This window comes from Daldinia childiae (genome assembly GCF_008694065.1).
Source record: "Daldinia childiae strain JS-1345 chromosome Unknown Scaffold6, whole genome shotgun sequence".
NCBI lineage: Eukaryota > Fungi > Ascomycota > Sordariomycetes > Xylariales > Hypoxylaceae > Daldinia > Daldinia childiae.
Genome location: NW_022984647.1, coordinates 920,844 through 1,027,351, shown reverse-complemented (window position 1 = coordinate 1,027,351; position 106,508 = coordinate 920,844). Strand labels below are relative to the sequence as shown.

The window sequence follows — 106,508 nt, the reverse complement described above, 5'->3', positions numbered from 1 at the left end:
CTTTTTCAGGGATATAATGGAGATATTTAGACCATAAGATACAGAATTATTTGCATTTACGCATTATACAACTCTATACACCAGATAGTCCTTTACAGGACAATTAAGATGAACCGAGTTTAGCCGAATTATAGTTAATTTGCATATGTTTTTTTAGGTACTATGAAATTATAACTGAATATAATAGCATTTGTTGAACGATCTAATGATAACTAGATAGTAACCTAGCTACTAGCTGACAAATTAATAGAAGTCTTATCAACTCCCTTCTTTAAAAAGAAGGACGACGTCCCCGGGGTCGGGGGGTTGTAGAATTCAAGCGGAATTATCTCTTGGTGGAAGCCATTCTTCTCGTCAAAATCGTATGCTCCAGGAAGAGGTTGTCTCAAAGCTTCGGTCTTTCTTCTAAGGTGCTGGGGAATTTTTTATTTTATCATCGTACTAGGCTTAATGTGCTTAAAGCTATTGTCACTCCATTTGAAAATCTACCGAACTCGGGTGTTTCGCAATTCCTTTGCAAATCTTCGCTAGTCTCTCCTTCGAGGGCTGCAGCCGTCTGTGCGAAAGATGCATTCTCCTAGATAGTTCCCAATTGCCAATCATCGTGGTAATCTTTCAGTGCAAGCCAGCATAAACTATTCAGTTCCAAGATGTATTCGATTTCTCTTGGGGGTGTTCCGTAGTCCTGTTTGCGGCTATCCCCGTATATTCGTAGGGCTTCCAGTTCGGTTTCCGTGGAGGAGGGGGTTTAAACCCGATAACGGACCGAATTGAAAATCATTCCGTTGTCGATATTCGCATATCTTAAGTATTTTATAGTGACTTGCTTAATCTTAAGTTATTCAATGGGAAGGTTATGTAGAGAGTCCTGTATTGTGTGATGTGTCTTTTCAGGTGTGTTTGGTCTGGTTGATGCATTCTGTTCGGGCTCAAAGGTTGAGATGTGAAACAGATATTTTCCGGAATTTTATTGTTACTTTCTTTTATCACTATCCGATGATTCCCACCGCCGTAATACGCTGCCATGTTGTAGTTTAGAACCCCGTGCCTGCCGAGGTACGACAGGAACGCGGCTTGGGAACCATAGATTCGGTAGAGAGACATCTATGGGAAACTGTATCAGGGACTTCAGGTTAAGATCTTTGGTGTATGGGGCGTGTAATAGTCCGGTATTGACCTTCTTTAAGATAAGTGCTTGCTTATTTGGAAAAGGTATTATTCCCTTGTAAATAAGTCAGTAAACATAGGTACCTGCCAAATCGCGTTGTCTCGCCGAACTTGTTGTCACCGAATCCTGTTGTCTCGCCGAATTTTGGGACAGGCTTAATTCCCTCGCCGAATCTCGAGGTTGGCGTTTTGGTTTTCTGTGCGATTTCCTCATTCTTCTCCACAAGTTCGTCTTGTTCGGAATCGTCGATCTGGATAGGTTGGTCTCGGGCTGAATCTTTGGGTTTCTTCCCGGTCTTCCCGGGTTTCCTGGCGGCTCTCGCTTCTCTGGCCTTTTTGGCGTTGGTCTGCCTAACTTTCTTCAGCGCATCCTGTGCGCTGGCGAGAGCCTCGTAATACTTCAGCCAGAACTCAGGGATGTTTCTAGGCTCTGTCAGACCGAGCCACACAAGGCCGGTCTCTGTCAGAAGGTTCTCTATCTGGTTAGGTACCTATGCAAAGCGTTCGAGAAAAAATAAAGCTGTTCAGTCATATCATGCGACATTATTTTCTCTCCCTTACGGAGTGCAAAGGATAACATATTGGCTTTAAGTAGTTAAAATTCATGCAGATAAAAAAGATTGTACATACCTTTGACTTTACTACTAATGCGCCTTTGCCACTACTCTCTGTAGCCAACCCTAGGTGTAGATACCTTCTCCCAGAGAATAGTCGAAAATGTCATTTGTAGTACTAAATGATTATTTAAACAGGGCGTCTTTTCCTTTATTTGTGAATGAAGGTAGTTAATAATCTAATGGAGCATTAGTTAATTGTCCAACACAGCACGACAATTCCTAGAAATACAGCCTTACCAGTATACATACCTTTATTAGTTGCTTTACTGTTATGAAAATAGCATCATAAATAACGATTTCTTGTTGTTATTATTGTTGTTAGGGTTGTCATTGCGGTTTTTGTTATTGCAACTGCTGTTGTTGAAAAGATAGGAGTAATGTGTAAGAAAAGGGGATAATTAAAGTACGTAGGTACCTGTTAACATAACATTGTCCTTAGAAGTACCATTATAATTTATGCTGAAATGAGGAAAGTAGGGTTGTTTTAGTGTAGTATTTTATTTATTTGCTTTGTAGAAAGATGGGAAGAAAGAAAGAAAGAAGAAAAAAGCAGAACTGGCCACAACTATTTTCTGTGCGCGAGTGCCTAGTCTGCCGATTCGTTATTCAACTTTTACGGCAGGTGCTAGCGCGTGCTCCGTAGTTGCCTTGGGGAGATAAAGATAATGTGATCTTGTGTTTGGGTGCCTGAGGGTTTAAGTCGCGAGCCTTAGGTACCTGATCTATTATAACGCGTGGCGTGGCGCAGCATCACGTTACGTTTAAAGAAATGTGAATGGACCTAATAGAAGGAAGCTACAACGAACTTCTGTCTTCTAGCGAACATGAATTATTCCTGCAAGTTACCAACTTACATATTATCTCGATAGTGACACTGGTAATATAATTAATTAGTTGCAGAAAACCAACTGTCATAAAACAGCATTTAGTAACTCAAGTTATTATACACAACTACTGTATATAAGCTGTTGAAATTTTTATTTTCTCTAATAGATATTTACAGTGCTACCTATGTGTATGACAATAAGACTATGTTACGCCTCGGCTGCCTCATCAATCTTGTAAAATGACTGTTTCAAACTCTCTCTAGCAGCTTGAACTGCCTTGGCATTCTGAGGTAACTCTTCTAGGGTTTTGGATAATATCGTCGAAAGATGGGAATAGTTTTCATGTTTAATCTTGCCTCGTAGGTACTCATCGCTGATGACTTTGCTCATCAGCAGCACAGAGTCAACAACGCGAGTAGGGTGCGGATCAAGAGCTATAAGTGATACTACCATTTGATCTTCGGGGGAATTATTCCTACTATGGCTCGTCATGCGCGCTTCATGGCTATGTCGGGATATAGTGTAGGCGTTCTCTAAGCCAAACTTGAGATTATTGAAGGATTCTTGTTCGGCATCGCGTCTCAGTTGAGTTATTTGTGATAAGAGATCTGATCGATCTGCCAATACGAGTGAATTGCAGAGTATCAATATACCCAAATTATACTGCAGATTGGCCTCATACCAGGTAAGTCGGCTCAATTGGCTTAGGAAGTGAAGCCGCCTCTCAAGGCTATTGAGTAAGGGACGAATTGAAGTTTTGAAAATGTTAGCAGAATCTTTAAATGCATTCCATACAAATGAAACTCTTTCTTCTTCTACTCCTTCTCTTAATGCTTCCTTTAATGATGTGATATTCTTCCAGATATATAGCATACTGATAACCGCTGCAGCAATAATCTGAGAAGCTATGTCGTCGGATATGTCAAAGCCACTGCTACGCCAGTGATCCGTTCCGGTATGGAAAGACCCTAGGAACGTCCTAACTAGGCGCCACGCAGGCTCCGAACATCCTCCATTTAGTCCGGATGTCAACGATGTTCTAATATTCAAGGTCAAGGAGTTTGATGTATCCCAAACCACCGCCGCCCAATAAACTCGGCTCTCAAAGTCTAAGTATGCTTCTGTATAAATGAGATTAGATGAGCTAGCTGACACCTCTGACCCGTGGAATTGATGGCTTCGTTGTCGCTCCCTGAGCCTCTGTATCTGTAGTAGAGCGGTTTGGATACATACTGATCCGCTGATACCGTCTAGCTCTTCATCCTCGGAGATTCCTACAGGTATGGGGGTCTGGGCAAAAAGATACAACGTGAGGGCAGACCGATAAGATATGCGGTTGACAACTTTCAGCATATCTTTTCTTGCTATGCGCCAACTTTCCCTTGTGAACTCTTCAATTTGGCTCGTAGCAAAGTGATTTTTACTCGATACCAGCGGGAGCCAATGTGCTGTAAAAGATCGGATTGTCTGTTTCAGGGACTGGTCGATCTGAAAGTCCTTTTCCTGCTGTTGTCCGTGTGCCTCAAGCCCAGAATTAGAACCTTGGCGATCAAGCGCGTCATCCATGTCAGCGTCGAGCGTCCTGAAAAGCTTCGTCGAAGGAATGTAAACTTCACTCGTCGGATTATTCCTATCATTGTCAGGGGATTGTTGACTTCTTCTAAGCGACTATCCATTAGACGTACACGAATGGACAACCATTTCTACCAGCTATGAGACCGAAAAATGTTTCGAACCCATTGAGAAAGATTTGGTCACACCAAGATGTGAGCAAGGTGTCTACCGACTCTGCTTGTGATTCAATTAAGTGTGCGTTTAACTCGTCCAGTGGCGTAATGTGGTCCGTGTCGTATTGGTCATAATGATTCGCATTAGTACCACCCTGAGAAATTTGGGTTATGGCTTGATCGAGACTCTGTTCGTCTGTAGAGATGAAGACTGCTTGACTATGTGATTCAGAGGAAATGGGAGGATCCGTTTCAGTTGAAGAGGAGTGAGATAGTGCTTCTCTGTATGAGTTTAAAGGTTTCCTCTTCGCAGCATTAATCCACTGAATATAATTAGCCACGCACTCTTATATATGAAAAGCACTATACCTAGTTCATTTACCTCAAATGTACATGGTCGTCCTCTAAGACCGCACCTCGAACATGAACCCGCCCAATTCGCTTTACCGAGTTGATAACCCCGTTTTGAGGCGTCGCAAGCAACTCGTGAGCGACGGCAAGCATCGCAACTAGAAAACTGAGTTCTTTTTTGAGAACTGGTACTTGGCATTTTCTTTACTATATGTACCTAAGTTTACCTAGGTATGCTAGTTGTCTTGAGAAGGCGTCTGAATTAAAGACTAAAAGGTGTAAAAAGGAAATTATTGGTATTTCTAATCTTAGCGCTATGAGGGCCTGAGTTGTTAGTAAGCAAGCTTGGCGTGGAATTAGGGGTCCGCCTATCGAGCTGCAACCCCTGAGCCGATCTAGACGCAGTAGACATAACATCATTTGGCGGACCAAGGAGAGGTAAAGAACCATTCTCATCCCGCACGTTACTAATTTTTTTTCTAAATATGCCTTTAATACCTAGATAGATATCTACACTTCACCAAAAAATGAACACTTTCTAAGAAACTACTCCGTTTTAATTTCGTTTGCCTAATACTCATCATCCCCTCTAAATTACTACATATATCACAAGAAACTTTCCACCAGCTTCCTCAGCTCGTCTTCATTCAATTCCTTTATGCCTAACAATTCATTGTCCAAGTGACTGGAGAAATCACAGCCGTAGTCAGAATTAAACATGCCACACAGGGAAAACCCGAGTGTTGCAGCTTCTATGCCTCCCTTGGAACCTTCGGCTTGTGCCGCTAAGCTTTCTTGTTTAAGCTCCTCTGTATCTTTAACAATCGTGTTCCATTTTTTCCCATCCTTCTCCTTTACGTACTGGATTAGCTGGTTTTGAGTAACGAGCGCCGAATGGATATAGACCACGCGGTTTACCGTCTCGTCCTGATGTGCAATGACGCCCAAAACAGCTTTGGCAATGTCGGATAGAAGCGAGGCGCTGAATTTTACATCGCCGCCGTTGTATAGAGTTGCAGTATGTTGAGGTATGTTCAGGATAATGTTCTCCTCAAGACACCAATCTAGGAATAGACCATTGGCGATTGCGGTGTAGGTAAACCCGGGATTGGATCTAGATTTCTCCTGGAGACGCTGCTGTGTTTTTACCTTAGACACGCCTACGATGGGGAGCTGCCTGCATAGAGGATTCATAGAATCTATGCCGAACTCCGCTGGAATGAATCGCTTCACACCTGCCGCAACTGCGGCGTCGATCAGGGGATTTTGATCTCCCATCGCCAATGTCGCCACACAAGAGATGACAACTTGAACCCCTACCAGCGCGGCGGCTAGGGACTCAACGGAGTTGAAGTCGACCTCTTTGATGGTAAGGTTAGGGTGAGGCTTCAGTTTGGATGAATTCCCACCTATACGTGAGAGAGCCGTTACATTGAAGTCCGAGCCGAGGAGGGCTTCGAGAACGGGAGTTCCAATGTTTCCAGTGGCACCGGCGAGCGCAACCCGAACTGAAGGCATTTTCTTAGCTTGTTGGACACACCCGGATCTTTGTTCGGGGGCTGAAAAGGAGAGAGGATTAATTTGAAAGGGAAAGATGTCTTGTATTTTGAAAATACCCTGCTAAGTAAAGTTGATGGTTTCGAATCATCGACAAGAAGGCTTTTATTGGGTGTTGATGGCAAAATAATTCAGAAACTTTCAGGTATTTCATTCGCATATTTATAGATTTTTGGGTTAGTAGTACTGGTATCATCAGAGAGGGGGGAGTATCGGTTCCGATATACAGGGTCTGTGGTATCGGATCCGATCTAGAAGCGTTAAGTGCTCTTACGACGTCATGAAATATCATCAAATAAGGTAACTCACTCCCTAGAATAATTGTTCCGTACCTTACCATCCTATACTACCATGTGACACCGAGTATCGCAGGACAAAAAGGCAATCTCTCTTGATCTGACCTGGATGCAAACTATTGGCATCATTGCTGAAAAATCAAAGTATAAACAGAGTCGGAATGTAGTGGAGGATATAGAACTAATAGAGAAAGAGGAATGAATGGCACTGTTAGACATCTATTGCGATCATTTCTATTCAAGTCGCTCTATAGAAAACTCCCAAGTTCTAATAGGTATCCCTACACCAGAAAATCTCGCTGCTCGCGGCCTAGCCTTTCCAATAATCCTCCAAAGACCACTATTTTCGGGCTTTTCCCAACTACCAGATGAGATGAAAGAAGTTCTTGGAAATGATGAGAGCTCGAGTCTAAAAGTATTATTCAAAGAGGCCAAGAGCACCAACGAGTGTTCCGACGTAGTTACTAAGGCGCTCTAGGTATTTTGGTGGAGAACGTGGAACCATCGAGTCCGTTCTCAGACTACGGCGTAGACTCTCTAACGATAATTAAGTATCACACTCGCTTAGGAGGTATCTATGTACTAGGATAAAACTCGAAAATTTGGTTTCCTTCCAATAGATAGATTAATCATTACCTCAGTGGCTACTAAGAGTCCTTGGATTTTATATCAAACTAGTTGGATAGGTAGGTTTGATACATAAGTCTCTATATGTACTCCGGTGGATACTGGCGACGTTTCCGAGATTCGGTTCCTTCCCAATGGTTCCGACGCTCGGATCCGAAACCCACATTTCGATCGGACTTGTAATTTAGACCCGACAGTACCGGATCCGTATGGAGTAGGTACCTACCTATCTTTCTAGAACTTCTTCCTGCTTCTCCGCTGCTTTAGAAAAATAATTGAAGCAACGATTCTTCCAGTTTTCATCCCACGCCCACCTTCGAAGGAGTTTAAATTCCTGGGTAATAGTCATTAAAATTAGCATTTATCAGGCACCTGGAGATATGAGATTTATTAGTGTAGGGAGCAGCTATGCTGTTACTACCCCGCCTTTTATATTGCACAACGGGTGCACGCATAATAGAGGTCATCACTACGCAGATGGATATTAGGGAAAACAAGATCCGTGAAACCAAAATGCCTTAAAGGTGTTGATCTGGGAACCTAAGAACACTCCATTAACCTTGATACAATCCTCTACGTTTGAAGCCTGCTATTTTCCAAGTTTCCTTGTCTTTTTCAGCCAATCTAATAGGTACCTAATCGGTGATACTATACATTCTAGAGCTAGTTAAAGGGGTTAATATGTCGTCTCTAAAGACTTTCACCCTCTTCCCACGTTTGCCGCCCGAGATACGTTTGGCGATTTGGTGAGTCATCCTCTTTTTCGCCTGGAGCAATATTATGCTATATCTTCTCAACCCGATATTTAATCAACTGAAAACCAAAAATACCCCATCATAAAAAGGAGTAATTTTCGTGTGTTAACACACAAATGTAGGAACTTTTCCATCATTGCGTATCTCTCCGACCCAGCTCTATGCGTGTATAGACCCGAGTTATTACTACGGTCTTTTCCGAGAGATTGGTTTCCCACTAGCCGAGAGATTTCGTTACCGATACCGGTAATTATGCAAATTTGTCAAGAGTCTCGGTCCGTTATGCAAAAATCAACCATTGCCATGTTTGATATCGATGAAGATGGGGCTTGGCTTAATCCTCGTCGCAGATTCTGCCCCGATGTTGATATTCTCTGCGTTGGATTCTTTGATCTTTTTTGCGTAACCGGACACAATGCAATACGATTCATCGGGTCAAACGTTCACCCTTCGGTACAGGCGGAAGAGCTCTTTACAGACCGCAAACAAGGGCCATTACGTTGTGACACTTGCGACGATAGTTGCAATGAATTCAAATCAAGACTGTTTGCCAAAATTTGGAGTTTAAATGAAACCATACCGATAAGACACAGAGAGACTCCAGAGATTTTATTCCTTTTTTGCCCAGTCGCCGAAGAACATGGCTCCGCTAGACAGACTGCTATATTGTCAGTGACAGCGTTGCCAAGAACTTGCTTGTTCAAGGAGATGTCCAAAGATCCGGTGTTGATTATTGGCGGGGATAACTCAGAGTGGAAGTTTGCTGTCCCTGATTTTGAATTCTTTGTTCTTCCACGAGGACGTTGGCCTGCCTGATTGTACTGCTGTTCCTTTCGGTATTCTCAATTTACAAATTTAGGGGTTCTAAAGCATATCAAAGTTATCATAATTGGCACTAAAGACAAAAGATCTGGTGCTGATGGCCAACCTGTGTTATTACGTGTTATCTAGACTTGTCGTATTATATCCATGTATCGGATGCATCTCTATGGAGAGAATGAAGAGGGGTTTCCTAATAGACAACCATTTATAACTCCTGCGTAGCTCAATAACACATGAAGTAAAACGAAGGGGATAATGTCTAAGAAGGGGGTTAGAGAGACACAAACAGGGGTAAGTCGGTTATCTTATCATAACGTTAAGGGGTTATAATGTCAAAGGATCGATCGAACTCCCTTCATTCTATCAAAATCGATAGTAATTGAGATGATTAACAACATTCCATACATATATATTCTTGTTAGACTTCGCAGACACTTTAAGAAATAACTTTGAAAAAGTATTAACTTATTTGCCTGTGGAATATGTACTGTAGGTAAAAGAAGCGGCATAAGATCAGATGCGCGAATGAGTCTCAGCGCGAATTAATCACCTCAACTAGGTAAGTCGAATACGAAGTAACAAAGTATATGAATAGCGTAACAGTGGATCGCGTTCCTGCATGACGAACATCCATTTTAATCTTCGCGGTCTCCGGTATGTGTTTACCATAAGCTAGTGGTATGTAGGTACATGCATATACCTAGCACGGTACACTAAGAAGCAGGTACCATACGCCACAAGCCTCATTTTGTAGTACTTTGCGGGGATTTCTTCAGAACTTTCAGGGGGTATACGGTGGACCATTATTACAACTGTGCCAAAATCGAGAAAATAGGTGGCACTATGTCTAATAAGGTAATAATAAGGCAAAAATACAGTGTAAGCTCAATTAATATGCGCTATATATACAATTAACACCTTATACCACAATAACTTTACGAATATATATTTAAATATTTTTTAAATACACTAATATTTCGATTTAAAAATGATAAAAATTATTATTTAAACCGCATGTAATTTAACTTAAAATTCGTAAAAATATTAAAATAATTATATAATTAATTTTTTTTATTTTAAAAGTTTAAAAAATTAATTAACTAATTAAATATTACCTTTACTTTAGTTTTAACTTTATATATATAAAATACATAAGTAAATTTAATAATAACATTTATTTATACGTATATATATATTTAAATAATTTTATTAATATATTATTTTAAATATTATAATTAATATAATATTATAGTTTTATTTAATGTAAAAATAACAATATAAATTACATTTATATATAATTTTTAATTAACATGTTATGTTAATATTAAATAAATTTTATACAAAAAAGCTAATACGTGATACCTTTTATAACCACTTTAATATTTTATATATACATTATATATATATAACATATTATTTTTACAAAATAAATTTAAACAATTATATAATTAATTTAATAAATTTTTTTATACTTTAATTAAAATAATAATATTTTTTTTAAATTTCTAAAAAAGATATTTAAAAAACTATTAATAATATAAATAAATAATAAAAAAACTTATATATACCCCGTATAGTATATTGTGCACCTTTCATACTAGCCTTTTTTGGACAGATCTGACCTATTTTCTCGATTTTGGCACAGTTGTAATAATGGTCCACCGTAGGGTAGCAACAATTAGTGGATTTGCATATTCCAGGATTAGCTGGATCGGTGGACGCGATGGACCTATGGCGTGCCATATCTTCCCTAGCTTATCTGCTTACATGTACCTAATATACCCATTTTATTGTACCCATCTCCTTTAAGAAAGTTTCCATGTATTTCATGGATCGGCCGGAATTCCTCTTCTAAGTTGTTGACATTTACCTTTAATATCTTGAAATCTTGTCTTCAATTTTCGATAGGAGGGACTACAGCTTCAGTTGCTCAGTTGTACTCGATTGAACTGTTTCGCCTTTTCTAGGATCCTATATAGTGAGTAATTGAATACCTTATACATCATTTACTTTGCTAATCCAGCTTTTTACCTGCTTTAGGTAGCTAGGTGTTGATACGCGACCTCGAGGCTTTTTCTTCAACTCGTTCCGAGTCTTCCGTATCCCCCTTTCTACTTTCCAATTCGAGATTCAGCTACAGAAGACGTGGCAATGTACGCGTCCAAGTCAGCCGTCGGTTCAGCATTGCTGTTCTCTTTGGCTTCTGCCATGCCAAATCTTCGTCCTAGACAGACAGATTCTGCCCTCGAGCCTTGGGTGACCGTTAACGAAGACGGCAAGCCAAGTACTGTTACGCCCGTTCTTAGCACCATCAGCGGAACTCCTACCGTTATATCGGGCGCTCCTCATGATTTGACCGCAACTGTCTTTACCGAGACCAACTACGGGAAGGTTTCAACGAGCACCGGGACCGCTCCGATTCCTACTGCAACCGGTGGTTCAGCTGGAGCTGGCTCGTTCCCCGTTTGCCACAATAAGGATGGTGACCATGCTCCGTGGTGTCAACCGACCCAGGAGACACCATTATATGTTGGTACAACATACTACTGTACGCTACACTACTCTAATACGAGGAGACATACAACTGACTGATTTATCCAATAGTTACATGGGACACATCGTACTTCTCCGTTCCAAACACGACAATTTTAGTCCAGGGTAATTATCTCAACGAGACAACAGGTGAAATCACCGACCAAGCTTTCGAGTCGCCTAAGTGGTCCGCATCTTGGGGTTTCTGGAGCTACAAGATTGAAAGCAGTCTATTGAAACACCAGTCCGGCAAGAATATCACGCTGCAGCTTGCCACTTTAACCGCGCAAGGCAATTCCAGTGATATTATCCCGGGTCCTACTATCCTAGTTACGGACCACCCTGGACCTCAGCCGGAAACCGGCAAGACGCCCGATATGCGCGCATTAGTAATTGCCCTACCAACTGTGCTCGGTTTCGTTGCTCTGTGTCTTGTCGGAACTTGTCTATGGCACAGAAGGGATCGCCAGATTGGCCTTGGAAACATCATGTCTCGCAGCAGAAATGGATATGGTGTTGGCAAGAGCTCGCGATCCCGGATGGGCCTCGGCAAGAAGAATAAGGCCAACGAGCGTATTCAATTGATGCAGCGGGAGGTCGAGGCCGATGGTGGCGAGGTCTACCATGACGAGCCTGACCGCCCGCGACGGGATTCGGATGCCCTAGGTAGCCTAGCCGGGACACCAACTGAAGAACGGCGTATGGATTTCCGGGAGCAGCAAGACCGAAACATGTTCCGAGAGGAATTAAGAAGACAGAATGAGAGACCGTAGAGTGGACTCTTGAATCTTTTGTTTGGAAAATTGCACTACAAGAAAATCAATGGTGGATAGTAATGATACGGGAAACCTCACGGGAAACCTCACCGTCACCATTAAATGAAGAGGCTTATATGTATATGATGATGAGTCTATTGCTGTACATATATACCGAACTTGCTCCGGCTACGACATGATTATTTCAGAGGAGCTAGGGCTCACAATGATTGGCTTATAGATCACGTTTAGTAATGAATCAAAATGAAATCAAGACATTATTAATACCTATAATGTCAAGGCGATGTTTACTAAAGACCAATAGAGGGATAAGCGTTTAACGCCAACTGCCCTCCGAGATGTGCATATAACACGTTACTCCCTTCTCCTATTTCTCCCTTCCGAATTAAATCCATCATGCCTGCCAGACTTTTCCCTTCATATACGGGATCCGTAATGAAAGCCTCGGTCTTGGCACCAAACCGGATCGCATCCAACGTCTGCTCGTCCGCGATTCCGTACACGCCAGCATGATACCTATCATCCAATTCAATATCTTCTTCCGTAATATCGCTCTCCTCTAATCCGATCTTCACAGCTGTCGCTTTAGCTATCCGCAATACTTGGTCGAAAGTCTGCTTCACCTTGGCAGACGCATCAATTCCAATTACACGCCGTTTCTTGGAACCGAGTTTCTTCTGCGCAAGTTTGAACCCAGCTACTATACCTGCGAACGTAGAGCCTGTAACCGCACACACGATTACCGTGTCGAAAAATACGCCCGTCGCGCGTTCCTGCGCCTCGACTTCAAAGGCCCAGCGCGCGAAACCAAGGCCACCTAACGGGTGGTCTGACGCTCCTGCCGGAATATAATAGGGCTTGCGACCAGCGGACGTAAGTTCAGCCTGCAGCTGTGCGAGCGTGGGCTTATGCTCGATGCCGAAAGTGGTTGCGGGCTCGAGACGCGCATCTGCTCCCATGAGCCGCGAGAGTTGGATGTTGCCGACGGAGCTGTAGAGGATTTCATCTGGGGATCCAGGAGGAAGATCTACCCAGTGCTCTTGCACCAGAGCACATTGGAGACCTAGTGCAGTGGCTACGGCGGCGACTTGTCGGGTATGGTTCGACTGAACGCCACCGATAGAGACGAGAGTGTCGGCACCTTGGGCTAGGGCCTCTGCGGCGAGATACCTGCACGATTCATCAGTCTATGATCCTATTTCTCCAAGTGTATCCATGGTGTATATGATATGCATCTACACGCATGGCGTATGTGGCATGTGTAGTGGTTGATTCATCAATGAGCCATGAATACTCACTCAAGCTTCCGTGTCTTATTCCCGCCGTATGCAAGTCCAGAATTACAGTCATCGCGCTTGGCATAAACGTTCACTTTACCACCCAGCGCGGCGGATATCCGCGGCAGATGCTGGATAGGTGAGGGTCCAAATAGGAAGGATTCCCTCGGGATACTAGCGAAGGGTTCGGGCAAGCGGAGGTCGAGGCTAGCCATTTTAGAGACTAACAGATAGATAATGAAGTTGTTGAAGACTAAATGATATCACGGATGTCAGGTAAATTTAATACTTCAAAAACACAGTAGCTTCTTGAATTCCCATTATTGTCATCCCATGTTCATGTCCTACCCACACTTAATATATAAGGAGATATCTCGGTAGAGCTCATGACCGAAGTCGGATACTAGTAGTGGGCATAAGACGGAGCGGAGAGATGCCAATACTCTCCACTCCTGATCGACTCTGGGCATCCACCAACCAACCAACCAATGTCGAGCAGTCAACCGATTTTAGTAATGCTACATATAGATCCTTTTAGGTAATCATTTACCCTGTATCTATCTTGCGTGATTACATTATCTAGATACGATCTAAGGAGATCGTCAATACTTCTTATCAAAGCGTAAAGGGGTTTATTTAGCACTGATAAACAAATATTTAAGATATCTACATCTAAAATATGTATCCAGAGGGATAGTGCGATGAGGGAGAAGAGTCTGAAAATGGATAGATACTGCCCCCCCTAGTTTGCTGTTAGTCATTAAGCCATTGATCCTATGATTGATCGTGTTATACATACATTGTCTAGAGGTATCACTTGCTGTACAAACAAATGTGCTAACTCTGATTGTTGATGTTAGTCGTATAAGCATTCCATCATATGCCACAGTGAATATATGTGAGAGGTACAAACCACAAGGGTGTTCAGCGTTTCTTGCTCACCAGACCAGTCATAGCAAAGCTTTGAAACCCATTTGACTGGATATTTAGGTAGGCACCAGTTAATTGGCTCAATATATTGATATAATGGCAGCGTTGTCTAGCCGTTGTTAAGTACTTAAAGTGACTTGCCCCCCTTAAATTCACATGTGGGCCATGGGGGGGGTGACCTACTTCCATATATAGCCAACTTGCAAGAAAACATCCTTAAGAGCCACTCAGAATCGACGTATATAATGTAGCTACCTAATGCAGTAGTCGTATTAGCAGCTGCCGCTGTTGCTTGCATACGACTAGCGCCTAAATTCCAATGACAACGTCCCAAGATACCATTACAACCAAATCACTGTGTAGTTCAAGGAGGTTTTCGTCCCATCCCAATTCACCCATACATATCATTAGCCAGTCATTCGTACTTTCCCTGCCCTTGTTCAGTATTCATATGATGAAAGCTTAATCACAAATAACGAAGCGATTCTGAATGTGAATTCTATCCAGTTAAATCCCAGTACTATCTATAAATATCGCCTTTCAAGTTACCAAGAATCTTGTTAATCTTTTCTCCTACAGCCATCACCAGTCCATGAATTCTTAGCCAGCATCTTCATATCAAGCATCTGCTATCAGGCATCATGAATTCAAATGTACGTGAATAAGCTGAGGGTTTCTATTCTTGCCTTCCCGTCGCTAACCTCTGCTGACTTACGATATAGAAGATAACAGCATTAGATATCCTAGTCCCCTCTACTCCAGGGAAACTGGTCACCCACGAGTAAGTTTCTTGTTCAAATACTCCCCTTTTCTTCTCTTACCTACAATCATAATATGTAATCCTGTCTAACCCAGAAATGCAGAATCATCATTGTACATGGTTTCAAAACCCGTTCGGACGACCAGAAACGCCTAGCAAAGTTCAAAGATGTGCTCGAGAACTGGGTCACGGTCGCTACTAATCCCATTCGCAACCACGTGAACGTTCGTACCTTCGCCTTTGATGGCGCCCACGTCCTACACAATGGACGACATGGTCTATCTGAGGCCACTATCGAGCTTTCACAGAAGTTCGCAGTGACAAGCGAAGACTCCTCTTCGCCGTTATTCTGCCCGAGATCAAAGGAGGGTAATCGCGACCGCGTGCCCCGAGCCGTCGTATTTGTCGCTCATGGACTAGGCACCTGGGTCGTGAAAGATTTCTTGGTTCTATTCAGCGAAGCATCTAACCGTATTGATCCTACAGGGTTGATATTCCTCGACGCGCCTGAGATGTCTTCTAGCATGACCCCTGTCGATGTACGATCCGAGTCTATCGTGTCTCAGCATCTCTACGAGCTTACAGAGATCTACAAGCTCCAGGCGCTACCATTAAAGATCCACGAACTCCAAGAAAAACTGCGGATCATCGACATGAACTTTAGATTGCTAACGAACTCCCGCTATGGGATTTGTGAAGAGATCAAAGACGCCTCAGGAGATCGCGACATGTACACTATGAAAATGTGGTATGATAGTGTTTGGATGTGCTCCAATCCTCCTCTTACGATTGATTCTGTGAGTCTACTAACTCTCTTTATAACTCCCTACTTTCTCTCGTTGACCTTCCACCCAAATATCATACTAATAATATTCCAGTCGGTTATCAAGACGTTCTTTCGAGGAGCCCACAACATGATACGCATCAAGAAAGTGACGAAGATGGAGGAACAGCTGAAGAAGCTCGAGCGACTCAAACTAGCCCAAACACTTGAAGAGGTAACGGCCTGCCAGGGACTCTACGATGTCGGATCTGATGATACCAAACGCTCTGCCACAACTCACTTTTCTCCTGACAATGAGAAAGGTAAACGTAAGTCCAAGAGTTCCGTTAAACTACCGTAGTAGTACCCAATTTCCTAATAATAACAGAGAAAGCAGCTTCTACTTCCGAATCTTCCGGAAGATGTGGTATCCTCAAACACTCGAATTCCATGAAGCCTCTTCCTAAAATCCCTGAGGAGGCGGAAGCTGAGCACCGCTCAGAGCACGCTTTTGGTTTCCGTCTAGAAACTAAGTCCGATGAAGCCGCCTGTGACGACAAATTCTACAACTTCGACGATGCTATTCGCCAGCGAGACGAGGCAATAGAAGCAGAAGACCCAGAGGCGCTATCGGCCGCGCAGTCCAGACTGCAGCTTGTCAAGTGGCACCAGGAGCAGAATCTCGGCAAGAACCATCCCAACGTCCTCATCACGCAGCGTGAGATAATTACCACAAGCCTCGCGTCCGGAATGTGGAACGGAAAGCCTATCGAACTTTGGACGAAGGAGGATTTCTGTGAGATAGAAGACGAAATGCGTCGCGCCTTCGAAGCCTTGGAAGAATCCCTCGGTCCTCTCCACCGCGAAGTCCTCGAAGCGCTTTCCGTGTTCCTCAGCGTGCGGGTCTCGCTATTGAAGAGCGATATGGTCTCCTGGGAAGCTGTTTACGCAGTGATTGAGATGATGAAGGGGCGGTTGGAGAACCGGGTATCGCTGACACCAGAGACAACGCTCGACACCTTTCGCATCAGATACAAGGTTGCGTTGACCCTGGCCCAGATCTCAGATTGCGGAGACGCGATGCTGAGCAGTCTGCTGAAGGCTACTGAAGGCCTTCTAGTCACTATTGGTAGGGAGTACGTTGCAGACTTGTCAGCGCTACGTCTCAATATCCTGGCGAGAATCGCCGAGTTGAAGGATATGAGAAACGAGGAGACGGCGGTAGGAAAGGCGGAGGGATCGAAGTAGATATGGATGCGGGTTGTTTTCTTTCAAAGCTTCAAAAGGATGAAATTCATTGATACCCCCAGGGACGAGGTTCACAGCTAGGTTGAACCCATATTTCCAGTTCAACTCGAATTTGATTTTACTGATTTTACTTCATTGTCATGTATTTGCTCTTGGTGAACTAATGTGCTCGTCACTCAATATTGTGACGGAAGATGGGCCTGATGTCCCCAAATCCATTAATGTATTAGATATCACAGCTGTCTTCCAAGACATGCCGAGCCACGATTTGGTTCTTATCCATCATAGCACAATGCTCTTAGCTTTATCGATGCGCATCTCTAAGCTTTGATCAAAGGAGTGAAGCACTTCAGGTTTGCCTTTTTCACATGTTGCACAGCTAGATAGGTAGTAATAGGGAGAAAAGTGGCGGCTAGGTACGATTTTAATTAGGGACCACTGGCACACACACAGGTAGCTCCTTTTAATAATTTCAATACTCATAGGACTGTTTTAATAGTAACGACAAGCATCATTAGTCGTGCGAACTGGCGGGAACTCAGGGCTATTTGAACCTTTACGTGCCTAACAATCATCTTGCAGTCTGACTACCATGCTGGACTTCTCCTATTTCCTTGTCGTATAAAGACCAACTTGATCAATTATTGATAATCCATCGAGTCCTTTTATATCTTCGTAAATGCATATATCGAAGGTTATGGGTGCAGAGCTAGACTTCTGTGTTTTTATATGCTGATTTCTACATAGAAGAACAGTAACGTCAATGGTTACATCGATAGGAAGCGCAACAGCCAAGTAATTAAAATACTCCTATAATTTAGGAATCGGGTGTAGGATATAGATAAAAGAAGGTGCAATAGATGAGCAAATATTATCCTAATATCCATTTTATGCTTAACCCCTATTATGTACGAGGCCATAATTAGGTACGTATATGGTATGGATATGAGTTTGGTTTTTGGTATGCCCATGAAACGACTACCTGCATTGTTCAAACATGCTACACGTACGCTGAAGAACAAGGAATCTGATCACTGGCTCACTTTGGAATTGCGAAAGGACTAGAGCTTAAGAATCTCAACGATGTATCTCATATGATTAAGACTACCTATCTACTAGCTGTGACTAAATAGATGAATAAAGTAGTCTCAACTAGGGCCTTTTGATAGCTTCTTTGGTGTTTAAAAGACCAGTTCATTTAGCCTACCAAAGCAAATCCATATCATTCATCAAGGAAACGTAAATCACTCATAAAGCCTAGGCTACTCAAGCTGCCGCGACGAAGGGACATGAGTTCCTCCCGGGTGCCAGATAAGACTCCTACTTCTTATCACCACTGCTGCTGTTACTACCTCCATTTCCTGATGCGGATGTCGAGCCTGACGCAGGCGTGTAGGTTGAGTTACCCTGACCGTCGTTGTAGTAGGATGAGCCGTCGGGGTTGGAGTAATAGTACGAGCCATCCCTACGTTCGTACAAGGCTTAGATTAGTATTGAAAATCACGCGAGGTTTACTCTTACTACACTGGAATAAGAGTGGCCATGTGGTAGATATAAAACGGTAGGAATATAAATGTGACCTACTGATTGGAATAATGGTACGAGTTCGAATCCGAAGCGCTGCTGCCGTAGTCACGGGAGCAGTAATGGTTACCCTAGGTAGAGTTAGCTTGGACTAAAATTACCCAAGATCCGAGAAATGAAGGTGGATGAAGAAGCCAAGATGTTAGAATGCTTACCTGGCTGTTATGGCCGGAGCTCTTGTACGAGTAATCTCTGTCGCTCATGGTGACAATGAATGATAGTGAGTAGTAGTGTGAATAGGTTTTGATGAAACTTATGGAGAGACTTCGGAATGGTAGAGTAGATGACGCCCAAGAGGGTTCAAGCTGTTGGCAACTTCGGAAATGGAAAAAGAGGAGGGGGGAGAGGGCTGTATTAATAGCCAGATAACGATCCGTTGAAGCGGGGAGGCTATTGCGACTGAGACACGGACGATCTGGGGTCTTAGCGGGGGATTCCTTGATTGAGGCTAGGGACAGAGCGGTGTGTGTATTTGTCGGTGTGTTTCTAGTGATTTGCCCTTACGAACAAAGAATATAGGAGGTATAACTAGCGGGAAAAGACCAATGAGCAATACCTTTAGTATTTGGACGAAATATGAAAACGGCATGTCACACTGGGAAGACGCCACTCTGTTCTTATCCGTTCAATCAGGGAAGCTTTAAAGAGGAGAGATACCATCGCGATTAAGATGCAGCTACCCAGTAGGAGTAAAACATTCAATCACAAACTACTAGCCAGTCATAAGGGTTTAGTCACATGGAGGTTTGCTCATTGGGTTCAGCTAAAATAGCAAGAGGGGAGAAAGAGGGTAGCAAGAGTACCAAACAAGAGCAAGCGGCCACACCAAAGTTGGGCTATTCTCAATTCTGTCTATCTGGTATCTGTCTAATGTATCGAGACTGTCAACGCATACGCTAATATAGAACTCTATGCGGTGGTATCAATTACATCTTCGCGGGTATTAGCTACTCAGCTTTGCCCTGAGCAGCCCCCTCTCGATCGTCTACTTCGTGCTCCGCAAGGTACTTCTCCGCATCCATGGCAGCCATGCATCCGGAACCTGTCGATCATCGATGTTAGCATGAAATCCACACTGTATTAGATATGGGGGGGTAAATGGAAACGTACCTGCGCTAGTGATAGCTTGTCTATATCTCTTGTCTTGTACATCGCCAGCAGCGAAAACACCCTCAATGCTTGTTGCCGGTGTTCCATTCTTGGTGATAATGTAGCCGTCCTCATCGATATCCAGTTGTCCCTTGACCAAGCTTGTGGCCGGGTCGTGGCCAACGGCATAGAATAGACCATTGGCCTCTATTAGCTGTCGTTTCCCGGTAGCTGTATTTTCGATAACCATATGGGTCATCACCTTGTCGTCTCCTCTAACTTCCACGCCCCTGGTGTTAAATTGAACAGTGACCTTGGGGTGTTTCAATAACCGCTGTGCCATGATACTGCTGGCACGTAGCTGATCTTTCCGTACCAACACCGTTACGTGGCTCCCGTACTTTGTAAGGAAAGTTGCTTCCTCGGCAGCGCTGTCTCCACCACCAATAACAACCAGGGGTTTATTTCTGAATATAGGGACAGCACCATCGCAAACGGCACAAGCGCTAATGCCGCTTTGCCAGTATTTCTCCTCTCCCGGGAGACCTAACCTCCTCGCTGAAGCACCCGTGGCAATGATGACGGAATCTGCGGTGTGCACCTCACCAGGTGACCACTCTGTCTCGTACTTGAACGGCCTCGAAGAAAGGTCGAGCTTGGCTACTGTTTCGGTAATAATCTTGGTACCAAATCGTTCCGATTGTTGTCTCATAGCATCCTATAATAAAAGGACTTTTGTTAGTATATCTATCCAACGCATAAAATATTCGTGTGGTAACGTGAAAATACTTACCATTAACTCGCCACCCATAATACCCTTGGGGAATCCGGGAAAGTTCTCAATATCGGTAGTAGTTGTTAACTGACCGCCAGCAGCAACACCGTTCGCCATAAAACCCTCATAGAGAACTGGGTTTAATTCGGCACGAGCGAGATAAATGGCAGCCGTATGGGCAGCAGGCCCAGAGCCGATAATAACAACCTTGCTATGCATCTTCCTGACTGCTGTTTGCGTTGCGAATTTGGTGGTCTGTCCTGTATATTTCTGTAACCCCGAGGAAGCAAATGCTGCAACTGATATTCCGGATGCGCCTGCGCAAAGAGTTCTTTTAATAGTCTGAGAAAACACTTTGGCGGTTTTATGTCGAATAACTGGGTTTGTATGTGGTATATAGTAGGTTATAGGTAAGGGAAGACGACCAGATTATTCAAATATCGGTAGGCTCGGAGGACGTTCGGAAGAGATAGGGATAGGGCTAAGATTGTTGTTAAGATTGTTGAGGCTGGGGCTGTCGTTACGCTGTACTGCACAATGACATGGACCGAGTCACAAGTACTAGGCTGTAGTAAGACAGGCTGAAAATTTGCAATTATTTCAAATGCGGCTCTATATGTAGTTCCGAAAATAGTTCAAATTTGGAATTAAGTCTTTAGTACCTTATTTATTGTACGACAGAGTCAATACATATTCTTTTTTTTTTTAGCTTGTCAGCTTTCACGCGGTCGATTCGAGAAGGCGAGAAAATAAAATAAAAATCCCCCGCATTATTCAGCAACAGACCCTTAGATAAAAATCACATGCATTGGACTTACAGCATGGGCAGTATCGATCCGGACCGGAGCTGACTCGAGTTGCCCCACCATGGACCGATCTAAAAAAAAATCATGCAATTGGCGGGTCAAGTTCAGGTACACTATCCTATATTTGCATAAATCCTTAAGAAAGAAATCGGTAAGTGATTGCGTAGTATATTGATAAAATAAACTTTACGTACTATGTATAACCAGATACATAATCCCCGGTCGGTGTTTGCAACGGTCAGTTCATTCGCCTCGGCATTCCGGTCTCTAGTGTAACAAAGCCCCTCCTCCGTCACCGGATGCGACCCAACGTGCCGATAGATATGATATTTATTTTTAGCTATAACATCATCCTTGGTCTCATATGTATGGATGGGTTAATTTACCTACTTATGATTGATACACACTAATCGTCTCTTCTGCATGAACTATGGCACCGCAACAGGATATCCCGGTTGCCGCTAATGTCCTCGGCGTACGTTATTTTCATATGTGCAACTATTCGGAATTTAATAGCTAAATATATCATCTACGTAGACTATCGGTACGATCTTGTGGTGCGTGCAAACAATACCTCAGATAGTACGTATATTATATAGCGATTAATCAGGTATGTGTAATTGATTTGACATTTCAGTGGACGAATTGGCGAACGAAAAAGACCGATGGCCTCCCCGGCTCCATGATGTATCTATGGGCTTTATGTAAGACGTTCCCTATCCACTAACGTAGGTAATGTCTCAAATATTGACCATGCTCTTAATTAGGTGGTGTACCCTTCGGGGCTTATAATATCGTACAGAGGTTTAACTACCCCTTGCAGGTACAGCCTCAAGCCTTTATGGCACTTTGTCTTGTGAACTGGTGTCAGATACTGCTATATAATAGTAAATGGTCTATGTGGAAGGTGGTTCTTATAGGTCTAGCTAATGCTGCAGCTTTTGCTGGTGTGCAAGCGGCCTTAATTATCACACTACGAGTATGTGAAATGAGTCGTCGATTTAAACACCGTACGAAATAAACTAAACCGATATAGCCATTGTACGATGCCGGTAGTAGCACCGGGGTCTTGGTAGTTGGTATAATTGCGAATATTCTCTTAGCAGTTGGTTTATTGCCGCCATATGGCGAACTATGGAAGCGGAGAGGAAGAGTGATTGGGATCAACTTCGTCTTTCTGTCCAGTATGTATAATTGAAAATTCGCGATTATCTTCTTACCCCTATCCAGGTTCCCCAGACTCTACTAAAGGAGGCGGTCACTAATCTTCATCGGCAGTGGACTGGCTAGGCGCATTTTTCTCTCTTATGTCACTTGGTAAAGTCCCTTGATATCCTTAGATACCCGTGTATTACTTACCTTAGCTTAGCCGTCCAGAATAGTTTCGATATCTTGGGTGGTGTGTTGTATATCGTATGGTAAGTGGTACCTGAGCTCTATTCATCAAAATTGATACCAAATCCTAGAGATATTAGGCTGACCTGTATAATAGCATCCTTCTTGAATCCGGTATATTCCTTTCTCATTTGATTTGGCTCTTCCGCACTAGGAAGTTGAGAAAGGACGCGGCATCAAGAGGGAAGACCTTCGACGATATTGCGGCAGAGCACGAACAGGAAGGCATATCATTCAAATTCGCCGAGCGAAAGATCTTCAAGAAACATGATGTAGAAACGGGCAATACTGGGAATAGTGAAGATCTTAGCGATCAGACGCAGCAACATCCAATCACGGCAACTATGCAGGATGGCAGATCAGGAGATGCTCAGCAAAATTCAAATTCGGGGTTAGAAAGAGAGACGAGCGAAAAAAGTGATATAATCCGTATTCATAGTTGATTGAAACTAAAGCAGAACCATATGTAGTGGTGTGATATCTTAGTCTAAAGTCAACGCAAAAGTCGTGCCTCATTATTATCATCCCCCAGTATTATTAATTAGCCACGTCACTTAACCACCTCGATGCATACCGACGATCAAAACCCGTGATAATGATCTAACTCAGTGTCATCAGGTGATGAGAGTTTACTCGACAGAAGGCCCCTTTCCCTGAGCGTTCAGATCTCCACCCTTACCACCGTACTCGGCGGGCAACTTTTCGCCAAGCGCGGGAACCTTGCTGCCAGCGAATTCCTGGGCTAAGTTTCCGCCGTTCGACATTGGATGGAACTTCTTGATCGTCTTGGGGGCGACGAAGAGCTTCATAACACCGTACATGAAACCCATAATCGCAGGCACATTGACAAAGAATTTCTCCTTGAGAAGCTCGGGATAGGCCAGGGCGAACACGCGGATAGTCTCGGTGCTGGCGGCTTTGACCTGAGGCGATTGGCGCAGGAAGCTGATGGACTTGTAGTCGTGAACCTGGAAGATCTTGTACGGATCCCAGTCGGCTGTGATGGGCTTCGTGGCCGTGGAGAGAGATAGCTCATGTATGGCGAGCTCCATGAGGGCGACGCGCCAGCTGATGAACCTAATATGCAGGTTAGAGAATTATTCCGCTCGTTCCGCAGTATGATAGTAGATCGGATCTGCAATAAATGGTACATAACTTACTCATCTAAAACGCCAAAGGTCTCATTGATCGACTTAACACCACCGTAGATGTTCCAGGTGAAGACCTCTTTGGACTCGGGGTCGTCATCAGTGGCCTTCTCCTCGCCGGCGACATACTTGGTAACATATCCAAGACCCTCAAACTTGGCCTTTGAGAATGTCTTCTCAAGGAGCTCTAAAGGCTTCGTCTTAGCGCGCCACGCCAGAGTCTTTTCTAGCTGATCTCGGGCCTTGACGATGTCGCCGTCATTGGCATTTAGGTACTTCTGCAACACGATCTGACTGGGGATGTGAGTATCCGGATCTGCTAGGGTGACGCCCCAGACTTCAGGATAAGACTGGGCTTGAACGGCTTTCCATAGCTCCTGAATTGGCGTGGTGGGCTCGTCGGGTTTAGGAGCCTCGGTCTTCGGAGCTTCGGCCATGATTACAATATCGAGAGTGCAGATTGAATACTGCAATAAATAAAACCCTGCCTTTGTACGATTCGGATTTTGGATTTCAGGATATTAAGAATATAGAATGTAGTTGTAAAATGTAAAGGCTTGCGCGGAAGTTCGTAACTCGGCGATCCGATGAAGGTAGGCGGAATGTGGGTCCGTGCTTGTTCGAAGCTTCCCCAGTTGGGGCATAGTAGAATCAGATAATGCAGGCAGCTGCAGCTTAGGCTTGGCACTGTTGGGGAAATTACTACCCGGTCTTTAGCCGATCTTACCTTTACGGAACATTCCGTCCGTCCATTGGAATCACAACGTTGAACACCGCCAACCATATTCTTAGGTTAAGGAAATTGCGAACAACAAAGTATTTATTCCGTAATTAAGATACAAGAAAAACAATGAGTTAAACCCGAATTGGCACATAATACCTACTTTGAAATGTGGCTATTATCAAATGTGTGGCAGTTTGTGTACGGCCGAACATTCAGATGATTCAAGGAATCTTTTACGCAAGGTTCCTTCCTCAAGAAGGTATGTGGATATCTTTAATTATCTATTTCATTCAATCATTTATATATGCATCTTAACCCATCTTATAATGAAAGATATAAATGAAAGATATATAAAACTAAAAGTTATCTAAATAACCTACATCTCATCTTATCTCATCTTAATTCAACAAATCTGACTTCCATTCCATTCCAACTCTTATACTTAACTCACTTGATATTCAGGAACCAAGATCGTAGCTCAATCCCCACCAGGATGTATCGTTGCAACAACATATACGCCGCATCTCAAGCCGCCCCTGGTTGACTTCGATATAATACAGGAGTACATCATCCCACGGAAAGCTTTCTTCAACCGGTTTATGACAGTAAACTCGCCAGATAATAAGTACAGCATTCTGCTATTTCCAGTCTCCATTCCCAATGAGAGATACCACCGTAACGAATTCATATTCAACTTCGGGCTAGTCATAGAATCAGATGTAGACCATATCCCATACGAAAAGCTAGTGAGGCGTCTAGCAGTAACCTTTGCTGAGATGGAGCGCCAACACGGGTATCTAAGCTCGGAGGGGCGGGTAGACGATGGCAGACGCCCTATCGAGAGCTTATTAGAGATCGTAAAGGAAGACCTCAACAACTACGGCGAGTGTATGATCCCCGTCGACGACGCTAATACCCTCAATATGAAGCTTTTCCCTTACCACCCACCTCCGCCACCTGTCCGCGGCTGGCATGTGCCCGTACCCAAGATGAAACTAGCCGACATCGTCGACCCTACTTGGGACTTAACCCTACAGAAGATCATCCCTCACGTCGACGGTGTCAACGACGTACGCCGCATTGCGTGGCTAGCCGACGTATCATTACCGCTCACCCAGATCGCGCTACAGCACCTTCTATACTATGACACCATTCTCCTCCTAGACATGTTCTTCTTCGGCAGCTGCTATGCGCCGAGGCCCGGCGTGCACGATTTCATCGTCAACAGGGACGGTATCGTCGATGAGTGCGCCGGGTATGTATGCGTTAGCAATCCCCTTACCGGTAGCAGCAGCACTGCCAATGCGTCTTCTACTACCGTTACGACTGAGGACGGACGTGATACCTCAACGGATGCCGATGCAGGACGGCAACAGCAGCAACAACAACAACCGGTATCCCACTACCAGCTAGTGAAGCTGATGACCACGTTTTGCGCAGGGCGCAGCGTCATGGAGTGGATCAAGCTGCACCAGGACGCGGGATTCGACGTTCTTCGACACGTAGACGTGCGACGGCTAGTTCAGTTCGGGGTGATCAAGGGGCTATTGTACCGGGTGCACAAGTATGTCGTGTCAAAGCAGTGTCTTGAAGCTCTAGCGACAGGGAGGCGCGTATTGTTGTCAAGAAGCGACGATGGTGAAGAGGACACGTTGCTGCGGTACGCTGATGGCTGCCACTCCTTCGACCAGATCATCACCGAGCAGAACATGACGGATGGCGAGATCATGAGGAAGCTGAGAAGTCTTGAGCCGGGAGATCGCACCGTGTTCTACCGGTAGTGGATTTACGAAAGCAGAAGTGATTATGAAGGAATAGCCAAACGAATAATTTACGATAGCCGTAAATATGTTATTCGACAGATCGCAGCACTAAGACCACCTGTTATAGACTCCTCTCTACTGGGCATATGGCTGCTCGCTCACAAGAGCAACTAAGAAGCGCATTAAATAGACATGTTTTGCTAGACAGTCAGCATGATGGGCAACTATATTAGGATCGTATACTGGGAATGCAGCTTACGTACAAAGTGCTAAAAAAGCCACCATAATAGAATGAGCGACGAGGTTTGATACGGGTATAAGCTACTCACTTTACGAAAGGTGAAAGACTAGAACGACTCTAGGTTGTAGGTATATAGACTCGTTCCCAGTTAACGCCGTTGAGCTTTAGAATATTATCTATTCAGTCCCTATGTTCGAATTTTCTATTATACATTATAACCTCGCCTATAGCATCATAAGCCCTGGATACAGGCTATAGCATGCCTCTCCGCGTCAAGGCACCCGCTCTAGCAATGAATACGGAAGACCATGGTAATTTGAGATGAATTCATTTGATTTTACAGTCAAATTAGAATTATTCTACAAAGTGGCGCGTTACTAAACCCTCTTGCTTAGGAGGTGCACTACTCGGTGCTTTCTTGGGCTGTTTTTGCTTCTGGGACTTCCTAGCCTCCTCGTTGCGGTGTCCTATCTCCTGACGGGCCCTCTCTAGCACCTCGTCGATCGCCGCCGTCTTTACCTTCGTGGACGTCGCCCCCCCACTAGTGGGGATATACATGAGCGACTCTCGGAGGATCTGCCTCGCGCGGTTGCTATCGACCTGGAGCGACTCGGGTAGAAAATCCTCTAGTAGGCCTGCTCTGTCCTGGTACAGGTTTGTCGCTCCGTCTAGAAGCTTCTCCCTTGTATCAGGGTCATTTACACTGAGGTCCTTATCTTCAGCAGCCTTCCTCAGCGTGTCTCTCAGTAATCGCACCCGGCCCGTACCCGGTTCGCCCGGGTACATCGCGCCGCTCTCTTCCCATTCTTTATTGCTAACCATCTTGACTACTCGGACAAAGTGTTTTCCTCGCCGCAATATTAGGAGTTCGCCATCGATGAGGAAATTCTTGGTATCCTGGGGAAACCAGTTCTTGATCGGCGTGTAGGTCAACTCGCCGTAAGACATCCCTTTGTTAGTAGCAGAAGGTTGGCCGGGAGAACCGCCTATATAAGCGCCCTGGTGTTGTGTTAAGCGATTTCCATCGGTAACGCTGTCTGCGAGGCCGGCAGCATATAAAATTCGACTTAACGACTTGCCCAAAATCAGCGACTCGGGGAGTTTCAGATCAATTTGAAAGCCCGATGCCATGTTCGCCGAGACCGGCCCATCCGTCGGGTATGAAGATATCTGGTTACCGCCTGGCTTCGAGAATAGCCCCTTATGCCGATTCTGTACATTTGTTGCTTCTTTTGTTCCGTAAATAAGCGCAACTACTTCGTGCGCAAGAATATGCTGGGCATGCCGCTTAGAAGGGTCTTCGTTGTGTTTCTCTACAATCTTACTAATTTCCTCCAACGGAAGAAAGGTAAACTGCTTCAGTAGTCCCTCAACATCAGCATCGGGTCGTCGTATAAAGTACCCGTATAGATCGAAAATGCTCGTCATGAATTGGTCGAGCCAGACTGCGTTGCCCGCACTCTTCCCAAACTTAACACCAGAAGAATCTGTCAGGAGAGGAACAGTAAAGCCGACAGGCATATGAAGAAAATCATTAGGGATTTTCTCGGCCGGGTTGGGTTCATTATCTCTGATGTGTTTGACTGCGTCAATACCGGAGATGATATTCCCGTATTGGTCAGAACCACCTATTTGCATTTGAACACCTTGTTTGTTATACAAATGCCACCAGTCCCAACCCTGCATCAGTGGATATACGAATTCATCCAATGACATGCCATCGCCCTGTTCCATCTTGCGCTTGACGGTCTCGCGCGAGAGCATAGGCCCTATTCGTATTCCCTTGAACAGCCGAGCTACGACCTCGATGAAAGGCACGTTGTTATACCACATGCTGTTATTTACCAACGCCCGACTCCATATCCTAGGTTGTTTCTTATAGCCGAAACGGTCCCCTTGGGCCTCGACGTTAGCCCATATACGTTTCAACTGGTAGTGTATCTTGGTAATATTCATAGTTATGTCCGATTTCGAAATGGGATCGCGGCTCTGTAAACGACCGGTAGGGTCGCCGACCTTGACTGTAGCGCCTCCAACTAAGCTAACAGCTCGGTAGCCATGTATGTACATCCAGAAAAGAGGCATTAGAGGCAATAGGTGGCCGACGTGAAGAGAGGGTGCGGTGGGATCAATTCCGACGTAAGCGCCTATTCTTTTTACCCTCATAAGCTCTCTAATCTGTTCATCGGTGCCGGCGATATCTTTGACGTATCCACGCTCCTTGAACATATCCCAGAGGTGCGGTATCTTTCCCTCTTTAATTAACTGGGCTCTCTCGTCCCATATCTTCTTCGCCTCTGCCTGTTTTTCAAGAAACGAGGTGGATATTGATCTAGTTTGCTGCCCCCTTGCAGCTAAAGATTTAAGGAGGCATCTTCGACAGAGATTTAAGGGCGAGCCTCGTACAGCGGGAAGGGCAGCGCTGGACAACATATTCCTTTAAGATGGCGCAGGTCGCAGTTAGGAATAGTAGAAATAGCGAAGGTCGGAATTTGAATTGGGGTACAAGGGACGCCCCCACAACTCTAAAAAATGAAATACATATAGCGAGAGTTCAGGTATTGGGGTTTCCCGAATTTTGAATCCTATTTACTCTCGAGATGAGAATATATAATAAAGTCCAGATATATGCACATATAAACGTTCTTGGACTTAGAAAATTCAAAGCTTCAAAAAGTTTAGTGGGGCAGAGATTATGTGCATATCTTTATCGATTATCTATACCTCTATACATCTATACCTCTATAAGTACAACTTACTTTACTATATGCATATACATAGCATGAGAGGTAGTGGCAGTGGGCATTATGTAATTCCTAGCCAGGCTTTTCCCGGGCAAGTTCAACCAATCAAAAATAACTTATTTCATTCGGTCCTCGGCAATGAACATGTGGGAAATTCGCATTCCTTTGATTCGAACGCATCATCGTCGGCCTCAAATTCCACTCTACCGTTAATACCATCAATTAATACTTCCTCTCTTCTCCTACCCTCGATACATATCAGGGACTTAGAGACTAGTTGAGCGAAGATCAAATAACGTCGAACTATCTCCTCGTCCCTCTCAATGGCTTCCCTCGCTCGTCCCGTATTGCTCCGGCAGACAGCTTTAGCCGCCTCGACCCGACGAGTTGCAACCACCACATTCTCTAGACAGCAGCTAATCCGACCAACGATTTCGAAAGATGTCGCGCAAGTTGCTGCCTTCCACGCTTCTAGCAGAAGAAACCTATTGCCTCCAGGACCACGTATGTTGTTATCAGTCGCATTGCGATCTTAGCCATACTAATGAATATCCTTACTAACACAATGCGCTCTTAGAGGTTATAAAGGGATCCGGTATGCGATTTTTTATTCCCCCATTACCAATCGATATATTAGAAATATCCCATCGTCTATAAAGGGGATATAAACATAGAAACCTAAGAAGAGAGAAAAGAAAAGAAAAATTAGCGCTAACCCTCCGAACAACAGTCAACGACCCGGCGCCGATCCCCGAGACTAGCCCCTCCCATGGCTCATACCACTGGACCTTCGAGCGTCTCGTAGCCGCCGGTATCATCCCGCTTACCATTGCGCCCTTCGCCGGCGGTTCGCTAAACCCCGGTCTTGACGCAATTCTATGCTCTCTATTGCTAGTCCACAGTCATCTTGGCTTCCAGTCCGTCCTTGTCGACTATATTCCTACCAGCCGCTTCCCTAAGTCCCGCAAGGCATCTATGTGGCTCCTTAACGCCGCCACCGCCCTCGTCGGCGTCGGCCTGTACGAATTCGAGACGAACGATGTCGGTCTAACCGAGGCTGTCAAGAGAGTCTGGAAGGCTCAAGCTTAAATACCAAAACTTAAGAAGAGAGAAATGAGTAAGAACTACCTCGACTAGCTGAAGTAGAAGTGAGTGTTGTATGAGCGATGAAGATACGAGGATGAAGCATTACTTGAGGGCTCAAAGAAGAGACAGGTCGGATTGTGTGAACATACGTGACATACAGTCACGAATTCCTTTGTATTGGATTATGCTCATCTGTTGGAACAGCTGGGTTCGGAATAGGTGTAGGAGACTGGCAGACTTGCTCGTCCGTGTATCCAGTACAACTAGTATATATAGAGCTATTCTTCGCCTACGCATATATGCACCAAGTTCAGTATCTACATCAATGCAGTCAGTAGAAATAAGTGCTTTACTATTGAATTAACCAGGATCGAATTTTGACCAGACAGGATCCTTATCAAGTATTCACATAGACATTATCTACTCGAAGTCAACGAGTACGCATACACATCTTCTCGTAAAGGTAGGATTATCCTATTTCATCCCTTCACTTAATCCCTTCTCTTGTCTTCTCTTCTCTCTCTTCCGCTCGTCCTCTTCACTCATCGTCCTCCCTGATGTTCATCCGCGCTTCCATCTCTCTTCCCGAATCTAACCCCCAGGCCACCGATATCCCTACGAAAAAATTTGCCAAAATTCTTCAGGTTCTCGTTAATACTGGCCGCGTTATTCTGCGCCGAGCCGCTGCTACCATTGGCGCCCCCTGGTTGTCCCTGCTCAGCAGGGTTACCCATCCTCTCGACGCCATCGCGCGCTGCATTTAGCAACTTCTCTCCTAAGGAGGCTGCGTCAAAACGCGAAGCGGCACCTTGTGCTGCCGTTGACAGAGCTGCTCCGGGTCCGGAGGCCAGACGGTCGATGCCTAGACCAAGGTTAAGGTTATTGCCACCGCTACCGTTCGCGCCCGTCCCGCTACTGCCGAACCCAGGTGCGTTTAGGAGCGGCGTCAACAGCGGGCTCTGCGCGACCAACTTGCCACCGCCGCTATTAGCGGGACCGTCACGGTGAATGGCAAATAACTCGATCAAGTGCGCCTGTTCTTGTTTGCGGATACCCTTAAGGTCGAGGATCTTGCGGAAGTTAGTATCGGAGCGATCGCCCACATGGATCAAGTACGCCTGCACAAGCCCCTCCGGCGGGCTTGGGCGAACCTGGAGCGTCTTCAGGAGCGGGTCTATGCGCGTCATCGTTGCATTGACGCGCTTGACGAAGCCTGCTGGAGGCACGTGCGGTGTCTGGGACGAGGCAGGCGGATTGTGGTGCGAGAGCAGGTTTTCCAGGGCTTTAGTTAGGACGTACTTGTCCAACAGCATCTGTTCGGCGCCTACTTCAGATATAGGCCTGCACTGAACGATGGCATGGATGTACGAGGTTGCTAGTTGTTCTACTAGCTTGTCGGCGAATGCGCGCGCATACTGCTGCTTAACCACAACAGCTAGGATTTCCTCTACCTTTGCATTGATGTGACTGACTAGTTCGCCTACGTAGGAACTCTGGTCTCCGACACTTTCCATCTTGCTCCAGTTCGTGTTCTTCATCTCACGCCAAGCGCCCTCGCAATCTGCCTCGACTTTGTTGACAAGTGCTATAACCGCAGCACTGGCAACTCCCAAGAATGCGTCAGCTTGCGACGATAGGTCAACCTTTGGCGCAAGGTCATGGTCTATACGTTTTTTGATATTTTCTTCGAGCTGTCCCGTATTCGCATGCCAGAAATCCGCAGTGTTTAGGACAAGGATAATATCATGGAGAGATGCCCCTGTCGGCCCTGACCTCTGTAAAATCGTGAGCAGTACTTGCTGTGCATATTCATCGAGATATTTAGCCAATGTTTTTGTCAAGTCTAATAACCGCTCACTCGTCGAAAGCTTAGCGCATTGCGATAGCGTGAGCTTGTAGAAATGGAAGAGTTCGATAGCAGAGCTAATAACAGCTTGCGGTGAAAACTCTTCGTCGGCTGGCAACAAAGGTTGGGCTTTGTATTTAGGGATCATAGCCGCCAACGCCTTGTCCTGGGACTCTACCCATAGACTTAGGTAGGGTTCAAAGGCCACGGATATCGACCCATTAAAGCTCTGCGTTCTTTCGTCTGCAGAGCTAAGCGTGTCGATACTTGCACGTGGCTCGTTTGAAAACCTTCGTTCCAGAGTTTGCTCAAAGTCCATCGTCTCCTGCAGACAACTCAGTAGGAGGTTGACATCAATTTTGGCACCATCCACCCTCCTCATGCTCTTTTCCAAGATGCCCTTATAGTCGTCTCTCGTACCATCACAAAAAGCCATAGCCAGAGTCTCGCCAACTCTCCAGTGCGGTGGGAATATGCCAGCATGTTCCTCCTCGTAGCTCTTGACCATCCTCTTGAACCAAGCGTACCGTCTTCCAATATTATCCAAGCTTCCAGCTTCATCATTACCCCTGAAGACTTGGCGGTATTCCCGCAACTCGGTGTTGATGTACCACGTTATTAGTCTCGCCCTCGCATTATCCCCGAGCGCATCCATGACCCCACAAGCCTCGACCAGTGTCGCTTTCCTTGACCCGACCTCACTCTTCGCGAACGCTATCTCGAAGTCCTCGCATACCTGCTCCAGCAGCTCCCTTTGTAATTCGCCCACCCCTCGGCTCAGTGTAGCGATCTGGTCTATACTTCTGTAACTGTTGAAATGGCGCATAAGTTGTAGTACCGCTTGTAGAAGACTTGCGCATTCCCTGTATTGTCTGGTCTTAGCTAGTCCTCTCAGTTGTTCATAGGCCGTAGTCAACATCTGTAGCCGCTTAAGGGCGGTCATAGATAGGGTCAAGTTTCGTTTCGTGCCATCGAGTCGCTTTATATCGGCAGTCATGGAGGTAATATTCTGTTCAGTCTGAATAGCACGTGAGCGCACCGTTTCGATCTTCTTGAAAAGCCCAGCGAGTTCAGCCTGGGCGGTTTGCATGCGTTCGAGGGAAGAGTCAGGACCGTAAGCCTGGGCCGTCTGGAGGCTTGATATTTCGGCTGAGAGGTCATCATGGTGGGATTGGAGAGTTGATGATACTCGAGTTATAGATGATACGGTAGAAGGATGAGAGAAAAGTAGGTTGAGATGTTGAATTGGATCATAGTCGGCTAGTCTTATGTGTTAGCTAGTCAGCGAGCCCCTTTCTCGTATATCTATAGGAGGTAGGTATCCAAGTGTTCAAGTCAAGGACTATAATAACTTATAATAACTTATAAGAGAGTTAACTGACCTGCGTCTAATGACGGCGGCTCAGATGTGATGCCATTCATCTTAAGTAAAGAAACCTAATTTTGGTGAGTCGCATTGGGTCATACGTGGTAGTTTAGAAGTACGAAGTATTCCACAAGTATTCCACAAGTCTTAGATATCGTTGTAAGCTTGTCTTAGCTTATACGATGATGCCGCTAACATATAAGGTTATGCATTAAAGATGAATCTGGTATTAAAATCACGTGCCTTTGTGTGTCTTTGTTTATCGATAAGATTAGTTCTCACCTTAATTTATTTTGGTTCACCTTTGTTCACCTTAGCTCACCTTCCCCACCCTGCATAGACGGGAAGGTCCGGTCCAATCAAAATTGAATGCACTATAACTTCACTTACTCTTTTTGGAAAGGTGTCTAATTGGTTCCTTTCACCGAAGGTCCATGGAATTTAGGACCAACTATTCTATTTTGTAAATTATTGCAATCAAGCACATGTTTTTTATTTTATGAGAATATTTAGAAATATTTCTTTCCTAACCTATCAAGTCTCAACCATCTTCTGACAGAATCCGCCCCAATCCCCCTTAATGCATCATACAATCCTCCTTTATGCCTCCGTCTATTCACAATGATCTTATAACTTAAAGGAAGCGCTTCTGGTATCTCTGGTATCTTTGGTATCTTTAATATAAACCCCGCACCCATCTTTGTCAGGTTCTGTTAAATGGTGTATACCTACCTGCCTGTTACCTAAAGGTAGGTATGATGATATCGCCAGGTCGAAAATGCAGAAAGCCATCGGTGTATCTCCTTAAACAACTCCAACTCTTTTGTGATGTAATACAAGCATAATATGCTGTCTCAAGGAAAACCAAATCTTGAAGGATCTGCCTTATAAATAGGAATTTAACGCCATGAAAATGCAAACAGTCATAGTGACTGCATCAACTCCGTTCACCAAGTGTGATAAAAGCCCAAAATATCGATTCGTTCGTTTACGAACTATGCAACGCTCGAAATCCGGCCGCGATCAAGCTTCGAGATTTTTCCCGGGAGTCAGCGGGTCCGGACCAATAGAACAAGCCCTATATTATCCAAGTTAGAAACATTCTGGGTAGTATCGTAAAGTTTGGGCAGCATCGGTAATTAAAAGGTTTACGAAAGGAACAATAGAAACTTACCCCGAGTCCTTTCTGTTTGCAGTATGCTGCCTTCATCTTGACGGTATCCGGGTTATCGTAGGTGACAAATCCTCCATCCCCTCCGACGCAACTCGCAGCCCCTATCCGTTTATCCACAGATTCTTTGGCATGTTTTCTTGGCAACGTGCTATATTCGAATACGCCGTCTTCGCCTCCTGCGCCCTTGTTTCGATGTCCTGGTCCGCTAACCCCGAGAAAGCTCCGTCCATAGAGGGGAATGCCTAGCAAAATTTTTCTAGTCGGACAGCCGTGGCCCACAAGGTACGAGACACCAAACGATCCTGATGTCTCGTCCTTGCTCATCGAGTACAATTGGGCTTGGTGCCCGCTTCGTTGTGACCATGAACCGCAAAAGTCATACGCCATCAGATTCACGTAGTCGAGATAGGACGTAGCTTGCGCAATATCGATATTATGCAAAACTGAGCGACTTGCTGGGAGAGCTGCCGTGACGAAGAACTGCTCCTCCGGAAGTTGGACCCGCACGGCGGCCAGGAGCGCAACGAAGTCGGCCCCTTGCTGGGGGTCGATAGGATATTCCCAGTTTACTAATTACAGGAGATCAGTAAATTTGCAATGTAACATGATGTAACCTTCCGGTGAGATGTGGGGGGAGGGGAAAAGAGAAGGCATACTATCAATACCATCCATACCGGAGGCCTCCACTAAACCTCGCGCAGATCGCGCAAAGTTATCTCGCAGCAGGGCGTTAGAAGCAATGACCGGGAATGTCTCACTTGAAGTGCCGCCACCGATTGATATGGTGACTTGCAGATGCGGATGCTTCTGCTTAAGATGCATCAAAGATCCAAGCCCACCTTGGACTCCGTCGCAAGGGGCTTGAGTATCTGCCCACTCATCGCTCAACTAGACCAGATATTAATATCAGGATTCCTGCTGTGTGTAACTTTCGAGTACACGGCTTGAAGCAAATAAATTTGAAAACTTACAAACACGGAACCGTCCGCCGCTACGTTAGCGAAAGCGTAGTACACGTGGTTAATGCAACTATAGTTCATCATACCCGGCGAAGCGCCGTTATAGATCTTGTAGTTTGGAAAATAAGCGGCGTTCGTGAGCATGACATTGGACGCGCCAGCAGTCTTCCGCCGTCGAGATGATGAAGAGCTCATATTAAGTAACTATTTCCAGCAACAAACTATAACTGTAAAGATGAATTATCGAGGCCGCTGTGTCTATCTGGAACGCTTTCTAAAGAAATATTTGAAGGAATCAAGAAGGAACAGTTCCGGTTTTAAGTCGAGGAGCAACAGCTGGAATGCCAATAACTAAGAGGATAAGAGAGCTCAAGATGGCGCATGTTGAAATTACCTTCGTGGTATAAATGGGTACCTGTCTTCGGCAAGTTATGAGGTGTTATGGCTTGTATTTGTTGTCTCAGGGCCACTATTAGAGCCCGAAACGACCAACCTTGCGTGTGAAACTTTTATACATGAGAGGCTTGGGGGAGACCTGATCATCTCCCAAGCGCGGAAGCGGTGGAGAAAAGCGCAACATCACCAACCTTTTTTTCGCCTCAAGGGGGACAATCTAGGTACATATGTATTCGGATACCCTTACGGAGATCGTTCGCTGAGCTATCCATGCATGACATAATTGCGACGGGGATCAGTAGATATAGGGCCGCTATATGGTCAGCTCAGGCGGAGGAGGGCAAGCCAGTAGTAAACAGTCGCCAGCCTGACATGGCCCGAATGAAAGGACAGAGTGGGATTGGTGGTCGGAATTCCATCAGCTCATGAAATAAGTGGTGAAGGAGACTGGCTGGAGTTACTTAGTTGGTACCTACATAATATGATTAGGCATGCAAATAGGTAGGGGAAGAAGAATATGGACCGGCGTGTCGCGGGCTGGCCATGGGGAAGGGGTTAGGCCGTCTACTAAACTAGTAACGGCTCATATCACAGTAATAAGGCCCTCCGGGTTTGATTACCTGCCTCGAAGGGGAGGAATTGGCCGCCTGGCTTCGGGCTGATGATTCCAATGGGCTTCTTTCTGATAGAGGGTGGGGTTCGGGAACGTCGTTGTCAAAGATCGTTGTCAAGGATGAGACAGGACCCTGAGCGACGCTATCTACTATGGTTGGTAATGTTGCCTGTCACGAATTTAGATATGATATGGCTGCATATCTTGTACGTACAGCACAAACAAGCAACAAACGCGGATGCTTCTCCTTGGCGGGAATTAGCCGATCATGACCTCGCCGGGCACGCAGAAGACATCGGTCACTGTGGTGGAAAGGTGCCACGACTTCAAATTGACCCATGGGCTGGCAAATCTCCTGCGAGCCGGATTCCGCTCTTTGATTATTTTTTTTGGTGGCCTTAAGTCGTCCGTTTGGATTAAAACTACCCAATCAGTCTAGCTTTCCAGTCGGGGCATTGATGACTTGTGGAGCGTGGGATGAATACAAACGAAGCTTCTACAACGTAGTATGTAACATTAGGCGAGCCCTAGTGAGGATTACAGATGTACCGAGGCGAGACTCACTAACGTGTATATGGTAAAGGGAGATGCCGTAAGAAGCTTGATAAACGACCTAGTTGCCAAGACGTATGAGGATGCAGTTAACGAAGCGGTACGTAGTATACCAAGCCTGTCGCTGCGTTGTCTCGACAGAAGTCCCCCTCTCTATCACCAGTCGAGCAAAAACCGATGGATATAAGCGGACCGGGATGCCGGAGAAATTTCACCAAACCCTTGTCCTACGTTAGACAATTAGTATTGTCTTTAGAGATAGGAACTAGCCAAAAGTGATTCAGGTGAGACTCCTCGATGTAGAAAAAAGAGGCGTTCTAGCTCTATGATCTTCATATACGGAGATGATACCGAAGCCCTCAACCTTAAACGTCATCAATTAGTTTAGGGGTCCTCGACCAAGGAGAAAAAACTACCTAGCTAAGGAAGTTAGTTACTCTAGTAGACTAGCTGCTATGGATAAATACTAGGATGTAATTCGAAGGTTTAGTTCAGCCTCTTTGAATATCTCACCTGGAATATTTAGCGAACACGATTATAGGTATAATAAGTTCCTATAACTAGACATATAGCAAACCAATGTTAGATATTCTCGGATTCTATCACGCCTTCTTCAAATGCGAATCCCGCAGATACGCATGAAAGCAAGATCAGTTGACCGGCGTATAACAGTCCCGCTATAAAGACGACAGTGGAAGTGTTGAGAATCCGGGTACGTAAAGGAATCAAATGGAGACCTTTCGTATGCGACGGTGAGACAATAGCTCCGACTTGCCTATTCAGGTTGATTTCCAATATTTTAGTCTTGACACCAACCTAGACCTGGCAGCTTGGGATGTGCATATTCGCTGTGTAGAAAGCTTCTCGAAGGTCGCCCCGCTCGCCCAAGGATAGTTATATGGATAAGGGTAGTAGGGGAGTCGACTGGGTTAAGGAATAACCTTGAACAAACTGCCCCTGTCTCGGTCCGTGAGTGTATGGAGGTTCTGATTGGCGATATATATGTAGCCTTCGACTCCTTTAGGCAAGCTAACCAAGTAGGCTAGCTGTAACCGATCACAATGACGCATCTGGGGTGCAGGGAACCAAGTCGGTACGACCGAGATGAAGGATTCCGACTTCTCCTCGACCCTCGACCCTCGACCCTCGACCGAACTGATAATGCGAACTGCAGAACCTGCAGATGCCAGCATAAGAGCTCCAAAATATATATCATTTTTATTATTATTTTCTTTTCGTGGAGATGGTAATATCTACCTGTCATAAGGAGAAGATCATTACATAAACTCCGCTTTTTACTCCTGTGGTCCTGTGGGGGAGCAATACAACCTGCAGCTAAGGTGAAAATCATTTCCAATAAAAACACACACTTCCTCACCTAACTTTGTACCACGAGGAGACTCGCGATATTTGTCTTAAAGAAACAATTCAGAAAAATTCGGTGTAGGATCGTAGTGTAAGAAGTAGCTAGAGCGTCCGCAATATCGTCATCAGCTTCCCGGCGAGCAAGATCCGAATCCGCTTGGCACTCCTTAGCTCTTTATCCAGAACACTGGGACGTCTCAGCACCACGCTAACTAGAAACTGCCTGCTCTAGATGTCACAAATGTGACAGGTCAGATGGTTGTTGGATCGGATTACAGGCCATAGCTCCATAGATCTCACCGAAAAGCCAAAAGGTTTTTCGGTTTACTTGATATAGTTGACTGTCTCCTCTCAAGACAAACATGGGTCCATTTACCGAGCAAGACAGGATTAACCTGGATAGTCAGGTCGAGATTGTCCGAAAGCCAGGCCTCTTCTCCGTAGTAATACCCCGTCAAGTTGAATTGTTAATATCTGAAGGAGTCTTATAGACTCTTGCATAGCGCAGTAGCATCGCAGCACGGCGCGAACTAGATATTTGAATCATGCTAGACCATTCAACTTAATTAATCGAATTCTACAGCGTATCGTTCACCAGTCAACCCCCGAGAATTGTTAATATTGTCCCACCCCGGACTAAATTTTGGATATGGCCAGACATGGCTGCTGCATGGCGTCAAAAAGTGTAGGACGTACATACCCCTTATTTCTTTAATATACCTACCTACCTAGGTACCTATGCATACCTCTTAGCGTGCCGGAGAGGTGACCCTTGAGCATCATTAGAGCGAATCTATGCTTCTCGGTATTTACCAATAGTTATGTACCGTGACGGGAATTTCCATGGTGAAAATTTTTATCCAACATACATAGAGGCTAAGGATGGAGTCGAAGAAAAGATCCCTTGACCCGGAGGTATTACGGACGACGATCATCGACTACCAATGGAAAAGAGAGGCGCTAACGCAAGCAATGGGATAAACACGATTCGGGCCTAGCCGTATTTTGTTGAGCCTCCACACGGAAACGCTACCTAGAAGACTATTGGCTAGGCGTAATAAGAAATAACCATGGTTGAATACTGCCGTGAACTGATGTACTTTGTCAGTCGATAAATATGGCCTGTTGCCTCATAACTTGGAGTTTAATATTGTATAACTAACTAAAACATATATATGTAGTAACTATGCTTAATGTATGTATAATCCATAGCCGGCGTCGTACATCCACGGATTACTCGTATTCGCCGATTGCTTCTCTTGTTACAACGATCGTTTCCCGAGCTTCCGGATATAGGCTGGTCGTACAAAGCATTACTACATACGTCCTGTTTCTTAATGTACCTAGGTAGTCTGGACTCGCATCACGCTGCATGAGCAAGTCCGGCAGCGCTTATTTCGAGTTACCTCGCAGGGAAAGGGAGGGACCCGAGTGGAAGAAAATAATGAAAAGGATTCCTGAAAGAAATAAAGTTTTACAAAATACTGCTACCGAGATATTCGCTTATACCGATGCGCATGTGCCGCATGCATTCCAGGCCGGTCCAAGCAAGTGAGTTGTATCCAGCAGGCTTCGGCTGCTAGGTCGGTACTGTGTAAGTAAGTAAGTGTATTCTACCTATGTATATATGTACACACATACAAGTTTGCTCGGCGTACACAATATGTGGTTGCGATAGATGTTGATTCGCATACTACCGCGCGATAATCCCTGAACTTGATCAACAGCGCGTCTAGTGAGGCTATAGTGAGGCGAGCCAAAGTGACATTGAGTAATAGCGATCGTCGGATCGGCTAGCCAGGCGAAAGTGTCAGTTAGCCGCCGGCCGCCAACGAGACTTCGATGACCGAAGGATTTATAGTGCATACATGATGCCGTGTAAGTGGGACTCGGCAACGAAATGGAAGCGGGAGGGATCCGCAGGTGATAAAATGCTATCGCCGAATGATACGAGGTCCGGAGGTTTGAACGACGACGTCAATAATTACCATGTAAATTATAAGATTTAGGGTAAATCGTACCACTAGACATATATTATGCTCACTTTACGTAGATTCTTGATACTGTTCATATCAGGTTACGAAATTTATGACAACAATAGTACGGAATTATACAAACATTTCTCTCCATGTAGCCCTACATAACAAAGCCGTAAAAACACGTGCTTATCCTGGAATCCCTATTAGTGAATACCAACTAGGTTGCTGTAGCTGAATATTCAGGAGACGATAAAGCTTACGTACCATTGTTATGCACTATCTGTGTTATAGAAGTTATTTAAGTTATTGGTATGTGTACGTAGAAAAGTGAGGTAACATGGTTGGGCATTCATAAAGAATATGTGCAAACCTATAATCTAGAATGCCATTAAACGTGCATATACAGCACTGTATGCAAATGCAGCCTAACAGTAACACCCTGAATATCATAATCCCGATATCAGGTTGATGATTTGCCACAACACGTAGCTCCTCTTATACGCCAACCCTATTCTCACACGTATAAATACCAACCTTCTCATGCCACCCCGTTGCGTAATACAGATCCTGAAATCCTGGATTCAAGCAGTTGATACCTTACGCCACGGTAAGTTCTAGGATCTTACCTAAAGTTGGGCGGTATTATAGTTCGAACACTTTGCGATATTGGGCATTTAAGCTTTTTGACAAAGTCGGTGTAGAGTCGAGAAGGTTAGTTAAGAGACACGTCAAGAAAAAGCTTCTTCGAAACGACAATCATGCTCATATTCGCAATATGCCAAGGCACTATTATGTACGATTCTTTCGTGGTACAAGGAATTGGGCATGAATACCAGATAACGATGGAAATAGACTAATAACGAAGAGAGAAAAAAACAGGGAATATCTCTAATAATAAGAGCAAGCTAAAGCGAGTGTACATTTACTAAGCTTATTCAAGGTAATAATAAGTCTCCTTCCTGAATAAGAGTTGATATATTGACAAAGATCTCATACAAAACTTGAAATCCCAATATTAACCTAGAAGTTATGAATTTCGGCGATAACTAGGTAGTAATATCAACACATCACTTTTCACACTGTCTAACTAGAAGATAGAAGCCATACTGTCTTAAGGTGTAGTTAACCCAGATTAGGTAGCTACTAAATCGACGAACAACTACCCAAGTTATAATAGAAAACTACCTGCTCAGAATAGAACAACAATCTAGTCATCCTAATTCTAGTTGTTGGCATACTACGGAATCACCCAGCTACCTAAAAAGGTAAACCAACTTAGTCAAGTTGTGGTTCGTGCAACAACCAGGCTGTTTTGTTACTATTTGCTTACACCTTGACGAATCCTAAGTCCTGTCTAATTTGGTAAGAATCATTCCACCCATTGCTAGAAGCCGAGAACGAATTAGCTTGCATTTTAATTTATATTCAAGTCACAAAGCATCCGTTTATGCGCCGAACATGTAGAGTGAGCCCGGTAACGGCTGCAGCTAAGTACCCAAGACAGCAGTGAAAAGACGTCATGTGAGTGGGATGTGTACCTAACTTAATCAACTAACTGAGATTCTTCATCATGTGTGAAGGGTAAAAGCCTCACCTAAACCTAGTCTCTAAACTTATGTGTATTAGGTCGATTTTAAGCCTACAATTAGTCATTTTTAAGGAAGAATATAAAAGTTTTAGGATACAAGCAAGGACTTTCATAGAGAAAGTTACCACTCGCAACTTCATTTATGACATTAACTATTATAATCGAGCCGGCTTGATGACATATACCTCACTAAGACTCCTACCTATAAGTGTAATGAATCTAGACGTAGCACCAATGTGATATAAAAAGCCTCTGGTGAATTGTGTTGCTTCTCTTCTCGTTATTATAAGACGTTACAAAGGTAAAGTATGACCCTCCAACCGCAGCAACTCATGCCCAAGCAGGATTTCCGATCGGGCTTCCTTAGAAAGGATATTTATCAAGCCATGAACTTCAATCCAACCGCTGGTCTCTAGCTAAGTGCCTACTACCGCCTCCTTCCATACGAGGGGTTCGTCGCCCATACCCATCCTAACCTCGTAATAGCGTTTACATTAAAAACACGATGAAGTAACGAGACATTTATGATTCATCTTCCGTTAAGAGTTTAATAGATGCTCAATGGCGCCTTGTACGCTCCCACCGCTTCGTCGCAAGGCGGCTACGTTTCTGTCGAAGTCATAGAAACCCATGTCGTTTAGTTGTCTCAATTGTTCCGCGTAGCGTTCCTCGGGAGGTCGGTTGTCTGGTGGAGCAGGTGATCCTGACGGCGACCCCATACCTAGAACTTGGACCATCTGCTGTAAAAGCTCGGGGGTCACAGGGGGTAAGTTGCCCAAAGGGTTTGCGCCCGCGCCCGCGCCCGCGCCTGCACCTACACCGGTTCCAGCACCGGCACCAGCGCCCATTCCCGGAAAGGCACCGCTTCCACCAAAGAGACTAGCGAAAGGGTTGGGAGGCTGACCTGAGGGGTTTTCCGTGCTGGTTCCTTGACCCCGGTCAGTACTGGTGTTACCACTTTCGGTTTGTGCGCCACCTGTCGCCTGGGTTGCCCCTGGGCTAGTTGCTCCTTGAGCTGGCTGACCCGCTGCGAATGGGTTAAAGAAAGCGCCGAAAGGATTAGCGGCACCACCACCACCACCACCGGCACCTGGAACTTGAATGTTGCTCCAGGAGGCTGGGTCGAACGGGTTGTACTGGCCACCAGCATTCTGGTTATTACCAGGACTACTGTTAGCGTTATCCGATGCACCACTAGAAGATAGATCGCCAGGAGTGGTGTCAGTTACACCAGGCATGGGAAAGGCATTCTGAGCAGCTTGGCGACCTCCCATTGCTCGTTGTAATCGTGCGGCTCCTCGTAAAGCGTCAGGGTTGGTCATCATATGGCGGAAAAGCGGAGACCGCACAATCTCGCGAGCGTTGGGGTTGTTTCGCAACATAGGATTCGACTGAATCATCATGTCAATGAAGGCATCGTTGTTCATCATCTCATTCATCTGTTGAGCGACGTTCGGGTTGCTGAGCATATTGGCCAGCTGCTCCTCGTCCATCATGGAACCGACCATCTGAGCAAGGCTTATATCAGTCTTGGGCTCTAGTAATAAAGAATAGGTATCTACGGTGAAAAACTCACTCCGCCGTCAGGACCGAACATATCCGCGGATGGTAGATTGGTCAGGCCGGCGTATCTTGCACCGGTCAGACCTGCTAAGGGATTGTTTGCTGTGCCTGCAGCCATATTGGTGGGAATTTGGGGAGCTGATGGCGTAGAAGAGGATGTCGATGACGAGGCTGGGGCGGGTGTCGGGTTGCTCGCAGCGCTTTTGACTAGGTGAACAGTGTTACCATTTTTAATTTTATATGTGCTCAAGGGCTCCTCGTTCTTCATGACACGGCCAGAGTAGATCAGACGTTGTCGGTCAATAGGAATATCCTCGAATTCGGCACCGGCAAGCTTATTTTTCAAATCGGAAACGGTAGCGGTCTCGGCCATGGTGATGGTATGCTGCTTATCGCCCGACGTCTTCACCTTGAAGGTGACTTGAGGGTCAGAGCCGCCCTCGGTTGGTTCGGCCATTTTCGGGATCGATCGTCAATTGAAATGTTGAAAAGGCACAGACAAGACAGCAATATTAATAATGTTGTCTTACTGTCTTAGGAACGATTTCGATTTTAATAGAAAAATGTTGTTCTACTGTAGTTAGGAAGTCAGGAGATCGAATAGTAAGAAAGCCTGACGAGTTGATGAAGGCGGCAATAGTTTAGATCGAGTGATGTGTGATTGGGTGATGAGATGTTGGTTAGCGATGGTTGATGATTGTCCTAAGTACGAGGTACCATGTTGAGTACTGAGGTTCTGGTCTAGGTCTCAACGTGGGGCAGTCGGCATTGTCCGATTATCTAAGGTACTAGATAAGATTCTATATTTGCCCAATTTTAATATGTAATCTCCGTAATCGTCTTGTACCTATTGATAATGTAAAGTAAAGTACGCCATCAGCCTCGCGGATAGCCCCTCCATTGGTGACTTATGCGACACTAGCTCTTTCAACGTTCTTTTAACATCCATATCCTTCCGCCTTCCGCTAGAAGCTCAAAGAGTTTACACATATACATTAATACATAATCGCATACATAATGATATGGTTGCCTATCGGACAGAGTCACGCAGCTTCTTTATTAAGGGGCGCCAAGTTAAACCCAGAGTTCAATATTACACATGGTTATTATTAGTATACATGGTACTACGCATTGGTGTTAATTATCCTATGCGCGACTTTTCTATATTCTGTTCTGTCGCATGTTGCATGTTGAGACTTGATTGCCAATTATAGAATTGCTCATTTGGCCCCAACATTTGATTCCCTTTTTATATATCTATTAGTCATATAGTTTGATATAATAAGTAAATAAGAGCTAATTGATATGAATTAGTTGAGTATGGTTAGGTATTCTTATGATTTTGAGTTATAAATGTTAAAATAGTTTGTGTTGCTAGGGGGTAAAGACAATTAACATATGTGGCATGCTACCTTTCTTAAAATCAAGACATTATTCAAACACGAAATGACAGTATAAAAGTAGAAGATTTAATTTAATTTTACGGCAAAAAAAAAGTAGCTGTCATCTCAATTTATCATAATGGCGCTTCAGATTAACAGAAAAATCCAGCATCTAGCAACTCTTTATAATCAATTTCGGTTTCTAATCGACGACAAGCATGTAGTATACGTAACCATTGAACCGGGTATCTTCCCAGTGGGTGATTGGTCATTCATAGATTTTCTCTCATTTCCCCCTGGTGACTGGAATCGGGGCCGTATTTCGAAAGACCAATACACAGGGAGTTTAACTTTCTCCTCCATCTCATATGACATTATCCTAGGAGTCGAGAATATATGGCACCAAACATATATCGATCATTTAGAATTTGAGCAGATTGATTCTCTGAGTCAGAACGTCCGCATAGCCACGCACCCTCTTTTCCATTATCCAGTAATCATCAAATTTGCTTCGTTTCCTAGTGAGATAGGCGACATTGAGACCGAAACAGCGATGTATAGTCGGCTTCATGGTACAGGAATTAGCCCTAAGTTTCTAGGTCACGTAACGGAAGAGGGTAGGGGAGTTATCGGATTTGTCTTAGAGTTTATCACGAAAAGCAGGCTAGCAGAACCTCGAGATCTAACCATCTGCCAAAAGGTCTTAGCAAGGCTACATAATCTAGGTATAAAACATGACAATATTCGCAAGGATAACTTCCTCGTCCTAGGGGGGAAAGCGTTTCTGATCGGCTTCAAGGTATCGTATTTGTGCGATGAAAAAAAGGAACTTGAACTTGAATATGATAATCTTCAAGAGCTATTTGGCGGGTGTATAAAGAATGACAGAGGGACAAAAAGCTATACCAACTAGAATAGGTTGATATTGGTACAGGATAAATCTGGTCTGCTAAAATTTACGTGCGGTTTATAAGTTCAGAAACTACTCTTCGTTGAGATGCTACGGTTGAAATAAATTGTTGTTAGTTGAATTTCTTTTTTTTTAAGATTGCAATGTAGAACACTTTCTCAATAATCTGAAAGATGTACGGTACGTATTATTACATAATCGCTCAGCCAGGGATTTCCAACGTGAACCTCGGCATCTCCAGACTACAATAACCGACTTCCCCATGGGGCGAGCTGCAAGCTGCTAATCCTCATTATTCATCTATTCATTCAAAGCGGCACTTAGATATTTTACATATCTGCACAAGCGTCCCATCTTTTAAATTGTAGTTAAGCATATCTCATTTTGCTTGTAACTATAACCCGAATTGTATACACTATGCGGGGAATCCAAGTCGGTCAATATGTCAAGGTGAGAAGAGATAAATACTCTTAAATACCTAAATCAAACAACTTTCGGCTTTAAATACAACTAACACCCGTATAGGGCCCGAAAGAGCTTAAGATAACCGAGCTCCCAGACCCAACACCAAAACCAGACCAGTACCTAATCGAGGTGCACGCCGCGGCCACCAACTTCTTCGACATCTTACAGATACAAGGGAAGTATCAAAACCAGCCTCGTAAGCTCGCACCTAGAACCTAACCCTAGTCTTACCGTTGACTTCTAACACACCACTAAAGCATTCCCCTGGGTCGCCGGCGTCGAGTTCTCAGGTATCGTCCTCGCCACGCCGTCTGCCTCCAAATCGCCTAAGTTCCCAGTCGGCAGCCGCGTCTTCGGCGCCAGCCAAGGCGCCTACGCGACGCGCGTATGCGCTGCGGAGCACGAGCTGCTGGCCGTGCCGCAGGGATGGTCGTTTGCTGACGCAGCGGGCCTGTTCATCACAGCGCCTACGAGCTATAGCGCATTAGTCCTACGCGCAGATGTAAAGGCCGGCGACTGGGTGCTCGTGCATGCAGCGGCGGGAGGTGTCGGATTGGCTGCCGTGCAAGTCGCTAAGGCGTTCGGAGCGACTGTCATTGCGACGGCAGGAACGCCGCATAAGTTAGAGGTTGCGCGCCGGTTTGGTGCTGACCATGTAGTGGATTATCGCGATCCGAACTGGCCTGATCAAGTGAAGAAGTTGACGCCAAAGGGTCGCGGCGTGGATATCGTGTATGACCCCGTAGGGCTGGTAGACAAGAGCACCAAGTGCGTCGCGTGGAACGGGCGCATCCTGGTAGTTGGGTTTGCAGCCGGGTCGATTGAGAAGGTAGCTATGAATAAGGTACTGCTTAAGAACATCAGTTTGGTCGGTATCCATTGGGGTGCGTGGGCGAAATTTCAGAAGGAGGGGATTCCCGTGGTGTGGAATGGGATCAACCAGTTGGTTGAGCAGGGCAAGTTCAAGGGTACTGTATTCTCGGATAAGGAGTTTATTGGACTTGAGAGCATTCCTGATGCCTTGGTTGCGTTGGGGGGAAGAGAGACGTGGGGTAAGGTGGTCGTGAAGATCCCGCAAGAGGGTGGGAGCAAGCTGTAGATTTCGAGAATAATATAGGTTGGAATTTATTAGCTCTTGTAATATTACAAACTTCGCGGGTACCTTGATGGAAAGGTAGTGGAGTATTATATAGGCGCTCTATCTGACCATTTATCAGGCATTCATTTGCTCATTCTGAGTTTTGATCATCTTAGCTTTTTGAATGACATTTAGATCTCCTGCTCAGCGCTCACTGAACCCTCCGTGTATAAGCCCCCCTTTACGGTACAGTTTCCTTCAAAAATGCATGGTTACCATAACCCATATACTTAATCTGGATCTGCATGCTCTCCAGCACCCTACGCTTCATCTCTGGCACAGTCTTCAAAATATCCATCTTGAGGAACGCCCCGTGCGTAGAGCTAAAGTCGTATTTCTTGAGTATACTCCACATCCGCTGCAACTCATCCGGGGCCAAGGGGATCATGTTCGGGATACTCCACATGAACGAATAGCTATTTAGACCCGCGGGTCGGACCCGCGCAGCTCCTATGGCATCCGTATCCCAGCTGCCTAGCCCCGAAGGCGTTGTAACTAGCGTGTCGGCGATGAATAGGTGCTCTTTATACAATGCCACAAAAGATCCTGGAAAGTGACCGCCAAGTTTGATGGCTTTGACACCGGAAGACTTGCCATCGATCTGTAAGTCAAGCTCTATGTCCTCCACGAAGACCTGGTGCAATGAGCTCTGAGTCGTCCATTGCTTATCCTCGGCAGCTAGATAGACGGGGCAGTTAAAAGCGCGAGCCCATTCTACGTGCGTTGAATAATAGTGCGGATGAGAGATGACGATAGCTTTGAGACCACCTAAATCTTTAATCTTGTTGACAGTATCATCATCAATGAGAGTGAGACAATCCCAAAGGACGTTACCATCTGGAGTATTGATGAGGATGGCCCGCTGACCGATGCCTATCTTGGGCTCCGTATGAATAGATGCAAACCTGTCGTCACTTTCGAAGGGTGTCCATACGTTTTTGGCAACTGCACGAATATCGCGAAGATTGGTAAAAGCTTGACCAGTCGGTAATGTGAATTGACGAGGGTCGTCACAAATGAAGCACGTTTTCAACTCTAGCCTGTTTGCGGTGGGAAATTGTGTCCCGCAAGCTGTGCAGATGAGCCATGATTCTGTTCTCTTAGGATCATATGCGGGCTCACTGGATGCCATGTCTAAATGTGTTTGCTGTTCAGCCAAATCCAGACTATCGTTGATTTCGAATTAAGAATTCCCTTCTAGGCTTCGATGTGTCTCTCTGAAATACGAAAGACATACCATAGCCATTATAGAGGTGTTTGAAAATAGTAACATTATTTGGGAGCTCTGCGGGGTGCATTGGTGGGGGAGGAGACTTGGAGAAGTGGGGGAAGACTCCTATTAACATGAGCTGAAGTGACACTATTACACTAATAGAATTATACCTTATATTTGTATATTTTTATGTGAATTTATTTTTAATCGATGTGTAACACACTTATACCATTAAAATTTATTAGAAGGTACCTAATCTAACCTTACGTACATGCCTTATCGGATGAAAGTAGTACATAGGTAAATTCTATTCCGTGTGCGGAAGTTGTAGCCGGTTATCAGCGGCCGGCGAAGAAGGTGAGCTGAGAAATGCGGGGGATACTGAACTCTATCCGGTTCGTGTAAGAGGGCGGGAATGAGCTGACCTTATCTTTCACTCCTTCTCCGGCATTCCAGTTGCCACGTACATAAGGCATGAAGTACATTAATAATAACTCAAATTCCCATCCTGAAGCTTTCTTTAACTTCCATGCTACCTAAGTAATATATTGTCTTTTTGACGTCACATTTAAGTCGTCGTTAAACAAAATAGTCGTCTACTCAGGTTCAACTAACAAGATGGTCTTCTTTCTTGACTACATCCAACATAAAAGAGACTGGTAAGTATTTCATCCCCACCATTCCTAATTTCCTACCAATTATCTGGCATGAAATAACCGATTTCGGAAACTCAAAATAAAAAGTCTATTTCTCACAGTAAAATAGCAAGTTCAAGCAGAATGAGCGTGCAGAGAGACTTCGGGCCTTGACCAACTATCGCGGCCCCTTTACCCCTCTAGACCGGGATATCATCAATAAGCCCATCGAGGAATTGGTCGAAGATGTACACAAGGGTGAGCTTAAGCCCATTGACCTACTTCATACGTATGGCAAAGTTGCGCTCAAGGCACATGAGAAGACGAATTGTGTAACTGAGGTTATGATATCTGATGCTGAACGTTGGATTGCCGACGGGTCCATCAACATTAAGGGCCCATTGGCTGGTATTCCGATCAGTTTGAAGGATACAATTAATGTTGGCGGGTTTGATTCGACTGTCGGTTACAGCAGCTTCGTTGGTAACAAACAGCCGCAAGATGGCGCCACTGTTAGACTACTAAAAGACGCTGGTGCTGTTCCCTACGTCAAAACCAACCTACCTATTACACTGCTCAGTTTCGAATCTACGAATGACGTCTGGGGACGATGTACCAATCCACACAACAGCAAATACTCTCCTGGAGGATCAACCGGTGGTGAAGCAGCCCTATTAGCGTTAGGTGGGCGAATTGGAATTGGAAGCGATGTTGCTGGCAGCGTCCGAGCCCCGGCCCATTTCTCCGGCATCTACAGCCTGCGATGTTCAACTGGACGATGGCCGAAAGCAGGCTTTGCGACAAGTATGCCTGGCCAAGAAGGCGTGCCAAGTGTATACAGCCCTATGACCAGAACCTTGAACGACCTGACGTATTTCACCCGTGCTGTAATTGGTATGCAACCATGGAAGTACGACCACTCTGTTCATCCTATACCGTGGAGATCCAACGTGGAAGAAGAGTATGCAACAAAAAGTAAATTCCGCGTCGGCGTAATGAGGACCGACGGTGTGGTTGATCCCAGTCCCGCATGTGTACGAGCGCTAGAAAAGGTAGAAGCTGCCTTGAAAGAAGCCGGCCACGAGATTGTTGAGGTTGACGTACCGTCACCATACGAAGCACTTAAAATTGGTGCTCTCCTATTGAACGCCGACGGTTGCAAGGTATTTAAGTCTTTTTTCCGCTCCGGCGAATGGAACGACCCGGGAGCTCATCAGATGGATTGGCTCATACGGCTTCCGCGCCCGTTCAAATTTATCTATTACCTATGGGTTAAGTACGTCCGGAGAGATGATATCTGGGCAGGTCTTGTTAAAGATTGGCATGAGAAGAGCGCGTATGAACAGTGGCAATTAGTTGCTCAGCGTGAGGCTTACAAGGGTAAATTCTTCGAATGGTGGAATAATGCGGATATCGACTTCTTGATCACACCTCCTAATGCGACACCAGCCGTACCTCACGACGGTATGAAGGAAGCTGTAAGCAGTTGTGGCTACACATTCCTATTCAATATTGTAAGTGAACCCCTACCTAAATCTGTGTTTGCTTAGGTCGTGCTGAACGAGATAGGTTGATTATACTTGCGGCATCATTCCAGTGACACATGTCGATAAGACCCTCGACAAGCTACCGCCCACCTTCAACATCAGGAAACTAAATGGTGTTGCCCAAGGTGCATATAAACTTTATGACGCCGAGGCGATGCACGGATTACCAGTGGGTGTTCAGGTTGTTGGACGAAGGTTAGAAGAGGAGAAAGTACTTGCTATTATGAAGAGAGTTGAAGATGCACTCGGCGACGACAAGTACCAGCTACTCGACATAGATTAATGTTTTCGGACCGGGACATTATTGTAGATCCGATGATTTTATAAGATACCCTGCTCGCAGCGGTTCCACGGCAACTTTATTATTAGACATGCCACTCAAGCAAGACTAGAATTTAACGAATTGCGACTTACTTCCAAAGCTTTCGTGGAATCATGTGTACATGCATTGCTATAAGGTAGGAAGGACTCCGATCTCGGGCGACTTTACGGCCGGTTGGTACGGGTCGAGTCCCTTATATAAAATATCCCTAGACTCGGAATAGACTCGGACTAAATATACTATAAAGTCAATTGAGGAATATTAACTCATAAACGTTATATCTTATAATAACACAATAAAAAGTCACCCACGCAGAAACCGGCTCCTATCCTGAGAATTTCACCCCTCGTAATGGCGGAGAAGAAAGACCATTGGTCCTCTGAGGTAAGTCGAGCGAAAGCTACTGCTTAGATATAGGATATTCTTGTGTATACATTCTAACAGGATTTTGTAATTTAAGGCATATCAACACTCAGCCTCCTTCGTGCCGAAGCTCGCTACAAAGATCTTACAGTGGCTCGACCCACAGAAGGACGATGTGATTCTGGATATCGGTTGTGGTGGTAGGTTTCCTTTTATAAATAGGGTTACCTAGGTACACTAGTACTTCATTTTGAGATTAGTTTGCTCCAATGCTTACCATATCTATAATTCAGACGGCGTGGTCAATATCCAGTTGCAAGAAATCCTAGCCCAGGGCAGCGGTAGCATCCATGGCACGGACTCATCGCCGGCTATGATCGAGGCAGCGACACAAGCAGCTGGCAAGGCCGGTGCATCAAAATGTACCTTCGAAGGTAAGCAAGGCCATCCTTGCCTTAGTAGCAAACTTACGTGACTAACACAAACCCAGTCGTCGACGCCCTCGAACTAGCGCAGGCGCAACACTTACAGCGCGGGCACTTCACCAAGATCTTCTCTAACGCAGCACTCCACTGGGTCTTCGGATCATCTAGGGGCGACACAGAGCGCCAAGCCTCCGTATTCCGCGCAGCACGAGACGCCCTAGCTCCCGGCGGCACCTTCGCGTTCGAGATGGGCGGCCTCGGTAACGTAGGCGAGATCCGGGCCGCGCTGCTGGGAGCCGTAGCGCGACGCATCGGGCTCTCTAAGGCAATCGAGCATGACCCGTGGTTCTTCCCCGACGAGGCGTGGGCCACGGATATGCTGGAGAATAAAGTTGGAGGGTGGAAGGTCGAGAGGGCGGAGCGCGAGTATCGTCCTACGCGGGCTGATGCGGGTGGTGTAGAGGGGTGGGTGAGATTATTTGGAGCGCAGTTTTTTGAGGCGCTGAGCGAGGGGAAGGAGAGGGAGGAGTGCATTAAGGAGGTGGTAGATGTTTTGGAGTTTGTGTGTAAGAATCCGAGCGGTGGGTTTCATCTGGGATATGTGAGGTTGAGGGTTTTGGCGAGGAAGCTGTGAATGCGTGGTTTCTTCTACGTTCTATAAATATTTTGCGAAGAAAAGATCTCGACATATCGAAATGCTTCCGCTTTATTGAAAGTGTTTAGTAGCTGAGAAGAGATATGCTTTTAAAAAAAAAGTATTGGCTTATCGGCTTATATAAATGAAATAAATAACAGCTTAGATTTAACTTTTTTAACTTCTGATATGAGATGCGTGACGTCATCATCTGATTTATCTCGTGGGACATTCATCTGATCTCCCTTAATCTCATGACCTAAATCTATAACCTTCAATGTTCTTAACCTTCTTAAAATTGTACAAAACACCATGTAACACCTTCACCAAATGGTATATACCATATTCCTAACTACATTAAAATCTTCCTGCTGCTAAACATATTCTCATAACGTCAAATCATGTCCAATCTATCTAATAAAATGCTAACCCCAACCCCCAATTCCATCCGCGCCCTCCAAGCTATCAGCATAGCACTCCTCACCACCACCGCCGGGGCCAGCGCAAGCCTCTCCGTCTTCCTAGTCCCGCGGCTCATGGAATCCCCCACACCCCTCATGGTGGGGCAGTTCTTGCGCGCCATATCCTCCGCCCGTCAACGATTGACGATCCCGCTAATACTTCCGGGCATCCTTCACGCGTATCTCGCGTATCTAGTACCCGGAAAGGCGCGTGTGTACGTTATTGCGGCTACGCTAACACTCAGCACATTGCCGTGGACGCATTTTGCGATTACTCCGCTGAATCGCGAGATGGAGGAGCGATTCATGACCCTGGATGCGGAGTCCAAGACTGCGCACCAGTTGGTGGATTCGTGGGCTATGAGGAATTTGTATAAACCTATTGTGAATCTTGCAGCTGGCGTTATTGGGTTGTATGCCGCCATGTGGTAAGAGGTGATAACATGGTTTTGGCTTTAGCACCAGACTACTAGAAGATTAGGAATATGGGTGTTAAATTTGACGGTTTTATTGACTCAAGGCGATGCTGACCTACTTAAGCACAAATACTATCACGGATCTCAGTAAGATGTTCCTAAGATAATACTGTAACTAAATGGCAGGCCGCTATCACTATATTCAAGACCAACTCAAAGTCCATTCATCTGACCAAGCATCACCCACCGTCAATGTGTCAAGATCCGTAATCGTCAAGACTTTGCTCGAGTCCTGTAAGACCCACGCGCTACTTGGGACTTCTTTCCCGTTCAACTCTACTTTAGATACGGGATCTTGAGCTCCTAGGATCGTCACATTACCCAGCACATTCTTATCTTCGAAATTTCCGCGAGGCGTAGCCTTCAGTGACGAGTTTCCAACGGTGAACTGACAGATGTTAGCAGCTTTATCCACTCATGAGCAATAAAAATTAGGAATCTTACATCAATCCAGGTAGTAGTATTAGGCACAAGGCTCTCTCCATCGTCAAGATATAGTCCTCCACTGGCATGTCCGTCACCATCTAATGCGACAAGGAGACTCCAGGGACTGGCTCTAACGGCAGCAGTGGTTAGACCTGGTTCTTGCAGCGGTATGACTTTCCCGCCTCGCACGTAAACCGGGATATGACCTAGTGGCGCATCAATAGTGACGTTTTGCCCGGGCGCAACTCCTGTGATTGACGTCTTGTTGTACCAATCATACCAGATGGTACCAGAACCTACGCCAGGGAAAACACCGTCGACGGTCGTAGCACCCTGGACTAAACAAGGAGTAACTAGGACCGCATCGCCGAGAAGGAACTGCCTATCAGCGTCAGCCAGCCATGGCTCATCCGGAAATTCCCAGGCCAGAGCACGGAGGGTCGTTGAACCAGTAGAATGGCTAAGATAGAAAGTTGTGTAGATGTATGGCAGCAACGCGTATCGGATCTTCATGGCCACCCTAGAAGCTTCCGCTACAGATGGCCAAAGGTACGGCTCCTGGCTAGCAGCCCCTTGCGTATTGTGATTCCGGTAGAACGGGAAGAAAGCAGACAACTGCATCCAGCGAGAACACAACTCTTCATCCACATCATCGGCAAACCCGCAGGTGTCAACGCCGAACATGGGGATACCGAAAAGGGAGTAAGATAGGCCCTGTGGGATGGAGAAAAATAAGAACGCCCAAAGAGAATAGTTATCGCCCCTATTTTAACGGTGAGCTATGGTTCAAGAGTGAACAGATCAAATAGAGCTATCTTACCCCCAGTGACCAGCCCATTTTCCAGAGCCCGCAAACTGAGATCGTCCGATGATGAATGGTCTCTTTTCAGGGAAGACATTTAAAAGGGCATGATAGGTAGCGTTCAATATCTGATGCCCGTATACGTTATGGACGTCGTACTCTACAATCCCACCGTGGTGTGTCGCATTGGGGCTGACGGCATGGACGGCAAGATCTCCATGGAAATTGTTGACAGCGTACGGAGGCCAGTTGACGTTCCGAACGCCCGGAGTCGGGGTACTACGAAGATAAGAGGTCGGAGTAGGATCTTGTCGGACTTCAATAGCTGCTTTCTTAATGTTGGTCGGATCGACACTCTTGGGGGGCTGCCGGATCTCATTTCTAGATTCGCTTAGAAGGTCTAAGTTCCGTTCATCGCTGCCACAGCTGCCTACACAGAATGACGATACTTCTGACATATCAATCCAGATACCGTCGAACTTGATTTTACTGTAATACTCGGCGACCTCGGATATCCACCACCGGTTGGCTCCAGTACCATTAAATAAAGCACCAATCCAGTCAGGGAAAACTAAATACATCAGCACAGCCATTGAGGGGAAGTGGTATTTAAAGACACATACCAGTGAAACCAGGCCAAACTTCTCCGACGTAGATAGACCCATCAGGGTTAAGTAGAAAAGCGTCTTGCTCAACACCTCGATTAAAAGGGGTATACGCATCGCTAGAATTGGTAGGGTCCGGCACATATATAGCCGAGTCGATGATAGGCACGTAATGTTGACCATTTTGATGTAGGCGCGATAGGAATTCGGCCCCTTCATCATAGCTAAAGCGATCTGGGTCATTTTCAAAATCTCTATACCCTTTCATGTAATCGATATCGGCTACAAAGTGTTAATGATAAACCTTTATAACTACCAAGTATCCCAGTTAAAAAACGGAACAATGACTTACACCAGATTGTCTCGAGGGGAATTTCAGATTTAGCAAAGTTGTCAATAACGTTTTGGAGGTCAGTCCAGTTGTTGTAACCCCATCTGCATTGATGGTAGCCAAAGGTCCAGTACTGCTGCATCGCAGGTAATCCAATCGCACTCTTTTGGTATGACTTGGTAATTTTATCCTGGGTAGGGCCCTCGTACAAGTAGAGATCGATACTGCCACCGAGCGCTCTCCACGTAATGTTGGTTTCTCGTAACAAGACTTCTTGAATATGGGCGCTACGTTGGAAAACACCGTGGGTATACGACTTATACTTAGTCGACTTATCTGTGGCATCCGGAGCGTATGTTAGAGCCCCGGTATCTTTGTCTACCTCAAAATAACGAGTATCAAGGTAAATAGGATGGTTTCCATAAATATTGGCATCAATATTATCGCCTACGTCAGCTGCGAAGAAGGTCCCTAATATGAGTTAGCACATGCTAGAATCTAAGAAAAGCAGTAGTACTGTACGAGTAAAGTTATTTCCAAGTCTGAAGCCGTGGATTACCTCTCCAAGGCCGTACAAGTTGTAGTTCTCAGGTAAAGACGAGCCAAATTCAATGAACTGATTTTCATAAACTAATTGGGAGCCTTCCGTGGTAAACAAGACATCGTTGGTACTTCTTCTAGTGACTTTAAATGAGAATGTAGGCTCATTACTCCAAGTGAAGTCGAGATCGCTGTCCGAGGAGTCAAAGTCTTCTTCGACCTGAGGCTTCGGGATCAATTCATCAGGAAGGATAAACCAAGTATAATTCTCAGTACCAATGTAGCGGGGTAGTATCTCGACGTGCAGTCGATCTACCGCTTGATACTCAACTGTTAGGCTTAGAGCTTCGACGTCGGTGCCATAAACATTGCAAGCTTCTCCAGCCAATGTGAGATCCGCCGTAAATCCAGTACTCGTGTTCTTCACGTTAGAAGCTACATAGCCTGGACAGACAGTTTGGGGGTTGATGGCTTGGGGATCAACGATATTAGGGATGATGGGTTGACCAACGTCTGGATTAGGATCGGGATCATCTTCAGAGGTGAGAGCATATTTTGTGATGGTCGATGTCGGCTGTCCTGGAACGAGGCGCGACAATGACAGTAAAGTCGCCAAGAGCAACATGATATATCGAATCATTGCTCCCCTATTCAATCTTCCAGAACACCAACTCCATGTGATTGCAAAGGATGAAACGAGACTTGAAAACAGGAGCAGACGAGAAGCGATGTTCAATTGATCATACCAGGAATCAAGCCGGACTATAAATGACATGAGAAATGGGTCAAGGCTGAGAGGGTCGGCGGATTGTTCGGTGATAGTATACGTGGTACCACTCCGACTGGGCGGAAGCCACCGACTTATAGAGCTGAGTATATTCATTTTGAAGTCTGTTAGTATGATTAACTACCCCCACCTACGTAGGTAGATCCTATAAGGTAGGGAAGTAGGTAGTTTACACCCAGGTAGTTGAATAACAAAAACTTAGGTACCTAAGGTAGCTATGATGTATCTTCAAATGAATAGTTTCTACGCAGGCTGTTATGAAGTCATAGTTTAGGTAGTTAGGGGTACTAAAACATCATCCCTTCACAAGGATAACATGAATTGCTGTTGTTGCATCACTAGAATAATTGTAAAGACAATTGTAGTCGGTGAACAGGACGTATAGTAATTCAAAAAACAGTTACGATCTCCAAATCCCCGCATTCTTATGCAATGTCGATCCATCCGGGGGACGCATCCAAGCCTTTTTAAAGCGTGCAGTGCTCTTTTTGTCTTGCTCAGCAGACCGGCAGTCTGCAGAATACCACCGATAAATACCACCGATATTGTTTCTTAAAGTCCGCAGGCGGACAAAGTGTATATAGTCGCATACCCCGCAGTTTATTATACTTATGCGCTTATAGCACATAGTTTAGTATTGCAAATAGCTTAACTGCGCCCCACATAAGCTTTTATTACTGTTAACTTATCGCAATTCGCATTTCCCAACATTCATCACCTCTAAATAATTCAATCACATCTTATTGTTGCCAGTTAAACGTCACCCAAGAATAGGTATACTATTGCGAACAGTATCAATCCATAAAATAAACCGATTGAGTATAGCCAGACATAATCAGTTACCATCTCCGGCTATGGCTTCGCCAATGGCACCTCTGCCGCCTTCCGAACTTGCGAAGCAGATCCTCGAGCACAAGGCGCCCAGTTACACCTTCAGTTTCTCACCATTCTTACGTTCTAACTACGGTCACGGATTCCCACCAAACAGACCTGTATGCAAAGCATTTGTAGCAGGGCACTGTCCTTTAGGTACATCATGTCCCGACCGTCACGTTGCGCCCAACGCGGCCAGCAGCACCAACGCCAGCTACAACTCCCTAGTATGCAAGCATTGGCTGCGAGCTCTATGCAAGAAGGGCGAGAGTTGCGAGTTCCTCCACGAGTACAACCTACGTAAGATGCCCGAGTGTAACTTCTTTGTACGCAACGGGTATTGTTCCAATGGCGACGAGTGCCTTTACCTACACATCGACCCACAATCTAAACTACCTCCCTGCCCACACTACGACCGGGGCTTCTGTCCTCTGGGCCCCAACTGTTCCAAGAAGCACGTTCGTCGTAAATTATGCCCCTACTACCTAGCCGGCTTCTGCCCCGACGGCAAGACCTGCAAGGAAGGTGCTCACCCGAGGTGGGATAAGAATCTCGAGAAACCCATCGCCAAGGCCGACGTCATACCCGAGGAGCCTATCAGAAGAGACGACGGTTTTATGGATGAGGATCAAAGAGATTTCGGAAGACAAGATAGGGATAATAGGGGGGGTCGGGGCGACAGATTCGGTGGCGGGCGTGGCGGTCGATGGAGAGGAAGAGGCGATAGGAAATTCGGGCGTGGAAGAGGTCATCACTAGAGACGACGCGTCTTATCATACGCACCTGATACGGACAGGCAGGTAGACGGGACGGTTGCTATGCCGTAACACGTCTCGATCAACCGCCTAGGTTCGAACAGGTGGGGTATACTGCCACCAATTTCCACCCATATGCAAACATTTTGCTCGCCTTGGTTGGCTCATTCTTATGACAAGGCTCGTAACCCTCGAGGCATTCGATGCAATCGAGTTAGTTACCATAGGTGGGGTACTTACAGCCCCAATACTTCCGAGCATGGAATGGTCCTAAATTGGAATTTTTAGGACTATCGTCTACGAGGACAGCAGTGGCCAGCCACTGTAAAAAAGTCTCAAGGAAAAGATGATAGGAGAGGACACAGGATACCCTCCATGATATATTACTAATATAGCAATAATGCAGTCGTTACCTGCGACGTCAATCAAGCAAGACTGCCAATTTGTTATGAACCATCTATGCATTCGTGTGAACTAAACAAGCTATATAAGCCACTATCCACGTAAAAGAGAAGCGAGATATATCCAAGCATTGAATACGGCCATGCCATCTAGCCTCGTCACCAGCCATATGTACAGCCTTTGTAAATCCCGTCATCCTATTCATCAGTCATCACGACACGACGCCATCCAAAAAGCAAACCACCTAACCCTTCCCTTAGCCTAACCTTAACCCTCGTAAATTTCTCAATATTCTTATGATTTCCAGACGTTGTGCCCATCATGCTCCTTCGCAACGGCAATAAACTCACTGCCTTCACCAATCTCGCTCCCGGCGCTCTTCTCGCTACTACTGCTGCCACTAGCACTATCCGGACGCGCGCCTCCCTCCCAGGCGCTGAGCTCGTCCACCCTGCGGATTCCCATCATCCACGCCACTAGACCACGCGGAGCCCAGCGGCCGACGAATCCATAGAGACCGGCGCCGAGGCCTACACGCACCACGTCGCTCTGGTTCGAACCGTCGATCACGTCGAACACAGCGTTGTGTAGTTCCCGCAGGGAGCTGCCGCGTAGTCCGCGGATGCGGCCGGCTGAGATGGCGGACGACGACTGCGACATAAAGTTACGACCGTATGCGTTGCGTGCGGACTCCGGCCACTGCAGCGTCTCGACCGGCGACGGCGGCAACAGCGGGTGTAAACCTGTCGTCGGGAGAGACGCTACGTTTGCTCCGGCGGGGCCTGCACGGACGGGCGTAAAACCTGCGAAGTCGAAGGTGCCGAGTTGCATGTGCGTTACAGGGATGGCGAGGGGGCTCAGTTCCGCTGTTAGAACCTCTGTGAAGGCGGAGAGGGCGGAGCATACGGTTGCTTCGGGGGCGTGGAACGGCGGGTTGATCGAAGAGATGATGGACGGTGTGAAGACGAGGACTCGGGGTGTTCCGGTGGTCTCTCCTTGGGGCGTTATTCTAGATGTAAGGAGAGGTAGGAATGACTGAATCGTAAGAATGGGGTGGAGAAGATGGGTGTTGAAGAGGTCGGCGAAACTCGAGGGAGGAATCGTAGCGATGGGGGAGGTTTGGTAGTTGAGCGAGGGGATCAGGATAACCGCCTTCAACACCAGGTAGGTTGGCTTCGCTCGCGGGACAGCGGCATGCGGGGTTTGGAGATAGGTGGCGAACCGTTCGATAGCTTGGCCAGCATTCGGAGGCTATACCAAAATGTTAGACACTAGATACATCGCGGTGCTATTTCGACTATGAATACTTACATCGGTTATATCGATACCCAAGGGTCTAATATCGGATCGTGAGAGGCTCTGCACCGTGACTTCGTCTTCGATAGTACTGCAAACAATATATACGATAAAACCCCTCCTCTCCAAATCCAAGGATAAAGCTTTGGTCAGCGGTAACGTTGGTGATCCGGCGATGACGACGACCTCGAGTCTGCCACCATTTCGAGCACGCTTCGCCCGACGAGGTTTACGGAGCTGCTTGGTATATCGTATTGTTCTGTATGTTATATATCCAGCAGTAACTACTACGACGCCGCAAAGTATCTTATGACGAGAAATCCAGTTTTGTATACTCTCGTATGTAGTCAACGGTATGATCTCGACGGGCGGTGGTCGAGCAGTAGGTTTTGGTCGTACATATTCGGGTACCCATTCTGCTGAAGATAGGGTATCCCTAATCTCATCTGCAACTTTGTCTACTGTCTTGTCGACATAGTCGGCAACCTCTCCGGAATATCGCCGGATCTGGTTGGGGATGGACGAGAGCTGTCACATGTTTCCTCTATTAGCCTTTTTGGTTCTATTCATTTCGATGCGCAACAAAGTGCAAGGAGAGAATATTGAACTATAGGGCACTAACCAAGTCCAAAAACTGCTGGTCGTCGGCAGACATGACCGGATATCAGTTGTTTATATTTCCAGAGTTGAATGGTGAATTAAGGATTGGGTATCGATGAAGTTCGGCGAAGACGGAATATCGGTGTTCATCAGCAATGTTGAATTTTTTTGAAAGATAGCCCGCCTCACATGGACCTATCAATTATCTTATCAAGCCTATTAACTTTAGCACGTCTCCATGCTTACCAAATGGTAATTGCGGGATGATGCAATCCCCCGCATGCACTTAAAATGAACCTAGACTCGGAGAGTACCGAGGTACTTAGACACAGGGTTAGGTACTTAAATACATACCCCTTTTCAACGACCAGAGCATCAATGCAAGGCAGCTCAATGCAACTTAAACACTCCCAAGTTCTGTCTGATGAGAAGAATCAAGATAATCATCGCAGAAGAAACGCAAGCTTGTCATAAAAGTCGGTTAATATTTTATAAATAACGAAATATATACGTATATTAGTCGCAAATAATTAAAACTAAAGGTTATAAACTAAGCCCCTATGATTACAACGATAGCAGTTAATGATTCCATACTCGGCGAGAAGAGTACATATTGCACTTAGTCCTCATATGTTGTGGCATGTTGTAGCTTATCAAGTCGCTATTAAACCTAAATACAACTTAAGTATTTGATAATCACTACCTAAAGCTTTAATTTGTAAACGAGACACTGTTTGTTCACGAGTAATTGGAAAGTGCAAAATTATAAACTCTTCAGACTTAGATTTATAGTCCACTGGAGACATAAAGTGCCAAAGTCTGATATCAACAACTATAGACTCCAATAATCACTTAACTATCCGAGAGCCTATATCAGAAACACTTTTATGGTAACAAACCAGATATCTAACTCTATTTTTAAACCTATCCTAAACATACAAATATTATTTACCCAGGTCACAATACCATAGAACTCAGAGTTCACCTTGTAGGAGATAAAACAATACTATCATATTGGAAGATGAAGAGCATTACCTAAAGAAATAAACATAGTAGACACAATGAATTGTACAAGACAAAGGGGCTTATGGTATAAGTTTTATTACAATAGAGGAAACCCTGAAGTACAACCTAATAACTCCTCTATCCTGCAATACAATTTGGTAACAAGCAATAGAAATTCCCCCTAAAGCACCACATAACCTCGCCTCAGTCATTGGACATATGATAGTAGTCCATCCCGCTTAATCCGTGTTGCCCCACCCCGATCCCCAAGGTGATTCGGGCAATTTCTTCTCGATCTTATCATAGATGCCGTCAGGATTTTTGATGCAATCCTTTAGGTCGACAGAAGGGCGGATAAAATCCGGATTGAATAGTGTTATTCGTCGGTCGCCAGTACGTTTAAGAACGAAGTCGAGACCTTCGCGTAAGAGATGTCCCCAGAGAGGATTGAATTTGCCAGCCATTTCTATCTTCCAGGCTTCCGAAAAACACCGAATGATACCCTCGACGAACCACATGTCTTCGTAAACTTGGCAGCGGCGGTATTGATAACCGTCCACCGGCATACCGTCTTCTGTCGTATGGTAGTCTTCGCAAGGGTCGTAATAAACCATGACGCTTTTAGGCTTTACGTGTCCGTGATAAAGGCTCCGAAATATTCCTTCCCATTTGTTGTAGTTATCTTTGTATTCATCCCGTCCCCAACAGTCCGAGGCACCTCCCCACAGCGAGCAGTTGTAGTCGATCGTGATGTGTTGGAAATGGCATGTATTGTGAGGGCCAATCTCACAGAAGAATCTATGCCAGTCTTGGAGAGGAAGACCTATTCTCACTCTCTTATATATGTGCGGAGTAACTTCGTTGTACATTTTTCTGCAAACTAGAGTGAGTCCCATGGATGGGAATGATGTCTTGTAGTAGTATAGACCTTGCTGTGCATAGTCGAGTATACCGTCAGCGGCCCAATCATACTCATAGATTGCCTCGTAAATCATTCGCCGCACCTCCAGTGGCAGCGAAAAGAAGGTTTTTTTAGGAGGGGATTCTAGAGCCCTCTTGCCGGTATGATGAACCTCTTTCTTAGGCATCGCGTCCTTCTCGGGCTGGTTCAAGGACAATACAGCTAGCCTATGCTCGATATCCCTGAGTTCCTCCGAAAACGTTGGAATACCCATTTTGTTTAGATTTTGGGATAACTGTTCCGATTTCTGTAGTTTAAAGAGTTGAATACAACTGTTACTTGGATATATGTGTCGAATAAAAGTGTGCGTGTGATTAGGGAGAAGGTATAGGGGGGGGATAGTTTTATACCCAAGCCCCGAGAGTATGGGGAGGGAAAATAAAGGAATTGTTTTGGACAAGAAGTTTGTTCGAGTTGTCTGTTGCTCAAAGAAAGATTGAGAATGAACTTTGTTTCTGGCTTGAGGAATAAATAGATATTTGTTTTGATTAAGCTTAGTCCAGTGATTCACGGCTTTTAGACAATTGGGAAGTACGATACGGGTGAGGATTGTAACAAACATCATTTTAAGTACCTAAGGTGGCAGTAAAAGCTTATTACTAGACTCACAAGATGCATTATGTACCTCTTTTAGTTTAGGGACGTACCTTGACACGTACTTACATGTAGATAGGTAGGTACCTATGTAGTCAACCTACACAAACACTCGAGACTCTTATTTAGGTACCTTAGTCTCAAGTCCTGCGTGGAACCATTTTGCATGGACCACCATTAGGTGGGCTGTGCAGAATCGACGAGGAAGTTACGATGAATAATGACAAGCAAAGTTTTTCCAGAGCAGCGCACGGTAGGACGCACGGCATGACAGACGGCATCAGCGGGCAAACAAAGTTTGAAAAATATTCTATGAATCATATTTATCTTGCTATGTGATGTCCTTAGAGCTTTCCATTGTATCTCTATAGGAAGGTACTTTACCTAAGGTAAGGTAGGTAGCTACCTGATAGTTTTATAGTTAAATGCCTCCAGAGACTAAATCCAATACACTGTAAACTGCTGGAGCTTAAGATATCAGTAAACTAAAATTAATAAAAAATAGTCATATTAAGTACCTAGGTACATAAAGATGTAAACTCATATTAATATCCTACGAAGATTTCTATATACGCGTGATAGAAATAAGTAGTGATAGGGTAGTTTTATATTGTACCTCCCTATTTGTGTTAGATACCAAGGTACCTACAGGCATCCAGTTATAGGTATTTACTAGGTGGCTACTTTAAAGCTGCACAGATTGGCGAAAGTTGATAGTGATACTCCTTAGAGATTGGTTGTGTTTACATTCTCTTTACAGCATTTAAGTCAAGCAATTCTATATCTAACAATGCCCCCCTTCCCCCCCCCTTCCAATTTTCAGGGGCCCAAGCTTTAGTCAGAGGGTAGTGATATAACCCCTAAAATAGCATAAATTTATACCGTATTCCAGACTTAGAGTTCTAATTAATACATGTTATAGTTTTACTAACATTCGATTACTTATTTTTGTGGCTTTCCCATTGCCCTCAGCTTAGCACCATATGTCCATAGAAGAAAAGGGGCAGGCCACCCAATCACGACAAACGTGAGCGCAAGGACGCTGTTACCCCAACCATACCCTAAGTTCTGATACATCGCCGGAGCAAAGATTGGGAACGCGAATCCGGCAATACTCCGCAGGAACTGCGAAGCTGCCGACGCAGACGCGACATACTGGCGATAGGCGTCCATCACGTACGCCTGCATTGACTGTGTATTGTTGATGATACCGCAACCGAGAATGGCAATGCCAATATCAGGGACTATCCAGGGTAAATGCTTCTCTGCTGTCCATCCATATATTAATAAGCCGAGAGGGATGAGGACAGCTCCGGGAATCATAAGTGGCACGCGATATTCCGGTGCGGTATTGTTACCGGCCTTGGACTTTAGGTACGCCCACATGCGGTCCATCACTCTGCCCCCAGCCTGCGCGGCAATGGTATAGCCGATGACAAGAGCGATATAGTTAAGTCCACTCTGTGTCTCGCTTTGCCCGTATCGCTCGATCCAGAGGGTTGCAAATGTCGACAGGACAAGATAGAGCATTCCGAAATTGTAAGCTAGGAATATCGCAACAACCTGTAGAATAGGTTGGGTTATAAGGAGTCGCAGAGGTCGGGTCAGAGAAACAGATAGCCTACTTCTCAAAGTCTCAGACGCAGCTTGTGTCGCGGTATAGTAGGGGTTCCCTGTACTTTTTCGTAACTTAGCCGCTCTTCTATTGAGTAAGATGACTTCGTATGTTTCTGAGAATACAAAGAACGCTACAATCACGAGAAAGCCATCGTATATAGAGAGGATCCAAAACGTCCACCGCCACCCAATTGATTGCGAGACAGCACCTCCTATAATAGGTCCGAGTGCTGGTCCTAGAAGAGGAATAAATGTGGAGATGGCAAATGAAGTTCCGCGTTCTGCAGGTATCCAAGTGTCTGCTAGAACAGGATTGCTAATAGCGAACTCGGCACTAGCCCCAATACCCGAAAGAATGCGGCTCGCAATGAGGAGACCTGACGTCTGGCTGAAGCCAGCGACGGTGTTCCACAGGATGTAGAAGCAACTCGATAGCATCCATACCGGCCGGCGTCCGAAAACCTCGGCAAGGGGCGACAGGACCATAGGACCAAACGCGAAGGCCAATACAAAGATAGAGAGGAATATTTGAGCCTCCTCCTCGTCTGTCTCGAGGTCTGCTGCGATGCTCTTAAGGGCCGGAGCCAGCATCGCACCAGACATGAGAGTCACCAAGCCCCCATTCGAGAGGAGGATGGTGATTATCCATTTGCGCGTTAGGGACCAGTTATAAGGGTGCTCAGGATCATCATCGCCGTTCCAGGTTACCTATCAATAGTTTAGTGATTGCTGCCTAGACATTCTACATAGTATCTCTATTGTGTTTCGATCTTATACCTCTCAGCTGACATCGCTTTCATTGGAATAGGAACGTTAGGTAGTCAACTCACCAATAATGGATCTACCTCTACTTGTGCTAAGTGGGCAACAGGCTCTACGGATTCAGTGTTGGCCGGATATTTTTCAGTGTTTTGGGTAGTCATGGTGTATAAGATGCTTGGGAATTAGTTAACCCCGTGCAAAAGATGGCTGTGTATTTCAAGAACAGCAAAGGGGACCCAATATAAGGAATCTCAAGGATAAGGGGAGAGGTTCTTTAGCGACAGGCACAGCTGCATTACCATTATATATATCATTATATCTCGCTAGGATGTCAGTGCAGGCAGCCCAAAGTATAGTACCTAACAGCTGACTGCATTAGTGAAATTTGCAATCATCCCCTGCCATACATTGAACACTCGAATAGAGGCTCCCCTATCGAGACTCCCTGTTAGGTTCGGGTCGAAATCATCAAGCAAGTGACTTGAGAAATGTTAGAACAAGATCCAACATACATCTTTTGTCTATTAGTGAATAGGGATCGAATCTTGGGTTGAACACGCAACGACGACCTCCAGGTGCGATCTCGGCGCCGTAAATATGAAATTTTATTCGTACTAAAAAATGGAAATTCAGCGTAATGCGAAAATTACTCGCATTCCGTCGTAACTCCGAGTTTGCATGTCAGTTGCTCTAGTCTGTTGGTAACACTGCATATTAGTATCCACAACCACTCCAATAAAGAAATTCCGGGAATAGAATCCTATTATCAGATGCCCGGCCCCCGCCTTATCAGATCGCTCCTAGGCATTTTACTGGTGGAACAGATTCACTAAAAAGCCCTCAGGGTGTGAATCATTAAGTGTTGACCCCCGCTATTCAGGCTTGTGATACTTCAACTTCAAAGCTTCTCGGTCATACCTAAACTGTATCCATAGAGCTAGAACCAATCGGAGATCGGAATACTTGAGTAACATTCCTAATACGGCAGTGGAGAATAACAAGGCGTCTAAGTGGGAAAATTCATTCAATATAAAGGACCTGTATCCCTTTGACGAGCTAAATAGATGGAATTTAAAAATAATACAGTGGCAAGGTAGAAAATGGTAGACGGGCTTAAAGCTTGAAATTAACGACAAATAGATAAATATCATTGACCACGTTATAAGTGACATCAAATAAAAAAAAATAGCTAAAATACATGATCCTGGTATCCCAAAGTTTCACCACCATCCTTTCATACACTACTGACTTTTTCCAACAGAGCTCTTAGCTACAACCAAGTCTCCAATAGCTGAAACAGGCACGTTACCCATGATATCGAAAACAGCCACGCTAGCTTGGAAGTCTCTTCCTATCCAGTTACGTAGCTCGACCGCCATCAGGGAGTCGACACCGTAACTAGAAAGCGGCTTGTTCAGCTCTACATCGTCAGCCGAGATGGCCATGGAGCGTGCCAGCTTCTGGGTCAATGCGCCAATGACGATCTGGATGCGTTCGCTAGCATCTGCCGTAGATCTGAAGAGAGCGGCCGAATCTACACCAGCATCCTTCGAGGCGCTCTTAGCCTCTCCAAGAACATGAGAGAACGGAGCAAATAAGGGCCTGGTTAGCAGAGACGGAGGTGTCTGACCCTTGACGAGGAAATCAGCTGGTGTGCGCAGACCGAAAAGGACTTGGCTACCGGTGGGCGACGGGATAGGCTCCGAAGGATCACATAGCACACTAAGGAGGGCCAAAAGCTCCTTGTCGTCAATCTTCTGCATATCATCCCAGCTCTTTCTTTGACGCTGGTATGCTTGCGTCTCTGCGACAATACCGATGTTCCTCATCCAGCCGATATCAATCGAGACTCCCTTTTGGCCGTGCGCAACGCGGTACCGTGCGAGCGCATCTTGGAACGAGCAACCACCAGCATAATTAGACTGTGCCAACGCTCCGCACACACCGTTAAGTGAGGATAAGAGGATGAAGAAGTCTAGGTTCTTGGGTAGCAGCTCATGTAAGCTCAAGGCTGATTGAACCTTCGACTTAATTGTGAGATCCCACTGGGCAAAGGTCATGTTGTCGAACACAGCGTCTTGAAGAACCATGGCAGCATTAATGCAACCCTTGACAGGCGGCATCGTGCGTCCAGCCTCCTCGAGTACCTTAGCAACGGATTCAGATGAAGATACGTCGCATGCAGGTGCAAAAACGTTGACGCCGCGTTTTGCTAAGTCCGAGATGACTTCGGCGAGCACAGGCTTCGAGCTACCTGATCTTGATGGCACGATCAAGTGCTTTGCGCCCCTGTCGGCCATCCATTTGATGATAGCGCGACCGAGACCACCGGAACCTCCGGCAATCACGTAAGATGCATTCTCTTCGAATCTCCACGATCGTCGTTCCAGAAGGAGTTGCTAGATTACACGTTAGTTTACTTTTTCTTCGAGGTATTTCATTACGTGGAATACTTACTGGAACCACATCAGTGGGCTCAACGTTCAGGATAATACGTCCAATATTCTTTCCGCTCTGGAGGTATCGGAACGCCTGTTCGACCTTTGATACGGGGTAGGGGTGTAGCGGGCCAGGGTGTTTTACAGTACCCTCATTCAAGAGACCAATAGTGGCCTTTAGAAGGTCGTAGGTTAGCTCTGGGTTCTTGAGGATGACATAGCGCAAGTCAACAGCTGAGTAGCTGACGTTCCTAGCGAAGCCGGCCATAGGTAGCGAAGAGTTGGCCTTGATATCAATGACACCAATCTCTACAAAACGACCAAATGGCGCCATGCACTCCCAAGTCGATCTCAGGCTATCCCCTGAAAGTGAGTTGAGGACTACGTCGACACCATATCCGTTGGTCACTCGTAAGATTCCTTGGGCAAATGAAGTATTTCTGCTGTTGAAGATGTGATCGTCAGCAACGCCGAAGGTTTCCTTGAGGAATTGCCTCTTTTCATCAGACCCAACTGTGGCGAATATTTCTGCGCCCTTTGACTTCGCCATCCAAATAGCCATCTGACCAGTGCTGCCAGCAGCAGAGTGGATGAGAACCTTGTCGCCCTTGCGAACGCGGGCGAGTTCGATCATGGAATAGTAGGCTGTCATACCAGGAACTAAGATCGATGCGGCGGCCTCAAAAGACAGGTTATCGGGAATCTTCAGAACGGCCCTGTCTGAAGCGCGTGGGTGTGTTCGCATACAGTCTATCGAAATCATGCAAACTCTGTCACCTGGTCGGATCTCCGGGTCAGTGTCGGGTCCTACTCTTGTTACGATACCGGCACAGTCAACACCTAATTCGTTGTCTTCCAAACGACCCAAAGCACACAAGACATCTCTGAAATTTAGACCCCATGATTTGGCCTCGATCTCTACCTCGTGTGGGAGAAGTTCAGCTTGCTGCGCAATATCTTCCACAAGTTGTAACGAGTCTAGGGTTCCAGTCTCGCCAACGGCAAGTTTCAGTGACGGTCCTTCCGAGAAAGGCTTTTGCTTCAATTGCGGATATAGAAGAGACCGGAGCGTATCGTTACCAGAGATATCTTCAGCAACCCTGCCTGTAGTGAGTTGGCCGTTGCGGACAATATATTCTAGCTCTCCGGTTTGCGACTCAAACGCCGCCTTATAGGCCTTGGCGACATACTGAGCATAATCTGCCTTGGTCTCTCCTTGAGACTCAATCGCGACTGTGACGATGTGCTTTTCGCTTTCTTCGTGTCGAATAGACCGCAAGAATCCACTCATAACACCATACTGTGAATACTGTGGATCTTCTAAACTTGTAGACGTAACCCACAGCAAGGTCTGTGTGTGTTTTAAGAGTCCTTGGAGCAACTTGAACTTGTCTTCGGACAGCGTCGCGAGGAAAGGCTTGCTCATCTCTGCAATGCAGACTACAGTATCATCTTTGGATAAACCTGCCGTTGCGACCTGGTCGAGAGCCACGATCCGAGCCTGCTGATCTTGCGACTTAACAATGCTGGTGTGGACCAAGTTAGCCAGTTCGTTCTGCTCGTCCGACTGGCTATCGACAACAAGAACAAGTCCCGGCTTGCTGGAAGCTATCTCTTGGACTTCTTCCGCAGCCTTCGATACGATGATACTGAAGATATGGCAAGCTTCACTCTTGTAGTCTCTTAGGACAAGGTCGTTTCCGCTGAATCCTGTCCATTTCAAGACGTCATCCCACTGCTTCTCGGGTATCGCAGGGGATAGGCCTCGCCACTCTTCTCGACGACCCCACCATCCAGGCACGAGACCGAATGTAAAGTTTGTGACGACATCCTGAGGTGCAATGACCTCGAGGAGCAAAAGGTGTCCGGTCGGCTTAAGAGTGGTTCGCACGTTCTTCATCGTAGCTACTAAATCCTCTGTGGCGTGTAGAACACTTCCGGCGACGATCAAGTCATAAGAGCCCGGCTCGAAACCTTGGCTTTCAGCGCTACGCTTCATATCAAACGTCTTGAAAGTCATCCTTTCTTTGTAGTCTTCCCATCGTGCCGTGGCCTTCTCAAAGAAGGCAGGCGAGACGTCAGTATACGTGTATTCTGCGAACTTGAGTGCGCCACTCTTCTTTTCGAGTTCCTTTAAAGCGGCAATGACACGGGATGTCATACCACCCGTTCCAGCACCAACTTCAAGGATGCGGAGCTTAGGGTTCTCGTGGGTGGCGAGGTCCAGGAATTTCAACATTCTATCGTCGCACACGTGCTCAAACATGTCTGCGTAGAACACATCGGCCAAGTTCGAATCGAAGATAACCTCTAACGGATCTATTTCACCCGTCAGGATATCAGTTAGACGACGTACTACCGTCGTGTGGAGCTTCCATGGCGGGTGAAGAGCTTCGACTTCTTGTAAGAGAACCTCGAGTTCCGTCTCGCTTATATCTTCAGCTATCCGTTCCGCAGGGACTGACTTGATGTGGTGTTCAAGCCACTCTATATGCTTCTTCTGAGAATCGGGTACCTTCTGACCCTTCTCTCCAGACAGCAGTTTCAAAGTCTTGGAGACGACTTTGTCTAGGACGAAGGTCAGCTTGTGATGGTGATGTAGCATCGTGTTCTCATCCCTAACGAAAGTATCGGCGTCGACTGCAGATTCCAGCTGCTTCGGTTCGATCAAGCTTAGTTGAGGTTTCCAATCAATGCTGTACAACAGCTTCTTGGCAGCCTGGGCTCCGTCGGTTTTTCTCGACACAACTCCAGTGACCAGCCTTCGCATTGTGCACAACACAGACCCGTTATCTGCCAAGGCGTAAATAGAACCTTCGTCACTTTCTCGGCCACCCTTTACTTCGGACGTCGCAAACCACTTGATCGAGGATGTCTCAGGTTGTTGCCATCCAGTCTGCGAAAACCATCCGTCTACTAAACGTACGGGGACGTTTGTGGCATTGGATAAGTCCAGGCCTAGAGTAGTACTGACTCGAAGGGCATGGAAAGCAGAGTCCAAAACAACAGGATGAACAAGACTCGTCGTCTTCCACTTTGACATGTCGACGCGAGCGATAGTGTTCGCCTTGCCATCCCACCGAATGTCTTCTATAACTTGGAATGCCTCTCCGTATGCCAAGCCATGATCAGTAGCATCCTCGTAAAATACTTGGGAGTCGACAGGTCTAGTACATAACGTTTGTGCTTCTAGGAATTGGTCGGTGATCCGCTGGCGGGCTTGTCGACGTTCTTCTTGGATATCGACTTGAGTGGGCTCTTCGTATTCGACTTGGATGCTAGCCTTGAAGCATTCGGTCCATCGATCATCGTAAAACGCATATATCGTAACATCAGACCAGGTAGATTCTTTCTCATACGGTCTTTTCACCGGTCGCAAATGAAGCATAGTCTCTGTTCGGTCTTCCCAGGCCTCCTTAACTACGATAGGGTTCATAAAGTGAGCCTCCTTCACGTAATATCCTGATATTGTGCGGCTGTCAGGTTGGATCTGTTGTACGGCTTCCATAGCCATTATCAACATTCCCGCCGCAGGATAGAGAGTGGTTCCGCTGATGACGTGGTCTCCAATCCATGGTGTAGTCTCGACACTGAGGAAGTTCCTCCACCTCGGCTCGAGCGGGTTCCAGTCGAAAAACTTTGCTCCTAATGTCTCGCCCTTGGTACTCTCGCGCAACCTAAAATCTCGACTGAGGCGAGACTCGGCCCAGTACGTCTTTGAGTGGTCGAAAGGATACTTCGGACAGTCAACCAAGAAGCGATGAGACGATTTGTCAGATGTCTCTTGGTTCGCTGCAGGGACGGAAACTGCGTGCCCATGGCAGAAGAGTTGCCCGAGAAGTTCCAGAGTGGTCTGCACCGCGGAATGGGATCGATGGAGCACGTAGCTATATCGTATTTGCTGTTTCTTGTTTCCGGCCTTCGCCAGAGTATCCTGGACTGGCCGACGCAGTGCGGGGTGAGAGCCAACCTCAATCAGATCAGTAATATTTCCTAAGCCTACCTTTAATGTTGATGTCTTTTGTGTTAGAACATCCACAGCATCTGAAAATCTGACTGGAGAAACCATGTTATCAACCCAATATTGGGGCGTCGCCAGCGAAGCTGGCTTGACGGGCTTTCCTGTAACTGACGAGACCATTGGGATTGATGACTTAATACCCTTAGGGTTGCTGTCATCAAGAGATCCCATTTGGCGTATATACTCATCTGCAATTTGAGACATAGAAGGAGAGTGATACGCGACGCCGGTCTTAAGCTTCTGAGCGAAGATGCCATCTTTGTCGAGTTGCTCCTTAGCGACGTCGATGGCGCTCTCCTTGCCAGAGAGCGTGCAGTTTAACGGGCTGTTAATACAAGCGATATTAATCTGGGCCGAGACCTCGGCGCTAATCTTCTGTAGATACCCTTGGACCTCATTTTCGGGAAGATTCACAGATATCATAGCCTCTGGAGTAGAGCTTGTAGCTCTAAGTTGCCCAGCCAGCTGCCCTCGGAAGTAAGATACTTTGCAAGCTGCTAGTAACGATAGTGCGCCAACCGCATACCTTTAGGACATAAGTTAGAATAATTGTAAACGTCCAGGGGTAGGCAAACTTACGCTGCGGCAATTTCACCAGATGAGTGTCCAACCACTGCTTTAGGGACAACGTCGAAACTCTTTAATAACTCGATCAATCCTAATTGAAGAGCTGTTGATAAGGGCTGACTGTATTCGGGGCGGTCGATATTCTCCTTATTGTGAAGCTCATCTATACATGTATTAGTTATATCTATCACCTCATAGACCAACGCATTTCTTACCAAATAACGACCATTTACATCCCAGGCTCTGATATATTTCGTCAATCCGTTTTAATGTCGCCTTGAATAAGGGATACTTAAGAAGGTCCAAGCCCATATTGGCATATTGCGCTCCCTGACCAGTGAATACAAAAGCTATTCCAGCATCAGCTGAACTTCGAACTGGTTTAGCTGTTGTGAGTTTCGCATCCTGGGATCCGTTGCCAGCAACGGCGAATGCTCGCCAGAGCATATGACTTCGGCGGTTGGCCAATGTAAAAGCTAAATCGTCAAGTTTGCTTGGGTGATCCAAGACTTGACTCTCGTAGAAAGCTTGGTAGTCCCCAACCATGCGTTTAAGGGCCTTCTCATCTGCTGCAGACCAAACAAGAAGTCTCGACGAAGACTCCGCTTGGTGGCCATTAGAATTATGGCCGTTTACTCCATTACTATGACCATTAGTAGCACCATTGGTAACACCGTTCGTCGTACCATTTGCTTTGTTAAGCACGGTGGTGCAGTGGTTTCCAGATAGCCCTCGTTCTTGTACTGTAGGAAGGGATTAGCACTTGGGTCATGTTAAAAGTGAAGGGCATCCCTCAGGACCAGCGGCAATTCTTTCAAGCCGATAAAGAGGTCTCGCATCTGGATGGGAAAAAAAATATTTCAATCTGACATACGATAATGCAAAGCATCGTCCAAAACCACATGAACATTTGTTCCTCCAAATCCGAAGGAATTTACAGAGGCACGGCGCACACCTTCACAAGGCCAAGGGACGTTCTCGTTGGGAACCTGCGATAATGTTAATCCAATAATTAGGTAGTCTAGGGGCATAGAATGACCTACCCTGACATTGTAGAAGTCTGCGTCGATTTTTGGGTTTATTTTTTCGAAATTTGCATTTCCTGGTATTATACCCTTTTCAAGAATCACTAAAGGGGTATTAGTCACTACTTAAAGGCTCAAATATAGGAGAACGAATGAGCCTGGAAACTTACATATAGACTTCAGAACGCCAGCTAAACCACTGCTTCCTTCCAAATGTCCGATATTCGCTTTAACAGAGCCACTGCAGTATTGTTAGAACTTAGGATTCAAATAATTGCTCACTCATTGACATACACATAAAGAGGATCTTCGGGTGAACGGCTTGTTCTGAAAACCTTGCCTATAGCTTTCATTTCGATTGGATCACCAACTGGTGTTCCCGTCCCTAAAATATGTTGTCAGCAACAAGTCCCATATCGTCAGGGCATATAATTACCGTGAGCCTCAAAATAGCGAGTGACGTCAAGAGGCAGATTTGCCTTCTTGTAAACCTGACGAATCAGGTCTTCTTGTGCCTGAGGGCTAGGTTGTGTAAGCCCTGGCGTGTGGCCATCTTGATTTGAACTGGTAGACCTAATAACTGCTCGGATCATATCACCATCACGCACAGCGTCTGATAGTGGTTTGATCACAAGGGCAATAACACCCTCTCCTCGAGCATAGCCATTTGCACGGTGGTCAAAGCTGTAACAACGGCTATCTGCAGATAAGAAATTAAGTGATGATAACATCTGGTATATGGTAGGGCCAAGAATTAGGTTAGACCCAGTAACAATCGCCTGACGGGGTGATTAGCATGAGAAAACCAATATATTGCTTTGTAAAAATCTTATACTAACAGACGAGGCTTCGCCAGCCCGTAAGGACTGGCAAGCAAGATCGAGAGCCAACAAGCTACTCGAGCAAGCCGAGTCAACGTGAATACTGGGTCCGTGTAAGTCGAAGTACCAGCTGACGCGATTGGGTAAAATTGAGGCAAAGGTTCCTGTGACTGCCATACGAGGTACATTGTCGGGGTCTTGTGCAATCATCCTCTTGTAATCATCCGTCATTGAAGCGGAGAATACACCACATCGTGAGGCTCTAAGTTGGTCCAGTGGTATACCAGCTATATATTCTTCGTTAGTGCCATATGCATGCTATTGTTCGATACCTAAACTCACCATTCTCGAAAGCATGATATGATGCTTCCAAAGTCCACCTTTGCATTGGATCCATAGAAGCCGCTTCCTTCGCGGTCACGGAGAAGAAGGGTGCGTCAAACGCTCCTGGGTCTTCTGTAATAAAGTGACCTCCCCGACAGCGAAGCTATATCATATTAGATAACGTTTATAGTATATAAAGCATGATTAACTCACATTACTCTCATTGCTTGATTCGAACGAACCATTCTTAATACGAGACTCTGGCCACTCGGTCATCAAGTTCTTCCTATTCTGAAGTACCTCCCAGAAACTAGAGACATCATTGACATCTTGGGGGAGTTTAAAAGAAAATCCTACAACGGCTATGTCGTCAGTCATCGTGTCAGAGAATGTCAATAGACCCCTTATCTCAAAGCTATAGTCTAGTGGCCAGGTAGGAGGACAAAAGTATGCTCGAAAGCCTTCGCTTAGGAGCAGGCATACTACCCTACCTTTATAGGAAGTGTCGTCTAGAGATACTTCTCAACGTGTATCTTTTTTCGGGACCATCCTGCTGGGTAAGACTATATTCGGCTACCAATCAGCAATGATGTCACCCATGGTTCGGCTAGGGAGGTGTCAAACCGCTATTCGTACGGCCACGGGAAGAAGAGTGGAAGTCCAGATCATGTATTCATGGGTGGAATGCAAAGCTCCCAACTGCAGGAATATGATTTCATTGGATGGCCACGCCGCTATGTATTCCTCATGTAGACTATGACAACGCTTTGTGGGATGCCGGGTATGGTAGCCGGCACGTACGATCCATTCTCCTACGTGTGAAGTTAGCTGTAACGGCCTGCTACTGCTGCCAACGGCAAACCTATGGACTTGTTCTCTAGTAACTAAAGAATCTTGGCCGGCAGTTAGCGGTCTATATTCGTTTCAGTCCGGGGCCAGAACCCAGTATGGCTCCGCCTGGAGCAGACACCGCACAAAGTCACAAGCGCCTTTGCCCTGGCCGAGCTAGTCTGGGTAATCGTAACCTAGACCGTTATAATGTGGGTATGTCTGTGGGTATGGCTTTTGGTAGGGTGGGTGTGGATATCCAAAGTAACTTCCGCTATACTACGTAGTTACAGCTCTCCCATAATATTCCTGGGAAACGGGAGTGGTGAAGAAAGAACGTCTTGGATTAAAATCTTTAGATTCGGATACTTCCACTTCCATGTAACTAACCGGATGCAGTCGAATCAGGGAACTTGCCGAGACCACTTAATATCGTAAGATATTATACAACTCATGTCACGAAGGAGGTAGCTCTTAGTGCCAGAACTGATCCACTTAGTCGTATACTGTTGACTTGAATAATTTGTCGAGGGGTCTTGCTCGCTGCCACGTACGTCAAAGCAACATAATTAGAGGTAGGTATATAATATAGTCTAAGGATACCAAAGTAACATGAAATTAGAACGTTATGGAATCTTCGTCAGCGTAGAAGTCTATGGGTCTTCGCAACGAATCATAAACTCATAATTGATCGTGTCTAGTTACACCAAAATTCAATATATTATCCTCCCATTCATGATTCTAGTGTACATACCTGTCAGAGTTTGATAAACCTGTCCTCTACCTCTACCGCTTGATCATCAGGCAGCTCCGATTCCCACAACTTCTGACCAAAAGGTCGGGTATTGCCTAATTAAGTAGATCCCAGAACCTTGCCGGATGGGCTAAGGTATGATGTGTATGTACGGGACGAACTTAGTGAGCCATACCGACAATTCGTTCAAGGTTATCGGCTACTGGGATGGAAAGTGGGCAAATTACATGTTGGAAGCTAGGCACAGGGGTGCCGATCTCGCGGGACGAGTTTAAAACCAGCTGCCATCAGGACCCGAACAGGGGACCCTTAACAAGGGTATGAGAACAGATGGGGTCTTGATCACCTTCGGTGTACGCTACCAATGATGAAAATAAACTATACACGCTACCCGCGATGTATGCAACTGTCTGTCACCGCTGCAAGCATGAACCCTACTAATGGATCATCAGTAGTGAAAATGAGGCTTACGTGTTATTATTTTATTATGTACTGTGTTTGGTGGCTGGCCAACTGGTATTGGAGGTTTGGATAAGAGGTACCTGAGGTACTTAAGCTGTCAGGGGTAGTTAGAATGTTCTTCAACGTGGAGAATTCCCGAACGGTTCACCCCGCAACTCCGGTTCACCGTAATCGGTTATATAGGTTACCTACCTAGTACTTAGGTAACTTATGGTTCGGGTTCGCGGGGTGTGTGATCAACGTAAGTCTTAAGTAAGTATAATCTCACTAACACGATATGTATGCGGAAAATTCCCAACGTGCATAGAAGATAGGAACGTACGCTTCGGGGTTCCTATATCCTCATGATGCATTGTATCACTCACTGTTACACTGGATAAACATATAGCATATGCACCATGCGTGACCGTAGGATTCAACACGCAGCTGTTCTGTTGCAGTGCTTCTATAAGAGAGCCCGGTTAGCGGTTAGCTTTGGTAGATAACGAAACTGTTTATACCTCCTAGGTAAAAGAATGATTTATTATTTACCGTTTAAGCTTGGTAAAATACGTAAAGTAGGTACTTGGCAGGCTGGCACAACTTATCTTAGCTCTGGTAATAGTATAAGTTAAACTGTCTGTGCGGTTACTTCGCTTTATGAATACCCCTGTTGCAATTTATCCCTGTGAGGATCTTTTTGAACTTATTCTTCTTTTACATCATAGTTACTATATACCTGGGTATAGGTAGGTAGGTAGGTAAGTATGAGGTAGTTGAGCTTATCTATCACATTAGGTGGAGAGGTTTGCAATCTTTCAACATGCATTTCTTAGCTATAAATTCCTTGTGCTGCGTAAGCGATAGTGCGGAGCAGTTCCAAGTGAAAACGAAGGCTTCAATACGCATACTACCCAGAACAAACTAAAATGTAACCTTGTTAAAGACATTGTAACCACTTTCCACGTCCATGGGTCCTCAGCTATGGTAGACCCCATAGGCTCGATAGAGTACGCAGTAGCGCAAAATGACGGTTACCGAATGTTTTAATTTTTCCGCGTCGGGTCTCTCAAAGGTATTTTAGGTAACTATCTTACCCGTCTTCGGCCGGTTTAGATTTCGCGACCTTGCTTTAATGTTGAAAGGCAGTCGATCACCTCTGACTACTTACACGAGGTTTATTTTATATACGAAGAACATAAAAGCTAAGTTTCCATGGATGTACAACTAAAAAGGATTAGGAGATTCCATATGTTGATAACTACCAAATATCTAACATATGAAATAATAATGATAACTATTCTACGTACCGAAACCCGAAAAACACCGACTTATGCTTTGCATTAGAACGTCCCGAGTCTAAAGTTTCCGACACATCATCATTCAGCTTGATACGAATCCCCATGTATACAATACTCGGCGGTAAGAGCCATGGCAATACCCACGCACAAGGTACCCTAGACTTACAACGACAACTACTTAGTAGTATTGCTATGCTAGTAAAGACGGGTGATGAATTTTGATCTCCCGGTACGTTAGGTAGGTAAATACATGGCGGAGCGGAATCTTCACGGCCGAAATCATGGGCAATACTGTAAGCCAAGACCACTACCGTCCCACAGGGACCGCTATAAATCCTCTCGGCTTTTTTTCCCTCCTTTTGGGTGAACAAGGCCCCCTGCATACATACCTAGGTACATAGCTCTTCATACAAGCGACACTAGTATAAAATCCACCTTACCCACAAGTAGTGGATTATATGTAATAGAGGCGACGAGCTAATAGTTAAAAGTATCGACACCGTTGTTAAGAGTTAAAAGATAATTTCGGTGATAGCTTGTCGGCGATGATATATACCTTGTACTTAGGTGTATAGCCTGGCAATGGAAGTTAAGAATAAGAGTGTCATTTGCGTTACGTCCAGCGAGATTAAGTAATGTGTATCTCACCACTTATATGAAGTGGTCAACTTATGCACTTCGAACAAGGAAAACTTGTTTATTGAAGAAATACGCACATGCAGACGTTGTAGAACTCGATCTACGTATCACGAAAACGTCTTTCCGTACCTCTGGGAGGGTGCTCGCATACTATGTAGGTATGTATACGACACAAATCAGACATGTATAAAATTTATGACTGCTCAAATTATGAACTGAATTAGTGCATTTCATGCAAGGGGACCCCTGAAATGAGGATCTCGAACGTTTGACCCCCGCGTAAGCATGGCCCGTCCCGATTCCTTTTTAATAAAGGAACTAAAAATCATTTTTAGCAGCTCTATTTGTTAGGCTTCACTCCACTGTAACAACGCTAATGGCACTTCGTAGGCACATTATATTACTGGTCTTATGATTATGCCTCCATCATATGAAGCCAGACGAGTGAGACCTACGTTAGGTGGATATACTAAATATATGGGGTAGATATGTACGTGATTATATAGACTATAGATTTAGCTGCGAGGAATTCAACTAAGCTAATATAAATACGCTGATCGAGTAGTCAAGTTTGAGATGTATGCATATCTTTCAAAATCACGAATCAAATTAAAATTGGTCACAATGTAAACGCCACTGGAGTAGGTATGTCATTCCTCGTCTCAACATACACAGTAAGAAGCCACTGGTATCACAAGAAATAGAAAACAATATCACAAGATACCATACTCTAGGTAAGCCATGACTCGTTTATTTATTTACATCACCAATTAATAGTCTGAGAAAATGCTACTATTTAACAGTAGATCTTTTAGTGAGAACCCAACTATGGGCTAACTCTTCGCGGCCTATCTTGATAATTACATACAAAAGATGACCTTGGTCAATTTTGACGAACCGTATTTCTAATATGCATTAAGTTTTGCTTTTTTCATAACCGAACACGCTGATGTACAAGAAGTTCAACATAAGGCGCCTGCTAACCTTTTTCCGGTGAATCGTACCCCATCATGGCCAGCACGAATATTATGTATTATACTCTATCCCCCTGCCAGAGGGCACCGTGATCCATGGTGTTACCCTTCGCATCACTCACGTACTCCTGCTTCACGGTTACGCGAGTGGTACGTAGGATGCCCTGATCAAACTTATCGTCTCTGAGCTGTTCTGTCGACTCTGATGGCTGGAGATCCTTCATCGGTACGCCATACTCGTCGATCTTCCTGTACGTATTCGTGTGGGTGTGGTCCGCGGCCGTTGACGTGGTGGGCTTGGTCATACTCCGCAAGTGGGTGTTTTTTAATCCTACGACTGATCTCATCGCCCGGCGCATCTTGTCAAGAACACCATGGTCCTTTAAAATCTTCGGGGTAGAAGGCATGCATGCGATGATGAAACCACATGTGAGTTCTGCAAAAGCCCAAAACATCACGGGCCCGAATTGGTATATCGCGTCCGCTTCGGATACAATAGCCACTTGCGTCGATACTCGGAAAATAGCCGAAATACAAGCCCTACACGGTTTAAGATTAGATTATGCGCATAAACCAATTTATCATCCTTATAACTTACAAAATACCAAGGGAAAAGAAGAAAGAAACACCAAGCTTCTTCTTGAGCGATAACTGCAAGTTCCAGATAACTCGCTGAGGAAGAACCAACATGGCAACGTCGATAAAGAGATTAATCGAAGCAGACGCAAGACCGACAAGAAACTGGTTGTTGCAAGTTCCTGGGAGCGTCAAATCCCAAATCTTCTCGTACGGGAAGCAAATGAGGGATAGTGCGATAGGGATCGAGATCAAAAGGGCGATATTTAATCCAATGAGGGCATAACAGCACCACATAAACGCATTTCGCGTACCGACGGGAACAAGTACTCGCGTCCACTCGATTAAGATCGCTATTTTGATAAACGGAATTGTAATTGCATAGGCAATAGCAGCATAGTGGACATCCTACTTTCATTAGCCTCCTCCTCGGATAATCCAATTCTATACCTCGAATCTTACAAATGTGTAGGGAATTAGATCCTTAACGTGAATTTCATATTGATGAACGAAGTATCCAGGGTGTTCTGACAGTCGGAGCCCAAAAACTGTCCATAATATGAAGAAAGCCTAGATAAAGATTAGTGATGCCGCAACGGAACTCGTTGATAATAGAGACCAACAAAAGCAAGTAAAATCATATCTAAATTAGTAATGTTAGCAAAAGAATCCTACGGAAGAAAATATCGACTTAGAGAACGTACAATCTTCCAGCTTCAGCTTCTTGAACAGGAAAATCCTTGCATAGAACCGAATTATCATGCAGAGGCTCGAAACGACGACGCAGGCGGCGATGACACCGTAGGCCAGAGGGTTGTTATTCGAAGGGTTGTCGAAGTTGGGAGTAAAGCCATCTGGGGCTGGTAAGGCTGGCGCATTGAGAGCGGCCTGTTGTTGGTCTGGTGGGAGATAGGGTATTACGTCCGCCATCGTTGATTTGTTGTGAAGAGTTGCGTGTCGTCTACCTCATGCAAGACGAAGGTATTCAGTGGGTTTAGAAGTATATAAAAGAGTCCAATGGTCAAGATCGAATAAGGGGGAGTGGAATCGTAGATAGAGTATGAGATCCCTGATAGTGACAAGGGGTTTGGTGGAAAGGGAAAACCTCCAAAAGGCCCCCATGGGTCCCCTTGTTACACACAGACTCTTTACAGCAAGAACTCTTATGCCAAACCTAGCAAAACATTGTGAGAAACTCATGATCCAAAATCGTTCCCCAGAAGCCCTGGTCCAGCGGGACTCGTTCCCGTTAATTCCCACGCATGGGTCAGTTTCTAGTGCTTATTCTACCCCTTGTTGCCCGCGTATTAGGAAACACTCTCTTGCCACGTCCCCGCTAAAACTGTATAAATCTGAGGCTTTAACAGGCTGAAAGCTATAAGATAGTCGCTATAGAATACAGGGTCTGAATGCAGCTTAGTGACATTATAGTGGATCATTAATAAAAAGGCCGAAGCATTAACGGCACAGGTAAAATTATTTTATACCTGCATGTAACGTTGGGGGCATAAAATTTGCATAAGCCCATTTAAAATAAGAATGAGGAAAAGTAGTACGAAAATAACATTATAGAACAATACCGAATTATAATTGGACTAATAGTATGCCACTCTTGTAAGACTACCGATTATACGTCATAAACAAAATATCAGAATTATTATGTCCGCCAAAGTCTTGTCACGTAACCCTAGGCTTACTTGAGGCAGAGTTTTTATCGCATTATATTGCCAGATATTTCAACGTTATGCACTGACCAAAACAAATGCGACCACCCACGGAATTCTATACTACCCATGCAAGTATTCAAAGTCCCAAGCCAGCAACCCAGGTATCCAAGCCATCCTAATCACCTAAAACGTCGGGGAACCGGCTGATTAACTCATGACTTACAGTAGTGGGTCGGTGATTTAACATATTACCACGAAATAAATATACTAGGGACCTATTTACTTAATCACGTCGATCCGGGGATTGGCCCACACACGTAGGTAAAATGGCGGAGAGATAAGAGGGAAAAAATAGGGCGTTAGTGGGAAAAGAAAAGCCACGCAGCACGCAGTGTTTTCAAAAGCCTAGCTTAAAACAGGTCGAATTCTTTATTAACGATATGCTTAAATGCTTCTAGGGCTTTCGAAGCACGTTCAACCTCAGACGAAGACGATCTTCTTACAGGGAGAGAAATTAAGGCTTTAAGTTTTTATGCATATAATCTTGGTATAATCTTGGAGACCCTGTGCGTATCATATCTCGGTTTTACGTAGCTGGCTTTACCCAATACCAAGGTCTACAGCAAAGTGATTCGGCCATCTCCAGAATGAGGTGGCTTTGTTTACATGGAAGGGGAACCAGCGCACAGGTACACTTACACTTACATTTACACTTACCTCCCCCATGGCGTGCTCGGAGGCAAATAAGCTGATGGTACCTGAAAAGATTTTTGAGATGCAGACGGGTATCTTCCCTTGTCCTCCCCCATCCCCGACGGGTTTCGCTCCAGACCTGGGAATAACCGCCATCTAGTAAGGATCAGGGAGGCTCTCGGCCGGGATCACGAATTCGTGTTTGTAAACGGCACGGTCTCAACCGAGCCCGACGTCGGTAAGTTTTCCCGTGATGGAGCGTATTTTCCCGCGGCAAAAGACTCACCAGTAGCGAGGTGCCGATGCGATCGCCGACGAGTTTTTCGGTTATGTCGCCCATGATGCAGATCAAGATCGAGAGCTCTGTGACAATATGATCGAGTTCGTCGAGAGTCAAGGACCGTTCGATGGGTTTATGGGATTTTCCGAAGGCGGTACAGTAGCCGCAATGATGCTTGTAGAAGACACCAGGCATGGTTCATTTGGCGGTATCAAATGCGCTGTGTTTTTCTGCGCCGCTTTACCCTTCGATCCCGACCAGGCTCGAACTGGCGTAATCCGATATATCGATCCCGACACGGATGGGGTTCTCCTGACGATTCCGACTGCTCATATCTGGGCCCAAACTGCCGGGGCACATGAAATTAAAGTTCATCAGTCTCTAACCCAAATCTGTGATGAGAAAGTCAGGGAAGTATTTCTTCACGACCTGGGTCACGATGTACCGGGGGCAAAATCGGACAAGGGGTTAGCTGGAGCTCTCCGAGCCATTGAACACGTGATTGAGAATGCTATGGACAGTACCAGATAATACATAGTGCCGGATGAACAATACATATGTATTTAGTAGGCCAAGTAGAGAGATTCATAATGTATGAGGTATGTACGAGATATGTATGTAGGTACAAGTATGTACCGTACTTATGTATGTACCTCTATATATTATACGAGGCATCCACATGAATGCAACTCATAATGACTACTACCTATGTAATGAAATTCTACCGCTGGTTCCATTGTTCCAAGGATTGCAGCTTTTGAAACTTCGAGGCAGGGGATCTACTCCTTAACCACATCTACGGAATACCTAGGTGAAAATACCCGCTCTTCCACCTCAGTCCCGCTCGCTTTTTTTTACTTGGCTATGTATAAACCTTGTGAACGCATCCTCGCATCCTTGAATCTTTGGGTCGCTACCATAAATTCCATATAGATTCAATGAGATTTTAATATGCACTCGTCCGAGTTCCTTACATTGGAAGTCCTCGGTTAAGGTAGTGTATCATCGCCTCTACTAGCTTACTACTTTACTCGTCTACCACCCTCCTAAATGAGTAATCGACTGGATCATCAGATATTATATCAGATTTACAGCGAATACAATGGTGTGATATACGACAGAACGAAATTTTCGAGACGCGAGCTGACGTCTCCACATATGCCGATTGTCAACAACACTATCACCAGATTCACTTCGCGCTTTGGCATCAATATTTTAACAATCATATGCAGGACTACTCAAGTGTGATAGCACAGTGTCGATTCAACATCGTCCAGGTTGATGATTTTATGAGTATAGTCAGACCGAAAAAATAATCACGAAATAACAAATGAATGATATTATAGACCGAAGCTTATAAGCCATACAACTCGAGCTAACTAGGTGACTATACTATGTATTCCCCTTTTTCCAATGTGCGAAAACATTAATGCAACTATAGACCAAGACATCAATCGATATATCTGGAGAACTCTACCATTAATCTCAAAATAATCGTAACATTCAAGATAGGGCCACTAGAGACAATATCAACCTTATACTAGGTTTAAGAATTAATCCCAGAAATCGACCCTTCGTATTCCCTAGTCCAGACCATTAACAATAGATCGACTGTAATCATATATCTTCGAATCAGACCAGACAGGATGATCAAGACTCTAAGAAATTTTTCATCCAGGTCAAATACCTTGTTGCAACTATTGAAATGGGTAGCGTAGATATCGTTTCGGTGACAAGAAATAAGGAGTTTTCTTGTCCAATATCCCAACTCATTTTAAAACATCTCACCTTCAGTCTCTAACCTAAGAGACAAGCAATTGTCTCGTCGAAGCTTGAAGCTATCCCTGAGATCTGCATAGTAGCAGGCTTGGTTTGGACGACGGAGAAGAGACTGGGATGTCGTCCAGGTGCTAATTGACCATTGTTTATCTCGGCATATTCAAGCTTAACTTCAGGCGGACCGAGTCTCAACATTCCTTTCCGTCACTATGCCGCAAGGCGACAGATCATTTTATTGGCTCACGGTCCACCGCACTTCTATTATCAGACGGCCTCCTATTTTCGGCTAGGACATCTGTCATGCATGTTTCATCTCCCCGGAAGCGACCGATGCCTTTAAAGTTGACAACTCTTCTCTGCCGAGACACTATTCCTTCCGCCGGATATGCTTCTACATATGCACTCCATTATTCCATTACCCAAGAACAAGGTCCCGAAACTTCAAAATATGCCTCCCCTATCGATGGTACCTGGATCCCCGCGATGCGTTCTCGGCTCTTCTATGACGATACCTATACTAGTATCGCGCAAATACCAAATACCCACAATCTAGATCATGCCAAACCCTTGCGGACCAAGGTGATCTACATACGCTATACGAGGGCAAAGACTCTGTCACGTGAAATTAACAGGATGCAGAGAACAATCAAAGATTTTCCCCCAATAAATGATCCTACATATTCGGCTAACGCCGCAGTGAGTTCGGCGATGCCATTGTCGTCTTACCTATTACGGCAACGGTTTACTTAACAGCATGGAAGAAGGATCTAGGCAAAACATTCTAGAGACAGTAACACCCTGATCAATCCTTGTTCTGTCAACTTCAGATCTAAGCGGTCAAAACATTTAAGCCCTTCGAGAACACGACAAAGACCCTGCAATGATCTATCTCTTGCAAGCATTTGACATTTTACCAAGAGGTCCACTTTGATATAAACCCAGTTGTCCAACTCATCGAGGCTTCAAATTTTAGAATCTACCAATCCTAGGGCTTGGAATTAGAAGGCCGGCAAACAGTGAGCGGTATAGCCAACACTGTGGTAAGGGTAATTCGGCACGACACATGGTGTTTAAATTACAGAGTTGAGTCTATTGAAAGAACAATGTTAAACTGACGGGTACGAGATCGTATACCAATGTGGCATTCTAGACTACGAGGTCCCGGTGCTCGGAATGAAGGTACCTAAATACCTAAAGTATTGAAGCTCTTGAATACTATAGGATTCAAGCTTAGGTTAGGTTAGGTTAGGTTTGGTAGGTAGTTAATCATTTCCAAACCAGAGGTTGAGGAATTCAAGAACGTTGTTCATTCTTATTAGCCACTAATAGAATTATTAGCTTGGATTACGCCATCTCAAAAGTCTGATTTTATAATGGTTCGGGTGCATCATCTATTCTTAACACGAAAAAGTATGAATAAGATGCAAAGTAAATAAATAGAAACCCCTAGCCGGAACAAAGTGAACAAAGAGAAATAGAAAAACAGGTAGTGATAGATTTCCCGGCACGCGTTTGCCATCTTCTTGATCTTCAATGCCAAGTTCTTAATAATCATTTATAAGTTCCAACGTTATCCTATTATGATCGAGGGATATGATGCTATACACATGATACTAATGCAGCTTAACGTAGAGAGGTAGGTATACTAACAAATGCCAAACGGGAGAAAGGAATGCAGAACTGTTGCAATTGTTACGCCTCGTGCGTTGAAGATCACATACTTATTGTCGTATCGAGTAGCCAATAACCACTCCTTATTGGCAAGCCGCCTTTCTTAGATAATACATACAGCTCCATGCATTCTCACTACTACGACAGCACCTGCTTGTAGTCGTTACAGTGACACTCGCAAGAACCAACTGCTTAGAGAGGTGGTTTTGAATGTAAGCTCTATTATTGTTGTCACACCAAGTAGGATAACTGTAGTTACTGCATACGTTGGTGCAACCTCGAATGCACTGATATGCTTCAGCAACAGATACCAAGCAGTCTAGAACTAGTTGATTACCACGGAACTCGAATACACTATTGAAGGTCTTTGGGATTCCGTTTTACCATTACGCATATGTATAGACCGTTTATAGACCGTTTTTACAAATTTAGAACAAACGGAGTTTAAAATGAGAGCTAACCGTAGCAGTAGTAGTGATCCTCGTTACATACCTGTATGTATTAGATAAAAAAAAAATCTTTCTTAAGCATAATCCAATTCAGCCGACATCACACGTCAATAGCACCACAATGCCTTCAGGCTCCCTCCTTCAGACGCGCGGCACATTCGTGTGCATATCTTTACGCACTAGTAAGCTCTTAGTCATGAGAGGAACCATGAAGGAAAGTGTTGAAGGCATCAAGCAGCTATCACCATTGAATGCTTCAAAAACACATTCAACCATAATATGATAACAAGTACTTCCAGCAAGGATAAACCAAGTACATAGGTTCGTTATAGTTGATTTAAGCTGACCCTAATCTTCTATTCTTCCTGGCATTATTACGTAGGTAACTATCTCCGATTGACACTATATTCGAACCCTTGATGTTTCGACTGCCGCAATCGCTTCCGCGCCCATAAGAATAGCATCACCAAACCAAGCTTAGGTTCTTACTGCATAATCAACGGTCTCCTTGGCATCAATTGAGCTAAGAACGGCGGTAATCAATACCCCGAGCTTCTATGACTTAGCTGGGCCCCGACTTGGCCAAGAGAACTGTTTAAGCTTGTTGTAGTTTAGTTACCTCTACCTTAAATTGTACGTGCCATATCACCGGCGCGAATTCCGAGCAATCCGGGTTCTAGCAAGGCTGGGCAGACCCGAAGCGCAAGGGGCTGATTACCCAAGAGTCTGGATGATCAGCAGTAACCAGGAGACACCGCACAGGCCGCGAGGAAGATGGGTCCATATATGGGTCCGAATAGCCTCAAGCTACTTGGTATCCAATCAATACTAAGAATTACGATTCGCAATGGTCCAATACTATGTAACCGTATTTAGTGGAAACTCCCCGGTCGGTCAATGTGTAATACCCTTATCTCCCGGGCTGCGCCGCATAATATCCCTTCTAAAATGACCAGTGCTCGGTCCTCTTACTCTATATCGACGGCGCGTGTAAAAGGCTCTGGGCAGAGGAAAAGGGAATTTAGATATTCATACAATTTCCCTTCGCGACTAGTAAGTTGAGCCGCTACATTCCAAGAATCTCAGACCGCTCTGATGCTCCTAGCTTACTTGGCTACTCTAATTGCCATTTGATTCCGGTATGCTATTGTGCGTTCGAAGGTCGCTTGAACAGCTTGACAAGAACCCTAATACCTAATAGCCGTGTTCCATACTCAAGTTTCTTTGGGGGAGCCAGCAAAGGCGAATAGAATGGTACCACGTACATGGTTGGGTTGAACTACAGGATATATTAGGTATCTTAACAGCGATTCAGAGTTGTAGCGCTGCACATCATATCCCTTAAAAAGCCAACGACGACGAGTCTTTCCACACTATCTCACCGTCTAATGCGCCAGCGCAGCAAACCCATCCATATCTTTTGACTTCTTGGCCAACTCACAATTCAACAGGCTTGCGATCCTCACGACGAAACGTACCTACATCAATGATGCAAATCGCGCTTAAAGGGTAATAGTGATACTTCGACCATCTCATCCTAGACTGAAAGGGTTTAACGTAGGGAAGCGTCAGCAAGGTTTAGGATCCCTGAGTTCCTGGGCGGGCTTTCGAGGATGAAAACCTCAGTCGGTCTAGCTTTAAGGGCGCTGTTTGGTGTACACAGTAATAGCGGTCTACTACGTGGATTATGGAGACCTCCAATTGAACAGAGCGGCCCCCACGAGATCACTTGTCTCGGCATAGGGGAAAGTAAAGGGAACAAGGAAAAAGTTTGAACTCGAAAATAGCTTTCTTAATCTTGTGAACTTCACTAGAAAATGCTGATTATAATATTCGATACAATACTGAGCTTCATTAATATATTTTCGAATTTAATAATATCAGAATAAAGCGGCATTGATCGATCCAAATTTATTTAAACCAATCTTTCATTATATTTCGTATTTTGGCTACTCACTATTATTAGGAGTAAACTGAAGATTATTAACTATTCAGACTAGAATTCCATCAACACACAGCCATTGTAGTTGTAGAGCTGACATAAGCAGTTCACTTCCAGATTTTTTCAACTGCATGATAAATTGTGTAACGTGCCATGAAGATCTGGGAGGTCGGTGTTATAGAAGTTGTCTCCGAAGCGCGATAGGGGTGTTAGGCGACGGGTCAGGCCAGTTAGTACGAAGTTGGTACGAAGTTGAAAGACCCCCCTGCTTTTATAGAATAATGTTGCTTCTGTACCATTATATTGATGCTCCGTATCATACATTAATCTATCAATAAACCTGTATTATTGACTTTGACTTAGTAGCTCACTGCATTAAAATAATAAATATACATATCTTAGTCTAGTTACCTTTGGTTAATTACCGACCGTCCCTGAGATAGAGTTATTAAATATCTCTGCTCATTGTTCAAGCTAGGCTTAAAGCTCATGGTTACCTCCTTAAGATGTACCTAAGGATTTAGAGAAAGCTCAGTCGCGGTATGTAAAGATTATTCACAAAACTACATTAGTTTTAGAGCGTTTTATTAATTTCAAAAGGAACCCCCTGATATTCTAATTACACTTGTCTATTCTATACAAATATCATCTCGAACTGCCACTTATCATGGTATAACAAGCGCCATGGATCATTTCTCAATTATTACTATCGATTTGATGGAGATGTCGATTATAGGCACCATCATGCAAATAACTGTTTGTAATTTCCGGTCATAGACTAATAAATACAATTATTTAAATAGACTCTACTCGAAAAATACATGTATGGGGCGAGTTGAGCTTTAAGCCAATTAACAACATTTTAATTCAAAATGCACTACATCCATCAAGTGACCTTTATTGTGTATCTGAGACATTAAATCATAAAAAGGCTGATCTTGGAGACTTATACTATAGGAATTAGTTGAAGGTAGGTTTCGTCATTATACTAAACAACTTACGATATAATCTTCTATCACAAGGTTGAAACCAAAGTGCCATTCAGTGAATATGATGTTCCGAGTTCTCCAGCATATCAGATCCTTTCAGCAAAGCTGCAAGGCCTTGTTTATATGCACAAAAGGATGAAGGCCCTGACTCTTGTAGCAACCGTGACATCTTCACATCACAAGCTATTATTCCTGCTTTCTATGCCCAGGTCCGTTCAAATAAGCCTAGGTCATCTGATGTTTCTGAGTTTACCGTAAGATCTCAAGGTTTCCTTCAGCTACCAGAGGCAGTTAACTTTGAAAATACAACTACTATAATATAATTCCATTATGATATGATAAAGCCAAAGCTGGACATTGTTCGAAATACTGTAATATAAAGAATCATTCGCACTATGTTTTAGGTAATAGTTAGAGTGCTATGGTTTTGTATGTGTTTATGTGCATGTTGTTTATTTTATAATTAGTACTTAAGTACGCGTATATTAATTATATTCCTCCTATTCAGTACCTAGCTTAAGTCGGATTGTTAATCCGTCTAGAAGTATTAATCGGGGGAGTGATTGTCTGAATAGGGTTATGCGGTACGAATGAGTTGCTTTGTTTGCTAACACACACCTTTTAAAGCCCACCCTCCACAGATGGAGCTAGCATGCACCTAATTACTGTTGGAAGTGCCACATGGAAATTCTCCCTAGGCTAAGTGTCTCCCTAGTTTAGTACGGCATAAAACTGTTGCCTTTATTTTTAACACAACCCCACTTCAAAGTCTTCCTACAAGTTCTGTTCATCTTGACAATGGCCACGATCCAAATACTTTCTGACCTCCATCTAGAGGCTTATAATACTTATGATGACTTTGAAATCCCTCCACGTTCACCATATCTCGCTCTTCTAGGGGATATTGGCTGCGTCAAGAAGGACGAAAAAAAATACCTCGCTTTCCTAAGAAGACAGCTGGCTAACTTCCGCGTCGTACTTCTCATTCTTGGTAACCACGAGCCTTACTATTCGAGTTGGAGCTATGCCAAGCAGACTATACTCCAGTTCGAGCAGCAAGTGAGCCAGGAGCGGGAAAAACAGTCTTCCATCGGTGAATTCGTCTTTCTCGATAGGAGAAGATATGATATCGATTGTAATGGATTAAAGTTGACGATCTTAGGCTGCACACTCTTCACTAAGGTCCCTTCCGAATCTATCGATGACATTAGCTATGGACTAAACGACTTCTATCATATCGAGAACTGGACAGTTGAACAGCATAATATGGAACATAAACGTGACTTGGAATGGTTGAACAGTCAAGTAGAGAAACTAAATGGATCTGACAGGAAAGTCATCATTCTCACACACCATAGTCCAACACGGGAAGAAAGGAGTGTAGAAGCGAAGAATCGCGAAAGCAAAAGGATCGCCGGATTTTGTACGGATCTTAGTGATCAGTATTGTTGGTGCAATAATGGTGTGGCACTTTGGGCATTTGGCCACACCCACTACAACTGCGACTATACAGATACGAAGACAAACAAGACAGTCTACACAAATCAAAAAGGTTACTTTGGTGGATCGGATGGATTCGACGTTGAAAAGGTCATAAACTTATAAGAGTTTCCATTACGGAAGTGCGAGTATAGGAGTTTCAACCTGAATACCCCCGAGTGTGGCAACGTTGCACATGCAATAACTGATAAAACGTTATGAGAATCCTAAGACTGTCCGGAGGACTTGTTAGCTTGTCAAGAGATTGTGTCAAACAAGCAATTATACCACTAAATGATTATTTGGTAATATATTTTATTCTATTCTATTTTATATATATCGGACAGACATTTATCTCTGATAGGTTGCGATATCTCTTGAGTGAGGCTATTGAGGGGGCCCTACGAGAATAATTCCAGAAGTTATGAAGTCTGTTTAGTAATAGAAAACTTTAACCTCCGAGTACTTGAAGAGAAATATATGTTACCCTTCGCCTGACCTGTCAAATCTCCCTTGAACATTTTTACGAGTTTACCCCTTTAACTGTGACGAGTCGCTGCTCTTGAGGCCTGGGTAGTCGAAGAATTCTACTATACGAAGCTCAATGCTCTTTTACTAAAATGTTTATAGAATAGGATAATACGCTAGCTGGCCGTCGCTATACACTATATATAACGGTGTAGCTATGGAGGAGACCGGGAAACGAGGGGAGTGTAGGTTAATAGTTCATTGTTCCGGGTCGATTTGAGTGGAACTGGGATCTAATAGTCAACGAGTTGGGTGTTTGTTGTATATGATGAGGTAAGAGCAAGAAAAAAGTGTAGGTTACATATTGTTAAGTTAATAGGTACCTAGATAATCGTTCCGAATCCCTCTATCTATTTCACTAAGTAGTGTATAAGGTAGTTATCTCAATATAGTACCTCCATGCTTCACTACCTTCCTTAACCCTTCATTAATGATTCAGTATAAATCATGATAACTACAATTGAAAAGTAACTGATATGATAAATATCCAAAGGACTTGGATCTTAGGTAGGTACCCAGGTACCAGATCCAGGGGGACATATACACTATGCTAGAACCTCTAGCACGACTTGACATATGGTCAATGACAAACATTGATAAAAATGAACTTTAAGATAGCTTTGGCAAATATGGAAGGACATTGCCAAGTCCACACATATCCATCACAAGATTCAAAGTCCTAGAGTAAACATAATTGGCGGAAATTAAGTATATTTTCGAATAGCCTAAAACATTATCACTAGCTTCTAATAGTCTATATAAGAGTAATATATATTAACATTTTCCATTGCGCCACCCATTAAAAAAGCGATTACGAGCTAGCACAGTCGAAGATGGAAGCCGTGAAGTTCTTCGGTCCGGTGTAGTGCTGAGTGCTCACTGCGCCGTTGTTCTGCGTGGTGATCTGGCTGGCGGGGATAGTGTGGCAGTAGGTGATGTTGGAGCGCGCGTTAAAGGGGTACCAGATAGCAAAGTCAATGCTACCATCTGTAGCCTTGGTCGTCGACCACGTGTAAGCTGTGTTGTTGCACTTGCCCTCTTTGATATCGGGCAAGTTGTCAGGGCCTTGCACGAAAGCACTGCATGTATCCAGAGGGAAGTAAGGCTCGGTGACAACGTTGAAGTTATAACTGGATTCAAGTTAGTACTTCCTATCATGTTGAAAATGTATTTGGAAATGTGATAAACACTTACGCGCAGGATGTGCTATGGGGAATGCAGTCGGCAGCGAAGTTGGCAATGTCGTAGGTTTGGGCTTGGCGCCTCTGTACAGAAGCAGCCGAAGCAGTAGTAGCAATAGCGAGGACAGCGGAGACCTTCATCTTGTCTGATGTTGATGGGAACGGAAGTATGTTCTGTTAAAACGAGAGTATTGTCTGTAGTTGAGATTTAGGATCAAGTGCGACTGGTGATTAACAGAAGATGAATAACTTTGACGTCGTTGAGGGAGCGCATTATATATTATTTCCAGTTCTCCACAGATATCGATCGTGAATATCATGACACGGCCCAGCCCAGCCCACTCGCCCCATCACGTCCCCTTCGTATCCGCCACAGCTACGTTGCATCCGCCAATAATAGAGCGCCCCTGGTCGATCTTTTCGTATTCTACTTATTAGGGCAGTCAATTTCTTAGGATAACCACAGGGGCGCATAACCAGCCTTCAGCCTAACGACGTCATATCCCAGCACACTCCTGAAAGCCGCCCCTTTGTTAGAAGCAACTAGACACAGAAAACATCACCACCAAACCCTTCTTGCATTAGCAGCCCACGCGACGCCCCATCATAACGTTGCAGAACGGCGTCAAATAAGTGCCTAATAATAGGAATACCACGAGCAGAAGAAATATCAAAAATCATGTTAATATGAAATAGACACAGTATTTCATTCTGATATTAGTTATGAAGATATAGTCAAAGATTTTGCTGAGTTGTGTGAATAAGAAAGTGAGGCTTTTGGTATGGTAGTACCTACAAAACCGGCAGTTTTTTGATGTCCTATCTCTTGACATCGCTACACCGACATTCGCCCAATAAAATTACTAAAATATACCTCCTAAGGTAAATTAGATAGGCAAACCCTTGGAGTGAATACCCATTTTATCTACGGCTAAAGAGCATACTTCAATATAATACCAGTTCCAATCACTTTCAAATAACACTTCAAGATTATACAAAAATTGTATTTAATGTAGATACAACAAAATTCTTAAACACGTCATGACACGTTATCTCTCTAGAAGTCCTCGCTGTGCAAAATCACAAGCGAAGAGACGTGGATTCTCACCACCTTACTCTAAACCCCGATCGACATCACTTATGTGTGGCCGACAAGACCCTGCTGAGGAGCGTTGTCGGGGTTGATGTCAACACCGGCAAAGCCAAGAGCCTCGTTCCAGGCGTTAGCCGTAGAGGCATCCTTAGCACCAGAACCTAGGTCGGCCTGAGCTGTCTTGCAGGCGGCGATGGCGTCAGCAGCAGCGTTGCAAACATTACCAAGCTGGTCGCAGATGCGGTTGAAGATGATGTTGGGGTTGACTAAAACGAGGCAAGTTAGTATTCTGTGTGAAGTAATAAATTTTTTAGAGTATTGAGAAACTTACGAGCTTCCTGCTGGCCCTTGTTAACAACGGGGTCCTGAGCCTGGAAAGTGAACTCGCCCGCCTTGCGGCCGTTGAGGGACTCCTCAAACTTGACAGTAGGTGTGCAAGTACCGAAGTCGAGGCCAAGGCTTGAAGCTTGGAAACCGGGGAAGTTGCCAGTAACAGCGTCAGTAACGGCACCAGCACCTGCTTGGCCGGTTGCACCACCGTTGTTGGCGTTGTTGTTACCGCTGTTGTTGTTATTGTTATTGTTGTTGGAAGCAGCAGTAGAGGTGGCAGCAGCGGCAGTGGTCGTCTTGCTCTTTGATTTGACGCACTTAGTAGCAGTAGCAGTTGCCGAAGGGGCGGCGGTAGTAGCTGAGCCAGAACCAGCGTTGTTATTGTTATTACCGTTGTTGTTGTTGTTGTTGTTTCCAGTGTTGGCATTACCACCAGCAGCAGCTCCTTTCACTGTGAAGTTGGAAAAGCCCTGGGCAGTCATAATATCGGCAACACTGAGACCGGCAGCATCAAAGGGAGACTGTAGTGAAGTCTCCGAGTTGGCATTCTCAACGTCCGAGCCTGTTACGGCAGGGTCGACTAGAGGGACGATACCACGGAGCTCTTCCGTGGCAGGTAGGCTAGCATCACCGCAGATGCTGGGTATCGACACCGCGAACGGGTTGAAGTTCTGCTCGGCGGCAACGAGGTTCTGTGCTGCTGCGATGACCTGGGGGTCGTTGCCGAGAGTCGACACGATCTTGTCGGCGAGAGTAAGCTTGGCGCATGGGTCGGCGGCGGCGAGGAGCACGCCTGGAACACCACCAGCAAGAGTGGCAGCTTCACCCGGGTTACCGAAGCTACCTAAAGCCTGGATATCACCGACGGGTGTTTGCTCCTGGCCGAAACGGGCTTCGGCAACGGCCAAAAGAGCCGAGATAAACGTGGTCTTGGTATACATGATGACGGAGAAAAAGAACAAAGTTGGCGTCAAGCAGCAGATTCGTTTCTTTGAAAGGTATGGAAAGTTTATTGAATAGAACGAGTTAAGACCGACCGGGCGGTATAGTGAATAGAACGAAGGGAAGGTTGAGAGAACGAAAAGTTCACAGAACTGAAACGAATTGGATATCAAAGAAAGAACTGAAGCTTGATAGAGAGAAAAAAAGAGAAGAACTCACGATGTGAAGCTGGGGTAATGCGATTATATAGATGGCCCACGTGGATCTCTACAATTCAACACCAGCGCGATCAGTTGGGATAGGCCAGTCTAGGCAGGCTTTGGCGAGCCCCTTCCGTAGATCAAACCTCATCTCAGGGTTGAGATCAGATGGTGAGCTAGCATGGTGCGGCAAGGATATGACCGCTCGTGGCAACCCTCTTCTGACGGATGTTTATCCCATGTCAAGCGTCTCGGAGTGAAGAAGCGGAGGGTGTATGGAATATGCCGTGTCCCTTGAAATTAGTATAGAGACTACAATGTAGACATAAGATACCTAAGTGCTTTGCCGCGGGCATAGAGAAAATGCAATTTTTTCCTGTATTGTTGAACACCGTCTCTGAGATCCCATGGGCGGTTAGTGGAACTGTTAGCGGAAACGGATATGACCCAGGGGATGATTTCAATTAGCTCTTGGCTGCGCGTGCACTATTCTAAATTGTCAGGGGTTAGTAAATACGGTTATGTATGAACGAAGCTCAATAGGTATCATATTGTTTTCATATTGTTTTCATGTGTATCTACGAAGTAAGAGTATAGTAGTATCCAGTTATCTAGTTGCCTACGGATTACTACGATGGAAAATCTCCAGGTGAGGCTCAATTGAGGCTCGGAGATCAGCAGTAGCTGGGTTCGGTGTATTTGTAGATCACCAATCATATTACCTACCTTTCATATTGAACGCACTAATATGGAAGCTTATAAGGCAGCTGAGTCTTATATTTCTTAATCAATCATAGAGAGCGCGGTTTATTCGCAAGTTCGATGCAAAGGCTCGCATACCAATTCTCTCTGATGCTGCCTTCTCTTCTATTATCCTAAAGGGGCTCCATTTTGTGTTAAATTTAAGAAGGATTAGTAGCCACTTGGGACTAAAGATCAGAGTAATCAGAGTACGAACTTCACTAACCTTCTCGAAGGTCGAGCTAGGTACGGCGACAGCTTGGCGCCTTTGAAGGCCCACCATATTCCTCTAAACGGCTGTCTCCGACGCTTTCTAACCCCCCTACCCTCGCTAAGTACCCCTGCTAGAGAGCGATCAAACAGCTCCGTAAGGGGTTTTGAGACGACTTACGAGACTCAGGGGGTTTTATCTAACCTCACTTTTCTTCTACCAAGTTAAACCTCTTTTCATAGCGGAAATTGCTACTACAATTGGTGAAGCACCGATTAAACAAGTGCTCATAATGACTATTATCCACAGTTGGCTAATTGATGGTCTAATTATTAGCTGTCTCAGTGAATCTTCTATGAGGTACCTTTGGGAGGCTACCATAGATGGCGGTGTACGATTACAAAATACAGTCAATGATGGAATTACCTATTCGTGGTTCATGTCTATCTCGACTTCTAGGTTGGCGTATTTGGTAGGAAATATCACGTCTATTCCTTAATGAATAGATCTGCTTGATAGAACCTTCCTGATCGACTAATGGATATTCGATAAGATCGAATATCATGCTTGGACCGCTGGAGAATACTCTTGCTGAGATTTTCACAAGGACGTCCTCAGCTTGTCGATCTACCTATGTAATTCATAGTAGCGGAATATCGGCTCGATTTCCCTTCAATCGCGCTGATGCTCATATCAATCTATGATGAGCATCATGCGTCGATCATTGATGTGGCAAGATTAACTTGTCGGCTCTCGTTTCATCCGATCTCGTTAATTTTGCTCTTATGATTTAGGGTCTCCGAGCCCAACTTGTCGGACCGCACATCCCCCTTAATCCGGGGGTAGTGGATCATAGAGGTTGATCTTATGAATCTCCTTGAAAGCTCCTGGGTTCCTTCATTGGACCCAAAGTTCCCGACGAACAATTCCAAGTCGATGGCATCGTACGCTAGCATAACGATTCAGTCTTGACTAATTGAGCTCAGCCGGCGCTTCACCAAACATTCTCTTCTCTACTATACCTCGCGGGAATTCTTCCTTCCGGTCTGATACCTTGGTGCTTTCGAATGTTATTGCGGAGGCGCCACTATGACGAGATGGCTGAGGCTTCATTTGCGAAGGGACACGACCAATTGTTTTGAATCTTAGGTGTCCCTATAGGCGGTATGGAATGCGTCGTGTCTTCAATGATTAGCATCTAAGGTACCTCTATGATTACTAGATCTGGATGTAGTACTATATCTCCTCTTCATCCGCTGGTCGCCATCGTGGAACCTCGTTATGACAATATGGCGTGAGCTACAATATAGATGTACAATGCCCAAAGGTGAATTCTACATTCCTTATTAACTAGAATCACGCTGATAAGATGTAGATAGATGATTATTTTTCATAAGCGATTTATTGACTAATTGGAAATGAGGCCAAGTACACGGCCCTGATCACACTAATAGCTTTGCGCTTCTTATCGCTATTATATGGCTACCCCCTCTTCTCATGGTAGCGGGTGGAACGGCTAGACACTATTCAGATGCACTCGTGGCATCAAGCAGTACTTTCGACAAGCCCATAACTCTCCTTAACGACAGGTAGTGGCAGATGTAGGAGCGGAATTCCCTCAACCCCACGAGGACCGATATTGGGACGTTTGATAATATCCGATTCTGGTTCGCCACTCTTTAATCGTCTAACTAGGTCCTCTGGATCGAAATCGACGCCGATGGGGTTCTCGGCGAACTCGGGAGTAGTCATGAATTTGGCAGACTCAGCCGCGTCGAAGTTATCTACCTGCGTTTCGAGTACATTGCCGTCGGGATCCTGGTAGTACATACTCATGGTCGGTCCGTGATTGACACACCAGACGGGTAGTATACCATGAGCTTTGCGTTGCACATAGGCCGTTGCGAGGTCGTTTAATGTTTTGAAGGTGAATGCCATATGGTCCAGGCCAGCGCTCAGCCGGATTTTATTTTCCAAGCCGGGCATCGCTATGATAGCGATACGATGATGCTCACCATCATAAGTTAAGAATGCTATCGATCCACTCTCTAACACGACATGCGCGCCTAGAAAGATCTTATAAAACTCAACCACGAGCTTAAATCGCCCTGTCCTAAGCACAACGTGTGCTAGACGATCAGGTGAAACGACTTTGCCAGACAGATCTGCTTCGGCCATGATGTAAGAAGTTGCGGAAGTCAAAAGAGAACTTATTCAAACGTTGGATTTAATTAAAAACAGATATATCGAGTTTGAGCTAACGTTGATTGTCGTGGACGATATTGAGCAGTCCATCGATACGGGAAGACTTCGACCTCTTATACCATTACACATCTATAATATCTATAGAGCACTTATTAATACATCTTGATCACTGACTAATGTCGTTACAAATATTACAGCTGCACGCATCTTCTAACGGATGCAAGGCGTACGCCAACGATATGGAAAGACAGCACAACTTTGTGCCATCGGCGCTGTGGGTGTCCGAAAAAGCTAATCTCCGAGTCGCGAGAAAATACGGCATATGATAGGTAAAGGATGTAAATCGTGACCGGTTCTCTCTTTTCCCCCCGCTCGTACACGTCCACCCATGTTAGACCCCTAAATCACCAACATTTCTAAGATACCTTCTGGGACAAAAAGCCTCCAGCCATATTATTAGGTACTATTTCGTGTTATAGCAAGTAGCATAGATGTACTGACGTAGATCTAGACCCCGCTATCCACCTCACTATAATGTCTCGGGTTTCGACGTTGGGGCCAAAAGGCAACGAATGGACCTATGATAAAGACGCCAAGATCTATAACCTCACTCGTGGATCATCCCCGTCAGCGTTTACCCTCTGCACGACTAAGGGTCCTGCGGATACATCGATCACGCTGGCACCGAGTCTGAGCGCTCTGGTTGTGGTTGACATGCAAAACTTCTTCCTTCATCCAAGTTGCAATGATCACCCCACTGGTCTGGTTGCAGTGGAGCGTACTCTTGAACTGATTAGAAAATGTCGCGAGATTGACGTCAAGGTATAGTAATAATGCTAGCACTCAGGATCTATCTACGTATAATCGGATTATCTTCTTATGGTAGCCCGCATATTTAAGTGAAATATGAAAATATAATATTCTACGTGTATTGAACTCCGTACTGACCTTGGCACTGGGTTTAGATTATTTGGTTAAATTGGGGATTAAGTGAGAAGGACCTCGAAACCATGCCAGCGGCCGCCGAACGAAGCTTTGATAGGAGCCTACTTACGACGTCTCCAGACAACAGCAAGCAGGCTAGAAACGGCTTCGGCTCTGACATGGGAGAGGGTAGAGGTCGATTGTTAATGGAAGGATCGTGGAATGCAGCAATTTATGGCGCTTTACATGACATCACGCACGCATCGGATATTTTCTGCAGTAAGAATCGTATATCGGGTTTCTGGCACGGCAAGACGCCGCTTGCCAAGGAGTTAGACTCTGGTGGCTTTCGCACCCTCTTTTTTGCCGGCGTAAATACGGACCAATGTGTCTTGGGAACTCTAGCTGATGCATATTATCGCGGATACGACTGCATTATGGTCGAGGACTGCTGTGCAACGGGGACTCCAGGGGGGCAAGAGGTTACTGTATCCAATACTTCGGTGAGTTGACTATTTGATCTTGTTATTCGATCTTGAGCATCCTAAATCATTCCCAACATTGAACTATCAAGATAGAATAGCTCCCCCCGCTATAGCCTCTATTAGATATTTTAAGACACTTTGCTAACGCTAGGCGTATAGGGGATATATGGCTTCGTAGTCGATAGCAACAGCGTTATTAAAGGTACGCTCGGCACCGAAGTACAGAAGTAAACATGGTATGTTAAAACAATGTTATACAGGCCAGTGTTGGTACCTACCCGATTCTATGAATATCTGGACCAGTGTATATTATACAAATTCTATCGATGCCTTAGGTACCTACCCATGTAGTACCTTACGGTATTACTTACGTCCTTCGCTCTTTAGCGTTCCTAAGTCTTTACCTCAATAGAACATACGATGACTCCTATGACTTCATCTATTGGGTGAGGCTTGTTTGAGACAGCTCGTTTCTCAGATTGGCAACTCCGCAGCTACTCCAAAGCAGATCAAGATGTCATCAGACCTTAGATACTACTAGTCTTGAACCCCGCATATGTCAAAAGCCTTCAGGCTTCGCGACGGAAGTAATGTTCGTAATTGAGTCACATTTAGGTAAAGGAACCACCTGATCAGCTGTACCCCAGAAATACCACCTTTGACTTATACAGACGCTTCCTACATCCGGGTTAGCTGTCCCGTCCTGACCCATGGTCCTGGTTCTCACACCAATTCAAAACCAAGTACCCTATGTATTCAAGATCCCGACACGGCTTTGTCTCAAGCTAGAGCTGTTGAATAGGATCCATATACGGATTTAACTTTAGTTGTGCAACACTACACGAAGATGTTTGACTATATATCCCCGATTGCCGAGATCTACTAATCTAATAATGTAGTGGATTGGTGTACTCACGTCCATTTCCCTAACTCCACATGAGCCTTTACGTGCCGTCAAAGCTCCATAAGGAGTGCAGCTGTTTATTAGAGTAGTCATAAGAGAAATGACATAGTATTCCGATGCGGATAAGGCCAATAAGAAGTTACTAAGTACCTTCTAAGACTTGTATATACATAGGTGATAATAGTCTTTGGACCAAGCTTCTCTAGTAATGCGGCGGTCACCATTTCCAAGTATGTAGTTCCATGGCAGACAGTTTGACCGCTCTCGTTATTTTAATAACTTGGCAGGGATCACGCAGGGTTTTGATCCATTACCTACCTCTCTCCCAGGTATAACAGCACCACAATAAAACGAAGAGGTTGATTTGTGTTGATTTGTCACACCTCAACCACTCAATCCCTTAACTGACTAAGATTATATAAGTGTCTTAATAAGATAACGACAAGTTATTCACTTCTCCTGACAAGTGTTAGTAATGATTATTTTATAAAACCCTATGATTACGTATAATAAGTGGCTATATTATACGCCGATGTTGGTCTGATGATCAGATGTTGGTGACTACCTAGGTATTGCTGCTCCAGTCGTGTTAATAACTTTCAGGTGACTACGAAAACTGTAGCCGAATGCGAGGCAGTTCCCACATACCAAAACGCAAAGTAAATTTAACTCAACTGGCAGCCAACCAGCCAGAGCGTTCGGACTTAAAGACGCGCATATGAGTCTTGACCTGGACGTAACCATTGCTGGTTTGTTCTGTTCATTATTTTGCTCTTAACGTTGTCACGCACATGCACATATTAACCCCACAGTAGTAGTCAACTTAAGACCCAGATTGCTCTAATCTTAGTTGACAATAAGAGGTGGCTTTGAGCCTAGCTTTGTGAAACTTTCAATGTTCCCAAAACTATCTTAAGGTACCTGAAGAGGTAGCTAACCAGTAAGGACTAGTCGTTTAGTTATGACTTGGCAAGAGTCTCTCCTAACTCCTTGCCTCGATCGGCCGCTGCCTTCACGGCTTTATCGACAATTTCCTTGAATCCCGAGGCATCGAAGCTTTTCAGGGCGGCTTCCGTAGTTCCTTTTGGACTAGTAACATTGATTCGTAGCTGCGCCGGCTCTTCGGACGATTCAACTAGCATCTTACCCGCCCCAAAGCAAGTCTGCTTGGCTAGGCGCGTTGCTTGCTCCCGCGAGAGTCCTAGGTTTATCCCGCTTTCGATCAAATGCTCAACCATCGCGAAGAAGTAAGCAGGTCCGGATCCTAAATCACGTTGGCCTCTGATTAGTTTTCAATGGGCTTCGATTCGGTAGGAATAGACCTTACCTGACAGGCCAGTGACGACGTCGATCAACTCTTCCCGATCTACCCACTCGGTCACCTTGCTCACGCTGCCTAGTAGCGCTGCAGTCAAGTCTTTCTCTTCTTGCGACACGTCACCACTCGCGTAAAGGCCGGATGCGCCCTCGCCTAGCAAAGCAGGTGTATTAGGCATCACACGAATAATGTGAGGTGTGCGTCCGTCGGTGAGCTTCAGCCACTCCTTGAGGCTCTCCAGCGTGATACCTGCGGCAATAGAGACAATTAAGGGTAAAGACGTGCGCTCGGCCCAAGCGCCGGCAAGCTCTTGGCATACACCCTTTGTAACCTGCGGCTTCACTGCAAGAACGAGGAGGTTCGCATCCTGTGATGCCTCATTGTTGGATGTAGTGGTGCGCACCCCCGTTGCCCCAATCTTATCCCGATTCACCTCCCAGGGTTCAGAGACGATAATATTCTGTTTGTTAATACCCTTAGCCACAAGACCACCGATAATGGCACCGGCCATGTTACCACCTCCGATGAACCCTAACTTGCTGTTCTGTAGTTTAGAAGCCATTTTTTTTCACTTTGAATGTCTTTGTAATTTTCTGTATTGTGTAGATTTATTAATTTGTTGTGTATTTGTACCTAAATTTATTTGTAACGTAATGAAGCCCGCATCGATTTGTCGATATCGGCTTGTTTCGGCCTTATTAGCGTCACTTAGTATCTACATAAAATCTAAATCATTGTGGCAGTGCGCTGTGGCTAATACAAACAAGCAGGGAATCAATGTGGCTAGAGAGCTAAGCTATAGGTTGTTGAACAAAACCTTTAATTATGACTTTACATTATAAGGACTTTCCAATTGTTATGATAATAATTTCTTTCTTATTTTATTTCTTCTTCTTTTCTATTGAGGTTTGTTCATCCTCTGTAAAATATCTGATATTTTCTGTTTGTATTTAAAGCCAATATAGAATGGGGTACTCTCTTCTATGATATAAACTCCCATCTATACTATCTTAGATTTTATGATTTTTGGTGACTTATTCATATATTAACACTTATAGATATAACAATCCCAGAAATAGCACCAATATACCTAAGTGGCATCGACTCAGGTTCCTTTCCGGTCGGTAGAAGTGTCAATTGCTGTCTGTTTGCCAAACCCCAAGAAGTATATACAAAGGAGCCGTCTATTGTCTATTCAGTTCCATCTATGGTTATAAGTATTCCACTCCTTAGTCATGTCTTAACAATTGTATTGTACTACACACGTCACGTTACCACCCATAATTCTTTACACGTACCTACCTAGTTATCTTTCATGTTAATTGTGTGTCATGTATCCGGTTGAGTGGATACATACAAGTCGTTGTCTTGAATAGATATATATATACCTTATCTCCTTTTCTCTTCAACTCTTCCATGTTGTCTTACGGCTCATTAATAAGCTCATCACCTCATTACCATTACTACACTCCCTCAACTTCCCCCCCTAAAGCTTGCATTGTATTACCGTAACGTCTACGTTAATCATTACCTACCTATTTCAGTATGCCATCTATCACAAGCTTGCCTAACGAGCTCCTTATGGAGATCTCGAGGCATCTAGACCGTGCAGCGGACTTGGGTTCATTTTCGGCCACAAGTCGACGCTTTTACTTTGTTGTCAACCCTGCCTTATACTCTTTTGCTGTTATGAACCGCCCAGATGTCATATCCTGGGCCTGCGAAGCTGATAAAATTGAGATAGTAACGAAACTTCTCAAGGCAGGGCAAAATCCAAATGAGCTCATATCCGATTTCAGAGATCCTTGCTTAGAGAATTATATGGGCATCGAATGGGCTCGCGACACAGCAGATACTAGAAACGTTCTCGACTCTATAATTAGTCACAAACAGAGGATTGCAGAACGTCGTTCAAGGCATAAGAACGTTCCTCCTACTTACAACGAGAACTTAATAAATAGAAAGAAAACAAGAAGAGTACGAGACTATTTGCGTCGGTTTTTGAAAAACTTCTGGTTTCCCCTCCACTGCGCTGCTATATCTGGATCTACCGAGCTTGTTCAACTATTGGTAGACTCCGGCGCTCTCTTGGACGTTCCTACGCACGCAATCTATAACTGTCAACCTCGTTTCAACCGGAAGGAGATCAAGTTTGAGTTTTACTACTGGTCGCCATTACATACCGCCTTATACTGCGGTAATGAGGCTGTGGCAAACCTGCTTATTAGCCTAGGGGCGTCAACAAATGTTGAAATGAAAAAAAGGAAGTCTAGTGCACTGCATTGGGCGGCACGCGGCGGTTATTTGTCAACTATACGACTACTTTTAGAAGGCGAACAAAGGGTCCCCGTTGATATACAGGATGTTGTAAGTACCTAATATCCGTTAACTCTATCATTTATTCCATATAGATTCTTTCGGCTCTCTAGTTACATCTGAGCGAACACTTCACTTCTTTGGAAACTATGATTACTGACTTCTTTATAGGATGGGGCAACTCCCCTTATGTGGGCTTTAGGGACACCACATAGTATCCAGACGATGGAGTGCCTCCTTCGGTACGGGGCGAACATGGAAGCACGAACTAATAGACGGTGTTCTTGGTTTTCTAAGCAACCCACTGCACTCTTGCGAGCTATTCGTTGCTGTTGGTATGAAGAGGCCCTTTTCCTTATTAATTCCGGGGCGAATATCCATTCTCCTACAGACGGTTTACCTTCCGCATTGGACCAGTGCCTTATTTCCTTCCGCGGGATCCATGACGAAAGGAGGATGGAAGAGCGGTTCTACCTTTGGCCTGAGGCGGATGACATGATGCATGAACAATTTTGTAGGCGTTTTGGCCTTGAGCACGACCCGGGGTTTTTATCGAGGAATAATTATTTTAACGATATTTACGACGAAGAAGTTCACTCTGGTATGGTGGAATTGGCCGAAAAGCTCATCTGCATCGGTGCCAACGTTCACGGTTCTCTTACCACTCGACATACGCCACTAGTGCGCGCATCAGGGGCTCATTTGACAACGGTGGTAGACCTGTTGATAAGATATGGTGCGCAAGTTAACCAAGAAGATGATGATGGTCTATTTCCGCTTCTTGCTGCTGCTGCTGCCCTTACCACAGATACGGTATCGCCGAAATCTTGTTTCGATACTATTGAGTGCCTCCTCAAAAACGGGGCAAATCCTAATAAGATAACTCAGCGCAACCGAACAGTTATAATGGCCATATGCTTTGGCGTCCCCCAAAGCCCGAATGATCTTGGGATAGTTAAGCTTCTAGTCGAATATGGTGCGGATATAAACGCCCGTAATGTCTTCCAGACGAGAAGCTTTCTCCCAGAGTCCTTGCTATTTTCTCCTCTTCAAGCCGCTCTCTACACCCATAAGGTAGATATCTGTCGGTATCTTATTGATATAGGCGTGGAAAGTTCTCATGATATGTCTAATTTTGACGAAATAGTAGAACAATTAGTCCAACAGGATGACTACTACTTCGATCCTGTAAACGGTCTTCCTGTAAACGGTTTGTTATGCGATCGGGAGCAGTATTGTGAAACTTTCCAGCTTCTCTTCGAAATTGATCGCTCGGGATGGCTTCTGAAACATCCCAAGGCTCTTTGGCTGTCTACTACGGTCCGTTGCTTCCCTCTGACGACGATCCTCCTCCAAA

The 106,508-nt window shown here is 45.0% G+C and overlaps 34 protein-coding genes across 37 annotated transcripts; 14 read left to right on the top strand and 20 right to left on the bottom strand.

The window, feature by feature from the left end:
* Nucleotides 1-5,295: 5,295 nt before the first annotated feature.
* On the bottom strand, nt 5,296-6,207 carry GL218_06198 (Isoflavone reductase like protein P3; the record flags this gene model as incomplete). Its single annotated transcript, XM_033582901.1, has 1 exon — nt 5,296-6,207. One exon carries the CDS (start codon nt 6,205-6,207, stop codon nt 5,296-5,298), a length of 912 nt encoding a protein of 303 aa, XP_033433813.1.
* Nucleotides 6,208-10,897: 4,690 nt separating this feature from the next.
* On the top strand, nt 10,898-12,051 carry GL218_06197 (uncharacterized protein; the record flags this gene model as incomplete). Its single annotated transcript, XM_033582900.1, has 2 exons — nt 10,898-11,294; nt 11,351-12,051. The coding sequence occupies 2 exons, from the start codon at nt 10,898-10,900 to the stop codon at nt 12,049-12,051; spliced, it is 1,098 nt and encodes a 365-aa protein (XP_033434056.1).
* A 293-nt stretch (nt 12,052-12,344) lies between these two features.
* On the bottom strand, nt 12,345-13,546 carry GL218_06196 (putative 1-aminocyclopropane-1-carboxylate deaminase; the record flags this gene model as incomplete). Its single annotated transcript, XM_033582899.1, has 2 exons — nt 12,345-13,224; nt 13,353-13,546. The coding sequence occupies 2 exons, from the start codon at nt 13,544-13,546 to the stop codon at nt 12,345-12,347; spliced, it is 1,074 nt and encodes a 357-aa protein (XP_033433808.1).
* Nucleotides 13,547-14,902: 1,356 nt separating this feature from the next.
* GL218_06195 (uncharacterized protein) lies at nt 14,903-17,032 on the top strand (the record flags this gene model as incomplete). Its single annotated transcript, XM_033582898.1, has 5 exons — nt 14,903-14,914; nt 14,984-15,042; nt 15,125-15,818; nt 15,900-16,113; nt 16,182-17,032. The coding sequence occupies 5 exons, from the start codon at nt 14,903-14,905 to the stop codon at nt 17,030-17,032; spliced, it is 1,830 nt and encodes a 609-aa protein (XP_033433807.1).
* A 1,320-nt stretch (nt 17,033-18,352) lies between these two features.
* On the bottom strand, nt 18,353-18,819 carry GL218_06194 (uncharacterized protein; the record flags this gene model as incomplete). Its single annotated transcript, XM_033582897.1, has 3 exons — nt 18,353-18,497; nt 18,617-18,687; nt 18,772-18,819. 3 exons carry the CDS (start codon nt 18,817-18,819, stop codon nt 18,353-18,355), a joined length of 264 nt encoding a protein of 87 aa, XP_033433806.1.
* A 744-nt stretch (nt 18,820-19,563) lies between these two features.
* Nucleotides 19,564-20,699, bottom strand: GL218_06193 (Thioredoxin reductase; the record flags this gene model as incomplete). The annotated part of the gene is made up of 3 exons (XM_033582896.1): nt 19,564-19,658; nt 19,727-20,423; nt 20,499-20,699. 3 exons carry the CDS (start codon nt 20,697-20,699, stop codon nt 19,564-19,566), a joined length of 993 nt encoding a protein of 330 aa, XP_033433812.1.
* Nucleotides 20,700-21,716: 1,017 nt separating this feature from the next.
* Nucleotides 21,717-23,124, top strand: GL218_06192 (uncharacterized protein; the record flags this gene model as incomplete). The annotated part of the gene is made up of 8 exons (XM_033582895.1): nt 21,717-21,761; nt 21,824-21,868; nt 21,924-21,990; nt 22,054-22,265; nt 22,323-22,470; nt 22,565-22,603; nt 22,656-22,704; nt 22,779-23,124. 8 exons carry the CDS (start codon nt 21,717-21,719, stop codon nt 23,122-23,124), a joined length of 951 nt encoding a protein of 316 aa, XP_033433811.1.
* A 186-nt stretch (nt 23,125-23,310) lies between these two features.
* Nucleotides 23,311-24,266, bottom strand: GL218_06191 (Phosphatidylinositol transfer protein SFH5; the record flags this gene model as incomplete). The annotated part of the gene is made up of 2 exons (XM_033582894.1): nt 23,311-23,758; nt 23,842-24,266. The coding sequence occupies 2 exons, from the start codon at nt 24,264-24,266 to the stop codon at nt 23,311-23,313; spliced, it is 873 nt and encodes a 290-aa protein (XP_033433810.1).
* A 503-nt stretch (nt 24,267-24,769) lies between these two features.
* Nucleotides 24,770-26,334, top strand: GL218_06190 (Nitrogen permease regulator 2 like protein; the record flags this gene model as incomplete). Its single annotated transcript, XM_033582893.1, has 2 exons — nt 24,770-24,812; nt 25,016-26,334. 2 exons carry the CDS (start codon nt 24,770-24,772, stop codon nt 26,332-26,334), a joined length of 1,362 nt encoding a protein of 453 aa, XP_033433809.1.
* A 577-nt stretch (nt 26,335-26,911) lies between these two features.
* GL218_06189 (Tyrosine-tRNA ligase, mitochondrial) lies at nt 26,912-28,990 on the bottom strand (the record flags this gene model as incomplete). The annotated part of the gene is made up of 1 exon (XM_033582892.1): nt 26,912-28,990. One exon carries the CDS (start codon nt 28,988-28,990, stop codon nt 26,912-26,914), a length of 2,079 nt encoding a protein of 692 aa, XP_033434053.1.
* Nucleotides 28,991-29,624: 634 nt separating this feature from the next.
* Nucleotides 29,625-30,390, top strand: GL218_06188 (Succinate dehydrogenase [ubiquinone] cytochrome b small subunit, mitochondrial; the record flags this gene model as incomplete). Of its 2 annotated transcripts, XM_033582891.1 has the most annotated exons (3): nt 29,625-29,805; nt 29,879-29,896; nt 30,032-30,390. In XM_033582891.1, the coding sequence occupies 3 exons, from the start codon at nt 29,625-29,627 to the stop codon at nt 30,388-30,390; spliced, it is 558 nt and encodes a 185-aa protein (XP_033434054.1). The 2 variants fall into 2 exon arrangements, with proteins under 2 accessions (XP_033434054.1, XP_033434055.1); XM_033582890.1 differs by lacking the exon at nt 29,879-29,896.
* A 539-nt stretch (nt 30,391-30,929) lies between these two features.
* Nucleotides 30,930-33,655, bottom strand: GL218_06187 (Vacuolar protein sorting-associated protein 53 like protein; the record flags this gene model as incomplete). The annotated part of the gene is made up of 2 exons (XM_033582889.1): nt 30,930-33,493; nt 33,616-33,655. 2 exons carry the CDS (start codon nt 33,653-33,655, stop codon nt 30,930-30,932), a joined length of 2,604 nt encoding a protein of 867 aa, XP_033434050.1.
* A 932-nt stretch (nt 33,656-34,587) lies between these two features.
* On the bottom strand, nt 34,588-35,927 carry GL218_06186 (Endochitinase B; the record flags this gene model as incomplete). Its single annotated transcript, XM_033582888.1, has 4 exons — nt 34,588-34,677; nt 34,774-35,342; nt 35,430-35,661; nt 35,745-35,927. 4 exons carry the CDS (start codon nt 35,925-35,927, stop codon nt 34,588-34,590), a joined length of 1,074 nt encoding a protein of 357 aa, XP_033434051.1.
* Nucleotides 35,928-42,764: 6,837 nt separating this feature from the next.
* Nucleotides 42,765-44,245, bottom strand: GL218_06185 (Deubiquitination-protection protein dph1; the record flags this gene model as incomplete). Its single annotated transcript, XM_033582887.1, has 2 exons — nt 42,765-43,733; nt 43,802-44,245. The coding sequence occupies 2 exons, from the start codon at nt 44,243-44,245 to the stop codon at nt 42,765-42,767; spliced, it is 1,413 nt and encodes a 470-aa protein (XP_033434052.1).
* Nucleotides 44,246-45,309: 1,064 nt separating this feature from the next.
* Nucleotides 45,310-46,083, top strand: GL218_06184 (uncharacterized protein; the record flags this gene model as incomplete). Its single annotated transcript, XM_033582886.1, has 1 exon — nt 45,310-46,083. One exon carries the CDS (start codon nt 45,310-45,312, stop codon nt 46,081-46,083), a length of 774 nt encoding a protein of 257 aa, XP_033433997.1.
* A 414-nt stretch (nt 46,084-46,497) lies between these two features.
* Nucleotides 46,498-47,644, top strand: GL218_06183 (Quinone oxidoreductase-like protein 2 like protein; the record flags this gene model as incomplete). The annotated part of the gene is made up of 3 exons (XM_033582885.1): nt 46,498-46,530; nt 46,606-46,741; nt 46,803-47,644. The coding sequence occupies 3 exons, from the start codon at nt 46,498-46,500 to the stop codon at nt 47,642-47,644; spliced, it is 1,011 nt and encodes a 336-aa protein (XP_033434046.1).
* Nucleotides 47,645-47,864: 220 nt separating this feature from the next.
* On the bottom strand, nt 47,865-48,815 carry GL218_06182 (uncharacterized protein; the record flags this gene model as incomplete). Of its 2 annotated transcripts, none has more annotated exons than XM_033582884.1 (1): nt 47,865-48,815. In XM_033582884.1, one exon carries the CDS (start codon nt 48,813-48,815, stop codon nt 47,865-47,867), a length of 951 nt encoding a protein of 316 aa, XP_033433996.1. The 2 variants fall into 2 exon arrangements, with proteins under 2 accessions (XP_033433996.1, XP_033433995.1); XM_033582883.1 differs by having other exon boundaries at nt 47,865-48,089.
* Nucleotides 48,816-49,514: 699 nt separating this feature from the next.
* GL218_06181 (Acetamidase) lies at nt 49,515-51,361 on the top strand (the record flags this gene model as incomplete). The annotated part of the gene is made up of 3 exons (XM_033582882.1): nt 49,515-49,555; nt 49,662-51,045; nt 51,101-51,361. The coding sequence occupies 3 exons, from the start codon at nt 49,515-49,517 to the stop codon at nt 51,359-51,361; spliced, it is 1,686 nt and encodes a 561-aa protein (XP_033434047.1).
* Nucleotides 51,362-51,751: 390 nt separating this feature from the next.
* Nucleotides 51,752-52,822, top strand: GL218_06180 (putative methyltransferase C70.08c; the record flags this gene model as incomplete). Of its 2 annotated transcripts, none has more annotated exons than XM_033582881.1 (4): nt 51,752-51,784; nt 51,861-51,963; nt 52,057-52,197; nt 52,254-52,822. In XM_033582881.1, the coding sequence occupies 4 exons, from the start codon at nt 51,752-51,754 to the stop codon at nt 52,820-52,822; spliced, it is 846 nt and encodes a 281-aa protein (XP_033434048.1). The 2 variants fall into 2 exon arrangements, with proteins under 2 accessions (XP_033434048.1, XP_033434049.1); XM_033582880.1 differs by having other exon boundaries at nt 52,024-52,197.
* A 422-nt stretch (nt 52,823-53,244) lies between these two features.
* Nucleotides 53,245-53,715, top strand: GL218_06179 (uncharacterized protein; the record flags this gene model as incomplete). The annotated part of the gene is made up of 1 exon (XM_033582879.1): nt 53,245-53,715. One exon carries the CDS (start codon nt 53,245-53,247, stop codon nt 53,713-53,715), a length of 471 nt encoding a protein of 156 aa, XP_033433825.1.
* A 186-nt stretch (nt 53,716-53,901) lies between these two features.
* On the bottom strand, nt 53,902-57,088 carry GL218_06178 (Alpha-glucosidase; the record flags this gene model as incomplete). The annotated part of the gene is made up of 6 exons (XM_033582878.1): nt 53,902-54,147; nt 54,204-54,948; nt 55,006-55,558; nt 55,611-55,874; nt 55,945-56,394; nt 56,446-57,088. The coding sequence occupies 6 exons, from the start codon at nt 57,086-57,088 to the stop codon at nt 53,902-53,904; spliced, it is 2,901 nt and encodes a 966-aa protein (XP_033434171.1).
* Nucleotides 57,089-58,116: 1,028 nt separating this feature from the next.
* On the top strand, nt 58,117-58,881 carry GL218_06177 (mRNA 3'-end-processing protein YTH1; the record flags this gene model as incomplete). The annotated part of the gene is made up of 1 exon (XM_033582877.1): nt 58,117-58,881. One exon carries the CDS (start codon nt 58,117-58,119, stop codon nt 58,879-58,881), a length of 765 nt encoding a protein of 254 aa, XP_033434176.1.
* A 693-nt stretch (nt 58,882-59,574) lies between these two features.
* On the bottom strand, nt 59,575-61,231 carry GL218_06176 (uncharacterized protein; the record flags this gene model as incomplete). Its single annotated transcript, XM_033582876.1, has 3 exons — nt 59,575-60,531; nt 60,592-61,104; nt 61,199-61,231. The coding sequence occupies 3 exons, from the start codon at nt 61,229-61,231 to the stop codon at nt 59,575-59,577; spliced, it is 1,503 nt and encodes a 500-aa protein (XP_033434175.1).
* A 1,189-nt stretch (nt 61,232-62,420) lies between these two features.
* On the bottom strand, nt 62,421-63,356 carry GL218_06175 (uncharacterized protein; the record flags this gene model as incomplete). Its single annotated transcript, XM_033582875.1, has 1 exon — nt 62,421-63,356. One exon carries the CDS (start codon nt 63,354-63,356, stop codon nt 62,421-62,423), a length of 936 nt encoding a protein of 311 aa, XP_033433827.1.
* A 1,322-nt stretch (nt 63,357-64,678) lies between these two features.
* On the bottom strand, nt 64,679-66,276 carry GL218_06174 (uncharacterized protein; the record flags this gene model as incomplete). The annotated part of the gene is made up of 2 exons (XM_033582874.1): nt 64,679-66,061; nt 66,184-66,276. The coding sequence occupies 2 exons, from the start codon at nt 66,274-66,276 to the stop codon at nt 64,679-64,681; spliced, it is 1,476 nt and encodes a 491-aa protein (XP_033434177.1).
* A 1,080-nt stretch (nt 66,277-67,356) lies between these two features.
* On the bottom strand, nt 67,357-74,897 carry GL218_06173 (Lovastatin diketide synthase LovF; the record flags this gene model as incomplete). The annotated part of the gene is made up of 9 exons (XM_033582873.1): nt 67,357-68,514; nt 68,573-73,100; nt 73,154-73,304; nt 73,357-73,884; nt 74,016-74,130; nt 74,185-74,270; nt 74,337-74,407; nt 74,461-74,551; nt 74,603-74,897. 9 exons carry the CDS (start codon nt 74,895-74,897, stop codon nt 67,357-67,359), a joined length of 7,023 nt encoding a protein of 2,340 aa, XP_033433826.1.
* A 5,410-nt stretch (nt 74,898-80,307) lies between these two features.
* Nucleotides 80,308-81,754, bottom strand: GL218_06172 (uncharacterized protein; the record flags this gene model as incomplete). The annotated part of the gene is made up of 3 exons (XM_033582872.1): nt 80,308-80,788; nt 80,847-81,177; nt 81,529-81,754. 3 exons carry the CDS (start codon nt 81,752-81,754, stop codon nt 80,308-80,310), a joined length of 1,038 nt encoding a protein of 345 aa, XP_033434172.1.
* A 1,461-nt stretch (nt 81,755-83,215) lies between these two features.
* GL218_06171 (uncharacterized protein) lies at nt 83,216-83,995 on the top strand (the record flags this gene model as incomplete). Its single annotated transcript, XM_033582871.1, has 3 exons — nt 83,216-83,276; nt 83,345-83,422; nt 83,481-83,995. The coding sequence occupies 3 exons, from the start codon at nt 83,216-83,218 to the stop codon at nt 83,993-83,995; spliced, it is 654 nt and encodes a 217-aa protein (XP_033434174.1).
* A 7,097-nt stretch (nt 83,996-91,092) lies between these two features.
* GL218_06170 (uncharacterized protein) lies at nt 91,093-91,899 on the top strand (the record flags this gene model as incomplete). Its single annotated transcript, XM_033582870.1, has 1 exon — nt 91,093-91,899. One exon carries the CDS (start codon nt 91,093-91,095, stop codon nt 91,897-91,899), a length of 807 nt encoding a protein of 268 aa, XP_033434173.1.
* A 1,213-nt stretch (nt 91,900-93,112) lies between these two features.
* GL218_06169 (uncharacterized protein) lies at nt 93,113-93,623 on the bottom strand (the record flags this gene model as incomplete). The annotated part of the gene is made up of 2 exons (XM_033582869.1): nt 93,113-93,431; nt 93,496-93,623. The coding sequence occupies 2 exons, from the start codon at nt 93,621-93,623 to the stop codon at nt 93,113-93,115; spliced, it is 447 nt and encodes a 148-aa protein (XP_033433932.1).
* Nucleotides 93,624-94,620: 997 nt separating this feature from the next.
* Nucleotides 94,621-95,846, bottom strand: GL218_06168 (uncharacterized protein; the record flags this gene model as incomplete). The annotated part of the gene is made up of 2 exons (XM_033582868.1): nt 94,621-94,841; nt 94,907-95,846. The coding sequence occupies 2 exons, from the start codon at nt 95,844-95,846 to the stop codon at nt 94,621-94,623; spliced, it is 1,161 nt and encodes a 386-aa protein (XP_033433933.1).
* Nucleotides 95,847-98,544: 2,698 nt separating this feature from the next.
* GL218_06167 (Biphenyl-2,3-diol 1,2-dioxygenase 2) lies at nt 98,545-99,177 on the bottom strand (the record flags this gene model as incomplete). Its single annotated transcript, XM_033582867.1, has 1 exon — nt 98,545-99,177. One exon carries the CDS (start codon nt 99,175-99,177, stop codon nt 98,545-98,547), a length of 633 nt encoding a protein of 210 aa, XP_033433940.1.
* A 561-nt stretch (nt 99,178-99,738) lies between these two features.
* GL218_06166 (Peroxyureidoacrylate/ureidoacrylate amidohydrolase RutB) lies at nt 99,739-100,844 on the top strand (the record flags this gene model as incomplete). Its single annotated transcript, XM_033582866.1, has 3 exons — nt 99,739-100,026; nt 100,170-100,631; nt 100,773-100,844. The coding sequence occupies 3 exons, from the start codon at nt 99,739-99,741 to the stop codon at nt 100,842-100,844; spliced, it is 822 nt and encodes a 273-aa protein (XP_033433941.1).
* Nucleotides 100,845-102,476: 1,632 nt separating this feature from the next.
* Nucleotides 102,477-103,397, bottom strand: GL218_06165 (Pyrroline-5-carboxylate reductase; the record flags this gene model as incomplete). Its single annotated transcript, XM_033582865.1, has 2 exons — nt 102,477-102,781; nt 102,845-103,397. 2 exons carry the CDS (start codon nt 103,395-103,397, stop codon nt 102,477-102,479), a joined length of 858 nt encoding a protein of 285 aa, XP_033433938.1.
* Between the last annotated feature and the right edge of the window lie 3,111 nt (nt 103,398-106,508).